Raw genomic sequence first — 107554 nt, 5'->3', positions numbered from 1 at the left:
GAAAATATACGTAACAATGAAATCCCTCCTTGTATAAGTAATATAAGCTAATAAAAAATTTCTTTTTCATAACTATATTATATTCACAAAAAAGATGGATGTCATGATACATATAGAAACTGCTCAATATAGTACTGTAAAACCATTTCAAACCTTAATAACTTCCTCATAGTTTTCAAAGATTATGAGATTATGTATCCATTTTTATTACTAAAATAAAAACACATACTTTTATATGAATTATCAAAAAAAAAAAAGATGGAAAATAATCTCAAGCCAGGCACTGGTCCTTCATGCCTATAATCCTACTCAGGAGGCTGAGATCTGAAGAGTGAGGTTCAAAGCCAGCCTGGGCAAGAAAGTCCCTGTGAGACTCTTATCTCTAATTAGCCACTCAAAAATAGGAAGTGGAGGTGTGGCTCAAAGTTGGTAGAGCATGAGCCTTGAGCAAAAGAACTCAGAGATAGAGCCCAAGCCCCAAGTTCAAGTTCCACAATAGAAAGAAAGAAAGAAAGAAAGAAGAAAGAAAGAAAGAAGAAAGAAAGAAAGAAAGAAAGAAAGAAAGAAAGAAAGAAAGAAAGAAAGGAAGGAAGGAAGGAAGGAAGGAAGGAAGGAAGGAAGGAAGGAAGGAAGGAAGGGAAAGAAAAGAAAGAAAGAAAAGAAAGAAGGGAGGGAGGGAGGGAAGGAGGGAAGGAGGAAGGAAGGAAGGAAGGAAGGAAGGAAGGAAGGAAGGAAGGAAGGAAGGAAGGAAGGAAGGAAAAGAATCTCTGATATATTTTGTTTTTCCTGCATTGATGAAGTTAAAATTCAAATAAAGATGTACATATCAGATCTGCTGACCATCTCCTAGTAAAATGTAAAATCTATAATGTATAATCTAACATGGAAGACAAAATTAAGGTCCCCTGGAGGAAAGCCTCCAGTCCCAAATAATTTAATAACAAAAATTTAATTTCTTCTTCATTTTTTTTTAAGTCATGGGGGGCCTGAACTTTCTACCACTTGAGCCACAGTGCCACTTCCGGCTTTTTCTGTTTATGTGGTGCTGAGGAATCAAACCCGGGGCCTCATGCATGTGAGGCAAGACTCTACCACAGATCCACCTTCCGAGCCTCAATAATTTAAATAACATAAAATAGTTTAACAAATACCAATGGTCAGATTTTCATTTTAATGTCACTAAAGCTTACTCATGCCTCTAATTCTAGCTACTCAAGAGGCTGAGATCAGAAAATTGCATTTTGAAGCCAGCTTGGAACCATGAGTCTCTCTTCAATTAATCACCAAAAAGTTGGAAGTAGAGCTGTGGCTCAAATGTTAGAGCATCAGCCTTGAGTAAAAAAGCTAAGGAACAGTGCCCAGGCCCTGAGTTCAAACCCCACCACCACCACACACAAACACACACAAGTTCAACCCTCCCACCCACAAACACGAGATTAAAATATCCCAGGCAGCAGTGTCAGCTTGCAAGTCCTAGTGTTCCCAACAGACACCTCAAAGACTCCAAGGCAAAAAAAATCTAACTTCAGTTTTTATCTTTTGAATCCTAGGTTCACTTAATACTCACTTAATACTTCCCAAAATGGCATTCAAATTTACTACCTTAGCAATATGCTTCCAATGGCCAACTTCAGATTCAAGTCTTGAAACTTCATTTGACAATCTGTTTATTTCTTGTTGTGATGAAATTATGTCATTGAAGTCCATGTCATCATCATGGAATGCAGAAGTATGATGACTGATCCCATAGCCAAATGAAGATGACGTGGTGGTTGCTGTTACACTGCCAGCTCCTGAATGCACTGACTGAGCAGCCGTCTGCAGTTTCTGCAACTGATCCTGTAGTGCAATCTGTCTTGCTTTAAGGTGGCTGATTTCTACCTACATATTTATAATTCAAATTATAAAGTACTTTATTGACCCTTTTACCAAATTCATAACACTGAAAAGCAGAATGATTTGTATAAGGTTATCCAATAATGGTACTCTATGAAGTGACTCCTCTATAATACTCTAATCGCAAGATTTTTATTAAAAATGAACACAATTACTATAGTTAAAGCAGATATAATGTTTTGAATAGTATACAGATTAGAATTTCACTTGAAGTTTTCTTTTGTTGGTGGTGGTGGTTGTGATAGTGTGGTCCTGGGGCTTGACTCAGAAGCTGGGCATTGTCCCAGAGCCTACCACTTTGAGCCACAGTTTTGGGATCAATTGGAGATAAGTGGCTCACAGACTTTCCTCCTGGACTGGCTTTAACCACAATCCTGAAATCTCAGTTTCCTGAGTAGCTATAAGTATATGTGTGAGCTCAAGCACTCATCCTTACTTGAAGTTTAAAAGCAATTAATTTCTATGCTAAACATAGGTTTACTATCTTCTATGTAAGAGGTATGGGCAAGTTCTTAGGGCTGTTTGTTGACTTTCAAACCTTAAATAATGAGAAAATGAAAAGTATGTCAGTTTATAAGTTCAAAAGTTTCCTGAGGGGCTGGGAAGGTGGCTTAGTGGTAGAGCATTTGCCTTGCATGCCTGAGGCCCTGGGTTCGATTCCTCAGCACCACATAAGCAAAAAGAAAAAAGCCAGAAGTGGCGCTGTGGCTCAAGTGGTAGAGCGCTAGCCTTGAGCTGAAGAGCTGAGGGACAGCACCCAGGCCCAGAGTTCAGGCCCCACAACCAGACTCAAATAAATAAATAAATAAATAAAAGTTTCCTGAGAATTCTCCTGTTAGGAGTGTTTGTGTAAGTGGCTACGATTAGATTTAGGCTTAAAATGCACAAGGAAATCACAGGTAACTTTGTTTTGAATGAGGGCTAGCAATACTATACATCATAGCCCACAAGATGTTACAAATACAGGGGCTGGGAAGGGGCTCAGTGGTAGAGCGCTTGCCTTGCATGCCTGAGACCCTGGGTTCAATTCCTCAGCACCACATAAGCAAAAAGAAAAAAGCCGGAAGTGGTGCTGTGGCTCAAGGGGTAGAGTGCTAGCCTTGAGCTGAAGAGCTGAGGGACAGTGCCCAGGCCCTGAGTTCAGGCCCCATGACTGGACCCCCCACCCCCCAAAAAAAAGATGTTACAAATACAGAACCTACCATAATACTACATCCAATCTGAATGGAAGATTATCCAAAGCACATAGGTAATCTAGAGAAAAATTAAGCTTTGTATAAAGTACTCTAGTACAAGAAATACTATTCTCAAGTAAAGAAAATGTGATGTTATTAAAGTAACTAGTAATATTTCTTCATGTACAAAGTTATGGAATTACATAAACCAACATCAAATATATTTATGGTATATGTCACAATAAAAAATTTTTCACATTCAGGGCTGGGAAGGTGGCTCAGTGGTAGAGCGCTTGCCTTGCATTCATGAGGCCCTGGGTTCAATTCCTCAGCACCACATAAGCAAAAAGAAAAAAGCTGGAAGTGGCGCTGTGGCTCAAGTAGTAGAGCGCTAGCCTTGAGCTGAAGGGCTGAAGGACAGCGCCCAGGCCCAGAGTTCAGGCCCCACAACCAGACCCCCCCAAAAAAAGAAAGAAATTAAAAAAAATTTTTTTCACTTTCTCACAAACAAATTTCATCTCTGGGGAATGTGAACATCACAATGAGGACAGCAAATAGGTTCAGAAAATAACATCTGTATAGTTACATATTAGCTTTCACACTAGTAAAAAGTACTGAAATCCATATTTTAGGTGTAGTTATAATACAAATATGTCATCAGAGATCTGAGGATGGAAGTTCAATCAGCCTGGGCAGGAAAGTCTGTGAGACTCTTCAATTTTTTGTGAAAAAGCCATCATGAAGCTGTGGCTCAAGCAGTAATTAGGACCTCAGATAAAACTCCAGTAGTGGCAAAAAAAAAAAAAAAAGGTGTCATTATAGAGTAGATACTTATATTAAGTTATAGAGCTATACAAATTCAAGCTCTAATAACAACTAAAGTTCCAAACCGGGGCAGGGAATGTGGCTTAGTGGTTAGATGCTTGCCTAGCATGCATGAAGCCCTAGGTTCGATTCCTCAGTACCACATTAACAGAAAAAGCCAGAAATGGCACTGTAGCTCAAGTAGTAGAGTGCTAGCCTTTAGCAAAAGCAGCTTAGGGACAGTGCCCAGGCCCTGCCTGAGTTCAAGCCCTAGCACTGGCAAAAAAAAAAAAATAGCCAAAATTTAAATAGCTTGTTTACAACAATGGGGTAAGTAATGAAGCTTTGGAAAATGAAAAACATCATAGCCTTCTTTACAGCATATTCTATCAAAATCTTCTGGAGGGGGCTGGGAAGGTGGTTCAGTGGTAGAGTGCTTTCCTTGCAGGCATGAGGCCCTCAGCACCACATAAGCAGACAAAACTGGAAGTAGCATTGTGGCTCAAGTGGTAGAGCGCTAGACTTGAGCTAAAGAGTTGAGGGACAGTGCCCAGGCCCAGAGTTCAGGCCCCACAACCAACCAAAAAAAAAAAAATCTTCTGGAGGATATAAGTACCTATTTGTTCATAAATGTGTGTGTGTGTGTGTGTGTGTGTGTGTGTGTGTGTGTGTGTGTGTGTGTGTGTGTGTGTGTGTGTGTGTGTGTGTGTGTGTGTGTGTGTGTGTGTGTGTGTGTGTGTGTGTGTGTGTGTGTGTGTGTGTGTGTGTGTGTGTGTGTGTGTGTGTGTGTGTGTGTGTGTGTGTGTGTGTGTGTGTGTGTGTGTGTACATGAACTCATGATCCCCCTTCCTCTGTCTCACAAGTAGATGGGATCATAGGTATGTGCCACCATGCAAGGCTGCTCAAAGTGTGACTAGTAACTCTAGGTTGCTATTTACCACGATCTCTATGAATCAATGCTACTGAGAGTGTGACCCATGGACTGATGCCATGTGCACTCATCATTAGTGGTAGTAAGTACAGGAACTGAAAGAATAAGGCCTAATAGACTTCAAGCAACTCAGCAGTAATTACACCTGAGCTGAGTCAGTCACAATGAAAACAAGGGACTCTAAGCTTAATTTGAACTTGTAATTTTCTTTGTATTAATTTTATTCTAGTAATTCATTTTATCACCTGAAATTATCAATACCCATCAGATTGCAAAAACCTTTCATGTAGATGATATTTTTATTTTTCATGACACTGAAAGAACTAGAAACTAGCTGATCTAAATTTTGAAAACATACAAAAACTTTTAATTATCTCCACAAACATTGGTTTATATAATATAAAATTAACAGAAAATCTTCCCGAGTTTTATCAAATTCAATACTCTTTCAATATTAGTATGGATCTAAAGCTCATAGTGAAATAAGAATGAAGTAACTTTACCTCTTTCTGTTGTAGCTGATTTCGGTAACTTGTAGATTGTTGCTTTATTTGAAGCTCTGATGCTTCATGCTTTTCTTCTAGATCAGTACAAAGTTTTTTAAGTCTTTCATTCTAGAAGAAAAACATATTGTCAACAAGAAGACTACAAGCCAAACACATTAGTAATGTGATATGCACAGCATCATGAATGTACTGCTTCACATAAGAAAGTGATGTAGCCGGGCACCAGGGAATCACGCCTGTAATCCTAGCTACTCAAGAGCTGAAATATGAGGATCGAGGTTCAAAGCCAGCCCAGGCAGGAATGTCCATGAGACTCTTATCTCCAATAAACCATCAGAAAATCGGAAGTGGCGCTGTGGCCCAAGTGGTAGAGTGCTTGCTTTAAGCTGAAAATCTTAGGGATAGCACCCAGGCCCAGAGTTCAAGCCTCATGACCAGAAAAAAAAAAGTGATGTAAAGTATAAGATCTCAGACAGAATTCTGGCCTTTAACAGCAATGAATGAGAAAGGAGGCTGCTGGTGGAGAAAGGCCCTGTTGCAGGGAAGGCAAGGGGATTTCACTTTGGAAATGTCACTTTTGTCTTAGATCCTAGGAGCTTCTGACATTCACAGAGATGAAAATTAAGATCCAGTGGGATTATATAAAATCCCCAGAGAAAAGCAAATAATAAAGCACATTAAAAACTTTCCTTTAGTACTCTATCTCTAGAAATCTGTCAAAGACTTGAAGAAAGAGTAATAAGAACCGTCATACAACTAATTATCATCCATTCTACTAGCAAACTGTGAATGAATTCCTGTGAGCTGATAATTAAAAAAAAACAAAACTCAAAAACCTGCACCTAACTTCAGTATACTGAAGTCAAAATCAGATTCTTGCTAGGCATAGTGGCTCACACCTGTAATCCTAAACTACTGAGTAGGCTAAGATCTAAGGATCTCACTTCAAAGCCAGCCTGGGCAGGAAAGCCCATGAGATTCTTATCTCCAATTAACCACACAAAAAAAACCCCACAAACAAACAAACAAAAAAAAAAAAACAACTGAAAGTGGTAAAGCATTACCTTTGAGCCATAAAGCTCAGAGAAAGTGCCCAGTCCCTAAGTTCAAATCCCAGGATCCTCCAACACACATATAAAAAAACCAGTTTCTGGGGCTGGGAAGGTGGCTCAGTGGTAGAGTGCTTGCTTTGCATGCATGAGGCCTTGGGTTGAATTCCTCAGCACCACATAAGCAGAAAAAGCCAGAAGTGGCACTGTGGCTCAAGTGGTAGAGCACTAGCCTTGAGCTGAAGAGCTGAGGGACAGTGCCCAGGCCCAGAGTTCAGGCCCCACAACCAGCAAAAAAAAACAAAAAACAAAAAAACAGTTTCTAAAGGGAAGGAGAGAGGAGGGTGGGAAGAAGGGAAGAAGGAAGGAAGGGAGGAAGGGAGGGAGGGAGGAAGGAAGGGAGGAAGGGAGGGAGGGAGGGAGGGAGGGAGGGAGGAAGGAAGGAAGGAAGGAAGGAAGGAAGGAAGAAAGAAAGGAAGGAATAGGATCTTCAGACAGTGAGAGCAGAACATGAGAGCAGCTACAGAGTTCTTGCAAGCTTGGGTTTCAGTGTAAATGCATGAGGCAGCCACTCACCCTGCAGCTCACTGAAGTGCAAGATCTTGGAAATCAACTATTGTGAGTCTCATACATATTTCTATCAATGATGCAAGTGTCTATTAATGAGAAAAAAGTACTACTATGTTGAAGTTTTCATTGACAACTATGCTTAGTGTTCTGTAGAATAACCAAGCATGCTGTCTACTGTCTTCATTTTTGTTAGGTGAAATGGACTGTTGAAACGCAACACCCAACTTAAGGTTTTCCTTCAAAGCCTGGTTGCGAGGGCCTTGAGGGCTGATTTAACTTCACCCTCCCATTACCCTAATATTTTGTTGCTTGGTAAAAAAACAAAAAACAAAACAAAAAAAAAACCAAAACACAGTTTCTAAAAGTCTAAAAAGGCTTGGTAAAACACAAAAACTTTAAATGCGCTCAATATCTGCATGGATGTCTGCTCTCATCCCTGGCTATATAAAACTGAGAAAATAGGGCTGGGAAGGTGGCTCAGTGGTAGAGCACTTGCCTTGCATGCCTGAGGCCCTGGGTTCGATTCCTCAGCACCACATAAGCAAAAAGAAAAAAGCCGGAAGTGGCGCTGTGGCTCAAGTGGTAGAGCGCTAGCCTTGAGCTGAAGAGCTGAGGGACAGCGCCCAGGCCCAGAGTTCAGGCCCACGACCGGACCAAAAAAAAAAAAAAAACTGAGAAAATATACAAATAACACATTCTTTTCAGGTGATAAAACTCATAACATACTGAGACTTGTCAGGGGCCATATTTTCTTTCTTTTTTTTCTTCCTTTTCTTCCTTTTGTTTTATTGAGACGGGGCCTTGAACTTGCTTTGTATCCCAGGCTGGCCACCAACTAGTCATCCTCTGCCTCAGCCTTCTGACTGCTGGATTACAGGTACACCACTACACCAGACCCTATTTTCTAATGTATGAAATATAGAACAGAGGACACTGATTTGAAAGGAGGCAAAAATAAATTAACATAAAGAAGAGCAGAGAAGAATATGAGAAAGACACTCCTGCTGGGGATATTGGTATATTCCTATAATCCTAGCTACTTGGGAAGTACAGGCAGGAAGACAGAAGTCAGGATCAGTGTGGGAAAAGTTAGCAAGACCCTACCCTGAAAAAACAAAATACAAAGAAAAGGGCTAGGGGCATGGTAGAATGTGAACCTAGCTTGCACCAGGCCCTTGGTTCAATCCAGGAAGATAGAAGAAGGAAGGAAGAAAAGCAAGGGAGAAGAAGAAGGGAGAGAGAGGGGGAAGTAGAAAGAGAAGGTAGAGGGAGAAGGAGATGAGAAGAGGGAGTAGGGGAAGAAGAGTGGGGAGAAAGACTCCTGGTGCCCACATTTCTGGTTGCAACCCCTTTCTAAAGTCTGGTTACACTGATCTTAGGAATCCATGACACAATCACAACCTAAAATAACCAATTCTGTTTAAGAAGCCATCTTCAGTTTTTGTTGTGTTTTTTTTTTGTTTTGTTTTTTAATAATCAGTCCTAATTAGTTGCAAAAATGGAAATTTACCACTTTTATCTTTTCTTTGTTAATTCTGGGGCTTGAACTCAGTGCTGTGAATTCTCAGCTTCTCTCACTCAGCTTTTGGGCCCACAGCTGCTGCTCTACTATTTGAATCACATCTCTACCTTGGCATTTTTCTGACTAATTGGAGACTGAGTCTTGTAGATTTTTCTGCCTGGGCTGGTCTTGAATCATGTTCTTCCAATCACAACCTTCTGAGTAGCTAGGATGACATCTTTTCCTAGAGGTCTTCCAACAGCAAAGTTTGCCTATCTTTTTGAATAGCATAAAACTCATTCTCTCTTGGCAATTACCATAGGATATATTACATTTATAAATCTAATAATCATGGGATTATTTATTTTACTGTCTCTTGAAACATCTTCCTGTTTTATAATTTGATAATTATTTCATCATTATTCAACAAGTATTTCCAACTATGTTAAACAAAAGAAACCAAAAACCAAAAACAGAGGCTCAGTGGAAGAGCACCTGCCTGGCGAGCGCAAGGCCCTGAGTTCGGTCCTCAGCTCTAGAAACAAAAAACAAACAAACAAAAAAACAGTAAGAAAATACAGCTAGGCACCATTGGTTCATCTGTGTAATCCTAGCTTAGATTTCATAGTTCAAGGCAAGCCTTGGCAGAAAAGCTTAGAACTAACTCATATGGCAGGAAGTGAACCTATTTCAAAGAAAATTACCAGCAGGAAATAGGACTGAAGGCATGGCTCAGTGGTTAGAGTGCATACCTAACAAGTACAAGGACCATAGTTCAAATACTAGTATTGCCAAAAATAAAAGAAAGAAAACAGAAGATCCAAGGAATCACTGAGAAGAATATTGCAATAGTGAAACAACCAGTTTTCTGCTGCTCTGCCCAACATATTGCATCATCTTTTAAAAAGGATAGCAATTCAGGCCAGGCAGGAAATTGTTAGATTCTTACCTCCAATTAACTACCTCCAAAAAAGCCGAAGTGGAGCTGTAACTAAAGGAGTAAAGCTCTAGCCTTGAGCAAAATAAGCTCTAGAATGGTGCCCAAGCAGAGTTCAAGCTCCAGTACTGGCACAAAAAAAAAAAAAAAAGATGGAATTGATGTCTCCCCAAATGCACATAGTTAAATATTCTACACAATACTTAATACAGTTAGAATTGTATAAAGTTTGAATACAACTGAAAATCAAAAGTTTTCATTTTTTGAAAAAGTAGTAAGTGACATAAATAGAAAGTAACACTATACAATCTAATTGTTATGGTCAAACCATCTACAGAGGCAAATCTCAAGACCAGTCTTCAGATGGCAGAATCTTAATTTTTCTCAAAGTTAAGAACTGGTAATTAACAATGTATTTCTAAGAACAAAAACTAAATATAGTTTTCAAATCACCTAGTCATTCAACAAGAAAATGTTTCTATTTTCAACTTGGTTCAAGCAATCCCATTCTGTTAAGTGAATATGTGCTATGTATGGTATTTGTACACCAACATTTGCTTGATATGGTTCACACATGAACAAATGCTGAAGGTAGGTATGTATATGAAGTTTAACAGAAGGAAAGATGACATAGAAATTTTTTAAAAAATCAGGAGAATGATAATTATAGTAAGCATTTATGAATGCAAGAAAAATGTTAGAAATAATGGAGCAAAGATGAAGCCATTTTCTGTTCAACAAAACCATAAAGCTGTCAAAGTTCTCAAAAGTATCACTTTTAAACATGCAAGTGAAGAAGAACCAGAAGTGCTGTGCATCAGTGGTTCAAGCCGGCAATCCTAGCTATTTGGGAGGCTGAGATCAGGAGGACTGTGGGTCAAGACCAGACCATGCATCGTCCTGCCTAGGCTTTTTGAATATAGGTGGAATTTCAGGTGTATCCTACCACACACATCTTTACAAATGTTTTAAAATGGAGGGCTGGGAAGGTGGCTCAGTGGTAGAGCGCTTGCCTTGCATGCCTGAGGCCCTGGGTTCGATTTCTCAACACCACATAAGCAAAAAGAAAAAAAGCCAGAAGTGGCACTGTGGCTCAAGGGGTAGAGCGCTAGCCTTGAGCTGAAGAGCTGAGGGACAGCGCCCAGGCCCAGAGTTTAGATCCCATGCCTGGACCCCCCAAAACAAAGTTTTAAAATGGAAAAAATAAAAATCTAGATTTCCTACAATTATTATTAAAATCTCTACAGGGCTGGTTAGGTGGCTCAGTGGTAAAGTGCTTGTCTTGCATGCATGAAGCCCTTGGTTTGATTCCTCAGCACCATATAAGCATAAAAAGCCAGAAGTGGCACTGTGGCTCAAGTGGTAGAGCATTAGCCTTGAGCTGAAGAGCTGAGGGACAGCGCCCAGACCTAGAGTTCAGGCCCCACTACCCAACCCAAACACAACAACAAAATCTCTAATAGCTTGGTGCCAGTGGCTCATGCCTGTAATCTTAGCTAATCAAAGATTAGAGATCTGGAGGATTTCAGTTCAAAGCCAGCCCAGGCAGAAAAGCTCATGAGACTCCATCTCCAAAACATCACACAAAAAGCTGGGAGGTGTGGCTCAAGTAGTAGAATGCCACTGAGCAAACAAGCTAAAGTACAAGGCTCAAACCCTAGTACCAACAAAAAATGCCTTAAAAAGTTTTCACTATCATTTTACTCACATTTCTATAAAATCTAAAAAATAAACATAGAAAAAGACTTTGTAAGAGTTTAAAGGACAGAGATGATAAATTAACTTAGGTTAGTTTCTAAAGAATTCCAACTAATTTATAATCAACTCTACCTATTAATATCTGGAAGCAAATTTAATTTCCTTTCGGAACACATAGCCTTCCTCCTATACCAACACCTTCTAAATAGAATGTTCAACCATATCACCTTATTCTTTTGTAGCAGTGATACTGAACAGGGATAGACTCATTCATTCACATAAGGCTAAGGAATAGTTTATGAAGCAAGAATCGCATAAGGTTAAAATTAACTAGGAAAAAAAGCCCTTAGTCGAGCTTGTTGATATATGCCTATAATCCCCACTACTGAATGAGGAGGTAGAGGCAGGAGAAATCTTGAGTTTGAGGCTAGTCTGGACAAAGCTAGAAGATCCTGTCTCAAAAACAAAAACAAAAGGGGCTAGTAGTGCAGCTCAAGTAGTAAAGCTACTTGCCTAGTGTGCCTGAGGCCCAAAGTTTAATTTTTTTGTGTGCACACATACACAAAAAGGCCCTGTTACTCTCTAGTATTTGAGCTCATGCTACTTTGTATAAGCAACAAATGAGGAAGCTGGCTTGCAGAGGTATCTGTTTTACCAAAAGTAAGTATTCCCCAACATTAGGATCAACTTGTCCTAATCCAGTAACACTGGACTATAAAGGAGCCATAAGCAACAGAAGAGAAGAGTCTGAAAACAGAGCAGTTATTCACTGAGCAGGCTAACCTACCTACCTTTCCCTCCACCAATGGCAAATTTACCTGAGTTAATGCTGCTGTTTAACTTTCCTGGGTGGGTCAGGAACAGTGCTTTCTCAAGCATTTCCAAGAAACTATTGAGTTCATCTATCACTAGAACACCTACTCATACTAGTAATTACTGTTAAGATCTCCAAATGCCACCAAAACTGCTATCTTCTACAGTCAGAGACTAATATAATAGAGGTACCTCTACTTTCAAATTCCACAATCTCACCTTAATTCTTGAGAACAGAGTTCAACAATGCTGGTCAGTGGCTATTTTCTCCAAAATTACTCCAGTGTTGTCTTTTATACTTAGTAAAATAAACATGCTGACCACAGTCCCTGAGATTACCTTTTCCTGCAGTACTATTACTAAGTGTACTCTCATTGCTCCTATTCCAAGGCAGAATAGTGCAGTTCTTTTTTTTTTTGGGGGGGGGGGTCTGGTTGTGGGGCCTGAACTCTGGGCCTGGGTGCTGTTCCTCAGCTCTTCAGCTCAAGGCTAGTGTTATACCACTTGAGCCACAGCACCACTTCTGGCTTTTTTCTTTTTGCTTATGTGGTACTGAGGAATTGAACCCAGGGCCTCCTGCATGCAAGGCAAGCACTCTACCACTGAACCACCTTCCCAGCCCAATAGTACAGTTCTTTACCACAGTTCCCATTCTGAAAGACTTTCCTTTATGGCTTTCCTGTGAACCCTGCCCAAGATGTCTTCATTCTTACTAAGCAGAATTAGTCCTATTAGTCCAGAATTAGTCATGACTAGATATCAACTAATCACAACCAAAACATAAAATTAATTTGACATTCTTAACTTCTTTGTATCCATTTTTCAAGCACCAAAATATGTATAACAACTTAAAATAAAATGTTTCATATCTCCTTTCATGAAACAGCAGCAGCAAGAGATGGTAAGTGTTGGAAAGTCTCTTCAGAACATGATATTCTGATGACTCATAAGAACACCTGAACCTCTTGCACAGGTGGACTTCCTTTACTCCTAGGTTCCCTTGACTGCTTCTCCTCTTTAACTCTCTTCAGTCAGTATGCTTGTGAACCTATTCAGGCACTTAAAGTTACAAAGTCTTGAAGGCAGAAGAAAGTGTCTTAACATTTGCAGGCATAAAGAACTAAAGTATATCATCATATCAAATGAAGAACTGACAATGCTATCATATAACAATGTGGACAGAACATTGACCAAAAGTAAACTGCATCTTCAAAACACTGTCTTTGTTGGGCCAGGTCTTTTCTTTTTAGACCAGTACTTCAATAATGTTATAGATGAATATATTTTTCAATTGTCTTTAAATATAAGATCTTCTTATGAGCCAGGGCTGATGGCTCATGCCTGAAATCTTACTCAGGAGGCTAAGATCCCAGGACTGCTGTTCAAGAACAGCCCAGGCAGGAAACTCTGGGAAATTGTTATCTCCAATTAACTACCAAAAAGCTGGAAACACAGCTGTGGCTCAAGTGGTAGAGTGCTAACCTTGAGCCAAAAAGCTCAAGGACAGCCCTCAGGCCCTGAATTGAAGCCCCAGGAATGGTACAAAACAAACAAACAAAAAAGAACAAAAAGTATAAATACCTCTCACGGTTTCAAAAAAAAACAAATCAAATTTTGGTAATCTTTTTCTTACCTCTGATCTTAAGATTGCATGAATGGCTTCAATTTCCCTTCTCCCAGAATTAGGTAAGTCTGTTACAAAAAAACAAAACAAAACACAGTATAAATTAAATACTTAATAAGTACTATCACTATATGGAGAGAGAGAGAGAGAGTCAGAGAAGGAGAGATAGGAGAGAAAGAGAGAGACAGAGAGAGAGAGAGAGAGAGAGAGAGAGAGAGAGAGAGAGAGAGGGTGAAAGAGAAAGAGAGAGAAAAAAAATGTTTGTGTATTGAACCCAGGGCCTTGCACATGCTAGGCTACATTTCTGTCTCATAGCTTTATCCTCAGCCTTACACTGGCATTTTAAGGAAAATACACTTCACTGAGTTTAAACTGAATAGTAGGCTAATATGACAGCAAATTCAGAACACACCAGTCATTTCACTTTCATCACAACTTTCCTGGCCACTAATGTTCTTCATTGTCACATAGATCATTCTCTTTGCTGATCTCTTATAGATATCTACCCTTTGGAATTTCTTGTTAAAAATGTAGGGACAGAGTTGGGAAGGTGGCTCCGTGGTAGAGTGCTTGCCTTGCATGCATGAGGCCCTGGGTTCAATTCCTCAGCACCACATAAGCATAAAAAGCTGGAAGTGGCACTGTGGCTCAAGTGGTAGGGTGCTCACCTTGAGCTGAAGAGCTGAGGGACAGCACCCAGGTCCAGAGTTCAAGCCCCATGACCAACAACAGCAAAAATGTAGGGACAGAGCACTAGTAGCACATCTATAATCCTAGCTACTCAGGATCCTTATTTTCAACTTTCAATCCCAATACTAATTATGACCTCTGCACAAATATCCAAAATACACTGAGAACACTTATTTAAAATAACAGGGACAATTCATTAAAAGTGGAATAGGCTCAGTCTGCTGGCACATTTTCATTTAAAAGCAGTTAGAGCTAAGCAGTGCAAAAATGGCACTATTGATCGTGTCAGGAAATCATTCACAGAGTTACAATCTCAATTTCTTCTTTTTTATATGTTTTTTGTTGTAAAAATACTGTTTAGAGAGGTTACAGTTACATGAGTATCTTGATTTCTTTTGTTACTAGTATTTTTATCCCTTTACTCATAGCACTTTACAAAAAAGCCTTCTCTGGGCCAGGAGTGACGCTAGATGTCTGCAATTTCTGCACTTGATAGGCAGAGACCAGGACTACATAATAAAGCCTTGTCTGAGAAATAATAATCAACTAATCAGGGCTGGGAAGGTGGCTCAGTGGTAGAGCACTTGCCTTGCATGCCTGAGACCCTGGGTTCAATTCCTCAGCACCACATAAGCAAAAAGAAAAAAGCCGGAAGTGGCGCTGTGGCTCAAGTGGTAGAGTGCTAGCCTTAAGCTGAAGAGCTGAGGGACCAGCGCTCAGGCCCAGAGTTCAGGCACCACAACCGGACCTCCAAAAAAAAAAAAAAATCAACTAATCAAAATAACTCCTCTGAACTACAGTTAAAATAAGAAAAGAATACAAGTGGTATACTTATTTCTGGGCATACCTGTAATCCTAGCTACTCAGAAGGCTAAGATCTGAGAACTGTGATTTGAAACTAGCCAGGAGAGAAAAGTCTGTGAGATTCTTATCTCCAATTAACCAGCAAAAAGCTGGAAGTGTAGCTGTCCTAAACTGGTAGTGCACTATCCTTGAACAATAAAACTAAGGGAAAGTGCCCTGGTCCTGAGTTCAAGCCTCAGTACCAGAACTTTTAATTTTTTTAAGTGACATTATCTATGGTAACAAACACTCTTCTTGTCTTGAAAATAATCAGGTAGGGTTACTTTTGTGGTTGAAGGTACATTTTGTTTGAAACTCAGCAAGGACTAATTACTACTCTGAAGAAGACAAAGTATAATCTAGTCTTCACAGGAAAGTAATTGCTAGTATCATCAATTGTTTCAAGGATTAGATTACAAGGTTTATGCAGACCACCCCTCTTTCTCTTTAGCTATTCTCCTTCCTCCAGCTAAAAAGTATCCTACCTTTGTTTATGGTGCTAGGAATGAACCCCAGAGCCTCATACATGCCAGGTAGGTGCTCTAGCACTAAGCGTTATCACCAGCACCCAATTTCTGGACTTTTAAAGTAAAGGGAAGATATCTTGAAAACAAATTCTGATTTCTCTGTGGGGAAAAACATAATATCCATTTTAGTACTTGTTAACTGCTAAGTACAATTCATTTTATACTCATGAGTTTATTTAATTCTCAAACACTACAACTGGTAAGATTGTTCCTTTTTAATAGATAAGAAAACTGATTTTTAGAGGTTAGGTATCTAATAATTTGCCCCAATTCCCACAACTTGTAATGTGCTTAGAATTTCAACCCATATCTATCTAATTTAAAAGCCCAAGCTGTCAACCTTGACTACTTCAATATAGTATTGGTAGAACAGTGACCTACTATTGTAAAGATGGATGGTTTTCACAAAGTACCAATAGCGCTACTTTGAAATTATTTCCTTTTTCATTTCTGCCACAATTAGGAACTCTAAATGCTTGCTACATAAATGAACTGTAGCCTACCTTTCCAATGTTAAAATAAAGTAATAAAATAAGCCATTAAATGATACAAAAGGAAAAGAATAGCTTTGTAGATCAAGATAATTACAATTTGTATTGTGAAGATTAAAATGTGTTGGTTAGCCTGGTGCTGGTGGCTCACACCTGTAATCCTAGTTACTCAGGTGGCTGAGATCTGAGGATGGCGGTTCAAAGCCAGCCCAGGCAGGAAAGTCTGTGAGACTCTTAACTCCAATAACCCACCAGAAAACAGGAAGTGGCGCTAGTGGCTCAAGTGGTAGAGTGCTAGCCTTGAACTGAAGAGCTGAGGGACAGCACTCAAGCCCAGGGTTCAAACTCCACAACGGGGGAAAAAAAAAAATGTGTTGGTGACTTTAGCTAAGAATCAGTACACCATAATACTGTGAAATTTATAATTACTTAATCTCGACAAAGAAATTTAAAAAAATTAACATTTAGTCTGAAAGAGTTAAATTTAGCCATGATTATCTTAGAATTGAAATTGAATGTTCTTTCCTGGTCATAATGAATCAACCTTAAGGTCTAACACTGTTAAGGACCAAGGACAAAGCAATTTTAATAAAGTGCCATAGATTTTTCTCAAAAGCAAAATGAAAACAGCAAGCAGCTTAGCAGATTTCAGATCACTCACTCCCATAATTTCTATTGAACATGTATGCATCAAAGCACATGTAAGAGTAAAAAAAAAAATTCACAGTCCCCACTCTGGGTATAGAGGGATGATAAATCATAACTCAATATGGTAAGTACTACAGAGAAGGGTCATAAAGTTCTGCCAATCAACTCAACTTGTATTGAAGTCAGAATGATCTCACCAAGTTGATAAGTAAGCAGTCATATGTTCCAGGCAAATGAGGTCGAAGCAGTCTTTTCATGCAGAGGTTTGGAATTACGTAAATACATAACAAAGTTCAATAGAGCAGAAGCTGTGAGTACAAACTTGTATATGTGAATGTACATAGTTGTGGCAACCAGAAGAGACTGAACCCAAGTTTAGTCCTTGATCTCTCAAAACTTTAGAGATCTAGATTTTATTCTGTAAATAAGAGTTCAAGAAATGTTTATCCTAAGCATTTTCTTTTTTTGTTTTTTGGTTGGTCGTTGGGGCTTGAACTCTGGGCTTGGGTGCTGTCCCTGCACTCTTCAGCTCAAGGAGAGTGCTCTACTACTACTTGAGCCACAGTGCCACTTATGGTTTTCTACTGGTTTATAGGAGATAAGAGTCTCACAGACTCTCCTGCCTGGGCTGGCTTTGAACCGCGATCCTCAGATCTCAGTCTCCTGAGTAGCTAGGATTACAGGCATGAGCTACCAGCGCCAGGCTCTAAGCATTTTCTATCAAACTACTTTTCTCAAGTTCAACTAAATACTAGCCAAGCTCAATTAAACCATAATTTTTTAAAATAGGTGTTGAGGTACAGCTATGTGGCAGAGATGGTTATTTAGCATGTTTTGAAGTGCTGAGTTCAATCCCCAGTACCCTTCTCCAAGAAAAAGTAAACAGAATGCTAATTTATTAACTTATAAGAAATAAAACTGGATGTGGCACTGTGGCTCAAAGTAGTAGAAGTGTGCCGGGCACCAGTGGCTCATGCCTGTAATCCTAGCTATGCAGGAGGCTGAGATATGAGGATCCCAGTTCAAAGTCAGCCCAGGCAGGAAAGTCCGTAAGATTCTTATTTCCAATAAACCACTAGAAAACTGGAAGTGGCACTGTGGCTCAAGTGGTAGAGTGCTTGCCTTGAGCCGAAGAGCTGAGGACAGTGCCCAGACCCACAGTTCAAGCCTCACAACTGACAATAAATAAATAAATAAATTCTAATAATAATAATAAAAGGAAGGCTGGGAATGTGGCTTAGTGGTAGAGTGCTTTCATTCATCAGTATCACAGACACAGAAAAAGCCAGAAGTGGCGCTGTGGCTCAAAGTGCTAGCTCTTTAGCAAAAAAGCTCAGGGACAGTGTCCAGACCCCGAGTTCAAGCCCCAGGACTGGCAAAAAAGAAAAAGGAAATAAAATTGTTAAGGTGGGAGATGTACCTCAAGTGGTAAAGCCCTAGTTCAATCCCCAGTATGTTAAAAAAAATTTTTTTAAATAAAATTGTCTTGAAGAAGAGAGGCAGGAAGAGTGACAGAGGGGTTGAGATTGATTAGAATACACTGTAAATGTGTGAAATGCAACAAGGGAATACTCTCCCATATAACTAATGTAAACTAATTTTAAAAAGAAAGAAAAAGAGAGGGGAGAGAGAGAAAGAAAAGGAAAGGCATTTTCTAAAAGACCAGTCCAATATTTCCCTGGAGACAGACCTTGACTGAAATTTTCAAAACTCCCCACTACAGATGAATGGATCCCAAAACTGTGGTACCTATATACAATGGATTATTATGCAACCATTAGAAAGGGACAGGGAAATGGATGGAACTAGAACAAATCATCTTGAGCGAGGTAATCCAGGAGCAGAGAGACAAATGGCACATGGTCTCTCTGATATGTGGATGTTAAATTCAAAATGCAAGGAGATATGACAAAGTAAACAGGACTCAAGAAACAAAGGACCTCTACTTAATTTTGTCGTATTATTTCTAAATGACTCCATGTGTGTGAATATATATATATATAGATAGATAGATAGATAGATATACACATACACACATATCTGAGGGAAACTAGGAGGGCACAGAATCAGAGGAAAACCAGGGAAAACATACAACAGAGGAGCCCATCAGCTGCAGTGGACAGTGATGAAAACAAACTACACAACTCAAGGACAGTGATAGGAGGGGCAGAATGAGAGGGAAAGAGAACAGCTTACACTAAGCAAAAGGAAAGAAAAGTTCATATCTCCCAATGTGGAAGAAATAGTTGTATTGTAAAAGCTCACAGAATTCACAAACTTTATAGACCATGACAATGACAATTTGCCTTGTGAAGGTTAAACTGTTTGTGAAATTTGTGAAATTTATGTAATCACTTCATCTCAAAAAAAATTATTAAAAAAATTTTTTTTCAGCCAGGCACCAGTGGCTCACGCCTGTAATCCTGAGGATCATGGTTCAAAGCCAGCACGGCAGGAGACTCTCATCTCCAATAAAACACTCAGAAAACCGGAAGTAGCATTGTAGCTCAAGTGGTAGGGAGCTTGCCTTGAGCTGAAGAGCTGAGGGACAGAGCTGAGGGACAGGGCCCAGGCCCAGAGTTCAAGCCCCCAACCAACAAAAAAAAAAAAAAAGTTTTTTTCAAAACTGTTATTTTGGTGGTGCTGGATTTTTAAACTCAGGGTTCTCCGATTTGCGGGCTAGTGCCCTACCTCTTCGGTACCCTCGGGGGTACGCCCCCCATCTCTTTTTGCAACAGTTAAAAAAGTCCTATAGGTTATCAGTCCAGTGCTTCCTGCATAGCTGAACGGCAGCCTCCAAGTCCCCAAACCCAGCTTCGCTTCCGACCTGGTCTCAGTAACTTTTCACTTGGAGTGGCCTTGAACCTACATCCCAACTTTTGGCCTCCCTATGAGTAACTAGGATTACAGGCCTGAGCCACTGCACTCAGACAATTTGAAAAATTCTATTGAGCCATACATTACGTGCTGAAATGTCAAGGAACTAAAATAGTAATTAATCACTGATGGTCATGTAATTCTAGGTTATTATTCAATCGTAAAACAAGATATGCGGACTTAAAAAAAAAATGAATGGTTGGTAGAGATACCCAAACGGTAAGAATATCTTCCCTATTCTGTTCAAATAAGGAGAAATGGGCAATCACATACAAAAATCCTTTCCAGCATCGTGATCACGATAAGCAAAAGCATAAATCATCTGAATAGAAAAACAGCCATGTTTCCCCGACCAATAATATGCGCAAGACAGGGCAACAGTCATCAAATGTTTTAATTGCGAGTTACTTTAACTGTTACAAAATATAAGGAAAAAATGCAAGTGATTGTCTTCAAAAACAAACGAGTCAAAATAAAGGAAGTCAATCAGAGCAGATCCGCCCCCAAACGGAGGGCAAAGTCAGAGATCAGCACGCCCGGATCTAAACAAAACTAAAAGCGTCCGGCGTCGGGGTCGTTCCGCGGCACTCGGACACATCCAGAGTCTCCACTATTCAAAGGCGGGAAGCCAGCCCTCTTCCCGGGACCCAGGCCCTTCCTCACGGAAACCCGGCTCGGGGGAAGGAGGAGCGCCAAGAGAAAAGGGCGGCGTGTCACCGCTGGACGGCCCGTCCACGTCTCCTGACAGCTGGAAGTGGGGACCAAACGGACGTGGCCCGGGTCTCCCCCCACCCCCCGGCCGCCCTCCCCCTCCGCCCCTGCCCGCCCCGCGGGTACCTTCCGCCTCCTCCGTCCCCTCCAGCAGCATGTCCTTGGTGAAGTTGGAGATCTGGCCCGTGAGCGAGGCCAGGCTGCCCCCGACCTGACCCAAGGACTGGCCCAGGCCCGAGCCCAGGCCCCCGAGCCAGGACGACATCGCCGCGGCGGCTGTGGGGGGCGGCGCGGCCCGCTCCGGCCCGGCCCGCTCCGCGTCGTCGGACGTCACGCCCCGGGTCCTCCGGCCGCGGCAGGCGAGCCCGGGCACAGCTCCGGGTTCCAGGGCCGAATTCGAGCTCCTAGCAACGGCCGGGTTCTGCCTGGAAAAATAGGAGTAACCCGGCCGGGGGCTTCAGCGGAGGGCCGCCGCCAGCGACGGAGACACCCTCGCGGGGCTTCGTCTCATTCCCTCGGCTCCTCGCCGTGCGAGCTGCGGGGGCCGCGGGGGGGCCTTCCTGAGTTTCAGCGACTCTCCCCAGTCCTGAGGACTCGTCCTGCCAACTCGACGCCCGCCGCCATGACACCACTCGGCCAGCGGCCAGGGACCATCGAGACGCGCGGCCAGGGTGCAGAGGGGCCTGGCGCCGGCGCCGGAAGTGCCCTTGGCGCAAGGGACTGTGGGATTGTGGAGAATCGAGTGAGGGCTGTCCGGGCCTGGAGGACTCCTAGAGCAAAACCGAGCTGAAGGCGTAGCCAGAGGGCCGGCGCGGCGGCGACCTCCTCGGGCGTCCGGGGAAATTCCTGAGGACCGGCGCGTTGTTGAAACCTAACCGATTTTATCCACTCTAAGAGGGCAGAGGGAGACATGACCGGGTCATTCCACCCGTTACTTATCCCACGTCAGTGTGTCGTTCCTCCTGCCCAGGGGCCGCTCTGTTCCGGCCGCGGAGGGAGAAATCAAAGTGTTTCAGAGAGTTGGCTGCAAACCCTAGGGTCCAAGGTTGGGAAGGTGGCTCAGAGGTAGAGTACTTGCCTAGCATGCGTGAAGCCTTGGGTTCGATTCCTCAGCACCCCATAAACAGAAGGAGCTGGAAGTGGCACTGTGGCGTAAGTGGCATAGAGTGCTAGCCCCGAGCAAAAGGAGCTCAGGGACAGTGTCCAGGCCCTGAGTTTGAGCCCCAGGACTGGCAAAACAAAAACCCAAAGGTCCAGGCAGGGCACACCTGGAGGAGGCGGGGTCGGTCCCTGAGTTCCCCATAACCCCCCCTCCCCGCCCCCCACACACCATACACACACACTTGAGCCACAGGTCCTCTTTTTAATTGGAATGTCTCATAGACTTCCCTGCGCAGGCTGACTTCCAACCGTTATCCTCACATTTCAGCTTCCTGATTAGCTAAGATTACAGCGAGAGGTATGGGTGCCGACCAATGGGAACACCATTTTTATTGATTATAGTAGAAATCTGCTCTGGTATCTTTCCAGATCACAATTAAAACTTTTTGTCTTCTTTCATGCCACCTGATGGGAGGTTTTTGGGGTTCCACCTCAGCTTCCCAGTTTTCCACTCCAAATCACAGATCCTTGGGATCCACTTTTTGTGAGGAAAAAGTCTCACAAGGTGTAAAATTTAGCAAGGAGTTTAGTATACTATAAAGAAGGAAGAAACAGAAAAGACAAACGCTCCGGTTCCCTGCTCCCACACTAAGACTAGAGGTGGGAATTCAACTTGAGTCTTCTGTAGTCTTTATACTTTCTGAGCTGGCTGAATATATGTGATCCTCTCTCCTATCAATTCCTAGTCCTTAGATGGTGGCTGTGGGTGGGTAAGATGGATAGTTTATTTATTTATTTATTTATTTATTTTGTCGGTCGTGGGGCTTGAACTCTGGGTCTGGGTGCTGTCCCTCAGCTCTTCAGCTCAAGGCGAGCGCTCTACCACTTGAGCTACAGCGCCACTTCCGGTTTTCTGGTGGTTTATTGGAGATAGGAGTCTCACAGTCTTTCCTGCCTGGGCTGGCTTTGAACCGCGATCCTCAGATCTCAGCCTCCTGAATAGCTAGGATTACAGGCGTGAGCCACCAGCGCCCGGCAGTTTATTTTTTATTTTTATTTTTGCCAGTTGTGGGGCTTGAACTCGGCCTGGGTGTTCAGCTCTTCAGCTCAAGGCTAGCGCGCTCTTCTACTTGAGCCACAGGGCCACTTCTGGCTTTTTCTGCTTATATGGTGCTGAGGAATCGAACCCAAGGCCTCATGCATGCAAGCACTCTACCACTGAGCCAACTTCCCAGCCCTGGATACTGTTATTGTTTTACAGTAAGGAAATGTATCTGGGCCTTCATAACACACAAGGGCAATAGATGAATTTCAAGCTTCTTTCTTCAAATAGGTTTATATTTCTGTCTCTCCCTATACATGAAGAGTTTGCAGCTTTTTACTATTTTAATGGTGAAGGGAGATGCCCAAAGCTTTTCTTTTATCTCCTGTCATTGTAACAAGATCTAGAACTAGCTACAGTGAGAGGGGAGCTTAACTTTCCTCAGTCTACCTCCTGGTTAATTCTGCCTATCCTGCCTCACATTCATGGGCTTTTTCACAAAGTAAACCTCCATGAAGTTTATGAAACATAACCTTTTCTCAGCAGGGCAACTTAATAGACAAGACCTTTTAATATTACTTTTTTTCCGGTTGTGGGGCTTGAACTCTGGGCCTGGGTGCTGTCCCTGAGCTCTTCAGCTTAAGGCTAGTGTTGTACCACTGGGCTGGCTTTGAAATGTGATCCTTGTATCTCAGCTAGGATTACAGGCATGAGCCACTGGCACCCAGCTTAGACAAGACCTTTTAATGTCACCACTCCTATGATACTACAGGCACTAGCTGTGAAAACACCACTAGTCCCACAATCCTCAGCCACACACACACACACACACACACACACACACACTGGCTGTGGAAACGTCAGCACCCAGCTTGTTTGCTTTCCTCACTGATGGAAGAAAAGTTGTCATGGGTTTCCAGTAGTTGGACATGTGGCAGCTGCCAGGAAAACTACCACAGTTTTGTGGTAGTGCATTTCTGTAGGCATAGCTCAAATATAATGGCATCTGTCTGATTTTATTCACAGGAGGGGGCTGTGTCGATTACATCATATGACACAACATTGGTAGTGCCTTCAATATTTGGAATGTGATTGTACTGTTATACCAGGTCGCAGGACCCCCCGCAAGAAGACCACCGAGAGTCAGACTCTACAGCTGTTTTATTTAAACGGGCTGCAGCTCGGGCCTCATCCTACACTCCGACACAGTGGAGCCTAGGAGGAGAGCCCCGAGCTAAGGATTTGCAGGTCTTATAAAGGCACACAACCAACCAGGTGTTTTGATTACCACCACAAGAAAGAAGCAGAAACAAGCAACATGTGGTGGTCACTGCTTCAAACTTTAACCTTTCAGTACCAGGCAATAGAGGCTCTCCTGGAAATCTGAACTCTTGTATGAAAATTTGCATCTTTTTCTGGCAGTGCTTATTTTCAGTGAATTTATAGTAAAATTTCAATAGGGTTAATTGACTGCCCGATTCTGTTAATTCTGTCTAGGAGCTCTCAGGTTTGTTGTCTCAATCTGACAAGGAAATGGAAGAAAAGGACACAAGAAGATGGAGTAAGAAGTTGAGAGCTTTACTATAGGAGCCAAATTCAATATTGTGGCACCTCTCCTTTTCATGATTCCTTTTGATGTTTTTTAGGTGTTCAAATGCCCTGTCCTTAGGGGTCTTCCTTAAACTCCAGTCTAAGCAGCCCTACTCCCAGTTACTCTGTCTTGGTCTTCCTAGCACACAGAATGAGAACAGCTCTTAGTGCTATGAAGACTCAGGTTCATCAAACATATCCTCACAGCCTACTACCAAAACACAACGGTCATGAGAGCACAATATGAATATTCTTACTCATAATTTGTATGTTTAAGAATCTAGAACCATGCTTGGCCCCGGCAAGCACCCTAATTGTTGAATAAAAAATGAGTGACATGAATTTTTTTTTTGGGGGGGGGTCCAGTCGTGGGGCCTGAACTCTGGGCCTGGGCACTGTCCCTCAGCTCTTCAGCTCAAGGCTAGCACTCTACCACTTGAGCCACAGTGCCACTTGCAGCTTTTTTCTTTTTGCTTATGTGGTACTGAGGAATCGAACCCAGGGCCTCATGCATGCAAGGCAAGCGCTCTACTACTGAGCCACCTTCCCAGCCCGACATAAATTATTTCTGACCATCTAAAAGCCATAGGTTTAATTGACTGCCCGATTCTGTTAATTCTGTCTAGGAGCTCTCAGGTTTGTTGTCTCAATCTGACAAGGAAATGAAGAAAAGGACACAAGAAGATGGGGTAAGAAGTCGAGAGCTTTACTATAGGAGCCAAATTCAATATTGTGGCACCTCTCCTTTTCAAGGTCCCAGGCACAAAAGAATGGAACAAATGCTAGTAGCTCAGGGTGCAGGAGTCCTCATGGCAAGGGTTGGCCAATGAAATTTAGGGGCAAGGGTAGCAAAAGGGCAAAGGAAATGAGTCAATGAGTGTCACAGAATGCCTGAGGTGGGAAGACTTGAATTAAGATGTATGAGGAAGCATATAAAGGAAAAATGTCTAAAGTCTAAAGAAGTCAGCTGGAGTGAAATTAGCCATGGTGTAAACCTTTTGAGTATTTGCTGACACACACACATGCACAAAATGGTTTAAAAGTCCTAAAGCATACAAATCTCTAGAATAAAGTTAACTATTATTTTAATTAATGGGCCTTCAAATCAACTTGTATTTCATGAGGCTCACAGATGAGTATTGAGATCTGAGCCATTTGGTGGCAAACCAGATTCAATGAATTGGTTTTGCTTAGTGCAGAGCTGTATAGTATGTTGAGATAAGGCCTATGAAAAACATTTTAATATTTGTCCCCAATCCTAAGGACTGAATGACACACACCATTATAAATTCTGAGAATATACTCCTTAGTCTCTATGGATTCCAGCTAGTAAATGCCATTTAATTACGAAGGCAGTGCTGAGGGTGCTTTATTAGGTGATTGCACCATCATGCAGCTATCAACATGTACTTAACAGACCCAGTTGGACCTGTTCAATACAGACCTGGACTATACTTTAATCCTATGAGACTGATGTTTATGTCATTCATTGTTGACTAAAATGTTTTGTGGCTTAGACTGTTTTACATTTGGATTCTGGTGTCCAGAATTAGATAAAATGAGGCAACACACACTTAAAAAAAAAATTGTTCCTATTCCAGGCACTGGTGGCTCACGCCTGTAATCCTACCTACTGAGGAGGATGAGATCTGAGGATTGCAGTTCAAAGCTAACCTAGACAGGAAAGTCCGTGGGACTCTTATCTCCAATTAACCATCAGAAAACCAGAACTGGAACTGTGGCTCAAAGTGGTAGAGGGCAGGCTGGGAAGGTGGCTTGGTGGTAAAGCGCTGTCCTGGCATGCATGAGGCCTGGGTTCGATTCCTCAGCACCACATAAGCAAAAAGAAAAAAGCCGGAAGTGGCGCTGTGGCTCAAGTGGTAGAGTGCTAGCCTTGAGCTGAAGAGCTGAGGGACAGTGCTCAGGCCCAGAGTTCAGGCCCCACGACCGGATCCCCCCCGCCAAAAAAGACAACTTTCTCAAAGTGGTAGAGGGCTAGCCTTGAGCGAAAGAGCTCAGGAACAGCACCCAGGCCCCACGTTTGAACCCCACAACTGACTTAAAAAAAAATTCTCCCTAATGTTCTTGTACCTCTCTGAGCTGAAGAATAACTGAGCTAATATTTAAAATCAGATTTCCAATTAAAACGTGAAATTGAGGAAAACTGGTGGAGGAGGAAGGACTGAGGATGTAGCTCAGTGGTGAAGCCCTTGCCTAGCACACCCAAAGCCCTGGGTTTGAACCCCATCATGGTAAAATAAAAAAAGAGGGGACCAGGTGATAATAGACCTTCTGGCAAGCTACTAGAAGCTGCCCTGGCCTGCTTGGTTTACCTCTGCAGCTGGGTTAAGAATACAATGCTCCCTGGATAGAGAAGCTCCATAGACAATGCTTCTCTCAACTGCCCACCTGCCTTCTGATCCCTTGAACAGTAGAGCTATGGACTCACCAATGATCAACACACAGCAGAAATTAAAAAAGCAAACATTCTCTTTATTTAATAATCTTTGATATTTAAAATACAACTCATTGATCAATCATCCACATCCACAATAGAGCCCTCAACAGTGCTTTGGAAGCCCGGCTTTCAAGGAGTAGAAGTGAGGAAGGCCTGTGTGTGGAGTGACTCCAGGAGAAGGAAGGAAGGAAGGGCAGCAGAGCTGGGTCCTGAGCAAATGGCACTGCCTTGGTGCACTTGTATCAGGGTGAAAGATGATGTGGCTTATCTTGTGTTTTTGCACTTGAATTTCAAATATTTATACAGAAGAGTAAGTCTTAAGAAGTTATTCCTAATAATCCAGTGTTGTAGAAATTAGACAATCACATTTCAAATGTGTTTTCCTCTTTCAAAAAAAAGCATTAAAAATATTCCAGCAAACATTCCACCTCAACTATGCAACAGACAAATGGTTGCTTCTTAAATCAATTTCCATTCTAATGCTTTTTCTATGAAATCAATCCAGTCCTAAATATGTATCAATTCACCTGTATTTAAACATGCCAATTGCCATAAAATTAGTTATATTGTTAGGATTCTTAAAATGCCAGCTATTTAGGATAAACAATAGCAAAAGTGTTTCTCAAATTATAAAAAAATCAACATTCAGAAATTATGTCAAATATCTTTTCATTCATGAAACATTCAAACAAAACTTTTATTATGTATAAGACTTTGAAAAAACAATAAAAGGCCAGTCTCTTTCTTCAGGAAAAGATGTTATAAAGGGTAAAATTAGAATGAAGGTGTTATTTTGAACATGAAACCATGGAAAATTATTCACATTACTGAAACAACCACATGATCCAGTCTGTTTTACCTTTATTAAAAATTTCACATATATCTTCATACTTGGAACACCCATGAACAATTCACTTGGAAAAGTTTTATTTTCTCTAAGTGCTGAACCAGGAGTTTTGACAAGCTAGGTAAGACTACTACTGAGCTGCCTCCTCAACTATAAAATTCACATTGAAAACACTAGCTTAAAGCCTCTAATTGCAGATAAAGGTTTTAGGTGTTGTTTATTTGGTGCTGGAGACTGAACCCAAGGCTTTAAGTATGCTAGGCAGGCAAGTGTTCTACTACTTAGTATATCCTCACATCTGCAGATAAAGTTTTTAATAGGAAATTTCAATATTATTGAATCCTCCTAAAAATCTTAAAAGATCAAAATTTTCCAAAGTAAGATTTTTTTTTAAATTCAGGGCATAATTTAATTATGCCCCGAATCTTTGGATTTGTACAAGTTCAGTGAGCCAGTTTTAAGTATTTATCTTGGCACTGGCATTAGAGAATAATTCCTATATTTTGAATATAGGCATTCAAAATATGGCCAGAATACAATTTATTGTATTCAACTTTGTGCTAAATAAAACAATATAGACACAGTAATTTTGTCAATAATACTCAACTAGTATTCAGCTATCTTTATCATTAACTTTGGCATCATGAATAAAGCCTTCATTAATGAAAACCAAATTTTTAAAGAAAAAAGCACCTCCTTAAAATATTGTGTGAATTGTAAACTATTTGGCCAAGATCATAGAATTTAATGTAGAGTTTGAAGCAGCCCTTTCAACAAATCATTTAATTACTGAACTATTTCTATGTTAATAACTGTAAAAATGTATATTGTTTTCAGAGGTCAACTACTCTGACTTATTTTTTGGGGGGGAGGGGTAGGGAGTAAGGTATGTGGTTTTTGTTTTTTGTTTTGCCAGTGAGGGGGATTGAACTCTGAGCCTAGGCTCTGTCCTTGAGCTTCCTTTGTTCAAGGATAATGCTCTACCACTTGAGCCACAACACCACTCCTGGCTTTTTCTGAGTAGTATATTATTGGAAATAATTGTCTCATGGACTTTCCTGCCTGGGCTGGCTTTGAACTGTGATCCTCAGATTTCAGCCTCCTACGCTAGGATTATAGGTGTGAGCCACTGGAACCTGGCTTACTCTGAATTTTTAAAATGTAAATTATTCATCACATCCATGACATATAAAAACATGGAAGTGTATTTTCCAAGTTGCTCAATCTTGTAACCCTAACATCATCATTGTACAAATTTAATCCTGGTAAGACAAATTATACATTAGAAAAATGATACCAATAGTTTAAATATTAAACATAAAAGTGTTCCCAATTAGTAAAACAGAATGGAAATTTTTACATGCTTCTTAGCAGGACAGTTTTTCTTGATAGTAGATTTATAAGCAATGGCATTTGTTTCTATTGACTAATCAATTAAAAGAATTGAATCTAAACAGATAAATTAGGCCAAACAAGATGAAGATCAATGGTGATTCCAAATCTGCCTGTCAAATGTAACAGTTTAAAAACAAACTAAACACATTCAAATGTATCCAGTGTATGTTCAGCTCTGCTTCAAAAGCCTCTAATAAAAGTCAACAAGCCATATTTTCTCAATATGACATAATTTTCTTTCCTTTTTAACTGAGATGTATAATATAAAGTGTATAAAACTCTAAAATTAAAACTCTGCATTGCATATTGGCTTTTCCACTTTTATACTAGGTAGCTCATCAAGTATATGAAAGTTTAATGTAATTTTTCAAAGGGAATAAAAGGCCAAATGTCCAGGGAAAATATGATTCACCGTGATAATGACACAAATGTTGAATGATAGCACATTTATTTACAAGTCTTAGGGAGAGGCACTGAACTCACCCCTAGCAGTTTTAAAGTTTCATGGTTCTTCTGAAACATTTTCAATTGTTGAAAGAAAATCTTAGATTTTAAAAAATGTCTGATTTTGTGAGAATAACTTCAGAAAAAATTAATTGGCACAAAACCATGACTAAAAATATCTGTTCTATCCAAGAAAAAGTTATTTTCCTAATCATAAATAAAAATATTTTTTCATCTCTTTTAGTTAGCAATAAATCCTACATCAAAAAACTTTCCCTGATAAAATGTGTGCAGCCTTAGGGGTAACATACCATACTTATACTTCTTTATGTAGTTGGCGTTAACACATTGTATTTGTACTTCTCTATGTAGTTGGCTGCAATTTCTTCTTGAATTCTAGTTTATGTACAATTCAGCATTTATAAGGGCCTCGAGAAGGGTTGAGCATAAGGGATAGAGAGCAAGTAACAATCTAAAACACCCAATTTCAGACAGACATGGTTAATTTTCACCCAAATCATGCCACTGCAATAAACCAGCAAGAAACTGTGTATCCCCGTAAAAGAAAGTTTATCAAAATTAAGGACTTTCCTATTTACAAGCTCATTAAGTACTGTGACTTCTACAATTCTTAAGCTAGTCAGACATGATGCAAGTGTCAAATTATATTATAAATTTCATTAGTAAATTATTTTCATGTTCCAGATCACCATCTTTGTTTAACTACACTGCTAAAAACTGTGAAGCAGATATCTACGTTCCAGGAACCAGTTGTAAACAGAGCACAAAGCTCCAGTCATAGAATAGATCAAATGAACCTACTGCTAACCTAAGCTTAAGGGCGGAATTTCACATATCATATATTCATGGTGGGTGCATGCGCTAAGTCTTAGAAGTTGATCTGCTGTGTACTATGCTTTGCCTACCTTTCTCAATTAGAGAAGAAATAAGGTGCAAGAAGAAGGGTTACAATGAAGCTCAGAGATTGTGATATAATGAAAAGAGATCCAGAAGGCATAGGAGAAAGCACTTGCTCACACATTTCAAAGCAAAACAAAATAAAAAGCTTGTTTATTCTCAAATACGTGTGCAAAGCTGATTTCAGAGTTTAGGAATGCACCGAACTCATGAAATAATGATCCCACTGTAGAAGACTTAAAAGCAGATGCTCAGAAAAGATTTCAAAAGAATTGTAAAAAAAAAAAAAAAGATGAAAAAATCAATGTGAAAACCAGATAGCAGAGATGTCGTGATCAGAGACAGTGACAAAAGAAAACATCCAAATGCACACTACATGTAATTAGGGGAAGAAAGGCTGATCTTTCTGGAGCCCTATTTAATAGTATCAAGATAGATGACAGAGACACTTTCCTAAAAGGTCAATTTGGTTAATGCAAAATAAAGCAATTATTAGATGATTAACATGAGCCAAATTACAGCAGAATGAAAAAGAAAATAACAGTATAGAACAAGTTCTGTGGCAAGAGCTAATTGGTGTGCTTGCAAATGGAATCCTAATAATTCAGGTGTTAGATATTGCACACTGAAAAAAAACCCCAAAAAGGTACATTTAGAAAAACTATTTTACATTTCTTTAATTGCTGAATGCCTCTTTGGCTAGTGTCTGGAGGATCATAATCAAGTCTGCACCTGGCCCATATTTTCACTCTCTCATCATTTTGTCTGCATACTACCCAAGTGTCTCCCTTCCTCTGGTGAACACTGGTACCTCTGACACATGACCAAAATGGACCCTATGCTGTAATCACGCAGGACAATGTTAGGAAGTATGAATATGGAAATGATTTGTAAAGGGATCACTGTTTTCTTTCTGTTTTTAAATTGTTTTGCACAGTCTCTAAAGACATGGTCACAGCTGCCTGAAGCATGTCTTCTTCACTCATGACATCACCTGCTGGGAGAGAAAACACAGCCTTTCTTAAAACTTTCTCTACAACTTGTCATGAAAAAGGTAAATTCTTAGGAAATGGATTTGATTATTACTTTCCTTTTTTAAAAAATGATTTTAATAAAAAAATAAAATTCACCCTTTTAAAGTTTAAGAATCTTTGACAGATACAGGGAGTTGCATACCCAATACCACCATCAAGATATACACCATTCCACTGTCCCTCCAAGTTCCTCTGTGCGACCAATCCCTGGCAACCAATCCCCCATCACAGGCCACCACCATTATGTTCTCTCAGTTAAACAGTTTTCCCTTTCATATAAATGGAATCATACAGGAAGTATATAGGTAATAAAGCGAAAAGAGCCTTGAACATGTCTCTCCACTGAGCTCAATGCATTTGAGATTTACTGTGTATATTAATATTTTGGAAAACTTTATTTGGAAGTAATTGGCAATTCACAGGAAGCTGTAAAGATGGGAGAGATTCCATGTTTCAACCAAAAGTTCTTTCTTTCTTTCTTTTTTGGTCTGTCATGGGGCTTGAACTCTGGGTTTGGGCACTGTCCCTCAGCTCTTCAGCTCAAGGCAAGTGCTCGACCACTTGAGTTACAGCTCCACTTCCAGTTTTCTGGTGGTTTACTGGAGATAAAAAGTCTTATGGACTTTCCTGGCTGGGCTGGCTTTGAACAGTGATCCTCAGATCTCAGCTTCCTGAGTAGCTAGGATTAGAGGCCTGAACCACAGACGCCTGGCTCAAAAGTTATTTCTTATATAACTAAAACTGAAACCCAAATCCGGATACTGACCTTGGCAAGTAAAGTATAGTTCTAGATGGCATTTTTTTTCACATATGTGGATTCATGGAACCACACTGCCACCACCCACCCCATTCAGAGAATGGTCCTTGCCTTTGTCTGCCAGGCTCTTCACATTATATCCTACCTATATGCGGCCTGGTACCCACAATCTTCAGGAAAGGTAGAAAGAGCTATCCATACCCTAAAAAGACACCCTGCCCAAATTACTGCAGGTCACCTTGCTCCCAATAGTACTTCACACCCAGATCACTCCGAAGACAAAAATCCATGTTAGTCCCTTTGAGTAAGTCCTTCCTTTATGAAAGGCCACTCTTTCAGACAGACCTATTGCTAGACCCCTACTTGACCTGGTATGTCATTCCTCTAGGAGCAATCATCATAGTGACCAGGAATTTTAACATGCTAACAAGCACAAACAAGACTTGGCAGACAGCTGGGAATGTGGCTTAGTGGTAGAGTGCTTGCCTTGCATGTAAGAAGCCCTGGGTTCAATTCCTCAGTACCACACACACAGAAAGAGTGTCTTAAAACTCTTCTCCAAGATAAGGAGCCCTTAAAGTCCAACAAGTACAGTTAAAACTTTCAATTATTTGCCCTTGGATTCAGAACTAAGATAGCACCTGTGTTTAAAACCTTGCTGACTTCCACCTACCACAGTGAGCCCACAGCAGATCTGTTGTTCTGACACACTCCAGGCCATAAAGTTACAAATGATGCTACAACATCTTTCACCACTTACCATGGAATACTCTAGTGCCTCTAAGCCCCTAGACCTGGCTTCATTCAATTTCATTCAGATATCCAATGACATCATGTTGTGTCCCCAAGGACTACTTCATAATCTTCTGCAAAACAAATATATAGGCGGGGACATCTCTATGACCCTAAGTAGCTCAAAGTAGTTAAAAGAGGATGAGATTTTTGCTTTATTAAAACAAGGATTGAAGCTAGGCACCCATGGCTCACACCTGTAATCCTAGCTACTCAGGAGGCTGGGATCTGAGGATCACAGTTCAAAGCCAGCCTGGGCAAGGAAGTCCGTGAAACTCTTATCTCCAATAAACCACCAAAAAACCATAAGTGGCGTTATACTTCAAGTGGTAGAGCACTTGCCTTGAGCTGAAGAGCTGAGGGGCAGCGCTCAGGCCCAGAGTTCAAGCCCCATGACCAATAAAATAATAAATAAAACAAGGATTGAGCCAGGCACCTGCGGCTTATGCCTATAATCCTAGCAACTCAGGAGGCTCAGATCTGAAGATGATGGTTCAAAGCCTGCTCAGGCAAGAAAATGGTGAGACCCTTCAGTAAACTACTTAGAAAAAGCTGGAAGTGGTGCTATAGCTTAAATGGTAGAGAACTAGCTCTGAGTACAAAGAGGTCAGGGACAGTGCCCAGGCCCTGAGTTCAAGTCCCAGGACTGGCAAAACAACAACAACAACAACAGCAAACAACAAAACAAAACAGTGAGGCTGCAAGTTTTTGTAACTGGCTGTGATAAAATGACTTTTTAAATTCACCCATTCATTTATTACGTTGTTTTCTTTCCTTTTTTTTTTAAGTCAGGCTTGAACTCCAGGTGTAGGCATTGTTTCTGAGCATTTTTGCTCAAGGCCAGCACTCTACCACTTCAAGGCACAGCTCCACTTCCAGTTTTTAGGTGGTGAATTAGAGATGAACCTCATGAATTTTCCTGCCTAGTCTGGCTTCAAACCTTGATGCTCAGATCGCAGCCTCTTGAGTAGCTAGGATTACAGGTATGAGATACCAGCCACAGGAACTTCTAACTTTTTTGGTGATTAATTGGAGATAAAGAGTCTCATGGACTTTCTTCCCCAAGCTGGTTCAGATATCAGCCTCTAGGGTAGCTAGGATTACAGCTGCGAGCCATTGGTGTCCAGTGAGTTTTCTTTTTTTTTTTTTTTATATTTTTTATTGTAAAAATACTGTTACATGAGCAAGGTAATGAGTATATTTCCTATCGACAGTGAGTTGTTTTCTTACAGTATAGTTTTTGAGAGTTCTTTACAGATTCTCCTGAGTCCTTTGTCATTTTTATTTTTCACTCAAGTTCTTCCACCAATAATTGGTCAAGGTTAAAGGCCTATAAATCAAAGCCTAGTAGTGAATAACTACATTTTCTGTTGTTTACTGAGTTACACTCAAGTGTTTTATTTATTTATTTTTTTTGGGTCCGGTCGTGGGGCCTGAACTCTGGGCCTGGGTGCTGTCCCTCAGCTCTTCAGCTCAAGGCTAGCACTCTACCACTTGAGCTACAGCGCCACTTCCGGCTTTTTTCTTATGTGGTGCTGAGGAATCGAACCCAGGGCCTTGAGCATGCAAGGCAAGTACTATACCTCTGAGCCACCTTCCCAGCCCCACACTCAAGTGTTTTAATTGTGGCAAAATGTTTATTTTCCACCTACTAATGTTCATTATCTCTGGAGAATTTTTGGAAAATGTACTAATTATTATGATGTTCTATGTACTATAACTATAATTTTAAAATCAATTATTACTCATTGAGTTTTCTAGTTTACTCCTCTTTAGGGAAATTTAATAGATTACAAATTCATTTAAGAGTTTTAATATGATTAATAGCTGGGTACCACTGGCTTACACCTGCAATTCTAGCTACTTAGGGAGCTGAGTTCCAGAGTATCTTGGTTTCACAGTATCTTTTCTTGACAGCAAAGTCCAAGAGATTACATCTTCAATTAGCAAAAAGTTGGGCTGGAGACATGGCTCTAGTTAAAGGACCAGCCAAGCAAGGAAGCTGAGTAAGCATGTCAAGCAGGCATGTGATCCTAAGATCAAATCTGGTATTGACAAAAAATAATTAAGTTTTAATATGATTAAAGAGTAAAGAAAGGCTGGGAATGTGGCTTAGTGGTAGAGTGCTTGCCTCACATACATGAAGACCCAGGTTTGATTCCTCAGTACCACATAAATAGAAAAAGCCAGAAGTAGCACTGTGGCTCAAGTGATAAGAGTGCTAGCCTTGAGTAAGAAAGGCTCAGGGACAGTGCCCAGGCCCAGAGTTCAAGCCCCCACAGGACTGGAAAGAAAAAAAAGAAAAAGAAAAAGAATAAAGAAAAGGAACATAAACCACAAATCACATGAAAGCTGTGGATCAAATAGAGCATGCATATAAGTCAGGGTCAATTCCAGAGACTTGTACCTAGATCACTCCCAAGTCTTTCGGAACTTGTTGTTGGTCTTTCACATGGATATGAAACCTGTCCTGGTGGGTCTACCTGCTGCTGCTGCTGCTGTTGCTGCCTGAAACATTCAAAGGCAAATATATGTTATAAAACAAATACTAAAAACCCTAAGAATAAGTGCATCATGAGAAGATCTACTTGATAAAAAGTAAGCTATTCTACATATCAAGTCACTAGCATCAATATCACAGAGAGCAAGAATAATTAGTCTAATAAAAGTATAAAAAAAAGTCCCAGTATGAAAATAGTACAAAAGTGTTCCTCCTTTAGGTATAAAATCTGAGTATGAAACAAATTAAGAGGTATTTAAACCAGTGACTTCAGAGTGTCTAGCACTTGTTCTATATGCAACTGTTAGCTTACAGATCCTTAATTCTGTTAAAAGCAACTGAAAAGTACCTTTGAGAAGACAGATAAAGCATCTCAAATTACTATTCAAGTTAGTGTTACCTTTCAATAGCTAGTTCCTTCTCATCAATCAGATCTGAGCTTAAAATACCTCCCAGAGATGCTCTCAACACTCCACTTCAAGCAGCTTCCTGGATACGAAGAAATTCATGACTTCCTTTTCCTTACCACCACCAAATACTGTTCTGTTTGGCTTCCCCTTTATGGTACAAGCTATCTTGTACCTCATCTTGATCTATTTCTTATTTATCATTGGTTTTGGTGCCAGTCCTGAGACTTGAACTTAAGGCCCAGGTGCTATCCCTGAGCTTTTTTGCTCAAGGGTAGCACTCTATCATTTGAGCCACAGTTCCACTTCTGGAGATACGACTCTCATGGACTTTCCTGCCAAAGCTGGCTTTGAACCACAATCCTCCGCCTCTTGAGTAGCTAGAATTACAGGTATGAGCCACTGGTGCCTGGCTTCTACTGAGTTTTATAAAGTTTTAATGCCAGCCAATATTAAAAACAAACACAAAATGGGGCACTCGTGGCTCATAGCTGTAATCCTAGTTACTCAGGAAGCTGAGATCTGAGGATCATGGTTTGAAGCCAAATTGGGCAGAAAAACCAGAGATTTCATTTCGAAAGAATCAGCAAAAATGCTCAACTGCAGATGGGACTCAAGTGGTAGGGAGTCAGCTATGAGTAAAAAACCAAGCAAGAGCAGTAGGTTCTAAGTTTAATCTGCAGAACTAGCACAAAAAAAACAAACCAACAAACACCAAGAAAATAGCTTATAACTCCTCTCAGCAACATGTAGCTATCTAAAACATTTTGCAAATACGATTATTATTACAAGAATATGTAACATCATTGAGAATATGTATAATTTTCTCTGGCTCTCAAGTTTGTACCAGTTTAGGTCAAACCAGGAGACTGAGGATGAAGGCCTATGCTGGTCAGCATCTACAACCGAAGCAACGACCCTCCAGCCAGTAAGGAAACACACCAATACCCCAATATTTGAAAAGAATCCTTAGCTGAACAAAATATTTACTAAAAAGCACTAGTAACTCCTTTCCTTTTTACTGTTTTGGTGATACTGTGGTTTGAATTCAGGACTTTGAATTTGGTCAGCTTGATATTGCCTTTTGTTTCTGACTTGGAAGCAGAGGATCTGAGTATTTACAAATATTGTTTTATTTTGCTTTACAAAAACGAAAAGAGGACTGGGAATGTGGCTTAGTGGTAGAGTGCTTGCCTAGCATGCATGAAGCCCTGGGTTTGATTCCTCAGTACCACATAAACAGAAAAAGGCAGAAATGGCACTGTAGCTCAAGTGGTGGAGTGCTCTCCTTGAGCAAAAGGCCAGAGTCAAGCTCAAGGACTGGCAAAAAGAAAAAAAAAAAAAGAAATGAACTCATTGGGGCTGGGAAGGTGACTCAGTGGTAGAGTGTTTGTCTTGCATGCATGAGGCCCTGGGTTCGATTTCTCAGCACCACATAAGCAGAAAGAGCCAGAAGTAGTACTGTGGCTCAACTGGTAGAGCGCTTAAAGAGCTGAAGAGCTCAGGGACAGAGCCCAGGCCCAGAGTTCAGGCCCACAACTGACAGAAAAAAAAAGGGAAGATAACTACTGATAACTACAAATAATAGATAACTACACAAATAAAAGATAACTACTGAAGATAACTACAAAGGATGATGCTCTGATAGGGTCACAGAAATCTCTCTGAGACTATTTCTAAGGCTTGATCCAACCTGAGGGTTTAGGAACTAGTTGATGCAGGTGTACCATCTGTCTATGCCCCTGATGTCTCCCCTGATGTTTGTGGTTCCCTGCTAAAGTAGCACTGAGCAGGACCATGAACCATCTGCCACCTCTATTTGGGAACATGAATCCTTACCACAAATGTTTCTTCTACTAACTTGCAAAAAACTCTGAAGGGTTAGTAGGTACCCAAGAAGCAAATTCAAAGAATCAATGGGTACTTCTCTTCCTTTCCCCTAACTCCATTTTTCTTTTTCTTTTCATTTTGTGGGTTGTGGGTGCTGTCCCTGAGCTCTTTTGTCCAAGACCCACTTCCGGCTTTTTTTTTCTGCTTATGGGGTGCTGAGGAATCGAACCAAGGGCCTCATGCATGCAAGGCAAGCGCTCTACCACTGAGCCACCTTCCCAGCCCCTGACAGTTTTCTTTTGATGAACAAAATCTTCTAGCTTTTCTTTACCTAAATAATCTCATGTCATGTTGTCTGACACTAGAACAAAGTTTCTCCTTTACAACTACTGTTTTTCTCTGTGCAGGTACTAGGGGTTAACTCAGGGTCCAGGCTTTCTCTTAGTTTTTTAAAATCAAGCCTGGCACTCTACTACTTGAGCCTCACCTCTTCTGGCTTTTCAGTGATTAAATGAAGATAAGAGTCTTACAGACTTTCCTATCCCAGCTGGCTTCAAACATCGATCCTTAGATCTCAGCCTGCTGGATAGCTAGGTTTAAGGCCTAAGCACACTAGTACCCAGCCCTCTAAAACTAAATTTATTTCATACTTTATCTGCTATAATATTTTTTTAAAATCATTGGTTACTACCTGACCTCTAATTATTTGCCTAGTGACTAAATAGCCAAAGCAAATATTAAATATGCAACTTTAATTTGTACCAACTACTTTACTTTTCAAAGTAGGCCTCTCTCTTCTTCCGCAGCTCTTCTGAAGTAAGATTTGTACTTGATGATTGTGGAGTATCTTGACAAACATTTCTGGAACTACCTGAAAACAAAATAATGCAGAACAAATAACAACTGTTTTCCTTTTCTTTTCTTTTTTTTTTTTTTGCCAGTCCTGGGGCTTGAATTCAGGGCCTGGATGCTGTCCTTGAGTTTCTTTTGCTCAAGGGTAGCACTCTACCACTTAAGCCACAGCGCCACTTCTGGCTTTTTCTGCTTATGTGGTACTGTGGAACTGAATCCAGGGCTTCATGCATGGTAGGCAAGCACTCTACCACTAAGCTATATTCTCAGCCCCAGCAACTGTTTTCTTTCCAATTCTTTGAGTAAACTTTGAACAGTGTTCTTCAAGCCAGGTTCCAGTGGTTTGGGCCTGTATACTAGCTACTCAGGAGGGTGAGATCTGAGGATTGTGGTTTGAAGCCAGCCAGGGTAGAAAAAACATCCCTAAGAGACTCATCTCCAATTAACCACCAATAATTCAGAAGTGGAATCGTGACTTAAGTAGTAGAGTGCTAGCCTTGAGCAAAATACTTAGGGAGAGTGGCTAGGCCTTGAGTTCAAGTCTCAGGACGGGCAGTGCATGTGAGCACACACAAACACATACATAGACACAGACACGCACAAAAAATCCCAAAAGGCTGTGAAAGTCTTAGGGAAATGCTGATTAAGATCTAACGTAGCCAGCACCAGTGGCTCAAGCCTGTAATCCTAGCTATTCAAGAGGCTGAGATCTGAGGATGGCAGTTTGAAAATGAAGCCAGCCCAGGGAGGAAACTCTCTGAGACACTTAATTCCAATAAACTAAGTGGTGCTGTGGCTCAAGTGATAGAGCATCCACAATGAACAAAAAAAGCTGAGGGACAGAGCCCAGGCCCAGAGTTCAAGCCCCAGAACCAGGGGAAAAAAAAAAAAAAAGATCTAATGTAGATCCTAAATCAAGCATAGGTCTATGGCAACAAAACATGATACCCATACATTTATATGAGATACAGCAGCTGTGAGAATGTAAGCCCGACAGCCAACTTGGGTCTGAGAAGTTATCATTACTACATTTGTGATGAATGGATTAAAAATACAAACAGGGCTGGAAAGGTGGCTCAGTGGTAGAGTGCTTGCCTTGCATGCATGAGGCCCTGGGTTCAATTCCTCAGCACCACATAAGCAGAAAAAAGCCAGAAGTGGCACTGTGACTCAAGTGGTAGAGCGCTAGCCTTCAGCTGAAGAGCTCAGGGATAGTGCCCAGGCCCAGAGTTCAGGCCCCACAACTGGCAGAAAATAAATAAATAAATAAATAAAACTAATAAAAATATATTAAAAATGAATCTACAGGGCTAGGAATGTGACTTAGTGGTAGAATGCTTGCCTAGCAAGCATGAAGCCCTGGGGGCAGCGCCCAGGCCCTGAGTTCAAGCCCCAAGACTGGCCAAAAAAAAAAAAAAAAAGAATCTACACCTGCAAGGCATGATATTCCTCACAACAACTTAAAGATAGATGTTCATAAAACAAGCCCATACTCATCCATGCTCAACATCTGATATTACCTAACAACTAAATGTTTGCATGTTTTCACAATTCTGTCAACCACAGATTCTACACAAATTGTGGGATTGCGTGGCAAGAATAGATTATATAGAAAGAACAAATGATAAAGGCTAGTTTCTATTCATCACTAGGCTGGTCATCAAGCTGGCTCTATGAATCAAGTATACCATGTGGTGTACTCAGGATGTAGGCCTAGAAGCATGAGAGGTTCAGGATTAAAAAGTAATCTTCAGGGGGCTGGGAATGTGGCTTAGTGTTAGTGTTAGAGTTCCTCAGTACCACATAAACAGAAAAGGCCAGAAGTGGCACTGTGGTTCAAGTGACAGGGTGTAGCCTGGAGCAAAGCAGCAGCTCAGGGACAGTGCCCAGACCCTAAGTCCAAGCCCCAGGACTGGCCAAAAAAAAAAAAAAAAAAAGTAATCTTCATATCAGTGTAAGCTCAATTATACTTAGATATTTAAGGAATTCAAATGAGTACTGTCATCAGAGAGTCCAAGCAAGCTTATATGAATTAAGAGTACACCAAAAGTACAAAAATAAACTACACATCAAACTTTTTGATGGTAGTGGCGTTTGAACTTAGGGCTCTGTGCTTGCGAGGCAGGCATTCTACCACTTGAGCCATATCCCTAGGTCTTTTTTTTGCTTTCATTATTTTTATTTCATTATTCAGATAGGGTCTCATATTTTTGTCCAGAATCTTGGACAAGGATCTACCTTGCCTCATGAATAGCTCAGATAGTTGTTTGTCACCATGCCCAGTTTATTTTTTGAGATGGGAGTCTTAGGCTTCAAACTGATCTTTCTGATCTCCGCTTCTATGCAGTTGGGATTAGATATATGCACCACCATTCCTATTCATACTTTTAAGTAAGCCACATTGAGCTATGTTAGCTATATCTCAGCATTTCACTCTGCCTGCATTCCCTAGGGAATGCATCTGAACTTTCCTCTGTTGATGGCTTTTATCACTACAAAAGTGTGCTTAAGCCTTAACATAGTCAAGAAATGTTCTGTTTTGCTTTTCTGCTGGTAGCAGGGTTTGAACTCAAGAGCCTTGACTTGGGATTTGCTTTGCTTACTCAACTGGCAATCTATCACTTGAGCCACATATTTAGCTTTTTGCAGTTGATTTTGGAGATGGACTTTTGTGGACTTTCCCTGCCCTGGCAGGCTTCAAACCAAGATCCTCTAGATTTCAACCTCCTGAGTAGATAGGATTTTATGCATGAGTCACAAAAAATTCAACAGTGTGGAGTTTTTTGGCCAGTCCTGGGGCTTGAACTCAGGGCCTGGATGCTGTCCTTGAGCTTCTTTTGCTCAAGGCTAGCACTCTACGACTTAAGCCACTGTACCACTTCCAGGCTTTTCTGTTTATATGGTACTAAGGAATCAAACCCAGGACTTCATGCATGCTAGACACGCACTCTACCACTAAGCCACATTCCCAGCTCCCTGGCCTTTCTATTCTGTTCACTGGCATGCATTTCCAAAATGACTGGTTTAGTAAAAGCCATCTGGCTCCTCAAAGGTTAATCTCAATTATATTAGTTCAGGGTAACAACCAAATAGTGCAAATGAAAGTAAAACTGTTTTAGCTAAATTCAACTAATATAGGCCTAATACCTAGATTGTAAAAGTGACTTGTAGTGTAAAAAATCTAAAAAGAAAAACTGATATATAGCTATTGCTATATAATATAGCTAGTATATAGCTAATGCTTCTGCAGTACTTGTGAAGGAACTTCTAACAGCATATTTAACTTCAGGGAAACTAAGAACAATTGTGAACAAGTCTTCAAAGACAAAAAAAATACATATAATAGTATTTATAGGGGCTGAGAAGGTGGCTCAGTGGTAGAGTGCTTGCCTTGCATGCATGAGGCCCTGGGTTCAATTCCTCAGCACCACATAAGCAGAGAAAAAAAGCCAAAAGTGGTGCTGTAGCTCAAGTGGTAGCATGCTAGCCTTGAGCTGAAGAGCTGAGGGACAGCGCTCAGGCCCAGAGTTCAGGCCCCACGACCGGAGCCTCCCCCCCCCCAAAAAAAAAAGAAAAAAAATAGTATTTATACCTTGCATACTAAGCTGAATAGCCCTTCGCAGATCTGCCTCTTCATCCTCCAGGTCTATTTCCTGGCGACTTAGTGTCAGTGCTCTCTGCAGGCCCTCCTCATCTTCATCCAACATTCCTGACCCATCGCTTCCTTCTAAGACTCGTTCAAGATCTGTTTGAAGGACTCTAAAGAACAAAAGCACCATAATAACTGCAGCTCCATCTTCAATTTTAGAAACAACATAAAGGCATTTGCAAAATAAAGATGTTAAGTCAGTCGAAAAACATTTTTCTAGCAGGGTGCCAGTAGCTCATGTCTGTAATCCTAGCTACTCAGGAGGTTTAGATCTGAAGACTGTGTTTGAAGCCAGCCCAGGCAGGAAAGTCCATGACTCTTATCTCTTAATTAATCACAGGAAAAGCCAGAAGTGGCACTGTGGCTCAAGTGGTAGAGTGCTAGTCTTGAGCAAAAAGGAATGTAGGGATAGCTCCTAGGCCCAGAGTTCAAGACCCAGGACTGGTAATAAAACAAAAAAAAATTTTTTGCTGGAATAAAAGGTCTAGTAATATAAAGATTTTATGTTGCAATGTAATTCTTTTTTTTTTTCCCCTTTTCGTCGGTCGTGGGGCTTGAACTCTGGGCCTGGGCTCTGTCTCTGAGCTCTTCAGCTCAAGGCAAGTGCTCACCACAGCATTTTCTGGTGGTTAATTGGAGATAAGAGTCTCATGGACTTTCCTGCCTGGGCTAGCATCTCAGCCCCGTGAGTAGTTAGGATTACAGGAGTGAGCCAGAGGCACCCAGCTGCATTGTAAGTTAATGTGTCATGTAATTCAAAATTCATTTAGGTTGATTCAATAAATATGCTTAAAACAGAAAGTCATTTTAGTCAGGCACAGTAGTGTATGTCTATAGCCAGGAACTATAACCATTCAGGAAGCTGAGACAGGAGGATGTCAAGTTTGTGGCCAATCTGGACAACACAGCAAGGCCCTGTCTCTTACAAGAAAAATAAGGAGGTGATGACATAGCTCAGTGCTAGAAGGCACCCCTGAAGACCAAGTTTCCATCCCTAGCACTGAGAAAAAAGTATTAAAAAAAAATAGTTGGTAGATTGCTTGCCAGGAATGCAAAAGGCTCCGTGTTTGATGTCCAGCCCCACCAGAGTGAAATGGAGGACTGCGTGAACGGATGGATGACTTAAATGCAAGGTATAAAAGAGAGTCACTGGGGCTAGGAAGGTGGCTCAGTGGTAGAGCACTTGCCTTGCATGCCTGAGGCCCTGGGTTCAATTCCTCAGCACCACATAAGCAAAAAGAAAAAAGCTGGAAGTGGCGCTGTGGCTCAAGTGGTAGAGTGCTAGCCTTGAGCTGAAGAGCTGAGGGACAGCGCCCAGGCCCAGAGTTCAGGCCCCATGACTGGAGCCCCCCCCCCAAAAAAAAGAGTCATTAATAGTCAAGGGATTACACATTAAATATAATCATAGAAATTTAATTCTTGCAATGAAATATTATAATATATGCTATATTTCAGCTTAATGTTTACCTCTGTTCTTTCAGTTGGGCTAATTCTTCTCCAATAAGTTTTGGTCTATGCATCTGCTGGACTCTGATCATCTGCAAAAGTTGGTCAGCTTCACAATCTGGGAGATCACCCTTAACAACAAATATAGAATAACCTAAAAAAAAGGCAAAAATAAACTAAAACAACTAGTAAGAACTTAAAAACTGACTTGGGAGAAAACATCAACATGTTCCTACCAGTCTATGATGGTATAATTGGAGCAGTGATAATTATAAGATGAAACATTCAAATGATGTTTTAACTGATCAATTTATAGTTAATACTTTGGTTTAAAAAGAAGAAAATAACTGACCATCTTTGGAGGACATCTATAACCAACTCATTCTAAAACATAAAAGGTAAAGATTATAACTAGTTGGTATAAGCTCTATTCATCATGTGCAAGGCCATGGGTCCAATCCCACTACTGATGAACACAGGATAGACAGACACATAGACACAGACAAAAGATAAAGGGGGGGGGGGGGAAACCCTTTTCCTATATAAACTGTACTTCAAGATTACCAAATAACATATGAGAGAGTTTATTTGTATACAAATACTCCTGTTAATAAACGAAGGAATGAAAGAACCCTAAATGACCTATTTATTTATTCCTCAATACATAAGTAAATCCAGGAAAAGAAAGTCTACAGTTAGATGTAAGAAAAAAAAGATCAATCCAGTGGATAGTCATTTCAACCCAGACACAAAAACATCACACATGGGGCTGGGAAGGGAGCTCAGTGGTAGAGTGCTTGCCTTACATGCATGAGGCCCTGGGTTTGATTCCTCGGCACCACATAAGCAGAAAAAGCTGGAAGCAGTGCTGTGGCTCAAGTGGTAGAGCGTTAGCCTTGAGTTGAAGAGTTGAGGGAGAGCGCCCAGGTGCAGAGTTCAGGCCCACGACCAACAAAACAAAAAACAAAAAACAATAAAAAAAAAAAAAAAAACCAACCCATCAGAGACTTGAACACTGACTGGATATGCAGAGAAGAGGTGGAACACTTTCCAAGTCTTAGATCACAAGGCCCCAGGTTCCCGTCTCAGCACCACAAAAGAAAAAAGAAATCACTAGGGTTAAAGTTCTTAATGTGTGATGAAGTCTTATGGCCATATATTTATGGAAGTTTTCACTTTCAAGAAATCTGGCTGAGGCTGGGTGCCGGTGGCTCATGCCTGTAATCCTAGTTATTCAGGAGGCTGAGATCTGAGGATCATGGTTCAAAGCTAGCCTGGGCAGAAAAGTCTGTGATACTCTTATCTCCAATTAACCACCAGAAAACGGAAGTGGCGATGTGACTTACATGTCAGAGTGCTTGCCTTGAGCTAAAGAGCTCAGGGACAGTGCCCAGGCCCAGAGTTCAAACCTTCTACAACCAACGACAACAACAACAACAAAAAGAAAGCTGGCTCACACCTATAATCCTAGTTATTCAAGAAGCTGAGATCTGAGGATTGCAGTTTGAAGTCTGAAGCCAGCGTGGGCAGAAAAATCCAAGATACTGTTATCTCCAATTAGTCAGCAGAAAACTAGACGTGGAGGTACAGCTCAACTACTAAAGTGCTAGTTTTCAGCACAACAGGTGGCTAAGAGTTTGAGGCCTGAGTTCAAAGCCCAGTAACTACACCAAAAAACAAAACACAAAAAAGTTGGGCACCTGAGTTCAAGCCAGAATATCAGTATACACACGAAGAAGCACAGAGGAATAGCAAATAAACACAAAAGGAAATGTTCTACATCCCTGACCATAAAGGAGATGCAAATCAAAACAACTTTGAGATTCCATCTCACCCCATATAGACTGACCAACGTGGAAAATAGGAACAACAAATGCTGGCAGGGATGTGAGGGAAAAGAAACCCTGTTGCACTGTTAGTGGGAATGTAAACTAGGTAAACCACTCTGGAAGGTGGTATGGAGTGCTGGGCACTGGTGGCTCACACCTGTAGTCAGCTTGGGCAAAAAAGTCCCCATGAGACTCTTATCTCTAATTAACCACTAAAAAACTGAAAGTGAAACTGTGACTGACAGTGATAGAGTTTTAGCCTTAAGCAAAAGAGCTCAGGGACAGGCCCTGAGTTCAAGACCCACAACTGACCAAATAAAATACCCCCAAAACAAAAACAAAACAAAACAAAACAAAGCCAACAAAACATAAACAGAACCTCCAATGACCCAGCCATACCACTCTTGGGCATGTACCTAAAACATTCCAAGTCAGGATATGTAAAGACACTTGCACTGAAACACTACTCACAACAGCCAAGTTATGGAAACAGTCTAGATGCCCTTTAATAGATGAGTGGATCAGTAAAACGTACATATACATAATGGAAATTTACTCATCCATTAGAAAAAGTAATAGGTTATTTGCAGGAAATAGATGGACCTAGAACAAATCAAGTGAAGTGAAAGCTCACAGACAAACAGTGCATGTTTTCTCTCACATGTGAAAGCTAGATCTAAATTATATCTGCACATGATAATCTATACAGTACTTCAGACAGAGACTAAAGGAAGATTCCCTTAGGGGAGGAACCCGAAGGTGTAATCACTTAAAATACTATTTACAGGGGCTGGGAAGGTGGCTCAGTGGTAGAATGCTTGCCTTGCATGTATGAGGCCCTGGGTTCAATTCCTCAGCACTACATAAGCAGAAAAGGCTGGAAGTGGACCTGTGGCTCAAGTGGTAGAGCGCTAGCCTTGAGGTGAAGAGCTGAGGGACAGTGCGAGGCCCGGAGTTCAGGACCCATGACCGGCAAAACAAAACAAAACAAAACAAAAAACTATTTATAGAAACAAATTCCAGGAAATGGAACAAGTGTTGTTGCAAGTTGCCAGTGTTTGGTTTTGCTTTTTCTTTTCTTTCTAGGGGACTAGATAGAGAACAAAAGAAAGGAGGAAAAGATGAACAAATTGAATCATGCTATTCATTATATACCTTATATCTATGTGGAATATGAACTATGTAATTTGTAGGCAGAGATAGGAGGGGGAAACTAAGAGAAAGCAAAGGAAGGGGTGACATTGTCCAAAAAAAAATGTACTCATTACCTGACTTATGAAATTGTAACTGCTTTGTATAATACCTTAGTAATAATTAAAAATTATATTAAAAAGAGATGAACAAAATATTTACAAAGAAAATGACAAAACATCTCAAAATATTAAAGCTGGGTAAAGGGCATGAGAGATCATGTGCCCTTTTTTATATTTGCTTGGGAAAAAACCCAAATTTTTGGGAGGGATGCCAGGCCTAAGAACCTGCATGCTATCCCTGAGCTTTTTTGTCAAGGCTAGCAGTCTACCACTTGAGCCACAGATCCACTGCTGGCTTTTTAGTAGTTAATTGGAGGTAAGAGTCTCACAGACCTTCCTGTCTGGTTTGGCTTTGAATTGTGATGCTTAGATCTCAGTCTCCTAAGTAAGCAGGATCATAAGCACCCAGCTTGCGGGGAAAAAAAAATTTTTTTTAAGTGAAGAGTGCTTTGTTCTTTTTAGAAAAAGGTATAATCAACTCTACCTTCAAAGAAAGCGAAGACTGGGAATTGAAAACTGGCACTGGCAATGCAGAGGCCACTGGTGACACAGACCTTTTAAGTGACTCACTGCTTACAATGGAGAGACTGGAATGGGGTTAAGGATGAGAAAAGGGACAATTCTAAAGAGAAAATTTAAAATGGAAAGGCAATTAACAACCCATATATATAGCTGAGAGGCTTTATTCTTAATTAGGGGAGATTTAAAAAAGAAAACAAAAAACTTCTGCACTGAGAAGGAAGAGAGAAACAAAACCACTCAGGAGAGTGTAGAGTCAAAACAAGAACATCCAGACGAGGGGGAGGAGCTGGGATCCACCCACATCTTGGTTAAACGTATTGCACAATTCACCTGTTTTACCTGGCTCAAAGCATAGTGAAGACAGAAGATGGTAGAAAGTTAAGGAAGTTCTGTGTTAACTGCTTCTATATTCTCAATAGAGTACAAGGTGGCTGTCTCACAACTTATCTCCTTTAAAACTGTGGCCATATAACCAAGATGTGTGTTATGTGTAAGAGGCAAGTAGCTACAGTTTAAAGGAGGTAAGTTGTGAAACAACCACCTTGCGGACTGGTACAAAAATGCAAGCTCAAAGCCAGGCGCCAGTGGCTCATGCCTGTACTCCTAGCTACTCAGGAGGCTGAGATCTGAGGATTACGGTTCAAAGCCAGCCCTGGCAGGAAAGTCCGTGAGACTCTTATCTTCAATAAACCACTAGAAAACCAGAAGTGGCACTGTAGCTCAAGCGGTAGAGCGCTCAAGCCCAGAGTTCAAGCCCGGAAACCAACAAAAAAAAGAAAAAAAAGAAAAAGAGAAAGGAAAAAAAAATGCAGGCTCATGTAACAGCTTGAACGCTGGGCCTGGGTGCTGCTGTCCCTGAGCTCTTCAGCTCAAGGGAGCGCTCTACCACTTGAGCCATACCACCACTTCTGGTTTTCTAAGTGGTTTATTGGAGATAGGAGACTCACGGAGTTTCCTGCCTGGGCTGACTTTAACCAGCGATCCTCAGATCTCAGCCTCCTGAGTAGCTAGGATTACAGGCCTGAGCCACCGACACCCGGCTAGGTTATTATTTTTAAAGCCATCTTCATCCATTCTATAGGAATGGCCAAAAACAAGACTGTATTTTAACAAAGATGGAGATTTTTGTCACTTATGAATGATAAAGTGAGAGAAGTGGAAAAAAGCTGGGGAATACAGGGGATGGCAATAATGATAGACTGAGAAAATAAGCAGATCAAAAAAATTAAGAAGAGCTGGGCTCTCAATTAGCTACCAAAAAAGCCAGACAAGGAGCTGTGAGGCTTAAGTGGTAGAATGCTAGCCTTGAGCACAAAAGTTCAGGGACAATGCTCAGGCCCTGAGTTCATGCCCCAGGAAAGGTACACACACACAGACACACAGACACAGACACAGACACACACAGACACACAGACACAGACACACACAGACACACACAGACACACACACACAGACACACACACACACACAGACACACACAGACACACACACACACACACACACACACACACACACACACACACACACACACACACACACACACACACACACACACACGAAGAAAAGAATGAGGGGAATGTTTGGGCCCCACATTGGGTTTAAGGAACCCACACAGGGAAACAAGGAAAGAAGGCATAAAGTCAGAAGGTGGTGGTTGAACAACAGGATGCTCTGACTGGGATTCAAAGGTGATTAAGGTTATGGATAATGAAAAGGCAAGAGTGAATACCATGACCTTTGAAAGTAAGAAGATCCTGGATTATTGATGTGGAAATCACAAAGCATGATGTAAATAAAGGAGTGTCTGTGACAGAGAAGCAGTGAGCCAGAACTAAAATCTCCAATGCAAAAGGAGACTCATAGGTGATTGCAAAAGAGCAGCTGCAGTTTTATCTGGAGGCATGTATTTCAAAGGAGCTGGAATTCGTAGGAAAGTGGCCTAACAGTAGCAAAAAGGAACAAAATTACATATCTTTCCTCTAGACCCTATGCTGTGCCAAAGAATATGGAAGAAAAAAATACTACTTAGGGCAGAGGAAAAGCTATACAGGCAAAGGAAGATCCCATCTCATGGGAGGTCTGGCTGTGAGAGAGCACTTCTGCTCAGTGACACCCAAATCTCAGCCCCAGGTTCACCATCTGAAATGTAAGGATGACATCACTGCCACTGCCAGAGAGCCGGTACATAATAGTCACGTGCAATGACCCACATTTTGTTTAGCTACTTTCAAATTGTCATTATATTTTCAGTATTTACCTTCCTGTTGTAACTGAGCCAAGAAAAGTGCAAGGTATGTATCTGATATTAGTTCTGGACCCGTCAAGAGAGAATTCAAGTTAAACCACTGTAAAACAAAAACAAAAACAAGTCAGAAATTTAAGCAAATATATTTGGATATATATATAATAAAGAGCTTTCACATGTTAAGAATAGAGCTACTCAGGAGGTGAAAATAGTAAGATCATGGTGGCACACACCTGCAATTTCAGCTACTCAGAAGGTGAAGCTAGGGAGATCATGGTCAGAGGCCAGCTCAAGCAAAAGCGTGAGACCCTATCTGAAAAACAAATTAAAAGCAAAAGGACTTGGGCATGGCTCAAGTGGTAGAGCACTTGCCTAGCAAGCATGAAGCCCTGAGTTTAATCCCCTGTCCCACCAAAAAAAAAAAAAAAGGAAAAAAAAAAGAAAAGAAAAGAAAAAAGGATAATCCTCCTAAACTACTCAGGAGGCTGAGATCTGAGGACCACAGTTTAAAGCCAGCCCACGCAGAAAAGTCTGTGAGAGTCTTATCTCCAATTAATCACTAAAAAGCTAGAAGTGAAGCCATGGCTCAAGGGGTACAGAATAAAAAAAAAAAAAAAAAAGCAAGCAAGGGACAGTTTTTAGGCCCTGAGTTGAAGACTTAGCGCACACACACACACACACACACACACACACACACGCACACACGCACGCACGCACGCACGCACGCACGCACGCACGCACGCACGCACGCACGCACCACACGTAAAAGCCCATTGAAATGCAGGAAGAGTGTCTAAACAATGGCAATGGCAAAATGAAAGTTTCCAAAGTACTTGCATAACATCATTTTTAAAAACTGAAGTTCAATGCTAGAGGTTTATCACAAGGTTTTTTTTGTTGTTTTTTAAGGTTTCCTTTTAGCCAGGGGTGGGGTATACCTGGCACAAAGTCATCTGTCCATGACAAGACAAACATATTTGTTCCTTGTTGGCAGCCTGTGCCTGTTTGCTTATAATGATAATTTTCTATGGCCACTGGCAGGAAAAAAATTTCACCTTAAAATTTAAGTCATAAATTGCCAGGTGCTGGTGGCTCACGCCTGTAATTCTAGCTACTCAGGAGGCTGAGATCTGAGGATTATGGTTCAACGCCAGCTCTGGCAGGAGAGACCATGAGACTCCTATCTCCAATAAACCACTAGAAAACTGGAAGTGGCACTGTAGCTCAAGTGGTAGAGTGCTCACTCTGACCTGAAGAGCTGAGGGACAACGTCCAGGCCCAGAGTTCAAGCCCCACAACCGACAAAAAAAAAAGTCATAAATTTTAAATCCTCCCCACGTACAGTAACTGCTAGTACCTCTAAATGTCTTTATTGAAAGTATCATTAACTCTTTCTCCAAACTGTCTGTCCAATTGGTATGGGAAAAAGGACCACTACATACTTTTCTGGCTACTGGTGATGTTAGTTAAAACACTGCAATTGTGAGAATGTCAGGTACCCAGAAGAGACCAGGATAATCACCAGTTCACTTCCGTAAGACCACTGAAGAGCACCACATGGCGATAAACAGCACTGAGCCACCATCTGACAGCTATCCTCATAACCACAGACACAGTTTCCAAAGTTATTGTCAACATGGGGAGCAATTATTTTCCCTAGATTTTCATACCACCTGTAATACTTTTTTCACAGAAACAAGCTAAAGTGCAAAATACCCTTTTAACAAATATAAATCCAGAACAAAGGTAAACAAAGCAAAATTTGACATCCGTCCTTATCAAAGATCAATTCACTGAAAATGTGGAAATCAATTTTGAAGAGCGAAACATTTAAAAGTTTCAAAGTACAACATGTAAGTTTCTCAACAAGTCAATACAAAGGAATGTATGAAATCAAAATCTTCAGACCTTGGGCTGGGAAGGTGGCTCAGTGGTAGAGCGCTTGCCTTGCATGCCTGAGGCCCTGGGTTCGATTCCTCAGCACCACATAAGCAAAAAAAAAAAAAAAAAAAAAAGCCGGAAGTGGCGCTGTGGCTCAAGTGGTAGAGCGCTAGCCTTGAGCTGAAGAGCTGAGGGACAGTGCCCAGGCCCAGTGTTCAAGGCCCCACAACTGGACCCCCCAAAAAAAAAAATCTTCAGACCTTAAAAATCCAGTGGTCAGGGGCTGGGAATGTAGCTTAGTGGTAGAGTGCTTGCCTAGTATGCATGAAGTCCTGAGTTTGATCCCTAAGGACCACATAAACAGAAAAAGCCAGAAGTGGTGCTGTGGCTCCTGTGGTAGAGTGCTAGCCTTCAGCAAAAGAAGCTCAGGGACAGTGCTCAGGCCCTGAGTTCAAGCCGTAGGACTGGCAAAAATAAATGAAAAAATTCAAATGAAAAAGATTCAATAAATAAATGAAAAAATTCATTGAATTTTTTTTTTTAAGAAACTGGATCACAGTTTCTTAAAGCCAAAGTGGTTAAATAATCTGGGTTATCTTCTGCCTTGTCATTTGTCACTTCGGCTGACTCTAATCTGGTTTCTATAAGCCATCTCCTTATAGTCTTAGCTCCTCTGAAGACTTCAAGAAAAAACTGTGGATTTTGGTGCAGGGATAAAGGGCAGGACTTTGCTAACCAATAGTCCCAAGCAATAATCACATAAGATAATACTACTTCCAGGTGGCTGCCAGTGACTTAAAAGATAACAGCATGGTTTTTAATTTTTGAATTCTCTTTTACTGATTTCACTCAATGCATTCTTGACTTTATTTTCTTTTTTGCTTTTTATTTGATTTACTAGAGCAGTTTTGTTGGGACATAACTGACATGCAATATACCACACATATTTCAAGTATACAGTCTGAAATATTTTAACATTTGTATACACCCATGAATTTGTGAATACATTCACCACAGCCTGGAAACCTTGGTGCCCCTCTGTAGGCCTGCACTTCATTTCTCCTCATTGTCCTTATCCCTTCACAGCCTCAGTCTGCTTCCTCGTTATATAAGTTAGTTTCATTCGTTGGACTTTTAAGTAAATGGAACCATATGGCAGGCAGGACTTTGTGTCTGGCTCCATTCAATATAATTACCCTGAGACTGACCCAGGTTATTCTATGTGTCAACAATTCATTCCTTTTTATTGTACAAGCTGGTTTCCAATAACCTTCTACTGAAGATGTACAATTCTAGTAAAAAGACTTTATTCAATTACAAAAAAAAAGCTTGCTCAAGACATATTCCGTGGTTTATACTACATGTATTCCATGTAGATGTACAGCATTTTTGGAATGATGTGAGTAATCTTTTTATATAAACACAAACATAGTTGATTGTTTCCACGTATGCCTGATGAAGCTTTTGTGATGGTACTATACTAAATACACACTTGTAATTGTGATCACTGACAAAGCACACTCATCACAAAAAAAATGCACTTCAATGTGGCCATAGCTGAACTGTCTTATCAAATTTTTATTATGGCACAAGTTATAGATGGCTTCCACAAAGGTATCTGTCAGAAACCTGACATTATATCTCTCTTCTGATAATTATCTTTTAAAATAGCAAAATTCTATCTGCCCATATTGACACTGGCCTATAGACATAGCTCAGTGGTAGAGTGTGTGTTTAGCATATGAGACCCTGGATTCTATCCTCAGCACCAGAGATAAAACACATGACTGAATCCATGCCAACACACCACTGATCAGTTTCATTTTAAAGGTACTAATCCTTACATTTTAGTTTCAAGTAGAATATACAGAATGGGAAAAAAGATGAGAAAGGTGGAAAAATATTACCTGTTTTCCTAATTTTCTAACTGTAAACCAGTGTTCTTTATAATTGCATATAAATGATCTTTCATTTCTAGAAAAAAAATACACAATATTAAGTTGGAATATTATGAGTTCATATTCATTTATTGTGTCTACTAGCAAGTATTACACAAATTTTTTGATAATGGTTAAGTACCATTGATTTTTTTTTTTTAAGAGAAAAATCACACACAGCCAAGGCTCTGGAAGCTCATCTCTATAATCCTAGCTACTCAGAAAGCTGAGATCTGAGAACAGAAGTTTGAAGCCATTTCAGGTAGACAAATCCAGGAGACTCTTATCTCCAATTAACCAGCAAAAAGCTAGAAGTGGAGGCATGGCTCAAATAGTAGAGCACCAGCTGTGAGTGAAAAATCCCAGAAAGAGTGTCAGGCCCTGGCACTGAGTATAAGCCCTGGCACAACACTGTAACTGTATAAAGCTCTCTGCACAGTTTAGTGATACTGTGTCAAATGACAGCCACCCATACCACTGAGAAATCAGTTCTATGCTGCCACAAATAGTGGGAGTTAGGAAGTGTTGCCCATAGATGCTCAGAAAGCACACCGAAGAGATGAAATAGGAAAGTCAGAAAGAATGAACAGCCAACATCAAAACAAAAGCATTGAAACTTTACTTGTTCTTCATTCAGAAATTATAGCTTTAAAAAAATCAAACTTCAAAAAGAAATATAGAAAAAGGAAAAAAAAAACCAACTTAAAAAAAAAATCTTACATAGGATCAATCCTGAGCCTCTGATACTCTGGACTGTTGAACAGGATTAGTTCTAAACCCCAGACTTTCAAGGCATTGCTTATAACCTGTTAAAGAAAAAAACAAAACAAAAAAGCAACTTTTCATGAGCTATAAACAACTTTTCAATCCAAACTGAAGTATAGCCATATTAATTGTATATACAATTATACATCATGTGTGAATTGACCTAAAAAGCTATGGTTCTAAAAGTATATCTACAAAGTTAAATCACTAAATCCATAATTGACCCAAGTGTACTTGAAAGAATGCTATTTATACCAGGTTTCCAAGACTTCCCAAAAAACACAATTCCTAGATAAAACTGATTTAAAAAATCTACATGTCAACTGCAGATACCAACTATTTACAATGCCAGTAATGACATGACAAGTAAAAAACAAGTTCTCCCTGAGGATTTAAATGGAAGATTCCATCCACTTCAGAATTCTATAATTATAAGCTGTTAATCTGTAGAAGAAAAGGCAAACCCAATTATTTTAAACTGTGTAAATGACAGGGAAATTTGTAAAAATTCACTACCCTCCAGACAAGCCAATAAAGAAAGCAAAGCAAACCAGCTACAAGCACAGACAAAAAGTAAAGGAGAGGTTATGGCAAACAGAAACTTCTACCAAGAGCAACACCATACATATAGGACATGACAAGAGCTGGGTCAACTCTGGTCTCTGATCTCAAGCCAGCTGCTGTGGCCCTCACCACTGACCAACACCGTGAAGCACTGAGAGGTACTGCTGGGAATGACAAGTCTAGGAGGGGAGACAGTGTAATGTCAGCGAAGACACACAGGTACAGAAGTGAGGTCTACAAGGGAGGTACTAAAAAAAGTGTGGGTACACCCCAGACTGATAGAATCAAACATCCACACATAAAGAACATCCCAATATATAAATAACTGCCTAACATGTGAGTGACTGCCTAACATGTACAAGTTCTGTAAAAGTAAATAAATGAATAAACAACCAGCCTGGGAGCCAGTGGCTATCATCCCATGCCTATCATCTGAGCTACTTAGAAGCTGAGACCTAGACGATCACAGTTTGAAGGCAGTCCAGGCCAAACAGTTCATGAGACTCCATCTCCAATTAACTAGCAAAATGCTGAACTAGAGGTGTGGCTCAAGTGGTAGAGTATCAGCTATACGCAAGAAAGCCAAGCAAGAGCTCAAGGCTTGTCTAAGTTCAAATCTCAGTAGCAGTAGCAAAACAACAACAACAACAGAATCAAAAGGGAACTACAGGGGCTGGAGGTATGGATTAGTGGTAGCGTACATGGGATGTCTAGCATGTGTGAGGTCCTGGAGTTGATCCCTAGCACAGACACATAAAAAGCTGTATCTTATAATAAACCCTTCTGGGCTGATGTAAATGAAAAGTAATGATTTACCTGACAGATAGTAAGCTTGAAACACTGTAACGTTACTAGAATATTACTAGCAGCTTCCAGATACAAATTAAATATTCACTCTCACAAGTAATTTTTACAAGTCCTACACTAAAATGAAAATCCAACAGTCCTAATGCCCCTGCTTATCTGTATCTAAATCTAGTAAAATTGTGCACTCTGTACACAGCTTCTGGGAGGAACTCCTCAAAATCACATGCATAATAATTACAGCGACTATAAACTAAGTTTAACCAGTGCTTGGCACACAAAGAAGACTTAGTACATGCTGGTGAATACTTACTTGAATGGAGAAAAAGCCACTGTCATCCATGTTTCCAGAAGGCTGCTGTTCATTTTGATGGGTAATGGGAGACCAGGAAGGATAAAAGCTGTCATTAGTGTCTATTATTTAAAATACCATGGTGTGCATTCTCATTTACAAAGCCAAAAGTAGAGTTCTAATTAACGTCCCTCTAGGAAGAATAGCCCCCTTCTTCTAAATAGCATGAACGTTTTTTAAACAACATAATCAGTACCTGTAGAAAGGAGCGATAGTCTTCACTGGTTACTCCACCTTCTGCCATTCTTATCCTCTCTTCCTCATCCAGCTGATGGGCGATTGAAGATAACTCCACAGGGCTAAAATATTCTCCTTGCAATAGATTATTCAGGCAATGCTGAGCACAAAGGGAGCCTTCTTGCTAGTATTGCCAAAAGAAAAACATTCAAGTGTGATTTATTAAGCAGTTGTGGATGGTATCTTCTAAAATAATCGACCATTCATTTTTAAATATAGTCAAGCCAAACTGCCTGCAGAGGCAAACCTGATTACCATTTGGTACATGCATCTGTACTTGACAACATTAAACAGTTCTACTATTAGTGAATCTACAACTACTGAACTACTGTCTCTGATCAAAAATATAATGATTCATAGTAAACGGACTTCATTTACCAAATCTCATTTATTACTAGAAAGAAACAGTGCTATAAAAACCATTTAGCCTTTCTAATTTTAAGTACCTAAAATAAATTCATCTTTGGGGATTCCAGGGGAAATTATTAATGCTGAGGGGGAGTTTCAGTCCCTAGAACATTGCTTCTTTTAACAAGCTCATCTCAATTATCTGGTCTCAATGCTTGTTCCTGGGAATTTCACATTTCAAAGAGCTAATACAGATGAGAAAAATTGCATCCCATGTTACATTTGTGGCTCTAAAGCTGGGGTTCTTTCTCTTTGAACTCGGCAGATTCTGGAGAGTACAGCATACAGAACAGTCCCAAACTGACCCCAAGCTCACTCCTGTACAGCCAGCAAGAGGGACTTGCATCCAAACTCAGTTCCCCAGGGGATAGCTGGCTTCCTCCCCATGCAGGCCAGGCACCAACTTTCCACAGGCCCAGGGGCTTCTGCTGACTTTCATATACACATACAATCGGCACCTCGAATCCAAATCCAGACTGCCAGGCACTGAGCAGCTTGCCACCTTCCTCCTCCCAACTATTGCTTTCCTACACTGTAGGGAAAGAAGGGAGCATCATGGGTGGACGGGACCCCTTCCTGGAACCACAGATCCTTGGACAATAGAGGATGGGAGAATATTTCCTTCTGTTAACTCTGGCTTTTACATTCTCTCCCCAGTCAAGTCTACTTCTTCATGCAACCTGTCCACATCATGCAATTTGTTCTGCGCAATGGGAGCTAAAAGACGGTGGGCCCAAAGAGCACACCTTGCTAAATAAGTATTATTCTTCATCAATTTCCTAGAAACAAAATGCTGTTGTTGAAACAGATGTGGGGTACAGGTATGTCAATGGGATAAAAAGGTAACATTGAGCCAGGCACTGGTGGCTCACGCCTGTAATCCTAGCTACTCAGGAAGTTGAGATCTGAGGATGGCAGTTCAAAGCCAGCCTGGGCAGGAAAGTCCATGAGACTCTTTTCTCCAATTAACCACTGGAAAACTGGAAATGGTGCTGTGGCTCAAGTGGTAGAGTGCTAGCCTTGAGCTAAAGAGCTGAGGGACAGTGCCCAGACCCAGAGTTCAAGCCCCACGACCGACCAAAAAAACAAACAAACAAAAAACTCAAGAAAGTATACATCATTGCCAGGCACTGGTGGCTCATGCCTGTAATCCTAGCTACTCAGGAGGCTGAGATCTGAGGATCATGGTTCAAAGCCAGACAGGGCAGGAAATTCCATGAGACTGTTCTCTCCAATAAACCACCAGAAACCTGGAAGTGGTGCTGTGGTTCAAGTGGTAAAGCACTTGCTCTAAGCTGAAAAGCTCAGGGACAGTGCCCAGGCCCAGAGTTCAAGCCCCACGACTGACCCCCCCCCCAAAAAAAAAGTCTTTACAAAAATTCAAAAACAGGGGCTGGGAAGGTGGCTCAGTGGTAGAGTGCTTGCCTTGCATATATGAGGCCTGGGTTCGATTCCTCAGCACCACATAAGCAGAAAAAGCTGGAAGTGATGCTGTGGCTCAAGTGGTAGAGTGCTAGCCTTGAGCTGAAGAGCTGAGGGACAGTGCCCAGACCCAGAGTTCAGGCACCATGACTGGCAAAAAAAAAAAAAAAAAAAAAAAAAAGATTCAAAAACATGTAACCAGAATCAACAGCATTAGATTTTCTCTGGAGGAAGAGTTAACACCTGAAGAAGGGTGTAACAAGGCTTTCAGATGTAGCTCTTATAATAAATGTGCTATATTTAATTTTGTAATTAAAAAAAAATCAGACAATATGGTAAGCACACTGGTAGCTGATGCTTGTAATAGTAGCTACTCAGGAGGCTATCTTGGAGGACTGAGGTTCAAAAAGCCAGCCCAGGCAGAAAAGACTACGAGACTCAGTTTTCAATCAGCCAGCAAATTCTGGTCTAGAGGCCTGGCTCAAGCGGTATAGCACCAGCTGTTAGAAAACCCTTAGCAAATGGCTCAAGTGGTAGAGTGCTAGCCTTGAGCTGAAGAGCTGAGGGACAGCGCCCAGGCCCAGAGTTCAGACCCCACGACCAGACCCCCCCCCCCAAAAAAAAAAAAAAAGAAAAAAAGAAAAAAGAAAAAAAAAAAGAAAACCCTTAGCAAGAGTGTGAGGCTTTATTTAGTTCAAGCCCTGGTACCAGCACCAGAAAAAATATCAATCAATAAATCAATCAGCCAGAATTTAAGAAAAGGTTTGTGTTAAAATATAGGTATTCACACATCAAGTGCTACCTACTATGATTATCAGACTGGGTTTTCTGCAACAGTGACAATAAATTTTACTGTCCCGCTGTTAGATTAAATACCTCAGTTCGAAGCTAATGAACTATGGTCACTGTATCTAGTATCATGTCAAAATAGGAATATCCAAATATTTGAGAAAACATTCTTACTAAAGACTTAGCTTTAAATTATAGGATATAAGCCCTTGAAATTCAACCCTGTTCAATACAAATAAGACTATATTACTAGAAGAAATATGAAATTTTGCACTTTTAACATAATTTAATAAATGGCAAGAGCCAATTGTTCAGGCCAATTTAAAAATCATTTTGTCACAAGATAAAATTTTACATGAATGAAAACTGTACAATGCCCTACCTGATTATCCATTTTTCTACTTTATTCTCCCCTCTCCTGCTCTCTCTGCCCTCTTCAAGATTTCACCCAGTGAGCCATGTGCCAGTAGCTCACAGTTGTACTCCTAGTTACTGGGGAAGCTGAGATCTGAGGATCATGGTTCAAAGCCAGCCCAGGCAGGAGAATCTGTGAGACTCTTATTTCCAATTATAGCCCTCCCCCCCAACAAAGGCTAGAAGTGGAGCTGTGGCTCAAATGGAAGAGCACTAACCTTGAGCAGAAAAAGCTCAGGGACGGCTAGCTCCCAGGCCCTGAATTCAAGCCCCAGGCCCAGCACCAAAGGGGTGGAAAAAAAAAAAAAAAAAAAAAGATTTCACCCAGTTGAAGAGCAACCAGCTCTCTTCTAGTTAATGTTCAGTGGTATGAAAATTCCATTATTTCTGGCCTAGACATAATTATGTTGTACCTATCAAACAATTTCCACCTCTAACAAAACATTTTATAAAACCACAAATGGGAACTGAAACCAAATCACCACCCTGCAACTAGTTCCAATACCCCAGAGGTACACTACATATAGCAGAAACCAGGCAGATCCCTAAAGGTGTTCTCAGAAATGAGCTAGTTTGTAATAAGTCGAGTGGAACTAGAGGTCACAGTCCTTAAGTCATTTCATAACGATGGAGAAGATGCCTTGGTCTCCACCTCATACTTAAGTGCTTTCCCATGCCTCAGCTTTTTTTTCTGTTTGGTTTTGGTGCCAGGGATTGAACCCAAGTTCATGTGCATGTGTTGTACTACTGAACTATACCCCCAGCCTTCTCCCACTCTTTAATATGGGGCTAGCAAGCAGAAAAGTCTGTGTAAGGCATCAGCCATTATTTCTGGATCCCTGCCTGCCAGGTGTCTCCTACACACACACCAGCTTTCAGGTAGACCTGTTGTCTCCTTACACTGTAGAGGGAGAGTACCAGCACAGAGGTAAACTTGTCTGTCTTGGATCACATTGGCAGAAACTGGGATTCAAAGGCAGGCAGATGTTTCAAAGTCTAGCTATTACCACCTCCTCAAGTCAATTACTTGGAATTTGGCTTTTCCTAAACCCCAAGCATACTGAAGATGTCTAGAAGCTAGCAGTCACCAACAGGCATAGGATGTCCCAAAATCAATATCTAGCATTTTTAAAAAATCTTTTCATGGTACTCCTTCACAGTTCACATTACATTAAAAGCACCAGGTCCAAAGACACAGTGCACCAAGAGTAGTCAGTCATGGAAGTGGTCACAGAAACCACAGAAAGCAGGCACCAGACCAAGAATGTCAGTGCTCACAAAACTAAACAGATACTAGGCAGTTAGTATTAGGGTTTAAGTCAGGAATTAGTAAAGCCCAATCTCTGTACCAAATTCAACTTTCCCAATGGCTAAAAATGTTTCTTTTTAAAATATATTTAGACAATTGGAGGAACCCCCCCACACACATACCCAAATGAGAATGAGATAGATGTGTAAGAACTGCAAAGCCTTCAAGCACTTCTAGAAAAGTTGTTTACTATAAGCAAAGAATACCACATACAGCTTAGATGCTCAAGAAACTTATTTTTCAGGGTGCAGAGCCTCCTAAGCAGGAATCTACCACTTGAACCACACCCCCAGGATCTTCCTGTGACTATAATCCTCCTACCTGAACTACCATTCTTGGTGCCTTACGTATGCTGAAAATTGAGAGTGACTTTTTTGTGTGCTGGACCTGGGCCTGAACTCAGAGCCTGGGCACTGTCACTGAGCTTTTTTGCTAAAAGTGCTCTACCAGTTGAGCCATAGCTGCATTTCCAGATTTTTCCTTTTGGTGCTTAGTTGGAGATAAAGAGTTTCACAGACTTTTCTTGTCCAGGCTGGCTTTGAACTGTGATCTTCCTATCTCAGCCTCTTGAGTTGCAGGCTTAGAGTTATGAAGCACCATGTGAGAGTCACTTCCTTTGGTAAGTAGACTTTCATTAAGCTAGCACCTTGCTTTTTATACTTTGGTTCAGTAAGTTATCTTCTGCTGTCTAGAAGAATTACAATGAATACTGTTGAAAATACAGTGTATAAATCTCACGAAGTTGTATAGAATGTGTTCAGTTTTCCACAATGGAATGTGAGTCTATATCAAAGCCTTTGAGAATTAGAAATACACGGAGTTGGGAACAAGTGGCTCATGTTTACAATTCTAGCTATTCAGGAGGCTGAAATCTAAGTATCAAAGTTGGCCCTGGTAGACAAATCCTTGAGACCCATTTCCAAATAACCAACAAAAAGTCAAAAGTGGAAGCATGGCTCAAATGGTAGAGTGCCAGCAGTGAGCACGAAAGGCCCAGCAAGAGTGCTTCAAGTCCTATTACTGGCATATTCTCAGAAAGAAATATGATTCACTTACAGACACACATCAGGTGTGACACAAACCTGTAATCCCAACACTTAGGAGTCAGGCTGATTGCCAATTCCAGGCCACCATGGACTAGATACCTTGTCAATTAATAAATCAAATCCCAAACGTTCTGAAACACCTTCTTAAAAACACTTCATTTCTCCAGATACTGTGCTACATCCTGTAATCCCAGCTGAGACAAGAGAATCAAGAGTTTGTTGCCAGCCTGGGCTACATAGTATAACCCTATCTGACCTCCCCAACACCAAAGGAAGAAAAAAAAATCCCAGAACTTATTTAGCAATTTATTTGGATTTACATTACACATACATACTGTGCTCCTTTTGTCTTTGTGTTTTTAAATATCTTGGATAAATGCTCTTTCATAAGTACTTAACTAAACAAAAACTCTTTGTTTTGATTAAGTAATAGCCTCGTCTAAACTTTATGAAAACTATTAGGAAATCAGATACCATATGCAAAAGCCATCTTGAGGAAGATTTCACTCACACCCAAATGGCAGGATGATTGTACTTGATTCCAGACCAGTTTCTCAAGATGCCATCAACGGTGGTATCTCTGAGTGTGTGGTCAGGGAAGTCCGTAACAGGTGAGGCCGATCACAACTACACATTATTCCAGTCCATTCCTAACTACAGAAAAAGCAAAGCTGGCTTCCCGATCGCGAAAAGATGGCAATCCCCAAACCAAACACACATCTCCTCCCCCCCTCCCCGCACCCCGGATAAAAACAACGCTCAAGACGACGTCCCTGCTTTGGGGGCGCCCGGGGAAAGTTTCCCACTGCACTTCCTAGATGCCAGGCCCTAGGAGGGGCGAGCCGAGGTCTCCGCCCTCGGGAGGGACAGGAACCGGGGTGGAAGATCAGGAACCACATCCCCAAAGATCTGAGTGCGTGGGAGATTCCATGATAGAACTGAGGGGCCCAGAAAGAAAAGTTGATTCTACCCCGGGTCGGACGGGCCCCGGGGCGGAGGAGCCGGGAAGGCTCCCGGGAGGGCGACTCCAACCAAGACCGGAGGAAAGCGGGGAGGACGCGGCAGTCCCCCCGCCCCCCGCCCGCGCGAGCCCCCCGGGCGCCGCCTCCGACACGCCCCCGGGCCGACCCTCTACCTCCGGACACCAGCAGCACGGCCAAGGCTGCGAGCCGAGGCGTCGGGGAAGGTCCCCCGCCCGAGGAGGGTGGCGCCCCTCGCCCCGCAAGGACCAGATCCGGGAGCCTCGGGCCCCACCCCACGCTCCGTGGACAGCGATCGGCAGCCCACGCCCGTCACCGCGCCGCGGAAGGGCCCCCGCCGAACGCGGACACTTACTTTCTCGTGGAAGATGGACTCCATATTTATTTGTCTGGAGCCAACGGCCCCCCGTGCCGAAGCAGCCCCTCAGCTCCGCCCCCGGCCGGCCCGCCCCGCCCACGTGCTTCGCACAGGCCAATCGTGCCTGAGGAAGTGAGTCACGTGGTGCGAAGAGCGCGTGAATGCCTGGAAAGGGTTGAGGGGGGCGGGGGTGGGAAATCAATGCGGAGGCACGTGACCGTAGTGTGCGCCTCCCTTGCCTGTTACCGGGCTACGTGCGTGGTGCTGCAGTGCCACCTGCCGTCCGGAGGAGCTCTCTTCCGCCTTCCACCCAGTGCCATACATTCTTTGGTTTCCAGGGGAGTGCATGAGGATCAACCAGCTAGGTTCTATGTTCTTTTTTCCTTTCAGCTTTACTAAGTACATTTTGCTTATCTATACGTAATTAGTGTGTGTGTGTGTGTGTGTGTGTGTGTGTGTCCGTCTTGAGGCTTGAACTTGGGGCCTGGGCACTATCTCTGAGCTTTTTTGCTCAAGACCAGCCCTCCCCCACAGAAGCCATAGCTCTGCTTTCAGCTTGGTGGTGGTTAATCCCAGGTAAATCTTATGGACTTTACAGCCAGGGCCAGCTTTGAGCTGTGATCCTCAGATCTAAGCTTCCTGAGAAGCTAGGATTACAGTCATGAGCCACGGTGCCCAATTACATGCATTTAACATCTTCTTTGTCCTCCCCCACGGAAAACCCCATTAGAGGAAAAGCCATTACTGCATCCTCTCAATACCTCAAACTTGTGTTAAAATATTTAGGACTTTTTCTGCAGTAAAATTTTTTTTTTTTTACCTAAGGCTTTAGTATAAACTAGAGAATCTTGTAAATGCTACATACTAACCAATTTAATGTACCAATCATTAATGGATTCATTTTCCTATTATACATACTAGGAAATTCAGGTTCCAGTGTCAAGGCCTGATATTAAGTTGCATTGTAGGCCCAGCACAGTGGCTCACACCTGTAATCCTAATTACTCAGTAGGCTGAAATTTAAAGATAATTTGAAGTCAGCCCAGGCAGCAAAGACTGAGGCTCTTATCTCCAACAAACTACCACAAAAAGCCAGAACTGGAGCTCTGACTGAAGTGATAAAGTGCTAGTCATGAACAAAAGAAGTTCAGGGACAGCACTCAGGCCCTGAGTTAAAGCCTCAGGACTAGCACCAAAAAGAAAAAGAAAAAGTTGCATTATGAGCTGGGCACTGGTGGCTCAGGCCTGTAAGCCTCACTACTCAGGGCACTGAGCTCTGGAGGACTGCAGCTTGAATCTAACCTGGGCAGAAAAGTCAAAAAAACTCCCATCTCCAATTAACTAGCACAAAACTGTGCTGGAGGAATGGCTTAAATGATAAAGTGCCAGAAAAGTAATTGTGAGCCTGTTGAGTTGAAACCCCAGTACCGGCAGAAAGAAAAGTTGCATTGTGAAGATAAAAATCCAACACTGTTGCCAGGATGTTCTAGCCCTGAAGATGAAGCATCAGGTGGAACTAAAATGTCTGTCTTAGAAGAGGATTTGATTAAGCTCAAGGGTAGGAAACTTGTACATCTTGCACCTTGAAACCAGTATGTTTATACTGGTACTAGTAGGGCTTGAACTCAGGGCCTGGAGCTTTGGTTTGGCTTTGTCATTCAAGGCTAGTGCTCTATCCTTTGACCTACACCTCCACTTTGCCTTTTTGTTGGTTAATTGGGACTGTGATCCTCATCTCAGTGTCCTGAGTAGTTGGGATTATAAGCACTAGCCACTGGCATTGGACCTACATTGAACTGGGAAAAAAAATGAACAAGGCAGGTCTCTCCCCTTATGTGGTTCAGTCTATTGAGGACATGTGTATGGGAGGCTACACAATTTCATAAAGTGTGACCCATACACACACACACACTTACTGGCTATTTTGGAGATTGTAACCTCATAGACTTTTCTGCCTGAGCTGGCTTTGAACCTTCATCCTCCAAGACCTCAGCCTCCTGAGTAGTTGGGATTGCAGGTGTGAGCTAAATTTTTCTTGTATACAGAGGGCTTCCTTGTTATCTCTGCACTGGGGGACACACTAAAGCCACATCTAAACCACAGTAGATATTGTAACTTTTTTTCCCCTGAACAATATCTGAATAAAATAGATAAATGATTTATTAGTATGGGATCCAAAATGAAAAAGAGAAAATTAAATATTATAAATTTAACTCCTATATATTCAATCAAATAAATACTCAATAATTAAGTTTACTTGGCACTTGCCTCAATAAAATATAAAAGTGGGGCTGGGAAGGTGGCTCAGTGGTAGAGCGCTTGCCTTGCATGCATGAGGCCCTGGGTTCGATTCCTCAGCACCACATACGCAAAAAGAAAGCTGGAAGTGGCACTGTGGCTCAAGTGGTAGAGCGCTAGCCTTGAGCTAAAGAGCTGAGGGACAGTGCGCAGGCCCAGAGTTCAGGCCCCACGACCAGACCCCAAAAAATAAAATAAAATAAAATATAAAAGTATGTAAAAGATTACGTTGATAAAAAGATATACAAAGAACCACACTTCAAATTCTAATTAAGTAATAAATGGTTTTATTTCTCCCATAATTTTAGAAATGTGAACATTATGTGATTAGCCAGTCTTTACTTCCAAGTGACTTCTTCGTCAGGCCTCAATTCCCTGTGTGACAAGAAAAGAAAGGAACAAAGACTATTTTATGACCTATTAATCTAAATTTGTTGTTGTTGTTGTCGGTGGTCAGGGGGTTGGGGCTTGAACTAGGAGCCTGAGCTCTTTTGCTCAAGGCTAGAGCTCTATCACTTAGAGTCTCAGCATCACTTCCTTTTTTCTGTTGGTTAATTGGAGATAAGAGTCTCATGGACTTCCTGCTCAGGCTGATTTCAAACTATGATCCTGAAATCTCAGCTTCCTGAGTAGCAAGGATTCCAGGCATGAGCTACGGGCACCTGGCTAATCTAAATTTTTTCCAGGAGTTTTTAACTCCCATTTTCTGCATGGAGAGCAGGAAGTGTTTTCCTCCTTCCCTCCCTCATTTAACCTTGTTATACAAAAATAAATACTTGCTAAGACTTGCATCTTTTGAGACCCTTTTTTGCGAGACACCCTGAAATATTCATGTTTAGATCTCAACAACCTATGATTATGTGTGGAAAGCTGGACACCTTCATCCATTCTACAGTAACAGAAATGGTGAGGCTGAGACAGGATCTAGATCTCAGAAGGGTAACTTGCTATCTTCTGATCCTGATCATCTTCTCTGCCTAATTGTGATGGCCTGTCAACTAAATTTCCCATGTCACCTCCTAAATTAGATGGGAAAACAACTTTTTGCTTCCATTTTTCCAAGAAGGGCCAACAATCCACTTTAGCAGAAAGCAGCTACAGAAGTTGGCCACTGCTTCTGATACACCTTTGATTTATAAAAGGTACCAAAGTAATTTTGGGAGGTAGGTAATCCTTTCTCCCTGCTTTCTTTCCTTTCTCTTTCTTGTGTCAATACTAGTGAGCTCATGAACTTAGGGCCTGGGTGCTGCTGTTCCTTATCTTTTTTGCTCAAGTCCAGCACTCTCCCACTAGAGGCACAGCTGTGCTTCTGCCTTTTGAGGGAGGTTAACTAGAGGTAAGAGTCTCAACTACTTTTCTTCTATCTTGGTTAGTTTTAAACTGTGACCCTCAGATCTCAGCTTCCAGAGTAGTTAAGATCTCACAGGTGTGAGGCTGGGAAGGTGGCTCAGTGGTAGAGTGCTTACTTAGCATGCATGAAGCCCTGGGTTCAATTCCTCAGTACCACATACACAGAAAAAGCCAGAAGTGGTGCTGTAGTTCAAGTGATAGAGTGCTAGTCTTGAGCAAGTAAAGCTCAGGGACAGCACCCAGACTCTTGAGTTCCAGCCCTAGGACTGGCCAAAAAAAAAAAAAAAATCTCACAGGTGTGAGCCACAGCTATTATTTTCGATCAATATTAAAAACACCAGTTGGAATCAATAAGGAACTAACAAAACCCTTAAGCTTCCCTCTATTTAAATGCTAACTTAAGGGAGACCTAAAGGGGTTTATCTAATAATGACCTCTCTTTTGCAATGGAAAGTACTTGGTAACTCTCTGGGCAGATAGATCAGAAGCTGATCTGGGAAAAGGAAGCCCAAGCTCAAGCTCACCTCTGGTCTGTGTTTTGGGTGGGCAAAGAGAATAATAAGTAAACCCATCTGTCAACACGGAGCCATGGCCTAAGGGTTGGTTGGGGGTTGCTAGACCTCATGAGCACCTGTGTTCCCTCAGCACAGAAAGAAAGGAAACAAGTAACAGCAGCCATTTTGAGTCTTTAACTCCCATTTCCTGGGGAGCAGGAAATGTTTCTCCCCTCTTTCATTCTAAATTAAATCTTTAAAACTTAAAAAATCCAACTGGGCTCTGGTGGCTCACACCTGTAATCCTAGCTACTCAGGAGGCTAAGACTGAGGATTGAGGCTCATAATTTTAAACTTCTCACCTATTTCATTTTTTCCATATTAGAGAACAATAATTTCTAATATGTATGACAGCTGTGTCTTCTGAGTTCTTAGGTTTTCTAGACCTTTGGCCAGCTCATTTCACTTGACTCAAGAACACCTACATATTGTAATTATCCATGCTGCTTAGTCCTGTTGCCCCTTGAGTTTCTTCCAATTTAGACAGATGTACACCTCTGGGCCAACGTTTGGTCTTGTTCAACATGTTCCCATGTACAATAGGACCAGGTCCCTGGCCAGTTGCTATCACTCAATTACTCTGGATGCTAAGAACACAGCCATTCTTCCAAATGAGTAGAAGTTACCATTCACTATTACTGCCATTTCTTCTGAGTAGAAGAAATTACTATTTGCTATTATTGCCATTTCCCTGGAGTTAAGTCCTAAGGCTAGAAAAATACCCACATTATTTTTTTTTTTTGGGGGGGGGTCCGGTCATGGGGCCTGAACTCTGGGCCTGCGCACTGTCCCTCAGCTCTTCAGCTCAAGGCTAGCACTCTACCACTTGATTCCGGCTTTTTTCTTTTTGCTTATGTGGTGCTGAGGAATTGAACCCAGGGCCTCATGCATGCAAGGCAAGCGCTCTACCACTGAGCCACCTTCCCAGGCCCCCCCCCCATTATTTTTGCACATATGACATTAAGAATACTAATCAAAGCTGGCCAGTTGCTTAAAAAATGCCTGAACTAACCTTCTAAATAACATACTCTTGTTCCGGAAGGCAGTTAGCTTTTCGTCACTCTTTTTGTCTAGATAACATCCAAATAAAAATCCTGAAGGGACAAGTATATGAACCCAATGGTCGCGGACAAACTGAAGGAAATTCACCATGACTGCTGGAAGGAAAAAAAAAAAGAAAGATTATAAACTAAAATATATAATTGCCTTCAAAATTAAAAAGGAATACTCAGCCTGACAGTACAATAGTGACTATTTCACAATAGGGACACAGAAACTGGGAAGAGAAAGGGTTAAGGGGGTCTTCAAGGTACAAGAGGATAGGAAGTGGCACTGTGGCTCAAGTGGTAGACTGCTAGCCTCCAGCTGAAGAGCTGGGGGACAGCGCCCAGGCCCAGAGTTTAAGCCTCAGGACCAACAAAAAACAAACAAAACAAACAAAAAACCCTGAGGGTGCAAGAGGATAAATGGGTATGATCAATGCACACTGTAACCGTGAGAATGTCCTTACCATGTACAATTACTGCACTAGCAGTAAAAAATAACGAGGTATCTTCTGAATTGCACATAAAACAGAAAGATGGCAGAAGATATAAGAGAAAAAAGCAGAATAAGCTTCTTTCTTTATTTATTTTGTTTTGGTCTGGTCGTGGGGCCTGAACTCTGGGCCTGGGCGCTGTCCCTCAGCTCTTCAGCTCAAGGCTAGCACTCTACCACTTGAGCCTCAGCGCCACTTTCGGCTTTTTTTTTTCTCTGCTTATGTGGTGCTGAGGAATCGAACCCAGGGTCTCATGCATGCAAGGCAAGCGCTCTACCACTGAGCCACCTTCCCAGCCCTAAGCTTCTTTAAATTTGCTTGGCAACAGGATGCAGCATAAGTCTTAAAATCTACTTGATGATTAGATAGGTGTCAATGATTTACATAAAAATTACACTGAAAGCAGAGCGGTGACTAAAGTGGTACAGTGCTAGCCTTGCCAAACCAAAACCAAAGAGCACTGTACTATCCTCTCTTTATTACATTTTCTTTGATCAGTTGTGGGGCTTGAACTCAGGGACTGGATGTTATCCCTAAGCCTCTTGGTGCTCAAGGCTAGCACTAGCCACACAGTGCCACTTCCAGCTTTTTCTGTTTATGTGGTACCGAGGAGTCAAACCCAGGGTTTCATGCATGCCAAGCAAGTACTCTATCACTAAGCCACATTCCCAGCCCCAATATTTAGATCTTTAAAGTACTTTTTACTCTACTGTCCAAGTATCCAGCAAGTAAACTGGTTTCTTGCTGTCTAAACGTAAGCCAGTCGAAACACTTAATTGAGGTAACTTTAAAGCATTAAACTCTGATTTGGTAGACCATTTGTTTCTGTGTTCGTGTGACCTGAGTTCAGGTTCAGCTAAATTACAATCTTCCATTCTGCTATTTGTTCTTATTAGAGTTGGCAGATTTCTGAAGTGATGTTATACTACAACTGTTAAGACATCATTTTATACTTAGCCAAAAAGTACTTGCTGATTTGCAGCTCAAGTAGTTTTAAACAAGCCCATGGCCACCTGTGGATTATGCCATTCTGGTCAGCATCCTTGTAAGAGGGCCAGAGGCTATTGATTAGTTTGATCTGGCCTAGTCTGAGCAGAAAAGATGAGACAAGCCTTTGCTACACACATTACATAAGCAAGGACAGTAGGACTGGTAAGACAATTCTGTTCCTTTGGTCGTACTCAACCACTCTGAAGGAACATCCCTAAGTGGTAAATGACAAATCCTAGTGCTATGTCATATTACAGTTGGATAGTCTATAGTCAGTGGCTTCTGCCCTGAACATCAATTGTTCTGTATGATTTCCCGTGAGAAAAGAACCATCTACTTTATAGAGTTACCGCCTGGTGGGGTCCCATAAGATTGATGTATATATTATTATCAGTGATCTTCTTTCTTTCTTTTTTGTCAGTCGTGGGGCTTGAACTCTGGGCCTGGGCGCTGTCCCTCAGCCCTTCAGCTCAAGGCTAGCGCTCTACCACTTGAGCCACAGCACCACTTCTGGCTTTATTCTGCTTATGTGGTGCTGAGGAATTGAACCCCGGGCCTCATGCATGTGAGGCAAGCACTCTACCACTGAGCCACCTTCCCAGCCCCAGTGATCTTCTTTATATAAGGACCCGTAAGAAAGTTTTGCTTCAGAACGAGGAGCAGCTATATTTCTGAAAAAGTAAATTGAGTTTATCCTTAAGGTTTAAGGAACTGTGTACCCTTTCTTTTTCATGTGAGTGGGGTGGGGGGAGAGGGTACTGAGGACTCTTAGCACTCAACTGCATACCCAACCCCCTTGTCATGGCTCCTTCCTTGCTCCCTTCCTTCCCCTCCCCATTACTTTTTTTTTTTTTTTTTTTTTTTGGTGCTAGTCCTGGGACTTGAACTCAGGGCCTGGGTGCTGTCTCTGACCTTTGTTGCTCAAGGCTAGTACTTTACCACTTGAGCCACAGCTCTACTTTTGGCTTTTGGTGCTTAATTGAAGGTAAGTCTCACAGACTTTCTTGCCTGGGCTGGCCTTGAACTGCAATCTTCAGATCTCATAGCCTACTGAGTAGCTAGGATTACAAGTGTGAGCTATCCATGCACATCTCTTCATCTGTTTTAAGGAAAAGTTTCCCTATGTAGACAGGTTAGTCTTGAATTCTGGATCCCTTGTTTTGGCTTGTGAGTGCTAGGATTACAGGGATTTATCATTGTGTGTAGCACTTATCTTCTAATATTAAAAGAATTATTTATTTCTTGCATAGACATACTTAGTGCTGAATCTTTTGAAACAGGCTCTTGCTATTTGTCCAGGCTGTCTTTGAATTTGCCATTCTGTCTCCTTCCCCTAAGCAGCAGGTATTATAGGGATTGGCCATCTTGAAGGGCTAAACCATATCCACTCTCAGGTATGGTTGTTGCATAAGCAACTCATGAAATCCTCACAATACCACTATACATATATTTAATAACATAATGTCCCCAATGCAGGGAGCTCATTTTTTCCCCCCAAACCCAAGGGTAAAGTGACTCACATAGGATAACAGATGTAGTAAGTGGCAAAGTTGAGGTTAGTATATTGTATTCCTCAAGTAGTCTGGCTACTTGGCTCAAGCTCTTGTACTTCACTGTTTAATAAGTATGAAGGTAAACATATTAACCTCACTCTCATCTTTCAGTTTTTTTTTTTTTTGGGGGGGGTTAGTCATGGAGGCTGGGTGCTGTCCCTTCCTCAGCTCTTCAGCTCAAGCCTAGGGCTCTACCACTTGAGCACAGTGCCAACTTCTGGCTTTTTTCTGCTTATATGGTGATGAGGAATCAAACCCAGGGCCTCATGCATGTGAGGCAAGCACTCTACCACTGAGCCAACTTCCCAGCCCTAGAGTTTTTAAAAAATCTTATTTCCGTAACAATGTTCAAGAGGAAGTACTCATTACCTCACTCATGTAACTGTAACCCTCTGTATAGTATCTTTACAATAAAAAAAATCTTATTTCCCCTAATATTTTCCTCAATTTTCTTGCCCTTAGCTTCTAAAAAGAAATCAATCTAGTATTAATCTCATTTTGATAAATCGTTAAGAATTCGTGTTGGAAATGTACATAGCTACTTAAAAAGATATATATTCCATTGCTTCATTGCGCCGGCAGTACCTTTATGTATTTCTCAAAGTTTGGAAAAATAGGACTGGATACATGAAGAAATCTAACTCTTTGAGGTCGTAAGCACATGTAGGGTTCTGGAAAGCACAGGTTATGTTTTCAAAACAACAAAGCTGAATGCTTATTTTTGTGTGGCAGGGTCAGCTCCAGAAGATTTGATGTTCAGAAGAGATTGAGGATCACCAGCAGACAGATGGCCGAGCCTGGGACGAAGATCTCACATTTGTGCAGAAGCAGCCCTGCTCTGCTTCTGGCTAGGGTTAAGATCCCTGCTATTATCTCCTGTCCTGTCAAGTATGACCAGGGGGCGGCCATCGGATCACCTTGAAAGGTGCCTTCAGTCAAGCCAGGTTCAGAGCTCTCCTCCAAGCTGCCAGGAGGGACCCGCGAACCCAGTCAACCCTGGACTGGGGCCCTGGACAACCCTATTTACTTCCCTTCCTCCACGCCCACGTCCCCCCCTCCCCCTTTCTCTGGGGAGACACGGCCACCTGTCCGTCTGGTACAAGCCACCGCCGAGGGCTCTCCCTGAACCCTCCCCGCTTGCACAATCTCGACCAGCGGCCCCACCGCCATTCAGAGTCCTAAGACCTACCTGCGGCCGGGCCAGGCCCGAGTGCAGATCACGACCAGACGACCAAGGACAGCCGCTTCGGACGCCTCGATCTGCGCAGGCGGAAGTTGCGACCTCGGGAGGTGCCACTTGTCGTGTCGCCCAGGGGGGTACAGGGAAGGGGCGCCAAAAGGTACCACTTATATTTCTCCGAAGAGTTGCCTCTTCTCATCACATGGCGTTAGAAACTTCAATACTTTCTTAAGAAAACTCGAGTCCCGGATGGCGAGCCTTCCAAGCCTTCGACTTCACTTGGCTTCGCCCCCTTGTTCCCCCCTCCCCGTGAAGATGGTAGGATCCGAGTCGTCACCGGCTCAGCGGCTCCCCTCTAGGCGCAAAATGGCGGCGTCCAGTGAGCGTCGTCGGCCGGCCGTTCTTCACTGCTGCTGCTGCTGAGCGAGCACCAGCTTTTCTTCCTCTTGAACTTGGATCCGACTAGGGGTTGGGAAGGGAAAGTGAACGGCTCTGGGGGAGGCCGGGCGAGGCAAGTGAGGGCGGGAGAGAAGAGCGCGCCTCCAGATTGGGGGTGGTGGTGGCGGTGCGGCCTCGGTCCTGGGGGAGAGCCGGGCGGACGCGCGCCCCGCGGCCTCGGGCCCTGCTGGTCGGGTCCCTCCGGGCAGAAGTGCCCTGCGACCGGAAGAGCAGGGACTTCTCCGAGGGTCGGAGCCCCCTGGGTTTGTGGCGGTGCCTAGGGCGCCCTGGCCCGCTCGCTCTCCTTCCCTCCTTTGCTGCTGGCTCTGCGCCTCTTGGCGCGGGAGGAGACCGTCCCAGGCCAGCTTCGCTCGTGTCTGGCGGCGGTCCTGACCTCCAGCCACCCCACCGTCTTCTTGGGTTCCAAGGGCTACTGAGCACTGGGCACAAAATACTTTAGACCTCTTAGATGTCGTGCCACGCCTGCAGAGGCTTGTCCTCTGTGCCCAGCTCCCTGGACCCTCATTAACACTGAGATCTGCCAGCGTCTCACCCATTCCTTCTTGCTCTTGTTTTCCGTGCTCTTCAGAAAACAGGAGGTCAATCTGGCCGCCTGACACCAGGTGAACCTGAGTGATCGTTTATGCCCCTCTCCTAACTTCAGTTCCGCTACCTTCTAAACCCCCTTTACCAAGGACTGTCGTTCCTGAATGCAAGGAGAGAAACTTTTCTAATTCATTGAGCTCTGACTGTGTGTATGTTGAGGGAAAAAGAACTAGTACTGGGGCTTGAACGCTGGGCCTCAAATTCTTTTTTTGGGGGGGGGAGGGGCTTGAACTCTGGGCTTGGGCGCTGTCACTGCGCTCTTCAGCTCAGGGCCAGCCCTCTTCCACTTGAGCCACAACACTACTTCCGGTTTTCTAGTCGTTTATTGGAGATAAGAGTCTCATGGACTTTACTGCCCTGGCTGGCTTTGAACCGTGATCTTCTGATGTCCGCTTCCTGAGTAGCTAGAATTACAGGCATGAGCCATCGGCGCCCGGCTTAGGCCTCAAATGCTTATGGGCTTTTTTCACTTAAGGCTGGCGTCCTGCCACTTAAGCCACAGCTCCACTTCTGGCTTTTTGCTGGTTATTTGGAGAAAAGAGTCTCAGGGTTTTTCTGCCCCAGCTGCTTTTGAACCATGACCCTCAGATCCCAGTTTAGGATTACAGACAAGGGCCGTCAGAGTTTGCCCAGACTCTGCTTGCCCTTAGATTTTGCATTACTTTATTTTTAATTGTCCCCAAAGTGTTTGTTCATTAATTGAGAGAGCAATTAACTGTGGCATGTATTTGAGGTGAAGTAGTGTTACTCAAAATCAATCCTGCCCTGGAAGAATTTATCATATAGTGAGGGTTCACTACTTTGAACACACATTAATTTTGCAGTGAGCTTACAGTGAAAGGGTTGTTGGTAAAGAAGAAACAGGTAGGTTGTTTGTCATCAGTTATGTATGATCTTGATTTCCAACTGAAAAGTTTAGAAGTTTGGATTTCCACAAGAAGTCAGCAGCTGATTGATTACCCAGAGTGGGTGTGGGGATATTTGTTAGGATGGTCTCACTGATGGGTGTATGATGAAAAACTAGATCAGAGGAAATTTTTGTCATTCAGGTAAGCTGAGTATCCCCATGGAGTAAGACAATAAAGGATCTCAGAGAGACTTAAGTAAATGCTGGGTAGGATTCATTTGGTGGCCAGCCATTTACTGGTAAGAAGGTGACTGGTTTTCAGTCTGGGAGACCTCATGGCTGGTGATGACATTAAAATTCAGTCAGACATGTACATTAAAAACAGAATGGTGCCAATCTGCATTTTAGGAGCATTAAAACACAGTGCTGCACAGCCCAAAGCATTGATTTTAGCGTCTAGACCTATGCTATTACAGCAGCCACTAGTCACATGCGGTACTAGGTTCTTGAAATGTGGTCAATTTGAATTGAGATGAGCTATAAATATATACTAGATTTTGAGGATAACACAAAAAAATCTGACCAAAAAATGGTCTCACTTGTAATGATTACATGTGGAAATTATAATGTTTTGGTTACAGTGTTAAAAGCTAAAATTATTTTTTTATTTTTACTTTACACTATGGCTGTGAAAAAAAATTATATCTGCAACAGAGCTAGTCTAGTCTAGTCTAGACTAGTGATGGGGGAACTAAGGAGGAGGTGGAATTTGAGCTGGACCTCGGAGCAACTTCCTGGCACCCTCCATTGCCAGGAAAGGCATTCAGTTGTTTTTTGTCTCCCTTGCTCCTCTAGTAGTAAGTATAGCAGTGTTACTCAAGGTTAATCTGGCAGCTGTATTTAGATTAAGGTTAATGAAGGAACCCCCCCTCCCCAATTTAAGATAATGAGACCTGGTAAAGTACAGAGAGTAGGAAAGAAGGCCAGTGGTATTCATGTAAGTCATTCTTATGGAAAATAATCTGAAATCAGTAACAGACTGTCCAAGAGAAAGGAAAGGGAAGACTAAAGCTTATGGAGTTTCTAGTTCTGGTTACAGAATGATTAGTGAATTGATGTGGTAGAATTATAAAATACACTGGAGACTGAAGAATTTAGTTCCGGATTTGAAGCAGAAAACTTCTGAGGAAGCCTGGCACCGGTGGCTCACGCCTGTAATCCTAGCTACTCAGTAGTCTGGGATCTGAGGATTGTGGTTCAAAGCCAGCCCAGGCAGCAAAATCCATGAGACTTATCTCCAGTAAACCACCAGGAAACTGGAAGTGGCGCTGTGGCTCCAGTGGTAAAGCGCTAGCCTTGAGCCGAAGAGCTCAGGACAGCGCCCAGGCCCAGAGTTCAAGCCACATGGGTGAACAAAAAACAAAACAACAACAAGAAAAACTTCTGAGGAGTATTTAGCAGTTCCTCTCCTCTTTCCTTGCTTTTTGTATTCATTCCTAGCAGCTAATTTTCCTAAAATATTGAAGTTTTTCTATCATGCTAGTTAAGGAATCTTAAAATGTTTCTTTGTAGCATGTAAAACTAGTTCCAAGATTTCCTTTCATCATTCAGCCCTTTTATGTTTATTAAGCTTTTCTGCTTCCATTTTTGTTTCCATGTCAATGTATTGGGCTAGATTATTACTGGTACTCTCAGATTCTGTGTTTTGTGCTCTAGCTTATACCATTCCTGTGTTTTGAATATCTTCTGTGTTTCTATCCAGGCCTCATAAGTCTTTAAAGAATAATCTAGATTTGACCTATTCTTCCATGATTCTCAGTAAGCTTTTAACTAATAATTATCTTCCTTGTCCTTGTTTTGTGTGTGTGTGTGTGTGTGTGTGGTTTTTTTTTTTTTTTTTTTTTGGAAACAGGGTTTCTTTTTGTAGACTAGGCTTGAACCCTGTGATCTTCTTGTTTCTCCTGGGCTAAGATGGGCTGTACAATGCCCAGTTAAACCTTATTTTCTAAATGCATAGTTAAACTCCTAATTAAATTATAATCACGGCTCATTATTACTTATATTTGTCTTTTATTATACTATCTCTTATGCAAACCTAGGCTTCCTAAAGTTATTGTGCTTTTTTTTTTTAATGGACTATACATGGTGCATGCCTATGATCCTGTGACTTAGGAGACTGAGGCAGGGAATTAGAGTTCAGAAACCAGCCTAGGCCACATAGCAAGACTACCAAAAGAAAACAGGACCATATAATACTTGCTCTTGCTCATGGTGTCTTAGGGAAAGACATACAATTTAAAACATAGTTATAAAACAAGCAAGTTATTAATATCCCATTTATGAGACTTATTTACTTGTTTTTCAGATTTACAAAGACCACTTCCTCTAAATTCATGGTGTTTCCTCATCTGTACAACAGATACTGGTAAGTAATAAATGTCTGAATGCCTCATAAAGATACAGCTTTTAGTTGGGCACTGGTGGCCCAGGCCTGTAATCCTAGCTACTCAGGAGAATGAGATATAGAGGACTGAGGTTTAAAGCTATCCGGGGCAGAAGAATCCCAGATATTTCATCTCCAGAATAACCAGCAAAACACTGGGCCAGAGGTGTGACTCAGGTGATAGTGTACCAGCTATATGATCAAGCCAAGTGAGCATGAAGCCAGTTTTATTATTATGAGGACTTATAATGTGAATAAATTTTTACTTGTTAAAATCTGCATCTTTGTGCATAAGAGTTTCCACATTGACTCAGTTGTATCTTTAAGCTAATCTAAATTAAGAAAATGGGACTTAACATAGATTTGAGCAGACATTTTCTTAGGTTCTGAGTCAAACTGGAACAAGACACTTCGGCAGGGAGAATTATCCAGGTCCTCATTCATTCACTCATTCATTCATTCAAGGAATTGATTACCACTGTATGGCAAGCACTGTGGAGAGGCACTGACTATAATTTAAGGATACAGTTTCTGCCTTCATGAAGTTCACTTTCTAGATAGAGGCCAGAAGAGAAGGGGACAAAGCAAGTAAAGAGCAGTTATACAGAACACTTAAGTATTTGGAGGAACATAGAATCATGTTATAGAGTGGGAAAAGGACTTTAAAATGATCCAAGAACATTGTAGAATGAATTGGATTGGAAGAATTCACAAGTGGAGATAGAAAAGAATTTCAGAAATTCAGGTTGGTATGAGACCACCTCACTGGAAGTATTTTTTTTTTGTTGGTCGTGGGGCTTGAACTCTGGGCTGGGGTGCTGTCCCTCAGCTCTTCAGCTCAGGACAAGGGCTCTACTGCTTGAGCCACAGGGCCACTTCTGGTTTTCTAGTGGTTTATTGGAGATAAGAGTCTCATGACTTTCCTGCCTGGGCTGGCTTTGAACCATGATCCTCGGATCTCAGCCTCCCAAGTAGCTAGGATTACAGGTGTGAGTCACCGGCACCTGGCTTGGAAGTGTTTTTATAAGTTATTGGTAACTCTCTCCCTGCTCTGGCTACTCAGTGGTGTGAATAGGAGACATGTTTGTGGACAAATACTCTGAAAAGGGGCTGGGAATGTGGCTTAGTGGTAGAGTGCTTGCCTAGGATGCATGAAGCCCTGGGTTCAATTCCTCAGTACCAGGTAAACAGAAAAAGCCGGAAATGAGACTATGGCTCAAGGGTAGAGTGTTAGTTAGCCTTGAGGAAAAGAAGCCCAGGGACAGTGCCCAAGCCCTGAGTTCAAGCCCCAGGACTGGCAAAAACAAATAAACAAACAAAAAAACACCACAAAAAATTGAAATGTTTAGCCTTGAAAGAGAAACAGAAATGATACAATGAGTATAGGGGCTTTGGGATTAAGAGAGTTTTTATAAGTTGGAAAATTCTAGAGAATATATGTAGGAGAGAAGAAAGATGTCTGAGGAAATCAAGCCTTAGAAGTAAGATGGGTTCAACAGTACACAGGAACTGACCTTGGTTGGACAGGGCTGATCATTCCATATGATGGGAGATGCAACAGGGTACATGCTGGTAATGTTAACATAATGCGGTATCTGGAAATGAGACATTACTGTATGATTACTTTTACTTACTATCTGATTACATTTATATGCTGTGAGAGTACGGAGAAGAGGGAGACTGCTTGAGCAGAGAAGAGGTGTAAAGCAGACAACCAACCTGCAAAGACAAGTCAGATTGACAGAAATATAGCCTGTTTGAGATCTTGCCCTTGAACTCTTCAGCAAATTTCCCCCCTCAGCAGCATACAGCTGCTAGTGTAGACAAGTGAATGATTGCAGTTAACCAAGGTTGGGGTTTTGCCAGGCTAAACAAAGGATTCAAGAAGCAAGATATTTGAGAGTGCTTGCAAAATAATCACAAGGGATCATAGATCAAAGGACCTGAGTTGTTTTTTTTTTTTTTTTGCCAGTCCTGAGGCTTGAACTCAGGGCCTGGGCACTGTCCCTGTACTTCTTTTGCTCAAGGCTAGCACTCTGCCACTTAAGCCACAGCACCATTTCCAACTTTTTCTGTTTATGTGGCACTGAGGAATCGAACCCAGGGCTTCATGAATGCTATGCAAGCACTCTACCACTAAGCCACATTCCCAGCCCCTGCAAATAAAATTTTGAAAGTGGTGTAAGCATTTTTAGTGTTAAGGCCTAGAGTCTTACTTGTGATGGTGGTGGCTAAAGTGAAACAAAGATTATTGGAATCAAGGAAGTCAAAGTACTGAGAGATCGATATTGAAGTTATTGAAAGAATACCTGTTCAGGAACAAAAGTCCACAGTGAATCAGCAGGCTAATAGATGCCAGGACTGAGGGAAACAGGGAAGGCTAATAGGGAGCTAGCTGAGTGGCATGAGTTTTATTGGGCCTTGAATATTTAAGAGGAAAGAAAAGGCTTAGTTTGGAAGCTACAGTGAGGAACAAGGAACATATGTCTTGCTTTTGAGTTCTAGAGAGTATAAGAGGTTTAAAATTAAGCCCTTGAAAAAGCTGCCTAGGAGACAAAATCATTAAGCAGTAGTTGGATTTCTGTGAAGACAATCAGATGAGAGTTTTCAGAGAAGAGACTGAAGTTACAGGTTAGTATAGTCATAGATCCAGAGATCAGACTGAAAAGATGTGTGAGAAATGGCAGGGGATTGGGGTACAGCTGGGGGATGTATATACATCTATGATTATGGATATCGTAGGAACCTGATTGTTTTCTGTAAATCAGATGAACAAGTAGACATAGTAGGATTAGCTTCTGATCAACTTGTTATGGAAAGTAGGTAGTCCCTTTATCTTACTTAGTTGATGACATTGGGTAGATGGTGAGAGATCATCAGATAATTTGGTGACTTTCGTACAGTCAGCCAGGAAAGGCCAATTATGTCTTAAGATGGTAAAATTTGAAATATTTTTGTGGAGTTGAATTTTGTTAATGAACTATCACTACATTTGTTTATTGTCACACAGTTCTAGGTTCTAAATCCCAGATGTTTTCATGTTAATCTTCTTGAAATACATGAATGTAATAGGTATCCCTGCACATACTGTCATCTGATATATATATATATGTGTCAGGTTCTGTTTTAGAAAGTACCATAAAGTACTACCTCTATTTTCGGTTGCTTACATTTCCAGTGCAAGGGTTCTTAAACATTAAACTTCATGAAAGGTGCATGCATGTTTCTCTGTGTGTGTGCGTGTGTGTGTGTGTATGTATGTGTGTGTGTGTATGTATGTGTGTGTGTGCTTAAGGATTGTGGTAGACAAATGAGAATCTATAACTTGTATGTGTAACAGTCCTGGGCTTGAACTGCTTGAACTCAGTATTCTACTGCTTGTGCCACAGCTCCATTTCTGCCATTTTGTTGATTATTTGAAAATTAGAGTTTCACAGATTTTCTGCCTGGGCTGGCTTTAAACCACAGTCCTCAGACCTCAGCATCCTAAGTAGCTAGGATTACAGATATGAGCCACTAGTGCCCAGCTCATAACTTTCAATTAGAGTCTTAAAAGGGTTATTTGAGAACCATAGGTCTAATAGGAGAAAGAGACCTGTACACTAGTCATTGTACTGCTGTGTAGTGAATGCTATCACAGATAGGTAGTAGTTGAAATTCCTCAGTATCCTGTTTACATTTCTATTTGTACTAATGTTTTATAGGCTGGGATATGTAGAGGAGGGAAGGTCAGTTATTTGCTTCAAATCATTAAGGGGAAGATTCAGGTCTGGGTCAATCTGATTCCAAAGTTCACTTCTTTTAAGTCACATTGGGGAGGCACTAAAGGACTCTGTAAACAATAGTGTAAGGAGTATGCTTGTACTTGTGAACTTGATAAGTATCTTTAAAATATTTCTTTCCATCTTTATGGAATTTCTGTGTACTTGCAAACTTGATATAATGTATATTTCACTGTTATATATTTTAGGCTATGCTTTTATAATTGCTTTTATTTTTCTTTTGAAAGAATATTTTAGATTACTGTTACTGGACCAAAAAGATGACCTCTATTATCAAATTAACTACCCTCTCAGGGGTCCAAGAAGAGTCGGCTCTTTGCTATCTTCTACAGGTTGATGAGTTTAGGTTTTTACTGGATTGTGGCTGGGATGAGCACTTTTCTATGGATATCATAGATTCCCTAAGGAAGTAAGTTACATTTCATATTCTATGAGCTTTTCAAAAAGATTAAATAAGCTTCTCTTTTCACCCTTTTGTAATACTACTTTGATGTTTTATACTATCACTGTCTTTGCACTAATTTAGTATATAGTGAATGAGCTCTACATATGCCAAAAAGCTAAATATTGACATTTTAACTTGTAAAGTTTTGATTGAACAAACTTTGTTGAAATTTAAGAAATCTTCAATAATTGTTATTTGGTTAATAGATCATAGGAATTTTGCTCCCTAAGTTAGAAGAATTTGTAAACAAATGAGACGGGACCTTTGTTCCAATGGAAACCTGCAGTTGTGTTGTGTGAGCTTACTTCCTGTGTCTACTATTCCTGTATTATGATGTGGTTTGTAGAGTTATACTGTATACACAAAAGGATCCTAATTTGCCAAAAAATAATTTCAATTATATTTGCTATTATATTAATTATTGAAGGAAAGAAGACTTAATTTTTAAAAAAGGATTAGAACTTGAAGCCAAACAGACAAAACAAAACACTTTTCTGTTATCAATAAGAACATATGCTTTCCTCATTAAGTGATATTTTACTATGTGTTTATGCTGTCAGTTACCATGCTAAAAAACCAAGGCTCAATACATAATATGTGGCCATTTAAGTGTCTCCTCCTTAGCAATTTCTGAAATTCTAAGTTTAGTTCTTGAACAAAATGAATACTGTACAAAATACCTATTCATTCAAGATCAACATATGTGGAGTCTACTTTTTTTAAAAAATATCTCTAGATAAACAGATTTAGCTGGGTGCCAGTGTGGCTCCGCCTGTAATCCTAGCTACTCAGGAGGCTGAGATCTGAGGATCATAGTTCAAAGCCAGCCCAGGCAGGAAAGTCCGTGAGACACTTATTTCCAATAAACCACCAGAAACCAGAAGTGGCGCTGTGGCTCAAATGATAGAACACTTGCCTTGAACTGAAGAGCTGAGGGACAGTACCCAGGCCCAGAGTTCAAGCCCTATGACCAACAAAAAAAAAAAAAAAGCAAAAAAGAAAACCAGATTTAGATGTGCCTATGCATAATATTGCTTTTTCTGTTTATGTGGTGCTGAGGAACCAAACCTAGGGCCTCATGCATGCAAGGCAAGCACTCTACCACTGGGCCATCTTCCCAGCCCCATAATATTGCTATCTGTGCAGAGCCAGGATAGTAATACTTACAATTTAGAAGTCTCATTACTTTAGTTTATTGTTTTGCTCTTCTGTCCCATCAATGTTCAATCCAGAATGGGTGAATTATTTTGACTGTTCTGCCTTTACTTTACAAACCAGAATCGAGTGAGTAGTCATCTTGGTTGTTTTCCTAGGCATGTTCACCAGATCGATGCAGTACTCCTGTCTCACCCTGATCCTCTCCATCTTGGTGCCCTCCCATATGCTGTGGGGAAGTTGGGTCTGAACTGTGCTATCTATGCAACCATTCCTGTTTATAAAATGGGACAGATGTTCATGTATGATCTTTATCAGGTAATTTAAAAACTTAAAAAAAACTCAGGCTCTCCATCAGTGATCATTTTTAACCTTTTCTTTATATATACTTTTAGTCTCGACATAATACAGAAGATTTTACACTCTTTACATTGGATGATGTGGATGCAGCCTTTGATAAAATACAGCAGCTAAAATTCTCTCAGATTGTCAATTTGAAAGGTAACAAATGTTTCAGTAGCAGATTGTTGGACTAATAGTGCTTCCTACCCTCATATCAGTGAGGGGATCCAAGCCAGAGTTTCTTGCGTGCTAGGCAAGCACTTTCCTACTAAGAGAGTTCAACATTCTGAAAAATATGGAACATTCCTAATCCAGTTACAAGCATGATAGCACAAGAATAAAATCAGCATTTTTTGCCTCAATGTGGAACTCTGAATTTCTATTTGAATTTTATAATCCATACTAAATGACAAGATGTGTTTCATATTTATTGCGGAAAAGCCTTATTTTAGTTTTTACTGTGCAGAATGATAAAAAGTGATGTATTTGAATCCTTCTTGGAGTGTATACCTTGATTCAGGAGACAGAGTAGCTCAGATGTCTTGATGTAGTAACTGAAGTAAATGAAGTCTCTGGCACCTAACCAAACTGACTAATTTATAGAAGTGGACATTAAAATATTTATCATTTAATGAAGATGTCATATAGTAAGTCTGTTTATTCACTACAGAGAGAAATATATTCCATTAAAGATTTTCTTCCAAATGAGCTGTGGTACCAGGGATTAGTGGCTCCTGCCTATAATCCTAGCTACTCAGGATGCTGAGATCTGAGAGCCACAGTTTGTAGAGCTCAGCCGGAAAGTCCACCGGATTCAGTCCATCAGATTCTTATCTCCAGTAAACTACTCAGAAAAAGCCAGAAGTGGCACTGTGACTCAAGTGGAAGAGCATTAGCCTTGAACAAAAAGAAGATTAAGGACAGAGCCCAGGCCCTGAGTTCAAGCCCCAGTGCCAGGCAAAAAAAACCCTAAACTGTGGTAAACTGATTATTGGTGGCACATGCTGGTAATCCTACCTACTCAAGAAGCTGAGATCTAAGAATCACAGTTCAAAGCCAGCCCCAGTAAGAACGTCCATGATACTAAAAAGCCAGAAGTGGAGCCATGGCTCAAGTACGAGAGGGATGGTCCTTGTGCACAAAAGCTCAGAGGCAGTACCCTGAGTGCCCTGAGCCCTAGAAGAACAGCGCGCACACACACACACACACACACACACACACACACACACACACACACACACACACACACACACACACACACACACACACACACACACACACACACACACACACACACACACACACACACACACACACACACACACACACACTGGTCCTTGTGCACAAAAGCTCAGGGGCAGTAGAACAGCACACACACACACACACACACACACACACACACACACACTGGTCCTTGTGCACAAAAGCTCAGGGGCAGTACCCTGAGTGCCCCCCCCCCACACACACACTGGTCCTTGTGCACAAAAGCTCAGGGGCAGTACTCTGAGTGCCCTGAGCCCTAGAAGAACAGTACACACACACACACACACACACACACACACACACACACACACACACACACACACACACACACACGTGCGCGCATGTGCTGTGGTATTAAAAATAGCTCAATAATGGTCTCTGTGGGGCTAGCCAGGAAGTAGAAGTTGGTGGTTTCCATAGTATCTCTCTAGTTTTGCGATGGAATGAAAATGGAGTCACCAGGCACCAGTGACTCAGGAAGCTGAGTTCTGAGGATCACAGTTCAAAGCCAGCCTGGGCAGGAAGGTTCATGAGACTTTTTCTTCAAATAACGACCAGAAAACCACAAGTGGCATTGTGGCTCAAAGTGGTAGAGCACTGTCTTTGAGCAAAAATTTCAGGAACAGTACCCAGGCCCTGAGTTCGAGCCCTGTGACCTACAAAAAAAGAAAATGGAGTTGTATTCTGTCAGTTTGGTGGTTAACAAAAATGGAAACATTTGATAACTTGTTTAACAATATAAATATTGAAACTTAGGGCTGGAATGAAGCTCATTGGTAGAGCACTTGCCTAGCATATAGGAAACCCTGGGTTTGGTCCTCAACACCACAAAATAAAATAATTAATACTAAACATTAGTTTACTACCTTTAAGGTCTAGTATGTGAATTTCTCTATAAGCACAAATATCTCTGTAAAAATACATTATATGAGAGTATTTTCCTTCAATGGAAATGGAGTTGCTGGAGACAGGAAAGTAAAATTTCCTTTTAAAAACAAATTCGTTTTGGGGGATGTTTTATTATTACATTCTCACATATTTATAGTTATTCCAATCAGTCTTCCCCCCTCTATCACTCTTGTGCCCCTCCTTCTTTTCTCAGAACAATTTTTATAGATTTCATTGTTCTATTTTCATAGTTGCAAACAAACTATTTCTGCTGTATTCAACTTCTTTCATCCTCGTTGTTAGCCCAATCCCCTGTGGCTAGTACCTACCCCCTGACAGAGAGACTTGCTTTTTTTGTATGCATTTTTACTTTTGAACTTTGTATCATTGGACAAGTTGAAAAATGCAATTTTTCTTTAGGGTTGTTGGAGAAATCTAATATTGTTAATCTCTTATTGGCATAGGTAAAGGCCATGGTTTGTCCATCACACCTTTGCCAGCTGGTCATATGATAGGTGGAACAATATGGAAAATAGTCAAAGATGGAGAAGAAGAAATTGTTTATGCAGTTGACTTCAACCACAAGAGGGAGATGTAGGTATATCAAGACAAAAGTTAAAGGAATACAATTGCTATTACTCTTTGGAGGGAAAATTCAAGAAAAATAATTCTTTTGGTTTTTGACTTTTTTTTTTTTTTTTTTGTCGATTGTGAGGCTTGAACTCAGCCTGGGCGCTGTCCCTCAGCCCTTCAGCTCAAGGCAAGCGCTCTACCACTTGAGCCACAGCACCACTTCCGGTTTTTCTGGTGGTTTATTGGAGATAAGAGTCTCATGGACTTTTCTGCCTGGATTGGTTTTGAATCTTGATCCTCAGATCTCAGTCTCCTGAGCAGCTAGGATTACAGGCATGAGCTGGCGCCAGGCTTGACTTTTTTTAAAACCAGGAGTCAACAGTAATTTAAAAACATCCAACAGTGAATGGCTTCACTATTTGTATTATAAAGAAAAATGTTTGGTATGGGACATAAAATGGATTTAAAATTTCTTATATAAACTACTGCATAAACTAGGTATTTCCCAGTTGCAAAAGAAGTGAATATTTTTGTACATCAAATTTCATTTAAATGCTCTTGATTTACTGCTTAACAGAAGTTTGTGGGTTTTATTTCTAAAATCAGTAATTATCATCTAACTTAATTATATTTAATGTCAGATTCCCTTTAAAAGGGACACAATAGTATATTTGTATATTTAGTATTCACAGGATAACTATAAATTTTTTGATGTTCATTTTAATTATTTTTGTTACATCTGTACGTTAAGGTCATAGCTGTTTTATATTAGATTTCAGTAGCCTCAAGATCTTTACATTTAAAATATTTGAGGAAGTGGCACTGTGGCTCAAGCGGTAGAGCACTCGCCTTGAGCTAAAGAGCGCAGGGACAGCGCCTAAGCCCAGAGTTCAAGCCCCGCACCGACCAAAATATAAAAAATATAAAATAAAATAAAATATTTGATACTAATGGTTTGAATAATTTAAGACTTTTTTTTTGTCAGTCATGGGGCTTGAACTCTGGGCTTGGGTGCTGTCCTTGCGCTCTTTAGCTCAAGGCGGGCACTCTACCACTTGAGCCATAGTGCCACTTCTGGTTTTCTAGTGGTTTATTGGAGATAAGAGTCTCACAGACTTTCCTGCCTGGGCTGGCTTTGAACCACGATCCTCAGATCTCAGCCTCCTGAAGTAGCTAGGATTATAGGCATGAGCCACCGGCGCCTGGCTCTAATTTAGACTTTTATAATCATATATTAACCTGAAAAGGATGGCCAGTTGGATACATGGTGAATGATTTCAACTATTTTGGAAAAAAATAGATTTGTGTTTTTGCAGTATAACAAAGTTTAGATGGATTAGAATTAAATAGAAGGGGAAGCCTGATCTTTGATTGGGAAGAAACATTGTCAACGTAAAGATAACAGACCAAGTTTCAAAAGAAAAATCAGATAATATTGATTTCATATAGCTTGAAACTATCTGAAATAATAAACTCAATTATTTAAAAAAAAAGCTAGGGAAAATATTTGCAGTAAATTAGCCAAACATTTACATGTATATAAGATCAGGAATTATTCAGTTGATCAAAAATATAGTACTTGCACCAGATGCTGGTGGTTCACTCCTATAATCCTAACTACTCAGGAGGCTGAGAGCTGACAATTGTGGTTCAAAGTTAGCCTGGGCAGGAAAGTCCATGAGACTCTTTCCTCCAATAAGTTACTCAGAAAAAGCTGAAAGTGGTGCTCTTGCACCAGTGATCGAGTGCTAGCCTTGAAGAAGCTCAGGAACAGTGCCTAAATCCTGAATTCAAGCCCCAGGACCTGTGTGTGTATATGTAGATATGTGTGTGTGTGTGCATATATGTATATATTGTATAAAATATATACATATACACATAATATGTATATACATATCTTGAAAAATAGACAAGAATTAAAATATAAGATATATTAAAAGTATTTTTAAATGATGGTAGCCTTCTGTGAAGTATTTGATAAGTTGGTCATTCCTTCTGGTTGAATTTTTCTGGAAAAAAGTTAAAACTTTCTAGAAAGCCATTTGTCAATACTTGTGTGTTCTAGTAAATGCATCAATCAAAGGAAGTAATGCATAAATACAGTATAGACACAATAGAAAATTTCTACCACTGTGGCAAGAGAAGGCAGGCACTGCTAATCATAGCACTCAGGAAGGTAAAGTAGAATTGTGAGTTCAAGGCCAATCTAGGCTAGGTAGCAAGACTTATCTTAAAAAATTTTTTTAAATAGCTGGGTGCCAGTGGCTCACACCTGTAATCCTAGCTACTCAGGAGGCTGAGATCTGAGGATCATGGTTCAAAGCCAGCCCAGGCAGAAAAGCCCATGTGAGACTCTTATCTCCAATTAACCACCAGAAAACTTGAAGTGGCTCTGTGACCCAAGTGGGGGAGCGCTCGCCTTGAGCTGAAGAGCTTAGGGACAGCTCCCAGGCCCACAGTTCAAGCCTCAGGACCGGGGGGGGGGGGGGGGGGGGGGGGGAATGTCATTTACCTTGGAGTGATGGTCTGTCTTCTGGAAGACATTCTCTTTATCCTTTTTTGGAATTTTTAAATCAGTGAGTGTTTATACTTTTATAGTTAGTATAAGAGAACCTTAAAAAGGCAGTTGCTTGGTTTTTAATTAAGAAGCTATTGCTTATTTGAAGTAACATAATACTTTGCATCTTTTAAACTTTATAGCCACTTAAATGGATGTTCCTTGGAAATGCTAAGCAGACCCTCTCTACTTATCACAGATTCATTTAATGCTACATATGTGCAGCCTAGAAGAAAACAGAGAGATGAGCAACTTCTGAGTATGTATTATATTATGTATTATATAAGTTCCTCTTAAGTAGCTGTCCAGGTATATGGTAGTGTAGATTACTACTTATTCTGCTTAACTGGTCATAAGTGACTGCCTCACTCTATGATTTCCAAAGAAACTATTACATAAGTATATTAGCATTTTAGGTAGAAATGCTTTTGTGGAGTACATGTAAAGACAGCTGTCCCCTGCCATTCAGCACATAACCCTCCCAAGTATGTGCCTCATGGGTACATGCCTGTATAATGACTTCATGTATATATTAGAAAAGCACACTATAAGAGGAAAGCAAACAAAAGAGATGAAAGTTCATGTGGTTTGCTGAGTTTGTGCTGCACATTTTTTACACTCTAATCCAGTCATCTCAGCTTTAAAGAGGTTTGTCTGGACCTTCTGTGCTTGCTTCTGCTGTGACTCAGGCTGCTGTACTTCAGGCTCTTTTTAGAAGCCATATGGGATTTCAGCAGGAAAAATTGTTTTTCACTTCTGAAATGTGTTTACCTAAGTCTGTCTGCTTAAAAAGTCTGCACTTTCTTACTGGGTTTTACAGATTTGATAACTTTAAGAAGCTCTTGAGTTCTTGGGTTTTATTATTTATTTACTTATTTTTGTCAGTCATGGGGCTTGAACTCAGGGCCTCAGCATAGTCCCTGAGTTCTTTTACTCAAGGCTAACACTCTAACACTTTGAACTATACCTCCACTTATGGTTTTCTGGTGGTTAACTGGAGATAACAGTCTTGTAGATTTTTCCTGACAGGCTGGTTTTGAACCTCGATCCTCAGGTCTCAGCCTCCTGAGTAACTAGGATTACAGTTGTGAACCACCAGCACACAGCTTTTGGGTTTTATTTTGGGGGCTTGAACTCTTGGGTCTTGTTCTTTGGCTTTTTGTTAACATTGGGCACGCTACCATTTGAGCCACACCTCCATTTCCAGCTTTTTGCTGATTAATTAGAGATAAAAGTCTTTTGGATTTGATTGACTGGGGTGGCTCTGCCATCTTCAGACCTCAGTCTCCTGAGCAGCTTGTACTATAACCACTGGCACCCATCTGGCTTTTGCTTTTGTTTATTTAATTGTTTTTTTGCTAGAGTTTGCTTTTACCAAATATTTCTAAGCTGACAGAAAAAAATATTTATAAAGATGATTTTGTTGGAAGAGAATATGATCTATATTTTATTCTATAGGCATGCATACAAAATATATTTTATATGTATATAGTTGTGCTTATAGGTTTCTATAAGTTTGGGGATTAATCATAACAAAATTTGTTGGTATGTCCAGGTGAGTCCATTATGGCCTGTTTGTACTTGGCATAGTTATTAAATTATCTTTGTCATACAAATATTTCTTTGATGTATATTTGTTGGGAAAAGAATTGGAAACTATTGATATACAATTTTTTTTTTTTTTTGTCGGTCGTGGGGCTTGAACTCTGGGCCTGGGCGCTGTCCCTCAGCTCTTCAGCTCAAGGCGAGCGCTCTACCACTTGAGCTACAGCGCCACTTCCTTGATATACAATTTTTTAATGGAGAAAAAAGGAGAGATAGTCACATTGTGTTTTACTTTTGTGAAAATATAGTTAACAGAGTCAAAAGTGCTTGTGGTGAGCTAAGTGAAATTCTTTTAGTTTTGTACCTGGTTTAGTAATTGCTTACTTATAAATTATAGTCTTAGCCGGGCGCTGGTGGCTCACGCCTGTAATCCTAGCTACTCAGGAGGCTGAGATCTGAGGATCGCGGTTCAAAGCCAGCCCGGGCAGGAGAGACCGTGAGACTCCTATCTCCAATAAACCACCAGAAAACCGGAAGTGGCGCTGTAGCTCAAGTGGTAGAGTGCTCGCCTTGAGCTGAAGATCTGAGGGACAGCGCCCAGGCCCAGAGTTCAAGCCCCACGACTGACAAAAAAAAAAAAAAAAATATATATATAGTCTTCATTATAGGATAGTCTTGTTTTGTTTGTTTGTTTGGGGGGGGGGGGGTCTGGTCATAGGGCCTGAACTCTGGGCCTGGGCGCTGTCCCCAAGGCTAGCGCTCTACCACTTGAGCCACAGCACCACTTCCAGCTTTTTTCTTTTTGCTTATGTGGTGCTGAGAAATCGAACCCAGGGCCTCAGGCATGCAAGGCAAGCACTCTACCACTGAGCCACTTCCCAGCCCCTATAGGACAGTCTTTATTGTAAAAAGTAAAAAGTTGCGGGGGGGAGGATGGGATGGGGCAGGGGGAGGATGGGATGGGAAGGGGAAGAAAAAAAATAAAATAAAATAAAAAGTTATCTTTAATTATGTAGCAAAGTATTATTACCATGTTCTGTAGGGACTTGACTTTGTTGTTTTCTAGCAAATGTCCTGGAGACACTTCGAGGTGATGGGAATGTATTAATAGCAGTGGACACTGCAGGCAGAGTTTTGGAACTTGCTCAGCTTCTTGATCAGATTTGGAGAACTAAAGATGCAGGATTGGGTGTTTATTCATTGGCACTCCTAAATAACGTCAGTTATAATGTGGTGGAGTTTTCCAAGTCCCAGGTTTGTTTTCATGTTGTAATTCATCATAAAGAAGTTTGTTACAGAGATTGGGCTTTGGGATTTTTTTTTTTCTGGTGAAGTTGTTAATAATAGTAGCTAAACAACAATTGGCTGCCTGTGTGTTTTATGTGTATTTCATTTAATCCATCTGCATCCTATAAAGTAGTTTCTATTTGTATCCCCATTTTGCAAATTGAGCAGGTTGTTTTTGTGTGTGTGAGAGAGAGACAGAGAGACAAAGAGACTGGATCGACCATAGGACATATGCCCTGCTAGACAAGCACTGTACCACTAATTTATATCTCCGTCCCTTTTAAAATTTTATTTTAAAGCTGGGTGGGTCATACCTACAACCCAAGCTTCTTGGGAGGCCAAGAATGGTGTTTAAAGCCGGCCTGCGCAGAAAAGTTTGCAATATTCCATCTTAACTTAGAAGCTGGACATGGTGGTACTGTCTATCATCTGTTACTAAAATAAGTGGAATGTAGTCCAAATGTATGTCTGGGCAGGAAATGAGACCCTATCTCAAAAATAACAGTGTAAAAAAGGCTGGAGGCGTGGTTTAGTAGTAGAATGCCTGTACCTAGCAAAGCCCGAATTTAAACCTCAACCAAAAAAAATTTTTTTTGAGACATGGTATAGCTAAGTTGTCCAGGTTGCCATCCTCCTGCCTCAAACGCTCGAGTCTCTGGGATTATAGTTTCATACCACCTTATCTGGCTTATATTGCTTTTCTAACTCTTGGTTGATCTATAAAATAAAGACTAAAATAGAACCAATCTCATATAAATATTCATTACTCTTTCACTAAGCTCTCTCCCTTGGAAAGAGCTGTATGCTAAGCTATTCATTTAGAACATTACCTTGCCTTCTCACAAAGACTTAAGGTGATTTATAAATATAACAGTATAAAGTTGGATTTTTAGGGATGAAAACTGGAGTAGGAGGGGCTAATGGTTATTAAAAAAAAAACAGGAAAGAAGCTGCTTGTCAAAATAGTACAAATTTAAGCAACTAATGGGGAAAAGGAACCTAAAACAAGAGAGGATGTGAATTTCTTAACTATTGTAGAGTACATTGTAGTTAGAATATTTTCTAATTATGTTTATCTTTTCTCCCTGTATTAGGTAGAATGGATGAGTGATAAGTTGATGAGATGTTTTGAAGACAAAAGAAATAACCCATTTCAGTTTCGCCATCTCTCTTTGTGCCATGGTCTTTCTGACTTGGCTCGAGTACCGAGTCCCAAAGTTGTACTTGCCAGCCAGCCTGACCTGGAATGCGGATTTTCAAGGGATCTCTTTATTCAATGGTGTCAGGATCCTAAAAACTCAATCATTCTAACTTATAGGACAACTCCTGGGACTTTAGCACGATTCCTAATAGATAATCCTTCTGAAAAAGTTACAGAAATAGAGGTAAGCACCTGCATGCAAACTTGTTAACTATTTTGAGGGGTACACTGTGCATGATAGATAAAAATTAGTGACAAAAAATAAAACTTAAAGTTGTTTCAGGACTTCAACAATACCAGTAGAGATCCTATAATAGCACAAACTTGAGAGCGCCTAAACTGGAAGGCATCTTACAGCTCATTCTCAGTCTCATCCATAACAGTCAACTTTCTCTCAAACTTATCAGAGAAGTAGAAGCAGTTAGGACAGAATTCCTTGATCTTACCATCAGCCATACACTAACCTACTCTATAACTGCTATGTTAATTCCCAAAACACAGTTGAATAACCAATATGCTAAAAGATGGTTTTGCTTAACTGAGCCCAAAAACTAGTTTCATTGACTCTAATTTATAGCAGCTGAGAAGTAGATGGGATGGTTAATAGAGAAAAATTGTATGGTCTTAGATGACTGCATTTCATTCTGCTTAAGAGTAGCATAGTATTAGTAACTAAATTCTGATCAAGGATTCCAAGCAAGCTTAAAAGTAGAATACTGTCTTGGTTTATTTAGCAACTTAGAAATTAATACCAAGCTAAAAGAACTCAGAAGTATTTGAAGCAGTTTCTCTAGGTATGAAGTATAAATTTGAAAATTGTAATTACTAGAAATTCAATTAATACCAGTATGCCATTTGAGGAATTAAAACAACATTGAAAATTTGGAAAAAAATAGAAGATGATTTTTAGAAGCATCCTAATCAGAAGCAGCAGAAATACAATGTATCAGGCTTTTAATTTTTAAAGAATACTACTCAGGATTCTTTCCCTGCTCACTGTCCTATGAATATGTTTTCTGTAGTCATTCCTTTTCATTGTCTGGCATGTTTTGTTGTTGTTGTTTTTTTACTACTCAATCATATCCCAAACAATGTTTACTCTTCTGAAGCTGCCTTTCTCTGTTTTCTTTCTGGGAATTGCAGCACTTTCCACATATGTACTCCAGACAGAAATCTAGGAATGTTCCCTGAAGCCTAATATATACTCAAAGTTAGTGCATGTTCTAATTTTCTCACATGGAATATACCTGTAAAACTTGTACTGAGATCAAGAAGTAGAATATGACCAGTGCTCCCATGTCCCCTTTGCCAACCCTGCTTCTCCCCTCCAAAGAACCATGTTCTGCACAGTTTAGTAAGGCACAGATAAGTATAACTTACTTTTTAATTCCTTGCTTTCCTCTAAACATTACACCAATGTCTCAGTGCTAGTCCTGTTATTTCCAAAATCTGTCTATTTTTCTCTATCACTAATACCATTACCAAAAGTGAATAAATTGAATTTTTAAAACTATTTTGCCTTTTTCTAAATCATTAGTAAAGTGAAATCTCTTTTCATATGTATTTTACCTGTTCTTATTTTGTAAATTACCTTTATATATTTTGTCTATTTAGATACATTACTTTCTTTTTCATTTGGAAACACTGCTTGGAAAAAAGTAGCTTCTGGTAGTAGCATTGCTGCCCATGTTTTCCTCAACTTACTTTGATTTTATGAGATTTGAAATGCTCAAGATCTTACTTTTTTATGGTGTTGTATTCATCTTTTCTGTTGTGAATTTTATGGCCTTGGGATTTATGTGGCCTCCTCTACTCCAAATTATAAAAATACTATTCTGTATTTTCTTTTCTTGATTGTTGCATTTTAACCAGTTTGATTTAAATCTTTCCTAGATAAGTGACAGTATCTATTTTAATAGACTAGGATCTAAAACTGCATCCAATAGGAACTTCATTAATTTCTGCAGAAAGCTTAATTTAAAGATAGGGGACAGTTTCTTATACACCCGCTGTCTTCACCCTAATATTGGTATTTCCTTTTGTCGGCTCACTTTTGTAGTTGAGGAAACGTGTGAAGCTTGAAGGGAAAGAGCTTGAGGAATACTTGGAAAAAGAAAAACTAAAGAAAGAAGCTGCCAAAAAACTGGAGCAATCAAAAGAGTAAGTTAAGTTTATGTATGTAATATGAAAAGAATGTATTCCTAGTACTAGCATTCAGTTGAAAATACTTAGATGGGCATTGGGCACAGGCCTGTAATTCCAGCACTTCAGAGGCTAAGGCAGGACAATTATGAAGTCAAGGCCACACTATGGTACATAGTCAATTTTGGCTGGCCTGAGCTACAAAATGAGACCTTACCTCAAAACAGAAACAAAAATGAAAATACCCAAATTTCCTTATTTCCTTTGGACTGCATTACTTTTGTTTTATCTTTCAAATGGTGAAAACACTAATCCTTTCATATTAACCTAAATATGTATTAGCTAGCAGTTAATGTTAAGTTTCCTAAAATATTGATTCAGTCATATTCAGTACTGCTTTATAACTTAATATTGGTTTAATTGTACTGACTACTAATTCACAGTAATAATTCTGTGATCTATTCTCAAATCCTCCTAGGGCAGACATAGATTCCAGTGATGAGAGTGATGTGGAGGAAGATATTGACCAGCCATCAGCTCATAAGACAAAGCATGATCTGATGATGAAAGGGGAAGGTAGTCGGAAAGGAAGTTTCTTCAAACAGGCAAAGAAGTCCTATCCTATGTTTCCTGCCCCAGAAGAAAGAATTAAATGGGATGAGTATGGAGAGATTATCAAGTATGTGAGCAAAACAAATTTATCTTTCTAACAGACTGGAGGTATTAACTGTTAGTTCAGCCTAGTGAATTTGATCTTTCTGGCCACCATATATTTTTTGTTAGCTTCTGACTACCTTGATTTGAAAGGGTTAGAAAGATTGGTAAGTATAGAAATGTTGAAGAACATCTAGAAGATTGTTGTTAAGGGAAAATATTTCCTAACTTGGTTGTGTGAAAAGCTTAAAAAGATGATTTGAGATTAGCTACTTGGGAAGTAGAAATCAGAATTGTGGTTCAAAACTATCCTGGACAAAAAGTTCATAAGACATCATCTCAACCAGTATCTGGGCACAGTAATGAGTTCTTGTTATCCAAGGCACATAAAATGCTGAGATCAAGAGGATTGTGCTTCTAAACCAGCCTAAGCAAAATATTTTTGAGACCCCTACCCCCTCATCTCAATAGCAAAAAGTCGGTTATGATAGTACGTGTCAGTCATCCCAACTTCAGTAGGGTGCACAAGTTGGAGGATCATGTCTAGGCCTGGGCACAAAGCAAGACCTTATCTGAAAAATAACCAGAGCAAACAGGGCTGGGGGGATGGCTCAAGCAGCAGAGCTGCAGCAGCAACCTAGGTGTTTGGGAAGAGTGGGAGTGGGCTTGGGACAATTACAGGAAAGTGATGAGAGACTGTTATGAATATGTTTATGTTTTACTTTAGCACTCATATTGTAAGTAAAGATAGATGATACTCATACATCAAAATAAAGATAAAAGCTTACAAGGGAGTTAATTTGTATTTTACAGAATTGTCTGCTTTCTTTGGGCAGAAAGGAAAGAACTGGGGCACTTAAGTACACGAGGAGAGCTCTAAGATATTGAGATATTGAGCTCTAAGGTATTGAGATTTGGTGAAAGAAACCACAGAAATTTATAAGAATTTTTATTTTTTTGTTTTTGTTGGTCATGGGGCTTGAACTCTGGACCTGGGCACTGTCTCTAAGCTATTTGTGCTAAAGGCTAGTGCTTTACTACTTTGAGCCATAGCTCTACTATTGGTTTATTTTTTTATATTTTTATTTTTTGGGGTCCGGTCGAGGGGCTTGAATTCTGGGCCTGGGCACTGTTCCTCAGCTCTTCAGCTCAAGGCTAGCGCTCTACCACTTGAACCACAGCGCCACTTCTGGCTTTTTTCTTTTTGCTTATGTGGTGCTGAGGAATCGAACCCAGGGCCTCATGCACGCAAGGCAAGCGCTCTACCACTGAGCCACCTTCCCAGCCCTCTACTATTGGTTTTTGAGTGATTAATTGAAGATATGAATCTAACAAGGACTTTCCTGCCCAGGCTGGCTTCAAGCCATGATCCTCAGATCTCAGCTTCCTGAGATTATAGGAATGAGCCACCAACACCTCACTGAGAAATTTTAAAAAGAATGCAGGGCTAGATTGTAGGAGTACTTGCTATAGCCATTGGGATCTTGCAGTGGCCTGTCTAAGGGATTTTCACTAGTCTATACCATGTGAGCTAAGAGCACACTTTAGTGGTTATGAAAATCATAATATATGAATATAGTCATCTGACACTTGATACTATGAAATTCCATTGGTTTGGGGTCAAACATATGTTTAAGTCTTGAAATGTTTCCCTCCATCCTGGTGCTTGAGTTCAGGCTCTGTCCCTGATCTTCTCTGTGCTCAAGGCTAGCGCTCTACCACTTGAGACACTGCACCACTTCTAGTTTTTTCTGAATAGCTTATTGGAGATAAGAGTCTCACTGACTTTCCTTCTCAGGCTGGCTTTGAATCTCGAGCTTCATATCTCAGCTTCCTGAGTAGCTAGGATTACAGATATGAGCACTGATGCCCGGCTTAAGTCTTGAAATATTTAAGGGGTCTAAAATCACGCTGCCTCCTAGTTAGTTGTACATATTATATAACATTAGCTTGCTTTTTACTACTTCTAATTAGAGATTTCTTATTTAGACCAGAGGATTTCTTAGTGCCAGAACTTCAAGCTACTGAAGAAGAAAAAAGCAAATTAGAATCTGGTTTGACAAATGGGGATGAACCAATGGATCAAGATTTATCTGATGTTCCTACCAAGTGTATTTCTACAACAGAATCTATAGAAATCAAGTAAGTGCTTTTGTTGCATTTAGAAAATTACAAAATTTCTAGCACTTGAGTTAGATAATTTACATTGGTTCAAATGTGAAGTTTCTGATTATTTTCTAGTTATACTTATGCTTTAAATTTTTAATTTCTTTTTCCTTGAAATGGCTAGCAAAGTAGGATGGTGTTTTTTTCTTCATTGATGACATTTAATGTCAAAGTAATTTTGTTAGTAGTGGGAAGATGAGGAAGTTGACCCATTAAATTATATGCTTACATAAAGAAATATTATTTCTGGCCATAGTAACTCTAGTGGGAAATAAAAGAGAACATTGTTAAGTCACAAGTTTAATTTTTCTGATTGACTGCTTGTTTCAAAAAATATACTCCTTAAACATCTCTAATGATCTCATTTGTATAAAATATGGTATGCCTGGAAGTAGCTGAACTTTTTTTCTACCTGGTGCTGGCGGCTCAGGTCTGTAATCCAAGATATTCAAGAATAGCTGAGAAGCTATTCTTAGTTGAGATCTGTAATAGCTGAGATCCAGAGGAACTTGGTTTGAGGTCAGTCCAAGCAGAAAAGTCTATAAGACTATGCAAAATAACAGGCAAAAAGCAGCGCTGGAACACTGGGCACTGGTAGCTTATAAACCCATCTACTCAGAAGGCTGAGTTTGAAAGTGGTGGTTCAAAGACAGATTTTAAGATCTTTATCTCCAAATATCCAGTAACAAGCCAGAAGTAGAAATATGGCTCAAGTGGTAGAGTGCCACCCCTGAGTGAAAAAGCCAAGTTAAGGCCTGGAGCTTAAGCTCCAGTATAGACACAACAGCAATAAAAGCAGTGCTAGTGGTGTGGCTCAAGTGGTAGAACACCAGCCCAGCAAGCATGAGGTCCTGAGTTCAAACCCCAGTACCACCAAAACCCTTTTTTACTTAGCATAGTTAATAATACAGTAAATGGTTGTTTGAAAATTTTATTTTCTGAATCGTCTAGAGCTAAGATATAAATAATACGTATTAATAAATATAACATATTTCTCAAATCTTCATTTTACGTTGTTTACATCTCCTTCCTGAGAATAAAAGTTGCTTTTTTAAAAGCCTACTTTGAGAATTGTCAGAAAACTAAGCTCAAAACATGTCTAATTACAGGGCCAGGGTTACTTACATAGACTATGAAGGGCGCTCTGATGGGGATTCCATTAAAAAAATCATTAATCAGATGAAACCAAGGCAGTTGATCATTGTCCATGGCCCACCAGAAGCCAGTCAAGATCTGGCAGAGTGCTGCCGTGCCTTTGGAGGGAAAGATATTAAAGTGTACATGCCAAAGCTACATGAGACTGTTGATGCCACCAGTGAAACTCATATCTACCAAGTAAGTAAGCTGCTACCAGGTGAGCTGCTGAGCTGCATGGAAATTAACCCTTTTGTTGCAGATTAAGACAGGTACATGGCTGGGTGCTAGTGGCTCATGCCTGTAATCCTAACTACTCAGGAGGTTGAGATCTGAGGATTGCATTCAAAGCCAGACCAGGCAAGAAAGTTTGTGAGACTCTCATCTCCAATTATCCACCAGGAAACTAAAGTAGAACTATGGCTCAAATTGGTAGAGCTCTAACCTTTAACACAAAAGCTCAAGGATAACACCCAGACCCTAAATTTAAACTCTACAACCAGTAACAACAAAAAGGCAGGTCTATTAGGAATACAAAGTAAGAGAGACAGACATGGTACCCTGCTCTAGCAGGTCCATAGTCCACAGGGTTTGAGTGAGCACATAGAATTTTCTCCATGTATGTATCTGACAGAAGTAGTGTAGGGATACTAGGAAAGTACCAGAGCCCTGACCTAAATCTGGAGGATGTGGAGGAGGGGGTCTGTGGGTCTGAGTGTGTATATCCCCTGTGGCTTGAACTCAGGGCCTGGCCACTGTCCCTGAGCTTTTGTGCTCAAGGCTAGTGCTCTACCACTTTGAGCCTTAGCACCATTTCTGGCTTTTTGATGGTTATTGGAGTTCCTACCTGAGCTAACTTTGAACCATAATCTTCAAATCTCAGTCTCCTGAATAGCTGGATTTACAGATGGGAGCCAACCAATGTCTGGCTTCCAAATGTGGATGCTCAGAAAAAGGTTCTTGGCGTAAGAGCTGATGTATATTTAAATAGGTCTTTTTTTTTTTTATATATAATAACCAAGTATGAAGAGAGGGGCAAGGGGACTTTCAGGTTGAGCAAATAATACTTGCAAAAATATAGAAGTAAAGCGAATACAGGTTCAACAATTATCACAGCTATCAAGGTTCTTCTAACTGAAACAAATGGAGACAGATCTAGAAAATAGAAATGAGCACATGGGAGAGAATGAAGACATCTTTGGTTATGGGTGATAGTGACAGCTTTAGGTAACTATGATGTCTGTATCTGGAAGAAATAGCTTACAACAGCTTATTAGGCAGAAAAATAATTCTGGGAAGGGCAAGTGGAAGCAGCATTCTAAGGACATGGAGATGGGAGATTGCATAATTCACACAGCAGCTTGTGTGTGAACCAATAGCTAGTTCAACCAGTACCAGTGATTGCCACGATGGCTACACATGAGGCCCAGTAATGTGTGCATCTTACTGGTTATGTCAGGAGTCCTTTAGGAAGGCCCTGGTGTTAAAATGAACAAAAGCAACTGTGTGTGGTTCTACTGTGCAGGCTAGGTTAGGAATTTGTACATTGGAACAGACAAGTGCTCTCAGGATCTTACAAGTAATTTGGTCATACAGATCATAATGAATATCAGCTTTTCAGATTTTAATCACATTACCAGGGTTAGAAAATGACAATAAGAAGTTTGCTTTGTTTATTTATTTTTGCCAGACCTGGGACTTGAACTCAGGGCCTGTCCCTGAGCTGCTTTTGCTCAAGGCTAGCATTCTCTCACTTGAGCCACAGCACCACTTCTGGCATTTTCTCTTTATATGGTAACTAGGAATCAAACCCAGGGCTTCATGCATGCTAGGCAAGCACTTTACCACTAAGCCACATTCGTAGCCCAAGAAGCTATATTTAATTTGCTCATTTGTACTATGAATTTTCTTCCTCTTCCTTCCGTTTGCATATCCAGGTGAGATTAAAAGACTCACTTGTCAGCTCCCTTCAGTTTTGTAAGGCCAAAGATGCAGAATTAGCATGGATTGATGGTGTCTTAGACATGAGGGTTTCCAAAGTGGACACGGGCGTTATTTTGGAAGAAGGAGAGCTCAAGGATGATGGAGAGGACTCAGAAATGCAAGTAGATGCGCCTTCAGATTCCAGTGTTCTAGCACAGCAGAAAGCCATGAAAAGCCTGTTTGGAGATGACGAGAAAGAAACCGGGGAGGAGAGTGAGGTCATCCCTACTCTGGAACCCTTGCCACCTCACGAGGTAAGAAAGCCTGAGCTTTCTTTTTTTTGGGGGGGTCAGGTCATGGGGCCTGAACTCTGGGCCTGGGCTCTGTCCCTCAGCTCTTCAGCTCAAGGCTAGCGCTCTACCACTTGAGCCACCGCGCCACTTCCGGCTTTTTTCTTTTTTGCTTATGTGGTACTGAGGAATCAAACCCAGGGCCTCATGCATGCAAGGCAAGCGCTCTACCACTGAGCCACCTTCCCAGCCCCTATAGCTCATTCTTAATTTGTCATTTTCCCGCTTTCCTCTTGTGTTTTGAATCACCTAAAATAGGTTTTATGTAGGCTAATTTTGGAGTTCTTAGAAAAAATTATTCAAGATATGTTTTTATGTATGTGTTAACTCTTTTTTTTTTTTTTTTTTTTGGTTGGTCATGGGGCTAGAACTCTGGGCCTGGTGTTGTCTCTCAATTCTTCAGCTCAAGGCTAGTGCTCTCCCACTTGAGCTACAGAGCCACTTCCAGTTTTCTGGTGGTTTATTGGAGATAAGAGTTTCACGGTCTTTCCTGCCCAGGCCGGCTTTGAACCATGATCCTCAGATCTTAGCCTCCAGAGTATCTAGGATTACAGGTGCGAGCCACCAGTGCTGGGCTGTGTTAACTTTTTATGGCTATAAACTTAAAGGAACCCTTTAACAAATATTCTTTTAAAGACATACTGTTTTTTTGTGATGTCATTTGTTTTTTGTTTGTTTTTTTAGTATGGATTTTTAAATACCAAGTTTGATTGTTGAGGAGCACCTGCCTGCTTTAAATCAGGAGATTTATAGTGTTTTAAGAATGTCATATGTTTTGTACCGTATTAGAGCTTGAACTCAGGGCCTTGCACACTTGTCTGGCTTTTTTGCCCAAGGCTGATGCTCTGCCACCTGAGCTATGTCTCCAGTTCTGGATTTCTGCTCATTAACTGGAGATAAGAGTTTCATGGCCTTTTTGTCTTTGAACTGGGATCCTCAGATCTCAGCCTCCTGATTAGCTATGATTGCAGATTTTAAATCACTTTTGGGTTTGCTACAGCTAGAAATCTTTCATTAAGTATAGGTATAACTCTAGCCTAGTATGTACATGTTCTCAGGAGAGATCTGGCTCATTAGAAAGGATTTTAGATAATGAAACTTAACCAAGGAATTAAACGATTGCTACAATGAAGACCATAAAACCTTGAGAAAAGGGGCTGGGCACTATTGTCTCATGCTTGGAATCCTAGCTACTTGGGAGGTTGAGATCTGAGGATTGTAGTTTGAAGCCAGCCCAAGTAGAAAAGTCCATGAGACTTATCTCTAATTAATTAAAAAAAAAAAAAAAAAAAAAAGTAGAGCTATAGCTCAAGTGGTAGAGTAGTAATCTTGAGCACAAAAGCTCAGGGACAGTGCCTAGACCTTGAGTTCAAGCTGTAGGACTAGCAACAAGAAACAATAACCTAAAACAACAACAACAGCAAAAAAGTTTAAGGGAGAATAGAAAGAAGACAGCAGAAGATAGAAAAGCCTCCCCTGCTCAATAGGGGGCTGGGGAGTGAGAAAAGAGAAAGCAATCGTGTTATTCTGATAAAGATATCATGGATATACATATGAGCTACCATGGTTCTGAAAGCTTGAGACAGTTAATGCAGTTTTACAAAATAATGACAGAAAAGTAGAGGAGTCCATTGGGGAGTCCTCTTGTGAAGAGAAATGTGGGTGTGGAGGGTGAGTGAGGATGAATATGGTTGAAATAGTTTATTAACATATATGAAAATATATGTATGTATGGAAATGTCACAATGAAACCCACTCTTGTACAACTAATGTATGCTAAAAATAATTATTAAAAAAGATTTAGGTGTTAAGACTTAGAATAGTATTAAAACTTAGTCTTAGGTGCTTGTCAAGTGAGATCGTTAGCCCTGCTGTAATGTAGACTAGAGAGGCAGCCTCTGCATTGGATTCCCTTGTACAACTCTTGAAGCTGAGGGAAGGAATTACCGTCTTTTTTCTTCTCTCCGCTAAAGTGAGAGCCCTTTAGGCAGTTTGAAAGCTGCAGCATTAGGCAAGAACCACTTGCTTTTCTGACTCTGTACCCGTGCCATCCATGGCTTTCACTCAGAGGGAGGGAATGGAGATGAATTAGGGAAGAATTATCCTCTGAACTAAGCAGAAGAGCACGATCTGGAAAGTGAGTTTTGGTTTAGTTCTGCCTCTTGGCACTCCAGTTGACCCTCTGGCAAGTGGGTGAGCAAAAAGCCTAACATTACCACACATCTCTGTTATTAGGAGGCATGACTAATAACGTTCTGAAACATCACAAAATGTGAGGGAAATGTTAACGGATGAAGTAAAATCCAGGATAACAAACTTGGAATGTGATTTTATAGTCTCCACTTGAGGGAATAACCAAAATATCCTGGAGAACATTCAGTGCTTCACCTTTTTTTTTTGAGTCGGTTGTAGGACTTGAACTTAGGCCCGGGTGCTGTCTCTGAGCTTTTTCACTGAAAGCTAGCGCTCTACCACTTTGAGCCAACGTGCCACTTCCAGTTTTCTGGTGTTAATTGGAGATGAATCTCATGGACTTTTCCTGTCCAAGCTGGTTTCAAACGGGGATTCTCAGATCTCAGCCTCTTGAGTAGCTAGGATTATAGGCATGAGCCACTGGCACCTGGCCAGTATTCACTTTTTTCAGTCCAACTTTGTGTATGATGTTTTATTTGAAGTTATTCTTTCCCCTTTGACCTTATCCAAGGTTCCTGGACATCAATCTGTTTTTATGAATGAACCAAGACTATCAGACTTCAAGCAAGTTCTTTTGCGGGAGGGGATTCAAGCTGAATTTGTTGGAGGTGTTCTTGTGTGCAACAATCAAGTAGCAGTCCGTAGAGTAAGTTTTGTTTTTAGTACGCTCTGAATTGAGCATGTTTCTGATATTTTCTCATTTTGGATTCTGTAATTCTTGATGGGCATTCTCACAAAGTACTTTATATTCATATGATGACTTTTAAGGCTTATTAAGGTGAATGTCAAAATATTACATATATATATATAAATATATATATATATATATATATATATATATATATATATATATAGTTTTAGGGAAAACTTATTACTTGAATTCTAACATTTATGTATCCATATGATTTACTGCCTGAATATTATGTCTGTAGTATGTGAATCAGGATAACCCTTTCCTTACCAATCATAAGGTAGCCTAATATATTTTGGTTATTATGTCTGCTTGTTAATGAATAGAAAATGTGCTAAAGAACTTTTTAATTTGGTTTCTAGACGGAAACTGGACGCATCGGATTAGAAGGCTGCCTTTGTCAAGACTTTTATAGGATAAGAGACCTTTTATATGAACAGTATGCCATTGTGTAAAGGACATGATGTCAAGAAGTATCTGCTTGACCTTTCTAAGAAAAAAGGATTCCTATCTCATTCTATGCTTTTGCTGTTTTGTTTTGTAACATACAAAAAAATCTGCCTGAAAGACTGAACATGTATTAGATCTTGAAAAAATGTCAGTGGAGGACATGGTATGTAGCTCAGTGGGACAGTGCTTGTCTAGCATGTACATAGTCTGGATTTCATCCCCAGCACTGCAGAAAACAGAAAAATGTGAATAGAGACCATGTTGTCCCTACTTTATGCACACTATACCTTTTAACTTTCAGAGTGATGGAGGTCCTAATAGGGCACAGCCAAGGGTTAAAGATAATGGGTTCTAAATGTATAGACCCTTTACCCGAAGAAGGCTTTTACTTGAATACAGCAGTGCACCTTAGCAAACCAGTTTCTGGCCTTAGAGAAACATGTCTGCGTGTATTCTTGCAAACTGTTTCTTAATATTTTCTGAAATGAAAAGGGAGAATTATTTAGAAAAGACGTGCTACAAGAAAATAAGGAAATAAGACAAACCAAATTGGTAGGACAGTTTTTTGAAGCTTGGGTATTTAAAGACAAAAACATATCATACATGCTATGACTCCTCTTGTGAATCCTGATATGTGATTGTTTTCACATGGAGTGGTAAACTCCTTGCCTGCATTTCCCAGTGACTTACTCTAGTGTGAGATACACACATTTTGTTAGGAATAAATTTTTATTTCTCCCATTTCTTATTTTGATAAGCTTTTTTGTTTTTTGTCAGTTGTGGGGCTTGAACTTGGGGCTCTGTCCCTGAGCTCTTTTTGCTCAAGCTAGCACTCTTCCACTTTGAGCCACAGCGACATTTCTACTTTTCTGGTGGTTCATTGGAGATAAGAGTCTCATGGACTTCCCTGCCTGTGCTGGCTTTGAACTGCAATCCTCAGATCTCAGCCTTCTGAGTATCTAGACTTACAGGCATGAGCTACTGGTGCCTGGCTTTGAAGCGCTTTTGTTGTACAGTTTGAATTAGAACATCATCTTTTGAATACGTGTCATTCAGAAGAAAGCCTTGATGTGTTGCCATCTTTAAGGTGGGTACACACTTTAGTCACACCCTATCAACTAGGTGACTGTATTTGAAATTGTTCAGTTTTGTATTTTTTAAGAAAGGATACTGAACTCAAGTTTTTATAATTAGAAACTATAAATATTAGGCTCGGTCTCTTCTAAGTTTCATGATTGTATTTTGTACACATTACTACAAAAATTGTACTGAAATTGGATAAGGTTATCCTTTGCTGCCCCAGGAATACAAACTGAAGATAAGCCACTTTCATTGAACTAACTTAATGAAATCTATGTTGTCTTACTGTAATGTGTTGTTGATTTTCTAGAAAATAATCATGGAAGGTCTTGATTCTTCCTTCTTATGAATGGTAGAACTCTTCACTCTTAGCCTTGATAGGAGCATCAATCTTCTTATTTAACTGTGGTGAAACTATGTATATTTTAACCTTGAGATGTGACTTTAATATGTTATTGTTTCAAATGCTTTCACAACTTCCATTGTGGATTACAATGCTTATGCAAAGTTCACAGCCTTCTGATACTAAAACCAGATAAGCAAAACAGTGTTTCAGAAGATAAATATAAAGGGTATATTTTCTTCTTAGCACTGCAAAACTGTTTCTCTTTTCCTCTCCTTACTCTGTAGAGTGGCCTTATAATTCTATTTATAGTCCAGGAGGAAGGAAAGGCTGCAAGTGTTCCATGCATCAAAACATCTGGCTGTACCTGTTACATTATAATGCTACAGTGTTTAAAAAGCTATTTCTTGCCTAGCCTTTTTACTATTCTATGAACAAGAATTAAATTTTAGAGCACTACTTGAGCATGGCTGTGCTGAAAAAAAAAGTCATCAAGAAAGCAATACTTTCCTGTTTCTAGATGACAATGTTACTAAAATGCCTAAAAAGCTTTTTTGTAGCCTCAGGTGCTTTAGAAAAATAGAAATTGAAAACAATAGTGAGATTAAATTATGAGCTCAGAGAAACATTGAGATGTTTAAAAGCAAGAATAAATACAAGATAGATTTTCAGGTTAGAAATAGAAATAATTTTGCTGAAAAGACGGTACATGCTGTTAATCCCGGCACAGATCCTAAGGCAGGAAGATGGCAAGTTAGAGGCCAGCCAGCCTGGGCTACATTGTGAGACTTTGTCTTAAAAAAGAAAAAGGAAAGACTCCTGTGTTGTTGCAGTGGGATTCCCGGTGCAGTTATCATCACAGTTATTTTCCTGGTTTCATGGCCCTGTAGGTGACCTAAAACAGAAATGAGGAAATGAGCTTTCTAAAGGGGGCCATTCACTGTTTGTTTTTTTCAAATTGATGTACAATTTACATATCATAAAATATTCATTATCTTAAAGTATGCAAATTATTGGTTTGGGGACATTCTTATTTGTGCAGCAGTGACTACTATGTAATTCCATAACTTTTTCATCATTCCAAAAGGAAACCTCATATACATTAGCAGGTACTTCCCATTTTTCCTAATTCCTAACCCCTGTCAATCATTAAATCTTTCTGTGTCTACAGATTTGTCTCTTCTGAACATTTCATAAAAATAAGAGTCATACCACATGTGCCCTTTTGTGTCTGACTTCTTTCACATAGCATGTGTTCAGGGTTTAGCAGCATGTTTTGGTATCATGTTTTAGTAAACATCCTTTTAGCATGTTTTCCATACAGTAGCCATGTATTAGTATCTTTTTTGAGACATAATCTTGTTTTATAGCCTGTCTCAGCCTTCTGAGTGCTGAGCTGATAGATGTGCACCATGACACTTTATGTCCATGTCCTTTTTGTAGTTGACTTACATTCCATTACACCACTATACCATCTTTTGTTTATTCCTTCATTAGTTGATGTACATTGATTGTTCTCCATTTTGGGGGGTGGGAGGTGCTATTAATGAAGAAAGCTCCTTTGACGTTAGTGTGCAAGATTTTTTGGGGGGGAGGGGGTCCAGTCGTAGGGCCTGAACTCTGGGCTTGGGTGCTCTCCCTCAGCTCTTCAGCTTAAGGCTAGTGCTCTACCACTTGAGCCACAGCACCACTTCCGGATTTTTTTTTTTTTTTTTTGCTTATGTGGTGCTGAGGAATCGAACCCAGGGCCTCATGCATGCAAGGCAAGCGCTCTACCACTGAGCCACCTTTCCAGCCCCCGTACAAGATGTTTTGTATGAACATGTACTTTCGTTTTTCCCAATTATATCTTAATAGAATTGCTGGATCATTTGGTGGCTCTGCTTACCGATTTGGGGACTGCCAGCTGTTTTCCAAAGTGGCTGTACCATTTCACATTGCCACCAGTACATGAGTGAAATGTGCATGATCTCTGCATCTTTGCCCATACTTGCTATTCTCCATCTGGTCTATGTGAAGAGCAAGCTCCTTAAGGTTTTGATTTGTGTTTCCCTAATGAATCATCACAAGCATTTCACGTGCTTTTAGCTTTTTGGAGTCATGTCTGTTCAAATCTTTTGCCTATTTTTAAAATTAGTTTCTCTTTTCACTGTTATGTTAACAAGTTTTAAAGAAATACATCCTAGAGCCAGGCACTAGTGTCTCATACTTGTAATCCTAGTTATTCAAGAGGCTGAGATCTGGAGAATTGTGGTTTATAAAGCTAGCCTGTTAAAAAGAATTAACTACTCCCTTCTAGAATACCAGACTACAGCCATGACTGAAATAGAGTGCCAGCTGGGAGCAAGCAAAGCCTAACAAACTCAAGGTGCTGAGCTCAAACTCCACTCTCCATCCCACCCTCCAAAAAAGTTCTGAGTCCTAAACTCTTAACATATATGATTTGCAAAAAAGAAAAAGAAAAAAAGTCTGTTTTGAGGTTGGTAGTGTGCTTTGAAGCACAAAAGTGTAATTTTGGTGACATCCAATTTAATTTTCCCCCTTTTGGCTTCTTGTGCTATTGGCGTCATTTAGAAACCATTTCCTCATCTAAAATTACACAGCTAGGAACCTACATTTTTTTCCCTATGCATGATAATTTTAGATTTTAGGCCTTTACCCATTTTTGAATCTGTTTATCAGTTTCTGCAACTTTTTTTTTTTTTTTTGTCTGTTGTGGAGCTTGAACACTAGGCCTGGGTGCTGTCCCTGCGCTCTTCAGCTCAAGGCGAGTGCTCTATCACTTGAGCCACAGCGCCACTTCTGATAATAGGAGTTAAGAGTCTTAGGGACTTTCCTGCCTGGCTGGCTTTGAACCTTGATCCTCAGATCTTAGCCTCCTGAGTAGCTAGAATTACAGGCGTGAGCCACCAGCACCCGGCTTGCAACAACAATTTTTAAAATGCACTCATTTTTAAAAGGAAAAAAAAATCAGTTGAAATATACCTCTTCAAATCTTAAAATGTGCAGCAAAATGGGATGCTGTTTTGGTATTAAATGAAGGATCCTGAGGAACAAAAAGAATTTATCTGAACTGCACACGGCTGACGGCAGAGTTGGAGTTCGAACTAGCTTTATAGGAATGCA

The 107554-nt window shown here is 40.8% G+C and overlaps 4 protein-coding genes across 17 annotated transcripts in view; 1 reads left to right on the top strand and 3 right to left on the bottom strand.

Moving 5' to 3' along the window:
- Nucleotides 1-20932, bottom strand: part of LOC138810504 (thyroid receptor-interacting protein 11-like) — an 82026-nt gene extending 61094 nt beyond the window's left edge. For 4 of the 5 annotated variants that reach the window (XR_011367145.1, XR_011367146.1, XM_069997702.1 and 1 more), the window contains exons 1-4: nt 20418-20932; nt 13514-13572; nt 5310-5420; nt 1603-1881 (exon numbers count right to left, since the gene is read on the bottom strand). Coding sequence is in view for 3 of the 5 variants with exons in the window: in XM_069997702.1 (XP_069853803.1) it covers nt 1603-1881; nt 5310-5420; nt 13514-13572; nt 20418-20556 (588 nt within the window). In the remaining 2 variants the exon portion in view is untranslated. Of the gene's footprint in view, nt 1-1602; nt 1882-5309; nt 5421-13513; nt 13573-15522; nt 15587-20417 lie in introns of those variants that run through there. The other variant, XM_069997704.1, reaches the window with a different exon arrangement.
- Nucleotides 20933-26496: 5564 nt separating this feature from the next.
- LOC138810506 (ataxin-3) lies at nt 26497-62566 on the bottom strand. Of its 6 annotated transcripts, XM_069997713.1 has the most exons (12): nt 62466-62510; nt 61644-61784; nt 55702-55866; nt 55467-55511; nt 53741-53826; nt 52991-53057; nt 49215-49302; nt 43375-43507; nt 41851-42017; nt 38181-38277; nt 35077-35177; nt 26497-31083 (listed from the first exon to the last, which is right to left on the bottom strand). In XM_069997713.1, exons 3-12 carry the CDS (start codon nt 55747-55749, stop codon nt 30986-30988), a joined length of 930 nt encoding a protein of 309 aa, XP_069853814.1. In that variant the 5' UTR covers nt 55750-55866; nt 61644-61784; nt 62466-62510; the 3' UTR covers nt 26497-30985. The 6 variants fall into 6 exon arrangements, with proteins under 6 accessions (XP_069853814.1, XP_069853811.1, XP_069853812.1 ...); XM_069997710.1 differs by lacking the exon at nt 61644-61784 and having other exon boundaries at nt 62466-62566; XM_069997711.1 differs by lacking the exon at nt 61644-61784 and having other exon boundaries at nt 26497-31080; nt 62466-62566.
- A 2470-nt stretch (nt 62567-65036) lies between these two features.
- LOC138810507 (NADH dehydrogenase [ubiquinone] 1 beta subcomplex subunit 1) lies at nt 65037-72048 on the bottom strand. Of its 2 annotated transcripts, none has more exons than XM_069997716.1 (3): nt 71940-72048; nt 67683-67827; nt 65037-65141 (listed from the first exon to the last, which is right to left on the bottom strand). In XM_069997716.1, exons 2-3 carry the CDS (start codon nt 67820-67822, stop codon nt 65105-65107), a joined length of 177 nt encoding a protein of 58 aa, XP_069853817.1. In that variant the 5' UTR covers nt 67823-67827; nt 71940-72048; the 3' UTR covers nt 65037-65104. The 2 variants fall into 2 exon arrangements, with proteins under 2 accessions (XP_069853817.1, XP_069853819.1); XM_069997718.1 differs by having other exon boundaries at nt 67683-67824; nt 71940-72040.
- Nucleotides 72049-72279: 231 nt separating this feature from the next.
- Nucleotides 72280-105644, top strand: LOC138810505 (cleavage and polyadenylation specificity factor subunit 2). Of its 4 annotated transcripts, XM_069997706.1 has the most exons (17): nt 72722-72991; nt 75584-75639; nt 76187-76246; nt 80274-80455; nt 81805-81964; nt 82042-82147; nt 84604-84733; nt 87413-87528; nt 89881-90068; nt 91196-91486; nt 93362-93462; nt 93923-94123; nt 96088-96240; nt 97374-97599; nt 99336-99635; nt 102376-102510; nt 102918-105644. In XM_069997706.1, the coding sequence occupies exons 4-17, from the start codon at nt 80307-80309 to the stop codon at nt 103008-103010; spliced, it is 2349 nt and encodes a 782-aa protein (XP_069853807.1). In that variant the 5' UTR covers nt 72722-72991; nt 75584-75639; nt 76187-76246; nt 80274-80306; the 3' UTR covers nt 103011-105644. The 4 variants fall into 4 exon arrangements, with proteins under 4 accessions (XP_069853810.1, XP_069853806.1, XP_069853807.1 ...); XM_069997709.1 differs by lacking the exons at nt 72722-72991; nt 75584-75639 and adding an exon at nt 72280-72398; XM_069997705.1 differs by lacking the exons at nt 72722-72991; nt 75584-75639 and adding an exon at nt 72280-72441.
- Nucleotides 105645-107554: the final 1910 nt, after the last annotated feature.

The sequence above is a fragment of the Dipodomys merriami genome, unplaced genomic scaffold (genome assembly GCF_024711535.1).
Source record: "Dipodomys merriami isolate MVZ:Mamm:240054 unplaced genomic scaffold, mDipMer1.0.p SCAF_50, whole genome shotgun sequence".
Taxonomy (NCBI): domain Eukaryota; kingdom Metazoa; phylum Chordata; class Mammalia; order Rodentia; family Heteromyidae; genus Dipodomys; species Dipodomys merriami.
This window is presented reverse-complemented; position numbering and strand designations above follow the sequence as displayed.

Excerpts from the sequence above, each read along its gene's own strand:
- LOC138810505 (XM_069997709.1), top strand. The coding sequence starts at position 80,307 with ATGACCTCTATTATCAAATTAACTACCCTCTCAGGGGTCCAAGAAGAG. Across the intron at positions 87,529-89,880 it reads GAGAGATGAGCAACTTCTGA|CAAATGTCCTGGAGACACTT; the intron begins GTATGTATTATA and ends GTTGTTTTCTAG. Across the intron at positions 93,463-93,922 it reads AAACTGGAGCAATCAAAAGA|GGCAGACATAGATTCCAGTG; the intron begins GTAAGTTAAGTT and ends AAATCCTCCTAG.
- LOC138810507 (XM_069997716.1), bottom strand. The coding sequence starts at position 67,822 with ATGGTGAATTTCCTTCAGTTTGTCCGCGACCATTGGGTTCATATACTT. Across the intron at positions 65,142-67,682 it reads AAGAGTATGTTATTTAGAAG|GGAATTGAGGCCTGACGAAG; the intron begins GTTAGTTCAGGC and ends CTTGTCACACAG.
- LOC138810506 (XM_069997710.1), bottom strand. The coding sequence starts at position 62,489 with ATGGAGTCCATCTTCCACGAGAAA. Across the intron at positions 53,058-53,740 it reads AGGCTCAGGATTGATCCTAT|AAATGAAAGATCATTTATAT; the intron begins GTAAGATTTTTT and ends TTTTTTTTCTAG. Across the intron at positions 35,178-38,180 it reads AGAGAGGCCTACTTTGAAAA|GCAGCAACAGCAGCAGCAGC; the intron begins GTAAAGTAGTTG and ends TGAATGTTTCAG.